The sequence below is a fragment of the Erpetoichthys calabaricus genome, chromosome 4, assembly GCF_900747795.2.
Source record: "Erpetoichthys calabaricus chromosome 4, fErpCal1.3, whole genome shotgun sequence".
In the NCBI taxonomy this organism is placed as follows: Eukaryota; Metazoa; Chordata; class Cladistia; order Polypteriformes; family Polypteridae; genus Erpetoichthys; species Erpetoichthys calabaricus.
In genome coordinates, this window is record NC_041397.2 from 199,522,553 (window position 1) to 199,666,731 (window position 144,179).

General features: G+C 38.0%; 1 protein-coding gene across 1 annotated transcript; it reads left to right on the top strand.

The window, feature by feature from the left end:
• Positions 1-43,017: 43,017 nt before the first annotated feature.
• acer3 (alkaline ceramidase 3) lies at positions 43,018-115,199 on the top strand. Its single transcript, XM_051927089.1, has 11 exons — positions 43,018-43,202; positions 48,890-49,000; positions 74,005-74,057; positions 83,224-83,276; positions 84,200-84,281; positions 92,081-92,116; positions 96,696-96,754; positions 99,176-99,277; positions 102,215-102,319; positions 107,089-107,134; positions 112,503-115,199. Exons 1-11 carry the CDS (start codon positions 43,100-43,102, stop codon positions 112,554-112,556), a joined length of 804 nt encoding a protein of 267 aa, XP_051783049.1. The 5' UTR covers positions 43,018-43,099; the 3' UTR covers positions 112,557-115,199.
• The last annotated feature ends 28,980 nt before the right edge of the window (positions 115,200-144,179 follow it).

A 144,179-nucleotide genomic window follows, 5' to 3' on the forward strand; every position in this document is an offset into this window, starting at 1 on the left:
ATTGAATGGGAAAATCATATAAATTTAGTACTATTTCTCCATGAAACAAGATTAATCTCATAAACTGTATTAGATTATCTGAAATCGTGCATCAATATACTGTAGAAGAATTAACTATCTGGATGCTTCCTATGTGGCTGAGCTCATCACTAGATTTCACAAAAGGCTTATATTGTACAAAACAGGAGTGACTGCCTAATAAAATAATATTTCACATTCCCAGTCCAGTTCTAACAAAAATGGCATAATATAACATACTCGACTGAGTGTGATTTTTTAAATTCATGACTTGGCTATGAGCGAGACAGAGAGAAAACTTTAGTTTTGTGTGTTTAGGCTTCAAAGAGGAACCGAGTGTGGTTTTCCTTAAAGCAACAAATGTGACCAAAACTAAAGAATTGAAAGGGAGCAATAGCCTGGAAAACTGTTTGCTTAAAGTTTGACCTATGGTCTAGACATCTTTGAGAATGCTAATCAGCAAACTGTGAAGAAGCTGGAACAAAAAAACACAAAATTTTCAAATTCTTAAAAAAAAAAACAACTGTTCCATTGATGGTATTTCACAGCTATGGCTGCATTCCTGGTTCATGTCTGCTGTTTTTTTATTTAACCTTTTTTGTTATTTTTTGCAAATATTTGTATTAATTATTTTTGTTATTCTTTATGGTGTTAACCCCCTTAACATTATGTTTACCCTCTGAAAAACAAGTCAAAAACGTGATTTTTTTCAACAACTAAAAAATGTTATTACGCATAACAAACATGTAGATATCAAATGTTAACGTAAATACAGTAAGAAAATATATCTAGTGTTCAGTGCTGTATTGATGCAGATTTATTATACATCTTTCATGTGATGTGTTGAAAAAGTCACTAACGTGCAGCCCTACAGTGCATCCGGAAAGTATTGACAGCGCATCACTTTTTCCACATTTTATTATGTTACAGCCTTATTCCAAAATGGATTGAATTCATTTTTTTCCTCAGAATTCTACACACAACACCCCATAATGACAACGTGAAAAACGTTTACTTGAGATTTTTGCAAATTTATTAAAAATAAAAAAATTGAGAAAGCACATGTACATAAGTATTCACAGCCTTTGCCATGAAGCTCAAAACTGAGCTCAGGTGCATCCTGTTTCCCCTGATCATCCTTGAGATGTTTCTGCAGCTTAATTGGAGTCCACCTGTGCTAAATGCAGTTGATTGGACATGATTTGGAAAGGCACACACCTGTCTATATAAGGTCCCACAGTTGACAGTTCATGTCAGAGCACAAACCAAGCATGAAGTCAAAGGAATTGTCTGTAGACCTCCGAGACAGAATTGTCTCAAGGCACAAATCTGGGGAAGGTTACAGAAAAATTTCTGCTGCTTTGAAGGTCCCAATGAGCACAGTGGCCTGCATCATCCGTAAGTGTAAGAAGTTCAAAACCACTGGGACTCTTCCTAGTGTTGGCCGGCCATCTAAACTGAGCGATCGGGGGTTAAGGGCCTAGTCAGGGAGGTGACCAAGAACCCGCTGGTCACTCTGTCAGAGCTCCAGAGGTCCTCTGTGGAGAGAGGAGAACCTTCCAGAAGGACAACCATCTCTGCAGCAATCCACCAATCAGGCCTGTATAATAGAGTGGCCAAACGGATGCCACTCCTTAGTAAAAGGCACATGGCAGCCTGCCTGGAGTTTGCCAAAAGGCACCTGAAATACTCTCAGACCATGAGAAAGAAAATTCTCTGGTCAGATGAGACAAAGATTGAACTCTTTGGTGTGAATGCCAGGCATCACGTTTGGAGGAAACCAGACACCGCTCATCACCAGGCCAATACCATCCCTACAGTGAAGCATGGTGGTGGCAGCATCATGCTGTGGGGATGTTTTTCAGCGGCAGGGACTAGGAGACTAGTCAGGATAAAGGGAAAGATGACTGCAACAATGTACAGAGACATTCTGGATGAAAACCTGCTCCAGAGCGCTCTTGACCTCAGACTGGGGCGATGGTTTATCTTTCAGCAGGACAACAACCCTAAGCACACAGCCAAAATATCAAAGGAGTGACTTCAGGACACCTCTGTGAATGTCCTTGAGTGGCCCAGCCAGAGCTCAGACTTGAATTCGATTGAACATCTCTGGAGAGATCTTAAAATGGCTGTGCACCGACGCTTCCCATCCAACCTGATGGAGCTTGAGAGGTGCTGCAAAGAGGAATGGGCAAAACTGGCCAAGGATAGGTGTGCCAAGCTTGTGGCATCATATTCAACAAGACTTGAGGCTGTAATTGCTGCCAAATGTGAATACTTATGTACATGTGATTTCTCAGTTTTTTTATTTTTAATAAATTTGCAAAAACCTCAAGTAAACTTTTTTCAAGTTGTCATTATGGGGTGTTGTGTGTAGAATTCTGAGGAAAAAAATGAATTTAATCCATTTTGGAATAAGGCTGTAACATAACAAAATGTGGAAAAAGTGATGTGCTGTGAATACTTTCCGGATGCACTGTATGTTGCTTTCAGGAGAGCAGAAGTGTGTTTCTTTGAATAACTTTCTTATAATATGTCTAATGTTGCTTCAGCATGAGAGGGTAGAATGCTAGTGCCTGGCTGCACAATCGACATGTCTCATGTGTTACTGCAGGCTACTACAGTGCAAGACAATGGCTTCACATTTCTCCTGACACAAACGACAATTGCTGCATTATGAACACTGTTAAGAGGGCTAACGCCTTTCTTGTCCTTCAACCTTATCGTAATCATTGTGTGTTTTTGCCACACATGTTCTTGCACCACAAACCGTGTAAATGTCTGATGACCAGTTCACATTGTCATTACTATAGCTTGATTCAACTAATGGTTCTGGCTTTGCAGCTTTTCGTCAACATGCCATTGTGTTTTGGTTGAAGGCTCCATTCCACTCATGAATACTGATGAGTCACCTTAGAGTGGGAAAAGGCACAGCAATATTCATAATTTTTTGTAGCAGAATACTGTCATAAGAGTTTTTTTGGGATAAAGACTATAAAGTGGTCATTACAAATTACCCAGAGTCTGACTTGGGCTTAACCATAAGTACATAGAATTCAAAGACCTTGTCAGATTCAGGGCTAACACCAATATGTTTAAAATATTACTTTATTTTATTATTCTTTTGTTATGTACCTTTTACTCAATGTGTTGAGTACAAACAGCAGGGCCCCCTGATGTTGCCATTTGGAAACTGCACCCAATGCTCATAACCAATATGGCTGTTGTGGCATTAGCTTTAAACTTCTGTCTTTTGGCTGTTCTCTGGATTTCAAATATTTTAAGGGCATTCTTTTATTTTATTGATATTTTGTTTTTAAACTTTGGCTCAATTTATGATGAAGATTTTTTAGATTGTCTAATGGTTTTGTTTCTGCTTTGGGCTGTTTTTCATTTTTTTTTTTTTTTTCTTTTAATAGTTGTATTTAAATTTTAGTAAATTTTTGAACTATAAAGGAAATTTGTTATTCTCATTGTAAACTAGTGATTTTATAGAAACTTTGAATGGGTGAATTTTGAAGCCTTTACCCCCATTTTGATGGGCCTGTGCAGGGCAACAGCCTGCTACTCCGGTTCAGATCATAACAATCGAATAAAAACACAATGTGGAATTATCATAGAATTGTTTTGCTAAAAACAGCAAAGCTCAAACTATACTGATTCAGTCAGATGGGGTGTCCGGTCCTATTCAAAGGAGTGACATTTCATAGGAGTGACATAACAAAGGAGTGAAACCTCAGATATAAATTTCAAAGGAGTGACAACCCTCCAACCAACCATCCAAGTGGTAGGTGAGGCAGTGACAATTTTTTTGGCGAGCGTACTTTCAGTTGTGTTCCTGCTCTCTGTTGAAGCAAGATAACAAATTATTTAATAAAATTTTTATCATAATTTGTCTTCCATTGTTATGCCACTCCAATAAAATGTCACTTCTTTAATATCGTATTTATGTCACTCCTTTGTTATGTCATTCCTATGAAGTGTCACTCCTTCGATACAGACCCGGGATGTCTTCCCCACCTTCCCATTGTCCGAAAATATATTGCTTCGGACATTACATAACTATTACCCGCTCACCTTCCAAAATTACTTTCTGTCTTCCATTCCTTGTCTGCCCCCTCTGGCTACTCTAAATTCCTGATAGCAGAGTTTTTGCTTCACTACATTCCTTGTGCACAGCTCTTTGAGCCCTTGACAGGGAGACATTTTTAAACCACATGACGGTGTTACTTTTGAGACACAGCTAAAATAAATTCCAGGTTGATGAATATTCTGTGGCCATCTCCCCAGAGTTCCCTGTGGTGGCTCCAGGTATCTGTGCATTGAGGGTCCCTATAAATAGTTAAAGTGCAGAGCACACTTAGTGGTTCTAAAACTCCCCATCACAAAATATAAAGTGCATGTTCATATCCATATACATACTGCAGTGTGAATTTCTTTTCAGCATTCTGTTTTGAGAGTTGGTGAATGTTATTTGGTGTTTCATTTCACCAATGCAACCTTTGTGGTTCAAATCGAAATACTCTGTAAAAGAATGAATTAAGTTGAACTGAATTATTGCATTTTGAATATTCAAGTAATTCAACGCAACAAAATTCATCTGACATTTATTATGTTCAAGTGGGGTCAGTTGTTTAGTCCAGTTGAACAGGAGTTTTTACTTCAAGGAGCTATAACAATGGCAGCCACAAGAGCAAGGAGAAAAAGTAAAAGAGATGAGCATAAACCAAATATAATAGTGACAATTGAAACCAGGATGTCAAAGAATTTGATCATTAAAAACAGAATGCTAGTCAAAAAGAGCTTAACAAAAAAACTGATAAAATATAAGGAACATTTTTCAACAAATTTTTAGCTATTATCCACAATCTTAGATAAAGTGTTGCTCATACCACCCACCTTTATATGACTGTGCTGATTACATCATCAGGCTCACTTCCTTGACCACACCCTTAGAAAATGGACATTGATTCATATCAACTCCTCGACAAAATGACAGCACTTATTAAAAATAAAATGGTGTCTTGGAATTTATAAAAACAAAAAAAATTTACATTCTTCAAAATTGTTTTGTCTGTTAGTGTCGTAGGTTGACCACATTCCCCTTTAAAGTTAAAAAAAAAAACTGATGCAGCAGTTTACTGCCTCCATATGCTTAAAATCAAGTGGCTCTGTCTCTGGTATGGCTTGGACTTTGCTACCGTATGGCCTTTAAATGGAGTGAGCATTGGCTTGCTCGTCCATGGATTGAAAAATGGCAGAGAGAGACTGTGTGCCTTTCTAAAGTACCTCTTATTGACTTATTGTCCAGTTTCCTTGATGTACATCTTGCACCAATGGGATAAGCTGACTCTTTACTTCATTCCAATCCTATTTAACCACAAGCCAATCAACGCTCTACCAGTTCTTGTTTCAGTTTGACTCAGTCCAATTCCATCCCCAGCTAGATGACCTTTCCATCTCAGCTCATCTGTATTTCCCCTGGCCAGAAATATTCTGAAATTTTATCACCACTAGTTTTAATTTGTAGTAACTACAACTGGTTTCCAAATTATTTTTTCTAAGTACATATTTTTATCATAATATTATCACACCATAATATTATTATTTCTCATGATGGAATCAATTACAGAAAGAAACAAATAATAGATTCTGCTTTATTGCACTTTAAAACCCACTCTGAAGCTAGGAAAAAAATTATAAAAAGAACTTAAGTTTTTTTTGCATTAGCTGCCATCAAAATAGATTTATGTGGAGTGCGGCATAGATGAGTTGCGTTTTTTCTTAAGGGAGGGGAAAAATGCTAAAATTCAAAGCTAAGATCAGAAATAAAAAATAACACTATTGAAAAAAATAAAATGAAACAAAAATGTAAATAATGAATGCTAATAACAAAGTCCCTGCGGTGGGATGGCACCCTGCCCGGGGTTTGTTCCTGCCTTGTGCCCTGTGTTGGCTGGGATTGGCTCCAGCAGACCCCCGTGACCCTGTGTTAGGATATAGCGGGTTGGAAAATGACTGACTGACTAATAACAAAGTGTATTACTAGTTCCAGTTTTATTATATGCTTTTATTTAAAGCAATTAATGTAGCTCTATTACTGAAACAGAAGACAATCATTGCCAACACATTTCCTCATTCACTCATTTTTAAAATGTGTAAATCCTTAGAATAAGTCCTGACATTCTTCAACACTTGTGAATGTCAATTAAATCTTTAGCAATTTATTATCCTTTGAGGCTACATGTATGTTACTGCATTTTCATTTATAAATGGTGTTTATAATGGAAACAATCTCTGTCCCCACTAGCATTTTCACATTATTTGTGAAAGTATCTCTGCCCACATTAAAATGTGAAAATGCATGACATAGGCATTCACCTACAGTATATTAGGCATATGCACATTAGAGGGAAAACCTTGAAGAGATACTAATGCCCCAAATCACAGGATTTGTGATGAATTGCAACAATTTTGGGAAATTTTCATCATTTTCCTGAGGCGGCTGAAGCAAGCAAATCTTCCCCCTTCCATCCTCACCATGTTCTACAGAGGCACCACTGAGAGTGTTCTGACCAGCTGCATCACTGTCTGGTACAGCAACTGCAACATATCTGACCGCAAGCACCTGCAAAGGATAGTGAAGACAGCAGAGAACATTATTGGGGTGCCTCTCCCTTCACTACAGGACATATTTTACAAACACAGTGTCCGCGAGGCCTGCAGCATTGTGCAGGGCCCTTTACACTCCTCACATGGACTTTTCACACTTCTGCCATCCAAGAGAAGATACTGCAGCATCAGAGCCAGATCTGCCAAGCTGCAGGATAGTTTTTACCCCCAAGTCCTTAATACCATGCTGCCCCCTGGGATCTTCCACACTGCCTCAACCACCTCTAAAAACAGAACTTTTATACATGCAAGCCACTTTCCTGCAAAGACTAGTGTGCATGTAGAAAAGAACTGAAAATCTCATACTGACCTTTAAGTATTTTACACACTGCACTTTGACATTCTTTGATATCCTTCTGCTGTGAAACATTCTGACCTGTCATTGTTTACACATGTCTTAAACAACTATTATAATTTCTGTATTATCTATATTTATTATTTATTTATTATATTACATATTTATTGACCATGTTTATGTATCTAGATTGCATAATACCATACATTGCATCAATGTTCATATTGCTTACTACACGTCAATATTTCTGCTACTTCTTTGTCTTGTCTTTGCACAATGTCTTGTCTTGTTTGTGTTTTAATTTTAATTTTAAATTTAAATCTTAATTTTCAATTTAAATTTTAATTCTAATTTTAATTTAATTTTAATTTTTTTATTTGCACTTCATGTTGTTAAATTTTGGACCCTGAGCTTCGCAATTTTGTCTATCTGTATACTTGTATATGGTTGAGATGACAATAAAGTTTCTCATTGACTTTGACTTTGAATTTTTCAGGAGAGATGGTCTTTATTCTAACTGGAAGGGATCTTTTGTATTATCATAAAATATGGCAGCAAAACTGCTTGATTGACTGATTAGGGCACCACCCAGGCTGCAGTCTGGTGATTTTAAATCCTGAAGGTGTTACCCATAATCCCTGTTGCGAGGCATCGTATAAATTTAGTTATCATGGAAACCTTAAATTACTTGATAACCAAATTAGACCAAGAGATATAACCATATCATCCACCAGGGGCATCTGTAATAGTAACTTAGTTCAAATTAAAACAAAAAAATATATCACCAGTTCACAAAGAACTATGCAGTTTTAAATGCTGCGTATTAAACATTTGCTCTCTTGAAAGTAAAGCTGCTTTGGTAAATGACATTATATTAAGTACAAAATCTGATTTGTGTCAACTCACTGAAACCTGGCTTAGTAAATCTGACACTAGCTGAGGCATCACCAGATGGATACACATTTCTTCATAAATCTAGAGATTCTAGTCGAGAAGGAGGGCTTGGAATAATTCATTGTGACAAGATGAAAATCACTTCTAAAAATTTAGGCAACTTTATTTCCTTTGAAGCACTCATTTTTTAATATTAAAACAGATTCCAGAGCAATTGTAGTGCTAGTCTACAGACCACCAGGGTCATATTCATTGTTCATGATTGAATTTGGCACCCTTTTATCTGATTTGGCTATAAATTATGATCACGTAGTGTTGATTGGGGTTTTTAAATGTACACATTAATGTGGTAACCCTTTTAGTTTTACTTACAGTATTTGTTAAATTCAGTAGAATGATGTCAGGTTGTCAAAGGTCCAACTCATAATCATAACCAGACATTAGATTTAATTATAACATACAGAGTGAAATTCAAAATTTAAATATTACTCCATTAAATTAAATTATTTCTGATCACTACTTAATTACATTGGATTTGGTTCTGCCATTACCAATACATTCACAGATTAAAACAAAACCAGTGTTTTAATCTCGATTTAATTCTGCTTGAAAATTTACAGTGTAATCATACAAAACAATTTAGATAAGTTAACATCAAATGAAATTGTGGAAAACACTTTAGAACAGCTAATATCAAATTATAATAAGACATTGAGAGATGCTCTGGACGCAGTGTCGCACCTTAAAACATAATTGATCAAAGCACATAGAAACTCACCCTGGTATAACTCAAGCTCTTAAATTAGAGTGTCAAAAACAGGAGTACAGATTGAAAACAACAAAGTGCATGGACACAGCATGTTAAAAATATAAAAAGCTCTCTTAAAAACTCACTCAGACTACAATTCTAAAAAGACAGATAATAATAATAATAATAATCCTTGGGTACTGTTTAGAAAAGTGCCTAATTTAACATATGGGAATTCAGATCCACAGTGCAAAATACCAAAAGATATTAGAATTTACGAACTTCTTTAATGACAAAATTAAAAAATATAAGATCCCAGATCTCAGCATCACATTGTAAACCGCATATTAGCTTGGCAAAACCTGTCACATCTTGCTTTCAACACTTTTGAAATACTAATCCTATAACAGAAGAGGAAGTCTTAAATTCAATTTCTAAAATGAAAAATACCACTTGTTTCCTAGATCCAGTGCCAACAAAACTAATAAAAAGTGCAATGGTTGTTCTTGCAGAACCTATTCTTAGCATTATCAATAGCTCTTTATTGCATGGCTCAGGATGTCATGCACTAAAAGTGTCAGTCATCAAGCCATTACTTAAACAGTCAGAACTAGACCCACATATACTTAATAATTATAGACTCTATCACAGGAGGCAGATAAAGGGCTTGAGTAACTGTAATACTACGTCAGACCAGGGGATGGTGGAGTGTGCTGACTGTCTCTCTCAGTCTTTTGCAGACCATTTTTCCTGCAGACCATTGCAGGAAATCTCACCATGTTCCGGCGCCACTGATGATGTCACTTCCGGTCTCATAGACGTCACTTCCGGTTCTGGCATAGATGACATAATTTCCTCTTCTAGCCCTTAAAACCACCATCTTACTTCCACTTAATCAGTTCTGTTTTGGCTGCCCCAAATGTTTGTGACTGTCTGGAGTCAATTTGTTACAACCCATATCAAATTTCCCCTTACTATGTGAAAAATTACTTGCCAATCAGCTTCAGTCACACCTTACACATAACAATTTATTTGAGAAATTCCAGTCTGGCTTCCGCACTGTTCGTAGTACAGAAATGGCACTAAAACTTGTTGTAAATGATATTCTGATATCCTCTGATGAAGGAAACTCCAGTGTAATTATGTTGTTAGACTTCAGTGCAGCATTTGACACCATTGACCATTCTATTTTACTACATAGGCTAGAAAATGAAATTGGACTCACAGGGAATGTCCTTCCCTTTTTTAGCTCTTATTTATCAAATGAATTCCAGTACATACAGAAATGTGCTCACAGCACTCCATCATTACTCACAAAGATGAGATATTTATCCTGAAAGGCTCAGTACTGGGACCTTTACTGTTTTCACTTTACATGCTTCCATTGGGATCTATCATTAGAAAACATTTCATTTGTACACAGTCGTACACCAAATGACATTTTTCCAATGTTGTCCTTAATTAGATGTTTTAATAAATTAAAAAAAGTGGATGGATGAGAACCACTTGTCTTTAAATGCAGATGAAACAGTGATGTTAATTATTGGAGGGAATAATGCTGATCGTAACAAAATTTTTATTTAACTCATTTGGAATCACCATTAATATTACTTTGACTTTGACATTTATTTTTCTTTGACTTTAGCATGTCATTTAAAGCACATATTACAAAATTGTCCAAAACAAGTTTCTTCTGTTCTAAAAAGGTTGAGAAATTAAGGCATTTTCTAAATATGCGGTATACTGAGAAATTAATTCATGCATTTATTTCTAGTGAGATTACCTACTGCGGTGTGGTGTTCACCTGGATGTTCAAATTGTTTTTATGCAGCTTTAAGTTAATCCAAAATGCTGCTGCAACAATTATCACAAGAACAAGAAAATACAAACACATATCTCTTAAATCCTTACACTGGATCCCGGTTAAGTTTTGGGCAGATTTCAAAATCCTCTTTTTAACATATAAAGCCTTAAATGGCCAAGGGCTGTCTCAATTGTCTGAACTTATCATTGCTTACAAACTAGAACGCACACTAAGATCTCAAGATGCTGGTCTGCTTATGATTCTAAGGTTTAATAAAATAACAGTGGGAGGTCAAGCTTTTAGTTACAGGTTCCATAAACTGCTTTTAAAAGTCTCCATTTCTGGGGGTTAAAAATGCTGGGTTAGTATAGATGAATGTTGCAGACATAGATTAATGTCTACGTTTTTAAATGAAAACGTATTAGTGTGGACGCAGCCTAACTTATACAGAGCCTATTTTACAGAAAACATCGTTTTAAGGTGTTCTAAAATTAAGGGACTACCAGTGAAGTGCACATCAAGAAAAAAACAAAATACATTCAAAGGTAAGATGTTAGGTTTTAATTTGAATAACTTTGGTGATATGGACACAAACAATTTAATGGTTTCCTTCTCTCATGAGAGTCATGTATACCTAGTGGCTGTTGTGCCAGTCCTGTAGCAACCTCACTGAACATCTGATTGCCATAGCAAATTGCTCTTATTCTTTTAACATTTTGAAAATGGCACTCTTCTGCCTTTTCTACTGTTTCATTTGTTTGCTTTAGCTAGCACATTACTCTCATTACGTATGAACTTTTCAGAAGATGGGCAAGGACCTCTATCTGCATTTATTCTGATCAACTCTAATGTAATCCTTTCACATCAGTATTATAGCTTTGAATCTCTTTGGTTATAATCACTATAAATATAGTTTTGTATTTGCCTTTCAATAACACCTGTCTATCTGAAATAAGGAACAGGAGTAACACAAAGACATAACTGCAGAAACATAACTATGGAAATTTTATATGTTGATAGTACAACTGTTTATTTATATTTTGTTACAGGTGGAACATAGAGAGCTTAAGTGACTTGCTCAGGGTCATATAATGAACATTACCAGCAGCCTTTTGCTTTAAAATTGAGTTCTTTACTTGCTAGACCACACTGCCAGGATTATTAGACAGAATAACTAAATGAAAATTTTAAACATTATCTGAGTCAGAATGAATCATAAAGAAAAAAAGAAACATATTTGAGCAATCAAACAGAGTCAAACAAATTAACGTCAAGGGGAAGAGTGAGATTTCCTAACCACAAAAAAGTACCTTAAGCGTGGATTTGTTGGAAGCAGTTTTATGAGATAAGCAAATTACATTAGGAAAAGTGTTCAGGCTCACAGTTCATGTTTCAGCACTAACACTTGACCCCTATGTGACCTAGAAAAGCAGCTTAACTACTTTCTTGAGCATTCTTTACGAAACACTGTGCTCCTTTAGCTCTGTGGATGTGCAGTTCACACCCTGTGCTCTGTAAAATCTTAACAGATGTGGCTGGGCTGCATCATGCTGACGCATAAGTAAAAGTGCCATAGGCTGAAAATAGGCGTTTACATACCAAAGGAAAGGAGCTGTTAAAGGCAACATGAATGGTAGTGAGAAGCATTCTGCCTGGCATGCAGTAGGAACGGAAGAAAGCCATTTTATACTGTTATGGTCTAATTCTGAAGCTGAGGCCACCCAGGCGTCTACCAAGGATCATAGCATAGCAAGGCAGAGCAACAGTCTGTCTTGTCATTTGGGTTTTAATGTGCAGTATCTCTCATGTTTGTGACAAAAACTTGATCTTAATACCAAACGTTGTCTGCTACCTAAAGCTCTGAATATAGACAAAGAAAGTTTTTCTTTGCAGTACTCCACATCTAGAGTTGGAAGAGAATTCAACTAAACTTCACAGAGTAACCCTGAAAATTAAAACTAGAAGATGATACAGCATATTTGGAATTAACATGATGTGATCAACAGCGGGTGTCACAAAGCCCCAAACCCCAGACACGAATGTACAGACAAGTTCAAAAATGATGATTTTTATTAAAAGAAATACATCTGTACAGCAATAACGAGCATTCTTCTCCTTTCTTCTTCTTCACTACTCATCCCAAATGAGTGTTGTCTGTCTCCAACTCGCCTGGACAAGGCAGTGTGGATCTTTTTATTGAAGACCTGGGAGTACTTCCGGTGTCATGGCATTGCCCATTGGAAGCCATAAAGTAATGAGCATAGTAGGCAGCACCCATGGACCCCAACAGGGCTGCCCCACTGGACTATGATTCCTAGCATTTTCAGTAGGTGTCCAAATGGGTGCTGAAGATGGAATGCTGCCATCTAGTGGGTAAGCGGGAGAATAGAGCCTTGATATGGAGCCTCCCAGCCAGTTAAGGAAATGGGGTCAATCCTGGCTGGGATGCCAGCCATGCGTGTTGTCCATTACAATATATGTGTATCTATGTAAAGGCTTTTCCTTGGGACTGTTTGTTATAGGGAAACACTGGAGTTGGACATTCTGGGAAGGAACAAATGGATTTATGTTAATTAATCAAATAATTAATTATCAGCTTCGTCTTAGAAGTACCAATAGTTCATGAGACATTGCAGTAGGGGTCCCAATTTCCTTAGATTTTTCTGTGGATAGGGAGTTGACTTATATCAAAGTAATTGTACTATGCTTATTTTAAGGAACTGAATGATAGAATTAAAAGGATGATATGAATAGAATAACTGCTTCTGTATTGACATAAAAAATGGACATAAGATGGGCTGGACATACAGACCTGTAACACAGAAGAGGACATTTAGTTTGATTTAGAAAATTCTTTGTTTTACCAGGTTTTGAATTAGTATTTCTCTTTTAGAGCTGTTATTTGATGTCACAGTTAATGCAGCCTTTCTTGCAAAACCTTGTGTGAGAAAGGGTTTAGTGTTATGTGGTGACTCAAGAATCTCTTGTTTCAAAGTTATGCAAAAGTCAAACATTTACCTAATGCCTTTATTCTTGTTACTGTTGTAAACTTATTTTTACCATGTCTGTTTTCATGCTGTCTAGTTTATTTCCCATAATTTACAAAATTTATCATTGTATTATTTTAATGTTATATGCTTTAAGTTATTTTGGCACCATTTTATATTAAAACACTTACATTCTGTCTTCTTTTATTTTGGCAATTGTGGATTTTTTGTTTGTGGTTTCTCAGTTCCCTGCTGATCACATAATCAGAAGTGACTGTACTGCTTGCACAAGGTAACATTGTTTTCAAGAGAGAATGGAATCAGAAGATGGCACAGAGATATTAGAATTCACTGAGTGGTTATAACCAAGAAGATCAAACTTAATAAACAAAGCTCATGACATTTAACCAGAATCAAATTCAAAGAACACAGTAGCTAGTTAAGAGAGCAGCTAGTTGTAAGCCAAAAGAGTACACATAATCAGAGCCAAGAAATACTTTACATGTAAGTTCTAAACTAACACTATAAAATGACACAAAGGTTTTATTGTGTTCACAAGTATTAATTATGAAAGCTTTGAAATCACCTCAGATTTTTTTGTCTGGTGTCTATTGACTCTCTGGTATGAGTAAATCCCCACATATGATATACTGTTTGACTCATTTTTGTCATTTGGCTATGAAAGGCATCAAGTTTTTTGGGGGTTTCCCATATTTTTAGTCTAAAAAGTGTAATTTTTAGGCTATTTTGTGAAACAAATTACATCCTTATGATAAAGAGTTACTCGTTCACACAAAACTTTGAAAAACTGGGGATCAGAAATATACCGTAAGCATATAGAATATAGTTTTATGTCATTTCAAGGTTGGTGATCATGAATATGATGATAGTTTTGATGTTTGATTCTATTTTTCTGGTCCTAGTTCTCTAACAGCCACTTCAGAAGGTTAAAAATGACAACTTTTAATCATAAGCATGTAGGGTATTGTTTTAGACTACATCATTGTCAGTGATTACAAGTATTATATTATTTTTGATTTTTACTAAGGATCTAGCCCTCTAATGGCCCTCTATTGGAGTCTGAAAATGACAAATTTCTATTACAATCAAGATTTTAAACTTTAAGCATCATGAAGTAAATCATTACACTTCTTATCAACATCTCAAGTTAGGATGGCTAACACTAATTTATTCTGAATTCTTTTGAATTCACTCTTGGATGATCAGGAATGTCGGTTTTAAGAAATGTCACACTTAGTGATATGATTCACATCCCACCACCAGGGCATTGTGATGTCCATAAGAAAAACAGGACAGTGCCATGGGAGAACCTGAATCATTTTTAACAAAGTTTAAAACACAAGGAAAGAAAACATTTATACAGTGGAGTCAGAAAGCAGTCAGACCCCTTCATTTTCTGCACATATTACTGTGTTATAGATTTATTTTTAAACATTTTCCAGTTTTGCCAATCAATCTACTCTCAATAACACATAATGATAAAATGAAAACATGTATTGGAAAGGTCTATAAATTTATTAAAACTTAAATAATAATAATAATAATAATCTATACTATAACCACTAGATTCCTTATCCTCAGAGACCCTGAAAAACATACTGGAATAATTTCTAGAGGCCAAGAAAAAGCTAGAAAAAAATAAAATTATAAACCACTTCATGACAGTGACATCATCACTCATTTCTTATTCAAGATGGTTGCATGTTGCTCTTGGTACCCAAGCTTTTACATTTGTATAAAAACAAACAATGCTTTGTTGGTATCAGTGTTAGTTAGGGAAAGGCTCTTTATTACCTAAAATGAATCTTCATTATGGCATCTAGAATTCTATGTATTTAATTTGTAATTAAATGTAATTATGTAATTACATAAGTAAGTTTATTGGTGTTTATTGTTTACTTATTTTAACATGTAGTCTGTGATGTCACTTCAACAACATTTTTAGTTGTGTTTTTGCCCCTGGTGTTGCCATTTCTGAAAGTTTATGTGGCTGCAGTGATAATGTTTATGTCTGCTATGCACATTTCCAGTCACATGACTTTGAAATCATGTGACACAGTAAGTCATTCTTCCCCATTTAAATAAAGGAATGGCATGCCTGAGTTACTTTATACAAACATTGGCCAAAACTCTAAACAAACACCATCAAATGTAGTGTTAGTTAAGTTCAGGTTAGTGGTAAGACATCTGCAATGTTGTTTCATCTAGAATTTTCTCTTTATTCTTTGGCTTTTCTTTCCTTTTTTTGTATTTTGACCTTTTGCCTGCTTCTTTTTTTGTTGACTGTTTCTTAGTAATACCAGTTTCATTTAAAAAGACTCAGCTTTTACTGGTATTCACAGCCGTAAACATTTGGTCCTTGAATTGTTTTTACTTTGGCTACAATTACTGATTAACATTTTGTTTTTAGTGGGTATTTTGTCCTCCTTTCATCTTGAGCCTTTGCTGGTTTAAACATCTATTGCTTGTTTTACTCATTTTAGAACACACTACACATCTCCTGACCAAATTCCTTCTTTTTGGACAAGCTGGTTGGCACATTGGCTATAATAGTTACAACATAACAGGTAAGTGTATAAAGACAATGCTGTTGCTGGCTGTTAACAATTTTTATACAGTTCTAGTTTTATCTTGGCACAGAAAAAGCAGTTATACCAAGCTTTGAATGATATATCTGTTGGGGCGAAAAATTGTCACCAGAAGGCTTTTCACCTGAAATGAAATCTATTAGGACTCAGGATAGGCAAACAGAGTCTATAGTTTTATTGCAATAAAATAACAATAATAATAACACAGACTCAACCCAATACGATCAAATTGAGCTGAGCCCTGAACAATTCAGGACTCAAAACTTTTATAGTAATTTCTTATCTTCCCGACCTCGCTCATATTAGCTCATTTGCTCTTTTCTCTGACTCCCCTCTGCACCTCCCCAACCTGTACCTCGAGTTCCCATGGGAACCATTATTAACTCCTGACTTCCCTGCAGCTAACCAACCCCGGTATTTTTTACTGTCTATTGTTCATTTTTACTTTCTGTTTTGCTCATTTCTACTGGCCTTGGCTGGGCAGAAGTTCCTATTCCATATTTGGGCTTTTTCTTATCACTTCCCCTTCCTTGGCTGGCATGCTAGTTTATACTTGGTGGCTCAACGCTAAGCTTTAATTAAAAAGAAATATGGCATGTGCTTTTATTTAGTCATTTGCTTGGTAGGCCTGACTTGCAGTAATATCTACACTAAGGTTATATATTTCTCTATATTTATTTATACTAGTACATGAATATACTAATTTTATTTTTCATGCATTACATAATTTTGACCTTGTTAGTAGCAATGCCTTTTGCTGTTTCTGCTGATTCACTATTCCAGCTGGCTTCTCACGCACCTATCATGACCATTTTTTCTTTCTTGTTATGTTCCTTGCTTCCTAACCTTGAACACAGGTGTCCATGTTTTCCCCTTCTTCTGTCCTCGGGTAGTTTCTGTACGTCATTCACTTTCTGTTCTATCCTTCCTTTCCCTATATTGATGATTTTCCTTCAAGCTTTAACTAGAAAATACAATATAACTAACATCTTTATTTAACTACTTGCTTGCCATATCTTATTAGCTTCTCATGTCTAAATTAAGCTAAATCTAATGCTTTCAAAGCTGTTAATTACTTTTATGGCTATTTATGCTAATATGCTATTTATGCTAATATATAAATTTTTATCTTCCATATGTCCAATTCTGTGAACTGGCATTGCCTTTTCTCTGGATTGAAATGAATATTTTTTCTTCACTCATTTTCCTTTCTCACATGATCCTTTGCTCATATTCATGGTGGTCCTATGCAAGATTGTATGTAAAAGCATTGTAGATGCCTTCCCAAGAGTTTTGGTGCTCAAATTTTTCTTTGAAATGTAAAACTTTTCCTTCTAATTTGAGTTTAATAACCAGCATAAAGCTGGAGCTTGGAAGAGGTAATCTATGAACTAATCATCTCTCTGGGCTTTCAGAGGGATTTCAAAGAATGTTCAGCTCCAAGGTTTCCAATTACATTAATTGTCCAGCTATCAAAGAGCCATGAAAGAGAGAGAAACATCTACCTATTGTTTAAGAGAATATTAGAATATTAGAACACTAGAACAATCTAGATGAGAACATGCCCAACAAAGCTCGTCAGTCCTATCCACTTAATTCTTCTAAAAAAACATGAAGACTAGTTTTGAAAGTCCCTAAAGTCTTTCTGTCTAACACGCTACTTGGTAGCTTATTTCAAGTATATATGGTTCTCTGTGTAAAGAAAATCTTCCTAATGTTTGTGCAAAATTTACCCTTAATAAGTTTCCAACTATGTCCCCATGTTGTTGGTGAACTCATTTTAAAATAACAGTCTCGATCCACTGTAATAATTCCCTTCATAATTTTAAACACTTCAATCGTGTCACCTCTTAATCATCTTTTGCTTAAACTGAAAAGGCTCAGCTCTTTTAATCTTTCTTCATAATTCATCCCATGTAGCCCTGGAATCAGCCCAGTGGCTCTTCTCTGGACCTTTTCTAGCACTGCTATATCCTTTTTGTAGCCTGGAGACCAAAACTGCAAACAATACTCCAAATGAGGCCTCACTAGTGCATTATAAAGGTTGAGCATAACCTCCTTGGACTTGTACTCCACACACTGTGTTATATAACCTAGCATTCTGTTTGCCTTCTTAATTCCTTCTGAACACTGTTGGTCTGGTCATTGATAGTGTCAAGCCCACTACAACTCCTAAATCCTTCTCATTAGGTGTACTCTTGATTTTCAGACCTCCCATTGTGTATTTAAACCTAACATATTTACTTCCTATGTGTAATACCTTAAATGTACTGACATTAAATTTAATTTTCCTCAAATCTGCCCAAGCCTGTATGCTGTCCAAATCCTTCTGTAATGATTTAACGGATTCCAAATTACAGTCGACCCTTGATATACGACCGGCTTGACATGCGAACAACTTGATTTACGACCAAAATTTTTATTTTGATTTACGACCAACATCTTGCGTTACGACCTGAATGCGGTCACGTGTATCCGCTTGCGCGATTGTAAACAAACAGAAACATTCCTATTAATGCGGCACTCATTCAATAAAATGTCAGGTTTGTAAACTCTCTTGGGACCTCCCCCAACTAGAAGACATGCCAAAGTCCAAACTCCGTATGGAAGACTGTTTATCTGTTGCTGGGGCAAAAGCCGGCTTAAAGCTGTGCTGAGTCTCTCAGCTAAAGCAAACAGAAAAGATATCGATGGGTGATATGCATGTGATATCCCTGCCCGGCAATGGACAAGCAAGCTTCCATCGCGCTTCAGGACGCACTTCAGCATGTCGTTCCCATTGAGTGGGGAGTGGGGGGGGTCTCAGAAGAGTTCAGAAACAGTTCCTTGTATCATCGCAAGGAAATGCTGAGAAAAATTCTCGTCAGAATAACTTGTAGGCAGGAGGAGATTAAAATTAACGCAAAAGAAGCTATTGAAATGATTGCAAATGCCTGAGCGCAAGTTAAAGAAAGCCTTTAAAAAGCCTTCAGTTTCATTATCATCCTCCTCCCTTCCTGCAGCCCAAAGATGTCAAATTAAATGGTGAGTACAGTATGAAATTGTTGTTTCTGGTAGGCTAGGCACTTTTTATTACTTTTTGGTTAGTACATTAGAAAAATTATTGGTGTTATGGTAAATTATGCACATTATACAACCCTTTTTTTATTATGAAAAGATTAAGTGTTGCAGTGGGAGGTTCGGAACGCATTATGGGTATTTCCATTATTTCTTATGGGAAAAATAGTCTTGACTTACAACCAACTTGAGTTACAACCAGCCCTCGCGAACGAATTGAGTTCGTAAGTCAAGGGTCCACTGTATCTGCCAATCCACCTATCTTGGTATCATCTGCAAAATGTTAAGTTTCAGCTAAATGGGTCACAATCCAATTCCAGGTATGGGTCCATGTCTACTGCTCAAACAGTAGGTGTCTGAATGTGCCCATCAGAGTAGGCAGAACTTAGCATGTGGTTACAGACTTTCAATAATATCTCCTTCTGGGTACGTCTTAGTCTTGCAACATGTAAAAAATTTACCTTATCTTTGATTAATACTGCTGGTAAACTGCAGTTGGGACATAGTTCAGCTCAGCAGGAATGCTTTGTGTGTTAATGAAAATCAAGTAAAAAGAACAATCCAGAATGGACCATAAGTTTTAATGCTGTGCGTTTTTTCCCTACTGAAGAAACACCTTTGGGGGAGTAGTCATAACCTTAATGCTTAAGTAGGAGTCCTTGGACTTGCCATCACATTTAAAATACCTCAGTAGGTTACTACACATGAAAGATGAGCAGAGAGAGCCAAAGTGAAATCAGGCCAAAATGAAGAAAAGGACCACAAAGTCCAACTTGAAACCTGCATCTCCTCCTCATTCATTGGTCATGAGTCCTGACTTCAGTTCAGAACCACAGAATTATGGGAATGCATTTTCATGTTTACAATGTATGCTGCTTTTTCTGAAGGTTACTGTTAACTATATGTTTGCAAAAAGTGCATGCATTTTGCACATTTTCAGCATACAACTGGCTAATAGACATGTGAATTATGCAACACAAGTAATTTTTAAATTTTTTCCGTGGATCTTTTCACATCTTTTCTGTTGTTACAGAACTGAACCATAAAGCCTTTGCCCCATATGGCTAACTTGCCATCTATCAATCCATTGACCCATCTAAGAGTTAGCATTTATCCTAGCAACACTGGGCATAAAGTAAGGACTTATCCCTGGACAGAGTGGTAGGCCATTGTGGGAGAAATCAGAAGTACACCAAGACAGACATATACTTGCACTCACATGCATGCTCCCACCAGAAACCACAAACGTCTTTGTGTTTGCCCCACTGACATCCACAAGACGTCTATAATGACTGAGAATATGCAGGAAGTGTGGCCTAGGGACTAGATTTCAAAAATATAAGCTGGTACAAATGTTGCCTCTAAAATTAGTATATGTCCCAGAACCTGTTCATCAGCATCTAAAAATACAAGAAGATAACTGACATGCCTACTAAGTTGCCTTGGGTTAAGGCATCTGTCAAACAAATATTAATCTAACTCACGCATCTTTGAGATGTGCAAGAGAAATCAGATTCTTCAAATAAAAACCTAAGTGAACATACAGAGACTGTGCAAACACTACACAGAGTCTGGGCGGTCTACTGGAGATGTGAGGCAGTAGAAACCACAGAGGCAACATGTCCACAATTCAATAAATTCAAAGAGAAATATAGAAAGTTGCAGAAGATTTGCTCCCATAATTAACCAAATCAGTAGAAATAAGAGTCTGTTGTCTAATGAACGCTACAGTTTAAAATATACAATTTGGTTTAGACAAGAAGAGTTTGTTAATTAACAGAACTGAAAAAATGATACTTATAAATAACTTTATAAAGCATGGATCTAACCCAAAAATTAACATCTTGAATTCTTTTTAAATAAATTTGTTTATACAGTAGCTCTGTATTTTCTGGTTATTGTCTCTCTTTTGGTGTTTACATCCCACTCAGTGGGAGTCTCAAATACAGTTCAATATTAGGTTTACATCTAGACTTTGAAATGAAATAACTATGGAAGCATTACTTTTGTAGTGGCATTTGTATCACCAAACATAACACTCCTATCCAACTATTTAATTCCAATTTAAAAAATGACAGACTATTAAAATAAACAGATTACTTTACATATAATATGATCAATTTGTTACACTCCATTGCCTTACTACAATAGCATGATATGAATAATACTGGAAAATAACTGTAGAACTCAAATTTAAAAATCTATTAACTGCAAACTTAAAAAATAGTTTGATGGGATTATTTTTATTTACAAAAATAAGGATTCAGAAACACGTTGCTTTATAGGGCAGTATGGTGATGTAATGGCTGACTGGCTGTTTCAGAGTTCTGGATTCCAAGCCAGTGCCTGATCATTGCCTGTGGAATGTAAATGATCTCCCTGTGTGTAAATGGGTTTTACTCCCACATTCTAGAGATTGGCATGTTGGGCTCATTGATGACTTTAATTTGGGTCCCAATGGGTGTGTGAATGAGTGGGCCTTGTGATGGACTGCCCAGTTCCTGAAATAGCACCTGGATGAGTTTTTGCCCCAAAAACTATAGCTGGAGTAATGGATGGAAGTTACTTCATTCACAATAATATGGACGTTACCAAAGTGAAGACTGAAATGCTTGTCAGTGCACAGCATACTGTACATTATTTAATTGTTAACTAAACAGAAAAATTCTGTATCATATATATAATAGAGATGACTGACTAACTCACTCTCTCACTCATTCAGTGACTCCAGTGAACTAATAATATTAACCCGTGTTAACAAAATAACAAATATCATACGCAGAAAAGTAACCAGTTAGTTACATTGTAGTTCTAATATATTAACGGCACTATGACTGTGGCTCATTAAACAGATAGTCTTGTAATAAGAGAAAAAGACCTGCACTCAAAATGATGTACTTAATCAGTAATAAAGTTTCAAATGATGTCTTCTGAGTGCAGTGCATTCGAAACACAAAATACTCTTATAATTTGTAACCATTGAAAAACATACCTTATAAATGCAAAATATAAGAATCAAATTTAAGGACACACTATAAAACAGACTATTCTGAATGAAGAACAAGAAAAGCAAGACATTTTCAAAGTATGCAAATGGACAGATATTCTCTCATTGTAATTTAAACCATTTATATTTTAAAGTAAAACCTTCAAGAGTATGAGTAGAATGAAGGAAAACCAGTTTTTGAAATGCAAAAGGCATAATGTCTTGGAAAAAAGGGCAACATTTGCAGACTTCATTCTTCTATGACAGACAGTTGTGCTGCCCAACCATACTGTAAATTGAAAAATACTGCAGTGTTTACCCTGCTCATTTAAATGAGAACAAGTTTAAAAGTTTTCTAGTTATATAATTGATGAGCATAAGTTATCATTTTCCATAAAGAAAAGAAATTAAAATAGATTTCTGCTGATGGGCTAGCAATTAACATAAACAGTCTTTTCTTACATTTAGCACTGTGTGATTGACATGATCTACACATACAATTAAGAACAATGCCAATGCAGGAAATGAAATTCATTTTGGACACCCACTAGATAACTACATACATAACTATATGCCCCATATGTTACAATTGATGTGACAGGTTGTTTTTTTTTATTTAAATCTAGCAGGAAAGAAATCTTACCAGTAATTTTTATTCAGTTTCATCTTTAAACATTTCTTTTACATAATGGCTATTGTTCATATGGAAAGTATGTGTCAAAGTATGTCATGCAAAACAAAGAACTTTTATTACAAAATCAAGATAGTGATCCAGAGACGATAAAATATACTGTATATGCTCACCATCAAAACAATAGAGCACTGCAGTGTTTCCTAAAATACTGTAATCTTATACTAGAACACTTTTGGTGTCCTTTTTGTTGTCTTCTCCCTATCACCATGTTGTCCTTCCTTCCACCCATGTTGTGATATTTCCTGCAGGTGGCATCTTTCTAGGAGTCATTACACAATGCTGCCACCTGGTGGCCTAAAATCCTACCCAGCATGCAAGGTCCCCCATAAAGCTTTTATTTTGGATGTCTCAATATGTGCTCATAAAAACTTTCTTTTGGATGTCCCAATATGTGCATATGTGCTCAGGTGGAATCCTTGAAATGGCAATAAGGGGGGATGCAAGGTCAGATTAGGGATGTCTCCATGCTAATTGCTATAATGCCCTTACCTCAAAACTACCCAAGAAGAAATGTCTGAAGATTAAGTTAAACATATGTGTGTTACCATTCTCTGGTACAGTATTACAACCCCAATGGCCACTTTAACATTACATCTGTTTTTACTGCTGTTAGGTTCTCCTATTATATATCACACCATTTCCTCTGGATTTTCATTTTACTTGCCATCCCTTTGTCAAATGATTGGCTTGTCTTGCTAAAGAATCTGCACTACTGTACCATCTTCTACCTTTTGAAAGTTCTGTTAATTCTGAAATTTTGTTCTATTCACATGTCTGCTTTTGAAAGCAGCAAGGAAAAATTCTCACCAAAGAAAGACATCATCTGGTTACAGTTAGTTCAAAATGCCATAGCAAGAATCTGAGCACATCTCAATGGCCTTAGCATCATGACATTGGTTGCCTATGTCCTTTAGAATAGATTCAGAATAATCTTCCTCCCTCATATATTTTGGAGTGTCTGTCCCCTTACATTCCCAGTCATAACATCAGATCGTCTAACACTGGTTTACTTACAACACTGAGAGCTAAGCATACAAGTAGTGGTGAGGCAGATTTCTGCTGTTACGCACTAAAAATTTAGAATACTTTACCGATAGAAATATGCCAGATTAATATCATTAATCAATTTAAAAAACTATTAAAAGCCCACTTCTTCAATTTGCATTTCTTAATTGCATTTCTGTTTTACGTCTAATAGATTATATATGTATTGCAATATCATATATTTTATGGATGTGCTATCTTTATTAATCCCTACTTTTTTCTGTTTTCTTTGCTGGTTTCCCACCTAATCAAAGTACTGTTGTAGCTACTAGTGATGATGGAATGAAAGTAGAAACTCTGTCTATGAGACTCACTGCATCGATATGTCTAAAATGAAGATTAAAAAATAGTAAGACTGACTGTAGCACCTTTATATTAGGTTGAATACCTGTGTTTGGTAAGCAGTCTTTTGGCCTCAAACCCCTGCAGGCACACCCATGGAGATCAAGCCAGTTATTTATTTTAAAAATTACCTCTACTGCTTAGCTGCAGACCCACTATTCCATATACTACTTGTATATCTGTAATATATAAGCACATATTGATTCTTTGTACAGTATATTATTTTTTATATATTTTTATTTAGTTATATATTACTGTTTCTAAGGTGCTGTTTTGCTTTTCTTTTGTAACTCTTCTTTTATATTGTGTGAAGCACTCTGAGCTACATTCCTTGTATGAAAATATGCTATAGAAATAAATGTTGACGTTGTTGTATAATTTTAAAAAATGCAATTTTTACATTCGTGTGACAAACCATTTACTTTCCAGATTTATCAAAGTCTGTTATACAAGGCATCTGAAGGTGTGGTGAAGATAGCCCAGGCAATTACTGCAATAGATAAAGTATGACACCACATATAACCAGACAAAGATCACAATCACCTCCAAGATTCTGAGCTTAGTCCTTAATTCAGTACGCACCTTAGCTTCATGCAACTGACCAGTAATAACCAGCAACCTCTTAATAAAAGATAGTTCTTAGTAAATTAAAGGCACACAAATTTGTAATCATAAATATATGATTTAGAATAACATATGACAATGCATAAAATGCATTTGTAACAATAAACATTTTGAAAACTAGCTTTCTAGTAGCAGGATTGTTGAAGTTTACCTCAAACTTCAACAAATGCATTCTTATCAACAAGGTGAAAGGTCTTCAAAATGAAAAAACTTACAGCCAGAAACCAGAGGAGAGTTATCATTCTTGAAATTTGGGCAAGAATTCCACATACAATACATAGCAGCTTTTTTTTTTGTATTTGTAAGCCGGCTTTATAGCATTTTTTTCACTGAGTAACCCAAAAATGCTTGTTTTAAGAAACAAAATCCCAGAAAGATAAGTGAATATATATAAATGTGTATGTATTTTGAAAAGGCACAAGTTCTTTTATCGTGAGCCTAAGCTAGCTCAAAAACACCCACACGCACCTCGAAACAGGCAGCAAAGAACAAAACACACAAAAATTAGAAGAGAAAAAAGGCATTTACATTAACTTTTAATACCAATATAACATTTTGAAGCAAACAGCTATAAATGCAAAACATCATCTTCAACAAACAAGTGTCCCTGCTACAACAAGAACAAGGCTACTTTCTTGTCTGACGCTCCGTTGTGTTTTCAACTGTGTCCTAGTAGCTTGGTTCAGAAAATGGTCAGGACAATTTGACAGCACTCAGTTGTTAAATCTTGAAAGTAAAACAGAGAGCAAAAACAGAGTATTGTAATTGCACCTTTAATCATTTTGTTCAAATATTATTTACAAAACTCCACTCAACAAATGATGCAACTTCAGCATTCACCACTTTCTGTTGCTCTAATCAGATATTCTGGCAAATTCTATGCTATCAGCTTAATTTCTCTGAGGATGTTTATATTCTGCGTACACACTGTATACTGTAAACAAGATTTATAAAAACAAAATACAGGAGAAGGATGAGAGTTTGACTTCATTTCTAGCCTCTGTTCTGTTTATTCATAGAGGATAGAAGAGATATCCCTGGAAGACCTCTGACATTAATTATGTCACGTCATCTTAAGCCCTGTCCCTTCCAGTAAAGCCACTGTTTAAATGAACAGCAACCAGAAGTCGGCGTTCAGTCCTGGATCAGCTCCAGTCCAGGACAGTGCTCCATCAGTCAAAGCATTACCTTCGATGGTTACAGGCCATTCCAGTTAGAAAGAGACGGTGATGATTCTGATTTCTGAACAAAGACTGGTACTGTAAACAGTTTAAAAGACTGGTATTGTAAACAGTTTAAAATACAGAAAAATTGCAATGGAAAATTCAAAGGAAATCTGAAGATGTTAATATGCTTCCAGACAATAAAATAAAATAAGTACACATTAAGTTTGGAATTGTAATATGATATGAAATATTATATTTCACTATTGAAGTTAATTAATTGAACTGTATTAATATTTTCAAAATAATGTTACCTGTATGGGGGAAGAGGCATGTTAGTTATTTTTCAATTTTTGATATTACTTTTTGTGTGCATTGTAACCACAAGGGGTTGCCAGAGAGCCCCAAACTACAGACACAGCAATACAGCACACTATGTATGAATAAAAGATTTTTATTCTTCTCAAAAGCGCCTTTCCAAAAACCTCTCCAACAATTAGCCACAATAATGAAATAAACCAGCAATTCTTGCTTCTTCTGTCCTCCAGTTGAGTGTTGCCCGCTTACTCCCACCTCTAATTCATCAATGTGTGACTGCGGGCTCCCTATTAAGCCGGAGCCAGGAATGCTACTGGAGCCACTCCATGTCCTTGAGGAAGCACATTAGGGCCATAAAGAAAGTAGGAAGGTCCTTCCTCTACAGCATCCTCTATCGACACCCAGGGACCCCAACAGAGCTGTACTTCCAGACTCCAACTCTACATCTGCAGGTGACCCGATTGGGTTGCCATATGAGGACCACTGTCACCTGGCATATGGGAGATTGAACAGCTTCCAATGCTTGACTTCTGCTGGTTCATCCATTATATAATGTTGGCTCCACACAAAATTATTTTTCAATCCCGCTGGCTACTTCATATGTCGTTTGACTCTGGCCTCTCATCTGGGAGGAGAAACCATTCTCCTTCCCGGTCAGACTCCTATTTTCCTCCTGCAGCATATATTTTTGTATATAAAACATATATAAGAGAGAGATAAAAAAAATGGATACTGGCAGGACTCAAACCACAATGCTGCTGACTTGTAGTCGAACATGCTACAATCAACACTATTATGTAACCACAACAGACCACCATTAAGGCCACACTTTCAGACTATTAACTTCTAAATATCACTAGTTAAAACCATTTTTCCTTAATTTTGATAGCCAAACATGTCTTGTGAATTAATCAGGGATATGCAGCTTTATTCTTCTGCACATATTTTTTACATATGAAATAATGATAAGGTAAAAAACAGATACTGGTGGGACTTGAACCATGATGCCGCTGACTCAAAGTAGGACATGTCCATGTTATCTAAAACCGCTGTAGACAGGCACTAATATGCTGCTTTTCGATCATTATATGTGAAACATCATTTGCCGGTTTTAAAAGTATTAAACTAACTTTTGGATGACGTTGAATGCTTCTTGGTTTCGGGGCCAAGAGATGGATCTAACAGTCTGTGAGTCAGTCAGGGACATGTAGCTATGAACTTATTAGGAACATTTTATAAGTACTGTATAGGGCCTCCTTTTGCTCTCAAAACAGCCTCAGTTATTCATGGCATGGAATGTTGGAAACATTCCTTTGAGATTTTGGTCCAGGTTGACATGATTGCATCACGGAATATCTGCAGATGTGTCAGCTGTGCAAATTATGTTACAAATCTCCCGTTCTACCACATCCCAAAGGCGGTCCTTTTTCACCAAGGCATGTCTGTCCACAGATCTGCCTCTCATCGGATGTTTTTGTTTTTCACACTTCAGTAAATTGCAGATACATGTTTTTGTGTGAAAAATCACATTTTTCCCCATTCTGGTGTTTGATGTGAGCAGTAATTGAAGCTCCTAACCTGTATTAGTTGCCACATGATTGGCTGATTAGACAATTCCATGGATAAGCAGGTGTACAGATGTTCTTTATAATTTGTTAATATATATGTAATATTTTATAATTTGTTTGTATATACTGTAGATACAGATATCAATTTATTAGATATGTATGGTTCCTTCAGAAAAATTTCAAACCCCTTCACTTTTTACACATTTTGTTATGTTGCAGCCTTATGCTAGAATTATTTAAATTAATTTGTTATGCACTTCAAGCAACACTCAATACCTTAAGAAACACTCAATACAAAGTGAAAATAGGATTTTTTAAATTTTTGCAAATGAATTACAATAAAAACTGAACTTTCACATTGACACAGGTATTAAAACCATTTACTCTGTATTTTGTTGAAGCACCTTGGGCAGCAATCACATCATGAAGTCTTTTTGGGTATAATGTGACAAGTTTCGTATACATGGTTTGGGGATTTTCTTCAGTTCTTCTCCACAGACCCTTTCAAGCTTTATTATTGGACATCTATTTTCAGGTCTCTCCAAAGATGTTAATTTGGGTTCAAGTCCTCTGGCCTGTAGCCTGGCCACTAAATAACCTTCTCCATAAACCACTCTTGTGTTGCCTATGCTTTGTGCTTAGGTTCATTGTCCCGTTGGAAGGAGAACCTTCTGCCCATTCAGAGGTACAGAGCGTTCTGAAGCAGGTTTTCATTGAAGATAGTTCTGTACTTTGCTCTGTTCAGTTTCCCTTAAACCCCGTCTAGTCTTTCAGTCTCTGCTGCTGAAAAACAACCCCACAGCAACTGCTGCTACCACCATGTTTCACCATTATAATGGTATTCTGCAGCTGATGAGCAGTGCCTGGCTTCCCCTAGACATGTCACCTAAAATTAACACCAAACAGTTCAATCTTGGTTTCCTAAGATAAGAGAATTTTGTTTCTCATATTCTGAGAATCCTTAATGTAACTTTTTTCAAATTCCATGCGGGCTTTCATGTGTCCTCTGGCCACTCTCTCAGATAGCCCAGATTAGTGGAGTGTTTCAATGGCGTTTGTGCTTCTGGAAGTTTCTCCCATCTCCACACAGTATCTAGTATTACAGGAAAGGGTTTGAATATTTGTGTCAGTGTGATATTTCATTTATTAATTTTTAATACGCTTGCAAAAAGTTTTAAAATTCTGTTTTTGCTTTTTCATTCTGGAGTATTGAGTGTTGTTTGATGAGGGACAAAAATAATTTAAATTATTTTAATATAAGGTGCAGTATAACAAAATGTGAAAAAGTGAATGGGTCAGAATACTTTCTGAAGGCAGCGTATAGTAAAAATAAATACAAAGGGGTTTTTGGCTCACAAGACTGTTGCAAACACCCCCGACAAAACATACGCAAACACCCCTGTTGATTCTTTTCCAATTGATTTTATCTGTGGGCAGAGCAAAACCCTTCCATAAAATATGTACCTACAGGTCCATAAGTATTTGGACAGTGACACAATTTTCATAATTTTAGCTCTGTACACCAGCACAATGGATTTGAAAGAAAGCACGTATTATGTGATTAAAGTGTAGACATTCATCTTTAATTTAAGGGGTTTACTAAAAATATAGTATACGCTGTTTAGGAATGGGGCGGCACGGTAGCGCTGCTGCCTCGCAGTTGGGAGACCTGGGGACCTGGGTTCGCTTCCCGGGTCCTCCCTGCATGGAGTTTGCATGTTCTCCCCGTGTCTGCGTGGGTTTCCTCCGGGTGCTCCGGTTTCCTCCCAAAGACATGCAGGTTAGGTGGATTGGCGATTCTAAATTGTCCCTAGTGTGTGTTTGGTGTGTGGGTGTGTTTGTGTGTGTCCTGCGGTGGGTTGGCACCCTGCCCAGGATTGGTTCCTGCCTTGTGCCCTGTGTTGGCTGGGATTGGCTCCAGCAGACCCCCGTGACCCTGTGTTCGGATTCAGCGGGTTGGAAAATGGATGGATGGATGGATGTTTAGGAATGACAGACATTGTTATACATGGTCCCCCTGTTTTCAAGGGTGTAAAAGTATTTGGACAAACTAACATAATTATAAATATAATGATCATTTTCAATATTTCAAAATCCTTTACAGTCAATGATTGCCTGAAGTCTGGAACCCATGGCCATCTCCAAGTGCTGGGTTTCCACTCTAGTGATTCTTTGTCAGCCCCTTACTGCAGCTGTCTTCAGGTGCTGCTTGTTTGTGGAGTTTTCTGTCATCAGTTATGTCTTCAGCAGGTGAAATCCATGTCCAATTGGGTTGAGGTCAGTTGATTGACTTGGCCTTTGAAGATTACTCCACTATATTGCATTGAAAAACACTTGGTTTGCTTTCAATGTATGTTAGGTTAATTTTTCCATCTGTATTGTGAAGCGTTGTCCTATTAGTTTACAGCATTTGGCTGAATCTCAGCAGAGAGTATAGCCCTTTACACTTCAGATTTCATTCTGCTTCCAGAAGTTATATCATCAATAAACACTGGCAGTCACCATGTCCATGGCATAACACTCCACCATGCTTCATAGATGATGTAGTATTCATCAACTGAGCCATTTCTTTTCTCCTCCATACTCCTCCTTCCATCTTTCTGGTACATACCGATCTTAGACTCCTTTGTCCAAAGAAAATAGTCAACTTTTCAAAACATCCTTAGTTTCTTTATGGACAAGGTTGCTGTTATCACAGCTCACATTGCACCACCTGCTCATAACCCATCTGTTCCTTTGACTTGCTCTGTTGTCCTGATTCAGTTTGAGTCAAGCATATGTCTCTACTTTAATTAATTATTAGCTCAGTTCCAAAGGCTATTAAAAAGGGTTGGCTTATGGTAAACCAAGAGTTCCTACATCTTGCTGTTGTTTCTTTTACACCAGATAGGACTTGCAATGCATCCGTTCTTTAGTCAATGTGCAGTAACAAAGTATGTGACTTGGCTCCCCAACCTTGAAACATCCTGTTATTTCCAATGAGTTTTTGCAGTTGTTGTGATCTTGATTTAATATCATCAACACTGACTGTGGTCAAGGCATTCTTTTTTTTTTAATTCTTTTAGCAAATCCCATTTCACTTTCATATCATGTAGAACAGTATAATGTTTATCCTCTACATTGGACAGAGTATCTTCACATCGACCTAGAAAGAGAAGCTGGGAGAATTTGCAGAAAATAATCCATGGTGATGATTTGGAAATTTTATCTAAAATAACTATTATGGCAGCATCTCCATTATAGAATAGGGATGTTCTAGTATAAGATTCATAGTTAACTTTTCCCATGGACTATTTAGGGTTGTGGGATGCCTTATAAGAAATCCAAAGAAAACACTTGTGCAGTTTAGCTCTATAACTAATATCACAAAAAAGAATATAACTCTTAACACCTATAAACATTCTATCCTACCAAAAATAATGTCTAATCTGCTGTTTGTATTATACCTGGATGACCAAAGAAAACTGAGTCATGAGCCTAGGAAAGAATCTCACTATCAGCTGCATTGGGTATATAGAACTTGTCCAAAGGTAGATACTCTGGAATGTTCTGATCAATAAAAGCCCTTCCTACAAACATATTTAAGATTTTCTGAATTCTCAACCACTGTGACTACAAAAAATACTGATGAGGTAGAATACTTCTGGTTCACATACTTTCTGAATCAAATTTACTAGAGATGCCATCTGCCTCTCAGTTTTTTTTCCAATCCTAATATAAAATTATAAAATCAGATTGGATAAAAAAAATGCCTACCTGGTTTGCCAGGAATTCAAATGTTTAGGTGTCTTCAGGCCAAATTCTTGTGGACTGTAAATATGATAAAGGGATGCTCCAACACCATTCCCTGAAAGCTAATTTGATAGGTAAGAGTTCATAATTAGCAATATTATAGATTTGTTTGGTGATTGTGAGTTTGTAGATGACACAGGAGTGTAGTTTGCCAGCATGTCAGAGTCAGACAAAATACCACCTACTTTGGAGTCATCCACTTTCACTTCAACTGAAGAAAATGATGATGCTGTACAGGGGGTCAGTTAAATAATTTGTTTAAAGTATCAAAAGATTTCTGAGCTTCCAGAGTCTATTCAAATTTATGAAGAGACTTTTTAGTCAAAGAGGTAATAAGTTCTTGGTCTTATCCATTTTGGCAGATGGCTGTGTCAGACAGAACTCTGTTAGCAGTGGTATTAATGTACCCTTTTTATTATTATCCCAAGGTACCCTGTATTTACTCAACCCAAGGGGCTTTAATTACAATATATGCACGTATATACAAGAATGAGCAGCAGAAAAAAAGGCTCAGAAGGAAATGGAAAAGACAGCTAAAGCTTCATCTAAGCCTAAACAGGCCTCAAGTTCAAGTTCAAGGTACAGCATGCCAGAGAATGTCTTGGATCAGATAGGTGAAAGTACAGATCTCTGGGGACCTGATGATGCAGCATCGGCTCCAGCAGAGAGTGAAAGTGGAAGCGGAACTGCAACTGAGTCAGACCAGGAGAACTTGTTGATTCCAGAAGGTTCATTGGAGCTGAGCATGGCCTTACTATCTGCGCTGTTAACTACCCCCTTGCAAGTCAATGGCATCAACTCCAACTGGCTTGCTACTCACAGAGTGCAAAGAAAACCGAAACGAACAGTCCAACCTGAAGGTAACAATCACTGCAATGATTACCACGATGAGATTTTTGCCATTATAATTATAATAATTAATATAATATAATAATTAATATAATACTTTTGCAATTATAATTATAACCTTTTTTTTCCAAACAAGATTAGCTTCATACCCTGGCTTACTGTATTAGGATTGTACTATCATACATTATCTGCTTCTACATAGGTACAGTTTAACATCATTCCTTGGGTTAATTCTTTCGGGACTGTTTAAGATCATATTCTAGGTTTATAGTATTTGGACTGTATTGTCAATAGATATATCTCCTTTAATCTTTCTACAACACTGCTGGTGAGCTTGTTTTGTTTTGGGCATGCTCTGTCCCTAGGCATGTCAGATCACTGGGACTTTGAGAAGTGTGGTCTAGCCTCTCTTGAGGAGGCAAAATTGGGGGGCATGTGGACTGAAGGGAGAGGAAAAGAGCAAGCTATTTCTAATCTATCCTTTTTACCCCCACAATTATAAGTGCCAACACACAATAGACTTCATAGGCATAACTCCTGGCAAAACTGGAAATTAAGGTTAAAGCTATCTTATGTACTGTAATAATGTACTACCATAATTTAAAACTATAAAGTGTCAACAAAAGCTCAGAAGCAATGTCGCTATGACCAAACAGTAAACATTGTCAGCTGGAATGTCAAAGGTCTCAATCATGATTTACGGAGGAAGAAAGTATTCTTTCACCTAACAGGTCTAAATGCCAAAATAGTATTTTTACAGGAGACTCACTTATTAAGCAAGGATCAGTTTTGGTTGCAAAGAGATTGGACTGGCCAAATATTCCAATCCTACTATACAAAGAAAACTAGAGGTGTGGGAATCTTAATACATAGAACAATTTCATTTGTAGTATAGATGTAGTATCTGAACCTAAAGGGCAATATGTGATTGTAATGGGTAATTTATTTAGTTTTAAAGCGATTTTGATAAATATCTACACACCCAATGTGGATGATACAGACTTCATCCAAAACGTATTCGCATCCATTCCTAATGTGAGCACTCATAAAATTTTAATGGCCAGAGACTAATTATGTTTTAAATTGAGACCTCAAAAACAACTGCAACGTATGTAATTGATCATAACTTATTACACACATGGCGATTTCTAAATCCAAACATAAGAGCATATTCCTTCTTCTCATGAGTACATCATTGTTACTCAAGAATTGATTATTTCTTTATAGATACATTTTTTTGCCCACAATCAAATCTTGCAAGTATGACGCTATTGTCATCTCCAACCATGCCCCTCTGATCATGGAGCTCAAATCACTATGCCCCACATACTCATCTTGCAGCTGGCATCTTAATACCCTGTTATTAGATGACGAGAAATGTACAGAATTTATATCCAAGCAAACTAATTTTGTTTTAAAGACAAATGTATCCTCAGAGGTCTCTGCAGGAATACTCTAGGAAACTCTGAAAGCATTTTAAAGAGGACAGATTACTTCATATATCTCCCACAAAAATAAATCGGAAACCAGGAGAGCATCAGAGTTAATCAGTGAAATTACCAGAATAGATCAAGAACATGTTAGGTCTCCAAATGAAGCACTTTGTAAGAAAACACAGGCCTTGCGATCAGAACTCGACCTCTTGACAATAAAAGAAATGGAATCACTTATTTTTAAATCATGACACCATTACTTTGAACATGGAGAGAAGGCTACTAAGATCTTAGTTTAACAAATCCACAAGCAGGAAGTTTGCAATGTAAAATCAGTAATTACCAACACAGACAGAGATAAAATCATTGACCATAAAAATATAACGTACACATTTTGAGACTATCCTACTCAGTTTAAAGAAGACAAGACACAATTTAATGTGTTTTTGATGCATTACACATACCACAGCTAGATACTCTCAGTGCATAGAAATTGGATAAACCTCTGACACTATAAGAATTACTAGATGCTATAAACTCACTTCAGAGTAGGAACGCAGCAAGCCCTGATGGCTACCCTGATGAATTTTATAAAAAAAAATTCAATTAAGTTAGCTTCCCTTTTATTGGCAACATTTATAGAAGCCAGAGACAATAAAATTCTACCTCAAACTTTTTGCCAAGCATTAATTGCCATCTTTCCTAAGAAAAATAAGGACTTATTACAATGTGCATCATACAGACCAATCTCACTTCTGAATAACAATATTAAGATACTCTCCAAAGTTCTAGCTGGAAAGACTGAAAAAGTGCTTATTTTGGTAATATCATAAGACCAAACATGATTTATTAAAGGCAGATACTTAGCTTCCAATCTTAGATGCCTGTTTGATGTAATATAATCACCCATAAAGTCTAACACCCCAGAGATCTTATTATCTTTGGATGCAGAAAAAACATTCAATATGGTTGAATGGGACTACCTATTCACCACATTGCACAAATTTCGGTTTGGCCCAAACCTATGTGCATAGATCAAACTGCCATAAACTATTCCAGAAGCTTCAGTTGGTATTAACAACATTACTTCAGATTACTTTGAACTAGAGTGTGGTACTAGACAAGGATCCCCCTTTCACCACTGCTATTTGTAATCAGCATTAAACCATTGGCTGTTCACTTTCAAAATGCTTCTGAGATAAAGGGGATTATCAGAGGAGGACTTGAACAGAAAATATCACTATATGCAGATGATATGGTACTACATACAGTATATCAGACCCACAAAATTCTGCACCTACAGTCCTAACAGCACTAGCAGAATTTCAAAAGATATATGGACTCAAAGTTAATTTGAATAAAAGTGTACTTTCTCCAGTGAACTCTCTAGCATTAGATTGGACACCTTCACTTTTATCATTGCAGAGCAGTTTAAATACCTAGGGGTAAATATCACAAGAAGCTATAAAGCTCTTTTTCAACAACATTTTGTTGTCTGCATGGAAAAAACATGAAAAAGACATACATAGATGGCGTGCTCTCCATCTCACTTTAGAAGAGAAAATTAACACTGTCAAGATGAATATCCTTGCTAAGCTTCTTTCCCTAGTTCAAAGCATCCCCATATACATTAACAAATCATTTTTTAAGAAATTAGATTCAATCATAATGTCATTTATTAGGAGTTCAAAATATCTATGCATCCAAAGGGCAACCCTACAATGACCTAAAACATAAGGTGGCATGGCGCTCTACCTAAGTTTTAGTTTTATTACCGGGCGATAAATATATAAGCTATAAAAACCTGAACATTGACACAAATAGATGAACACACACAAGCTTGGTCCGCAATAGAAATAAAATCCTGTAGTACTTCTTTGCATTCCTTGCTTTGTACCCCAGTAAATACAAGTTATCGTCAATATACTAACACCCAATTGTCCTTCATTCACTCAGAATATGGAACCAATGTAGGAAACACTTCAACAAAGATAAGCTTTTATCTATGGCACCTCTACACAATAACCACCTTTTTCCACCTTCTCAAACTTATGCAGTTTTTAATGTTTGGAAAATGTCTGGGATTTGTATATAGATAATATCTTTGCATCCTACAAACAATTACACTCCAAATTTAGCTTCCCATCAACATAATATTTCCACTATTTCCTAATTGGAAACTTTGTTAAACAAAATCTGCCCAATTTTCCTCACCTCCCACCTATTTCTAATTAGAAAGAAATATTGATGAGTCTTGTCCCTTCCTTTCAAAGATCCCAGAGTACAGTAGGAAAAGGATCTCTTACTCAACATTTCAGAAAAGGAGTGGAAGGATGCAATGCACAGAATTCACTCTAGCTCAATCTTTTATTGAGCACATGTATCTCATTTAAAACTGTCCAAAATGTTTTCAGGGCAAGACCCAACCTGTGAATGTTGCAATTGAGCTCCAGCTTCACTGGGCCACATGTTTTGGGCATGCACAACAGTAACATTATTCTGGACCAAAATCTTTAAATGCCTATCAGACAGACTTGATGTCACAATCAATACTAATCCATTAACAGCTATATTTGGTGTTCTCCCAGATGGGCTTAAAGTGGGGAAGGAAAAACCAACTGTAATTGCCTTTACTTTACTACTAGCATGTAGACTTATCTTGCTCAACAGGAAGAATCCTAGCCCACCTCTTTAAAGTCAGTGGGTAATTGATGTTATATACTATTTGAAATTGGAAAAAATCAGATTCTCACTTTTAAAACTTTTTTAAAACTTGACAGGATCTAATCAATAACATTTTAGAATGAGCATTTATATTGGGGAAAATGATTCTCTTCCCTTTTTTCTACTCTTAAAGTTTTACTCTGGCTGTTGGCCTTCTTCTCTTTCTCGTTGGGGGGTGCTTAATTGAATTTAATCTTGTTAGGTTTGACATGATTATATGGAATGTTACTTGGTTTTAATAAAAAAAAAAACAATACAGAGAAAAACCCTTTTGTAGTAGCCTCAACCCGGAACAGGAAATCTCATACGTAAGTACATAACAGAAATTTACATTTTTCTGTATTAAGAAATACATTTTTCTGGCATAACCTTTAAAATACAACACAAACATGTAACACATGATGCTTCAGACTTTGTGAAACAATTAAGATATCCTCAATGTAGACAAGTACATACTGTATAGGCCCAGAATATCTCAAAATATGTCACTTAATTATGACTTGTGCACAGTTGGTGCATTTGCCAAGCTAAATCACATAAGATGGTAATAATAATGCCTCACTGCTGTACTGAAGGTTGCTTTCTAGATGTCACAGTTTTTAATGTAGATCAAATTGTAGGCACTTCTGAGGTCTCATTTGGTGAAAATGTTTAAACTGATTACTTGATTTAATAGAGAAGCAATCAGAGGAAGTGGGTAATAATTCTTGACTGTAACCTTTTTTGTTCATGACAGTCTATTCATCCATATTTTGGGACTCTGTTTTAGATAAAGCACACATTTTTCCATTTGCAGCATTAAGAAATTTCTGAGGTTTTATACATTTTTTGAAAGGCTCTGCATTTTTTCTGAGGTTTTTTTTTACTGCTCACTTTAGTTTCACTTTCATTTCATCATTTCTTTTGTTCCTTGCATTTCTTGTTACTTTTTATTTTTATATTTTTGTTGCTACATGACACTATCTTCTTTGTCTATATGATCTATCATGTTTGGCTTGCCATTGCTAATACAATTATCTGTTGCTAGGATTGTGTGGACCAGACATGTGTCATGAAACCTGACGCATTTCTGTGCACCTCGTGGCTTTTTTCCTTTGCTGCAATGTGCAATGTGGGTATATGTAGAAAATCGTGTCTTGAGTAAGTGTGACTTTGGGGTGCTGACCAGCATAAACTGTCAGATACCAAGGGAAGAAAGATGAAAAAACAGGCAATTACGTTACTTTCCATTCCGAAGACCCTGGTGTCAGTTTTTTTTTTTTCAAAAATTGGATGGGGCAAGGACACAGCTATAAGAAAAAAATACAGGGGGTTTTAACCTCCAAAAGACGGGTCTTGGATGTCACCCCCAACTTTGAGAAATTATAGCTAGTGAAGCGATTACAGAGATGAACTGGCTTCAAAGGAGTTACCTAAGCCTATAACAGCAACTACTTTTGCTCATTCTTGAAAAACAGAAGTCAAGGCCATGCTGAAAGCTGTCTCAAATAAAAACTCCAGCACTTACATTTCACAAGATTTACCTAAGCATATGAGGTGAAGAGCAATGAGGAGCTAAAATAGCTGGATGGAAAAATACCATACTCTAAAGTTAAGCCTGTTATGAGATGACAATGTTCTGATTCGTTTTTTGAGCCAAATCGTGCAAATCATACATTTTATGATCCATTTGCTTATATGTTAATGTATTTTATTGAAGAATAACAAGCCTTCATAATAGACTGGTTCTGTGGAATATTACAAATGGGCCTTCTTCAGGGAACAACTAATAGGTTACAACCTTCATCTGTTCTGCAGCAATTAAAGTAAATTAAGCCTTGCAAGTTGAAGAAAACAATTTGCACATGTGTCTCAACTTCTTGTGATTACTTAAAAATCTTCTGTAAGTCTTCAAGCAGAGTTAGAACGGACTCTACTACTACACACTCTTAAGTATCTCTTAGACAATATTCCAGTGATAGTGGCAAGAAGGCAGCAATTGACAAATGAAATCAGACAGAGCATTATTACGCATAGAAGAGTAGGCCTTTCATTTAGAGAAATTGGCAAATAAAATCAAAGTGTCAGTGAGTACAGTGTCCTACACAATCCAAAGGCAATTGGAAAGTGGAAGAAACTCTGATAGGAAGAGATCTGGCAGACCCAAAGTCACAACCCATTTTTTTCATTGGGAAACACCTCCCAATTCATTTCCCACTAATGTGGCACAATTACACAAGCACAATTAACAACTTTGTATTTTCTTCTCTCTCTCTGTCTCTTTTTCTTCATCACCCACTTCCACTCCTCCTCCAGCAAGCATTGCCCGCCACCGCCCGACTCTGGCTCCTGGAGCAATGATGGTGGGCTCCTTTTATGCTGCACCAGAGAGCACTTCTGGTGGACCATTAGCATAATCCAAAAATGCTTTTGGGTGAGGCTGTATCCCAATGTAGTAGGGCTCTGCAGCACCTGCTGCACCTCCTGGTGGCACCCACAGAACCCAACAGGGCTGCACCAAATTCCAACTCCCATGTTGCCCTGTGGGAGTCTGAGGCACTGCTGCAACCCAGGGGAGCTGCCATCTATCGCTCCAGTTGAGATAATGCCCAGTATGTGTTCTATCCTCCAGAACTTCCATTATAGAGGTGTCCCAGCCAGGAAAGAGTCCTGGCCATCTGCCACTATATATATATATATACTGCTCAAAAAAATGAAAGGAACACTTTTTAATCAGAGTATAGCATCAAGTCAATGAAACTTCTGGGATATTTATCTGGTCAGTTAAGTAGCTGAGGGGGTTGTTAATCAGTTTCAGCTGCTTTGGTGTTAATGAAATTAACAACAGGTGCACTAGAGGGGTAACAATGAGACGACCCCCAAAACAGCAATGGTTTAACAGGTGGAGGCCACTGACATTTCTCCTTCCACATCTTTTCTGACTGTTTTTTCACTAGTTTTGCATTTGGCTATGGTCAGTGTCACTACTAGTAGCATGAGGTGATACCTGGACATTACAGAGTTTCCAAAGATAGTTCAACTTCTCCAGGATGGCACATCAATATGTACCATTGCCAGAAGGTTTGCTGTGTCTCCCAGCACAGTCTCAAAGGCAGGGAGGAGATTCCAGGAGACAGGCAGTTACTCTAGGAGAGCTGCACAGGGCTGTAGAAGGTCCTTAACCCATCAGCAGGACTGGTATCTGCTCCTTTGGGCAAGGAGGAACAGGATGAGCACTGCCAGAGCCCTACAAAATGACCTCCAGCAGGCCACTGGTGTGAATGTCTCTGACCAAACAATCAGAAACAGACTTCATGTGGGTGGCTTGAGGGCCCGAAATCCTCTAGTGGGCCCTGTGCTCACAGCCTGGCACTGTGGAGCTCGATTGATATTTGCCATAGAATACCAGAATTGGCAGGTCCACCACTGGTGCCCTGTGCTTTTCACAGATGAAAGCAGATTCACCCTAAGCACATGTGACAGACATGAAAGGGCATGGAGAAGCTGTGGAGAATGTTATGCTGCCTGTAACATTGTTCAGCATGACCGGTTTGGTGGTGGGTCAGTGATGGTGTAGGGAGGTATATCCATGAAGGGACGCATAGACCTCTACAGGCTAAACAATGGCACCTTGACTGACATAAATCCTTGGACCCATTGTCATACCCTATGTTGGTGCAGTGGGCCCTGGGTTCCTCCTGGTGCATGACAATGCCTGGCCTCATGTGGTGAGACTTTGCAGGCAGTTCCTGGAGAATGAAGGAATTGATACCATTGACTGGCCCCCATGCTTGCCTGACCTAAATCAAACAGACCACCTTTGGGACATTATGGTTTCAGTCCATCTGACGCTGCCAGGTTGCACATCAGACTGTCCAGGTTGCTCAATGATGCCCTGGTCCAGATCTGGGAGGAGATCCCCCAGGACACCATTCGTCATCTCATTAGGATCATGCCCCAACATTGTCAGGCATGCATACAAGCACGTGTGAGCCATACAAACTATTTAGTATGATTTTGAGTTGCTGCAATGACATTTCTGCAAAATGGACTATCCTGCCGCATTATTTTTTCACTTTGATTTTTGGGGTGCCTTCAGTGAATTCAGCCCTCTGTAGGTTGATAATTTTCATTTCCATCAAATGATGTGGCATCCTTTCATTCCTAACAACATTACCCAGTCCATATCAGTACAGATATCCAGCATGATTTTTTTTCTCATTGAGATCTGATGCGGTTTCAAAGTGTTCCTTTACTTTTTTGAGCAGTTTATATACAGATAAGTTACAAAATTAAAACCAGGTGAAGAGAATAACATTGATCATCTCGATAAATTAGTACTAGTCATGGGGTATGATATGTCAGTCAGCAACTGAACAGTCAGTTCTTGAAGGTGATGTGTTAGAAGCAGGAAACATATACAAACATAAGGATCTGAGCATCTTTGACAAGGGCCAAACCGTGGTGGCTTTGTGACTGGGTCAGATCATCTCCAAAACGACGGGTCATGTGGGGTGTTCCCAGTATGCAGTGGTTAGTACCTACCAAAAGTGGTTCAAGAATGGACAACCATTAAACTGGCAACAGGGCCAGGCTCATTGATGAGCGTGGGAAGCAAAATTTAGCCCTTCTGGTCCAATCTCACAGAAAAGCTACTGTAGCACAAATTCCTGAAAAACTTAATTTTGGCCATGAGGGAAAGGTGTCAGGACACACAGTGCATTGCAGCTTGTTGTGTATCAGGCTGCGTAGCTGCACCTGCATAGAGTGCTCATGCTGACCCCTACCCACTACAGAAAGTGCCTAAAATGGGCATGTGAGCAACCGAACTGGATCATCAGAACTGTTCTGATGAATTGTGTTTTCTCTTAGATCATGTGGATGGCCGGGTGCATGTGTGTCATTTACTAAGGCAAGAGATGGCAGCAGGATGCATTATGGGAAGAAAGAAAGCCAGGGGAGGCAGTGTGATGCTAAGGGTAATGTTCTGCTGGGAAATTTTGGGTACTGGCATTCATGTTGATATTACTTTGACATGTACCACCTACAGTACCTAAATATTGTTGCAGACCACGTACACCCCTTCATGGCAACGGTATTCCATGTTGGCAGTGCCTTTTTCAGCAGAATTATTTGCTCTGCCACATTGCAAAAATAGTTCAAGAATGGTTTGAGGAACATGACAAAAAAGTATAAGGTATTGGTATGGCCTCCAAACTCCCCAGACCTAAATCTGATTAAGCAACTGTGGGAATGGCTGGAAAAGCAAGTTTGATCCACAGAGGTCCCACAGCTTACAGGACTTAAAAGAATCTACTGCTAATGTCTTGGTGCCAGATACCACTGGACACCTACACATTTCTTGCAGAGTCCATGTCTCAAAGGGTCATAGCCATTTTGTCAGTACAAGCTGGACATATTCAGTATTAGGCAAGAGGTTTTAATGTTGTGGCAAAGTTTGGGTGGGGGCTGAATTTTGCTTTGATTTGTTAAATTTAACTTGACTGTATGGAATGTTATCTGTTTTTAATTAAAATCAATAAAAATTTTAAAAAAATAATGCTGTGGCTGATCAGTGTGTATATACAGTATATATATATATATATATTTATTATATTTTTTTTAAGTGCCAAGAATATGTGGTTGTAAATGTCATAAAAACACTATTACACATCACTGTACTTATGTGCTGATATTTTCTCCACAAAATGCTCCGTTGAAAATTCTTGAAATAAATCTTAAAACTGCCTGAGGAAATGGCATTAAAAACATGAAAAACGCCACACAAACGCTGGAAATGTACAACGTTCAAATGTACAGTGAAATTCTTACTTGCACGTTGCAATCAACATGCAACATGTCACCATATGCTGGCATGATGATTAATGAGCAGAACTACCTTACCTCAAAACTGTGTTTTTACCTGACAAATCTCACATTTAACAGTTCTATCACATTATTAAGAAACATAATTAGTGCATTCTATTTAGGCCCTTGAAAACATCAGCGGCTGCAAACTTTCATTGCAACTAAATTCTTAATCAGAGACTTACCAACGTTGAACTTATATTTTAGCTAGCTGAAGTAGCAAACAAATAACTCCTGTTATGTTATTTCTGTAATTGAAGTAGCTTGCAGAATAGAACTGAGCTTGCCCCCATAGTTGCTGAAAGTATTATAATAAAATAAAATAAAAAAATCAAAGAATATTGCATCCAACGTTTTACCATACAAAAACTGTTGATATTTGTCGAGACGCGTTCAAGACAAGAATGTTTATTTTGCCATGCCTGGCAAACATTTTCAAATCAGCAGACTACGCAAAGGTGCCCAACACATTCAAAATTTTGAACATAACTTATGAATATTAGTGTGCGTAGACTTCCTGACGATTCGGCAAGTCTCGACAGCACACGCGCCCCACCGCGCTGCGCTCATATTCCGTTTCTATGGTGATTCGCTGCCGTGTCCCCTCCCCGCGTGCCTCGGCTTTTTCATCATGGCTCCTGCTGCGGACAGGCCCGGCTACTGGGGCCGGCCTACCTCCACCCTGGACTGGTGTGAGGAAAACTACACTGTGTCTTTCTACATCGCAGAATTCTGTAAGTTAACCAAGGCCGTCCGGAGCCGCGAGCTAGTGCTGGGTATGCGGTTGTGCGTGCTGGAAGGCGGAATCAAACTGACATTGGTGATCGTCAACCTTGAAACTCTCGTGGCCTGCGTGTGTCAAATGTGGTTAAATGATCGGATAGGCACTCGCGTGTCTTTTCCCATTACAGGCGGCGACTACAGTTTTATAGTGTTTAATTACGACTGTAAAAGATTAATCTGTACCCAGATGTCTGCTCGTAAACCCATATCCGCATACTGCCATTCAAACGCCGGCGAATCAGCCTATGGCAGTTACTCATTTGTTTTTTCCATGTGCTGTCAGAATCTCATTAATTTATTTCGTTATTTCTTTAATTGATTAACTGCCGTGCTTCGGTCATAGCTGATGGCCGTACAGGTGAACATCACTTTATTGTGATCGCCGATCAAAACTAAATTGCATTTCTACGCTGTTGTAAGTAGTGGTTCGTTGGAGTTTTGTAATGCAAGAAACAGATGTTCATTAAAACTACATCATTTACCCCCCGAAAAACCTTATTGTTATATTATGTGCAATGGCAGATTTGTAGTATGAAGTGAGGTAATCTAGAAGAGATTGGTGAACAGCATGTGGAGTTGTCCAGTATCTTGACATCTCATGCCTCTGATGGTTTTCAGTCCCTTTTTCAGTTCCGCACATTTCACTCGTCAATCGCTGTTGATTTTCAGGTTAACCATTTGTTTTAAAAACAAATCTGATGATTGTCTTGTTACAGGTTTTGCTGTGTATCATCAGAAGTAAAAAGAATTATTCGACTTAATTTTCCTGGAAATTCACTGAAGGTTTTTCTTATGCTGTACTTGTTAAACTATGCATCTGTTCATTTTATTCATATACAATTTACAGTTCTGTTTTTACAAATCACACTTCTGATGATTTGTAAAAGAAGAAAATCCAACCATCAGTTATCAAATTGGCTTAATCCAGCTCAGGTTTTTGGCCAGAGCCTGGTCTAAGAGGACATTGGGTGCAAGTCAGGAGACGATCCTGGATGGGGTACCAACCCAATTGCAGGACACACACGCTCACCCATGCAAGTCATAGGGAGGAAGTAAGAATGTTGGCTATAGAGGACGGGCTCTTAACAGATTTAAAAATAATTTCGGAAAAAAGTGCAGAATCATAGAAGAAAAGCTTTAAATGTGAAAAAAACATTTTTCTTAGTTAAAAAATAAAGCAGTTTGCTATTTCATGCATGATACTCTGAGCACAAATAACCATCTAATTAAATAGATTCAATCAAATGCAGTAAATACTGTTCGTTGAGAAAGTTGCTCAACTGGAAAATCAACAGCTACAGTACCTTTATGAAGAAGCACTGTTTGCCAGAGTCTTGCAGGAAAAAGAATTCTACTGTTTGTAGCCTTAGAGGAAAAAGAATTCCAAGAAGCACATTAAAGAGTTAACTACTTTAGGTAAAAATTCAAGCAGAATAAAAATTGATAATTTTTGGCAATAAAATTCACACATTTCACTCAAGTTGAGTCCTTGTAAAGCTTACTCAGTGCCCTGATTTGTCTGTTCCTTGGCAGCATAGTTAAAATAGAAAGCCAATTGCAAACATTACCCCTGAGAACACTTGCTACAGACTTAATTCATCAGGGAGATATGCTGATTAAGAGTTTTAGTTTTTATTTATTTTTTTCTGCATGCGGCCCTTTTATTTCATTTACTGACTTGTATTCACTGTAACTATTGTACAATGAAATGAAATAAAATTGTTAGATAAGAAAGCATGAATGCCTTATATTTGAAATATAACAACATAAAGGAAGACATCTGTTTATGGTAGTTTTGTACAACTTTCCCAATATTTCCTGAACGGGGTACCTATCCATTGCAGAAGTGTTATCTTTTTTTGTTCAGCCAAATTACCTTACATGTTAAGATTCCCCCATCACATTTTGTTTCAACAATGTTTCCTACCCAAAACTAACTGTTTCAGTGTACACTGAATAGTATATGATCATTAGAAAGAAAAATGCTTTGAAAAGTACAAGAATATTTGCCAGTTTGATCAGTAACAACATATACCATACATAAATTGTTTCTTTTAACATGGAGGCATAAACTGCGATATGTATTCTTGATAAACAACTATCAGTAAAGGGCATTTATTTAAGAAAAGAGAAAAAAGGCTGAATTAAGTTCATTGATCTCCATCACACTGGTTAGAAAAAATTATCAGCCACTAAGGCTTTCTGGAGAAACAATTATTTACTCAGCTAAATGTTAATAAAATACACAAGTTTCTTCACTTAAAAATGTATTCACTGCTGTAAAAATTCTTACTGAATCAACAGTTTCATAACATTACAAGCATCCTATTGCTGTTAGAAAAAGGAAAAAATATTTTTATTGTGTGCTCACTAACATTCAAAGCTTTAGAACTCCTTACTTGTCTTACTTTTCTGCGTCTTGCGACTCTTGGTTAGCTGTGTGTAAATGTGGGTGAGGGCATGAGTCTCCCCATCTAGAGTTGGTTCATGCCTTGTATATAATAATGTTGGGGCAGGCCTAACCCCAACTCCCTGCAATGCTTAATTATATAAGTGAACTGCCGAGTTGTTGTTTTCCTTGTATGTGCCTTCCCTAGGTGCTTTATTTCTAAATAAAGATACTGCTTCCTATAGTTTTGGCCTTTTTGGTGTCATCCTACAAAAGCACACTCTTCTATTAAAGTATACAAAAATAACAATTAACTATGGTTTACTTAACTTCCAGTACATGTTTAAATTGACTAAGCATATGAAATATATTATTATTTTAAACCTGGGAAAATTAAATTCTTTAGTACATCACAACACTTAATAGACATATTGTACATTTATATACTGCAGACACATGAGAACAGCATTTAAACTACACAACAGAATGTTTTACATCTAGAAGTAGAATAGGCACCTTCAGTAAAATATAACTTAGTTTGGGGTAATTCTAAAAGGGTGAAGATATGTGCTGGAGACTGCAATGCCACACCTAAATGGAAAAGCCACATATCTACAACACATTACAATCTACAAAATATGGATGGTGTTTGCAAGGTCAGACTATAGTAACTTACCATATTGGCAAGACTAGCAAGGAATATACAATAACTGGCATCAAAATCACATGGAAGTTGTGTAAAGTGATATAACAAGATATGTTACAACAACAACAACATTTATTTATATAGCACATTTTCATACAAATAATGTAGCTCAGGGCGGCACGGTGGCGCAGTGGGTAGCGCTGCTGCCTCGCAGTTGGGAGACCTGGGGACCTGGGTTCACCTCCCGGGTCCTCCCTGCGTGGAGTTTGCATGTTCTCCCTGTGTCTGCGTGGGTTTCCTCCGGGCGCTCCGGTTTCCTCCCACAGTCTAAAGATATGCAGGTTAGGTGGATTGGCGATTCTAAATTGGCCCTAGTGTGTGCTTGGTGTGTGGGTGTGTGTGTGTGTGTCCTGCGGTGGGTTGGCACCCTGCCCAGGATTGGTTCCCTGCCTTGTGCCCTGTGTTGGCTGGGATTGGCTCCAGCAGACCCCCGTGACCCTGTGTTCGGATTCAGCGGGTTGGATAATGGATGGATGGATGGATAATGTAGCTCAAAGTGCTTTACATGATGAAGAAAAAGAGGAAAAAAAGCAAAGTAAGAATTAGAATAAGACAACACTAATTAACATAGAATAAGAGTAAGGTCCGATGGCCAGGGAGGACAGAAAAAAAAAAAAACTCCAGATGGCTGGAGAAAAAAAATAAAATCTGCAGGGGTTCCAAACCATGAGACCGCCCAGCCCCCTCTGTTACCAGTTATCTTGGTTGATGGAAAATACTTTATTTACCTAATCAGTTATCCTGAGCTAGAGTACCACATTTCATCTGCAGGCACTGTCACCACCTGTATGGAAAAATAAATTTTACTGAGAAGTCGCAAGAACAGAGAACCCTCACAACTGACCTTTTTCCCTGCATTTGACAGCCCAGAGGAATCTCAATATGGTGACATTAAATAGCCGAAGACTGGAAGGTGCAATTACAAATTTAAAAAAATTCTGATGATACATACAGCTGACAGCTTTGCAAAGAAGCTAAAAACTGTCATCTAGACATGGGAACTCAAAGGTAAAATAGTTGTGTGCATTTATGATAACAACCAAGATATTATGGGCTGTGAATACCCCTACGCCTGTGAATGGGGCTTTGATTACTAGGCATAAACGGACTTAACATGCATTCCAACAATAGCAAGAAGTCACCAGAGAATGCCTGGAACATCAGTGCCATCAGAGCAGGTGTTCTTCTTGGCTGTTGGCACGAGGACTAAGCTTTCGGCACACCTAATTTTTTTTTGTTTCTGTTTTGATGATTCATTTGCTGAGGCACAAATCTATAATATTCAAGAAACAGCAGAAACACACTGACTGACACAGCTTAAATATAAATGCACAATCATCAATCTTTTAGTATACGTTTAATTTCGGCATGCAAACTTATTGTTTGTGGATGTTTTTTTAGATTCCTGACAGTTAACATACTATTCAAGTGTGTTTTCATGGCAACTTTTGTGAAATTCACTATATTCAGTTTTGAGTTTGTTCTTCAGCAATGCACATTTATTTATAAGAATGGAGTAATGCGCAAATTTGACAGTATTTAGACTTGAAATATTGTGGAATCAAGTAAATTCCTAAATTAAAATGTGTATACATCTGAAATGAGATTACTTAATTAAAAAATCAATGACCATGGTCTCTGCGTGTAATGTATTTATTAAAAATTGACTATTTGGCTCCTTTTCTTCCTAACAGGTTTAAACTATAGAGTGTCAACACATTAGTTAGTCATCCCTTTTAGATGCCAGCAGCTTAAATATGCATGCACACATTCAGAAATGTTTTAATTATGCTGTTTACATTAACATTAACTAAAATATGAAATTAATATACTGTATTACAGCTGTGAGGAATCAGACTTTGCTATCCTGCTTCATATTAAGTAAAAAATAATGACAAAACATAAAAAAAATTTTAAATGTGTTAATTATTGATTAGAAAACTAAAAATAACTTCAAATCATTGTTTTGAGTTTTAATTTTACATAATAAAACTTTTATGATTTAAGGTTACATTTTAAGATGTTAATAATTCATAATATATTCTTAATACTTTTTGTCTATATTCAAAAATATCAAAGCACAATATATTAACCTTTTTCATTGTAATGTTTATTACAGTTTTTTGGTTTTTTTTTTACACAGTTTTGATATTTATAGTCAATACTTGCATCATTAACACTGAATTCAGGGATACTGACAATTACATAATAAACTACTACCGGTAAATAATGTGTTGCAAAACCTGCTGGGAATCCCTCTTATTATTAAGTTTACTACTACGGCAAAAATAAAGGGTTGCCTGCGATTTTGAAATATTGTTTGTGGCTATTATAATTAAAGCAGATTGACAAGATGTAAAAAATGGCATCTTGTATGAGGAGAGATTCATTGTGACTGGCTAAGTAGAGTCCTATAATGTCATTGCATACTTAATTAGAGAGTTATTAAGTGAAATTAAGTTTAGTGTATCTTGTAGTTTTTTCTTAAGTAATTTTTAATATTAAGCATTCATTATATTATACATTTTATTTTCCTCTTTCAGGGAATACTGTGAGTAATTTGATCATGATTCTACCTCCTATTTATGGTGCCATCCAAACAGTAAAAGATGGCCTTGAGACCCGTTATGTTTTTGCCTACTTAGGACTCACAGGTAAGAATTTTTACTGAGATTTGCACAATTGCTTGATTGCTGGTGAAAAAGTAGTACTTTACTATGTAGCAGTTAATTCATTATTGCATTTTCAGTTAAATTAATAGAAGTGCTTGATACTAGGAACAGTTGTTTAAAAACAGGGTAGGTATTGATGTATCATACAGAGCTTTCATTTCTGTGGCACAAAGAATATATGTTTTATTTAACTCCTGTTTCACACCTTATTAAACATGCAGACTGATAAGACTTACAGTAAAGATGTGAATAAGGAACGAATAGAGAGGAGGAACTGACAGATGAGCTCGGCAAGCAAAGAGACTGTTGTGGTAGATCGACAAAGAAGAAAAATATTTTCCAACATAGTTGGCATAGAAGAGTTGTATTCCATAGTGCTGTTGTAATGCTTGCCATTTTGCTTCTAAATTGCATTTTGTAAAGTTTGAATGATGTATACATGCACAAAAGGCAAATTGTTTATTGGTTACTACAGTTTTGAGATAAATCCCATGGCCGAAAGGTAGGGCTGGGTATCAGCACTAATGTTCCAATTCGATTAGATTTCAATTCACAATGCCCCAATTCGATTTAATATCGATTTTATCTTGAATGAATTAGCGTGCACTAATTCATTTGTGCTGGGTTTTTTAGAGATTACTTAACCATGCTGAAGGCAGTAGCTGACACCATCTACACTGGAATTCAACAGAGCAAACACGAGCTCCCAAAAAGATGCAATATTGCCTATATTAAGGCAGAGGCAAAACCCCAGGTGGAGCTCACGTTCCCAATTGGGCTGCTAGTCTCAGTGCAGGAATGACAGCTGAAGGCTAAAATAGGAAAGCAGTTGAAGTTTACGGAGCAGTTCACAAGGATGACATTCAGGCCAGAGTTGGTCCTAACATCTGACCAGTCTAAGCTAGTGATCATAATTGAGCTTCCTGTTCCCTGGGAAGACTGGATAGACAAGGCCCATGAGCGTAACAAGGCAAAATACCTGAACTTGGTAGAGGAATGTAGAAGGAATGGGTGGAAGGCCTGATGTGAGCCCATTGAGGTGGGCTGCAGGGGCTTTGCAGGGCAGTCTCCACATCGGGCACTCAGTCTCCTTGACATTAGAATGTTGCAGGAAAGAAGAGCCACCAAGAACATCATTGATGCTACAGAAAAAGCTTCTGGGTGGTTGTGGATTAAGAGTGGTGATCCATGGTGCAGCACCCTACTTGGGCACAAGCTGGGGACTGATCCCCCACAGCTGGATCGCCCAGGTGAGGGTGTCTGATGATCTAAGACCCGAAACACCTTATGATCCTGGGTTCATCACTGATGATGTGTCCAAGTTGCACCACTTGGTATATGAAGAAACAAACATAGAGAACATTAATATAATGTGACATATTTGAGTAACAGTTTATTTGAAGGGTGTCTGCATAGTGACTTCATAACCTATGCATAAGCATGGAATGACATTTAAGAAGATATACAGAAATACCTGATTGGTAATAAACTATTTAACAACAGTATTTGGAAAATGCAGGACAAAATATCATTGCTCTTTTATATTTAAAAAAAACCTTCCCAGCACTACACTTATTCAGAATTCTGCATAATATTACTAACATATGTATCGTCACATACGTATTATGGATTGCTCCTTGCAATGGCATGTACTTTATGAGACGTCTATATCATCTTATGAATAATGTTATTATAAAATAATCAAATATTTCTTCTTAAATAATAAGTACGTTTTTCAATAACCTATTCATGTGTTATGAATCTAATGTGTTATGAGTTAAGGAAACGTCTGCCAAGTATATTGGACCAATAATTGGCCAAAAGGTGACCTGAGCTGTGCAGCAGCAGTGCAAACCCTGCACCACCATGCCTCTGTGAGATCAAAGAGAAAATAATGCAGTCACACAATCATATATTTTATCAAAACTAAGCAGAACTGCCAAAATAATAGTCAAAAGTCAGAAAAAATAAGTAAGTCTTTCAAAGGCAGAAAATTCAAAGTGGCTTGTCATGATTGAAGCCGCTGGCTTGTTCTATTTTTTGAAGTCACACTGAAGGCCCTCCAAACTGTCTGTGCTGATGTTTAGCACTTCTTCTTCTATAACTTCTATCAAAAAAATAGAAACATCTTGTAAATAGTAATAAATCTTTTGTTATTATTATTATTTCATAGTCTCCTGTGTTTGAAATAGGGGGGTCCACATCAGGCTTCATCAAGGTTTGTTTTTTATCTCTACGTGGCTAATGATGCATACATAAGGCACACGCCTTCATTTCTTATACTAACATGGAACTTGAAGATTGATCTGCACATTTGGCAACAGAGATAGCTTATTATTTATGCTGTACATGTTTCATAAAAATAAAATTTTGAGAGCCTGAATTATTTGTTACCTGTTTTACCACTATCTAAGTCCCAACAGAGTCTGTAATGTAAATGATCAGCATTATATACCTGGGGGGCAGTCCCATCCAATGTTGGCTACTACAGCTCCGCGGGATGTTGCGCCTGCCTCACAGAGCATTATGGGTCACTGAGGAATAAAGTTCTCCTAAACTGGCTGAATTATCAATTAAAAGAAAAAGGGCGAATGCAGTCAATTATCTGCCAAAAATGCTTTGCCAAAATTTGCTGATCAACACTAGTGGCTAATATGGCCACTAATATGATCTGTGTGGTACAGCTTATGGAGCTACTTCATGTCAGTTGCTTTGCACACACACTCACTTTGGCATTGCAGACTTCTCTGAAAATTTCAGTAATTGCCTGCTTGCATTGCCGGGTAATAATAATAATAATTCTTTGCATTTATAACGCTTTTCACACTACTCAAAGCGCTCAGCAATTGCAGGTTAAGGGCCTTGCTCAAGGGCCCAACAGAGCAGAGTCCCTTTTGGCATTTACAGGATTCGAACCGGCAACCTTCTGATTGCCAGTGCAGATCCCTAGCCTCAGAGCCACCACTCCACCTGTGCGGTAAGGCGCGTTGCAAATTTTTTCCACTGTAGCAGTATAGCTAGCCACCTACTTAAAGAGAAGCAACTTTTATTAGACTTTCCAACACACAAACTTGTGATTAAGGTGCTCACTCAATGGAACAATACATTGGAAATGCTGGTAAGGTTTTTGGAACAGCAGCCAGTCAACTCAGCAACTCTGCATATAAGTAGCAAGGTTGCTTCTGGTGTGACTAGCATGCATGTTGTCTGCAACACATCTGATTGTTACATAGGAATCTGCTGCCCTGTTTAGCTATTATAAGTTAGGGCTGCTCTCTCTGCTGACCTGAGAGAAGTGGCAATGCTATGCTTACAATATTCATAAAGCCTGGGTACAATAACTTCACTCATTTGCTTTCTGTTTGGTATAGCATACTGCAGATTAGGGAATCGCATTCCTGGGAATGAAACTGCTGGAATTCCTTGAAAAACGGGAATAGCCAAGCTCGTACAGTATATATAGCGTGTAAAAGTGTAAAAATTGATCATGAAATAACAGAGTTATAGTTGAAAATAATTTAAGGTGGCGCCATTGCTGCAGCTTGCACTTCATCAGACAACAGCTTGAAGACAGCAACTTGAAATTGCAATGCGTCAGTCTGTTGCAGCCGCATTATCTGTGCCAAGAAACTTGCCATCACAGAATGATGACGAGAAACTGGATGCATCAGTAAAAGCTTAAACTGCAGTGTTTCAGAGCAACGGCAAGCACGGGCGTTGTTTAGAACAAGTGTATCAGTATCTGATAACTGTGCCACCTACTTCAGTGGAGGCAGAGCGTGCTTTCTCAGCGGCTGGCGAACTCTGCACAAAGGTGCGCTCTCACCTGGACGACCGCACGCTCAACACATTGTGCTTTCTACGCTCTTATTTCTGCAACTAACTAGATACGTGTACTTATATGACAGCATGAACTGCTTGTGGTTAAGGTTAGTCTTTTATTGATGTCAACATATTGCAGTAGTTTTATTAAAAATAAGTGTTGCTCGGTCTAAAACCGTTCACATGTGAGATACCCATGCACTGTGTCATTCCCAGGAATGAAATGCGGGATTCCCAAATTCCCGGGAATGGACTCCCTACTGCAGATCCAAAGCCCTCATTTTCAACAACTGTGTAGGGTCTCATATCTTTACAGATAAAAACTGCTATAGATTACAGCATTAATTTTGACAATAGATTGTGATTTATTTTTAGTCTTAGTCTTCTGACTAAATTGCACTTTAGTTTTAGTCACATTTTAGTCATTTAATTATTGTTACCTTTAGTCTAGTTTTAATCGACAAAAATTATTAATTTTAGCCAAGAAAAAGTAAATCGGTTTTAATCAACTAAAAGTAAAAGTAAATTAGTCAAACGGTCAAAATCAGATGTACATATATGCACATTCTAATATGTGACATAAGTGATTTTACTGCATTCTTCACATTTTAAAGGTTATACTCATAAATATTAGTTTGCTGTCAAAAACCAAATGAATAACACAAATTTAGTGTTTGCTGATTTGTATTCAGCAATGAAGCAATGTTGTTTTGCTATAAAGTACACGTATGTTGTGGACGTCAACGCCAACACAGACATACACAGTAACACAAGTCCAAAAGCACATGCTTTATTTCTTTTCCTTTTGACAACTCTCAGCACAATGCACAAATCACTGAAGCAATATTGCTCAGTCGCTTCTTTCTTTCTCTTACTTTTCCTCTCTCTTTATTTGTTTTTCTCTCTCTTCTGTTTCTTAGCTGCCTCCACTCCTCTCCCAGCAAGCTTAGTCTTCCTCCCTCCCGACTCTGGCTCCCGAGTTGTGACAGCTGTCCCATTTTATAGAGGTGCGATGGCAGCCCTGCAGAGGAGTGCTCAGCCATTTTCCACACGCCCCCTGGCAGTGGCCACAGGCCCCAGCAAGCTTGAGCTTCCCTGCTCTGTGGCACTGTAGCAAGCCAGGGGGGTTTCTCTTTGTCATCCCGTTGTATTGCCCCGTGCAAGCTCATTTCTCCAGTCCTTCCATTACAGAGGTGTCCTGGCCATGTAAGAATCTTGGCTGCCCATTACAATTTTTGTATTATTTGCGAGATGCACTTCAAACACTGAAATCCTAAATACGTTTTATTTTAGTATTGCCTCGATTTTTGTTTGCTACGACCAGTTACAAACTCTATGACTGTGCAGGTGAACATATGTAGATGTGCTCATTACAATTAAAGAATGTATGCAAAGCTTCTGTTCCTTTATTGGGACTGTAGGACACTGTATTTAAAGTGATTAATACCCCGTCATTTCATCTGCTGTAACAAATGCATGACACTACAAGCTTAACAGTTACAACTCATGAAAGATGCATAGCAAATCTGATATTGCTCTCAAAGCTACATCAATCTGTTTCTTTAGTAACTCGTAAAGGGATATAACTGGCAATGACAAAATCCTATGTATATCTGTGTGCTGGCTTTTTTTAGCGGAGCAGAGTGCAGCAGGATTCTTCCTGACATGACGATTACCTGATGGCGCCCAAACTGGTGTTACCCAATTACAAGCGTGCATACAAGTTTTTAAAATTACATTACTGCATTCATGTTCGTTATTTGTAGGCGGACCGTGTCATGTGTAATAGAGATATGTAAAGAGCTTCACATAGCTCATTATCCAATTGTCTGTTTGTAATATTTTTTTTGTTTATTTTTCGTCAACAATGATTTTAAAAGCATTCTTCTTAGTTTTCCTCATTTAAGCCATATTTTTATTTTGTGTTCTGTTTTCGTTACAGAAAAAATGTTGAGAATATTTTTTGTCTTAGTTTTTATCAACAAAATTAACAGTGATATATTGTTATTTTTTGGGGACAGGGCAAATTGAATAGACGCTTGGAGCTATCTGCCATCTCCAGTGTGAATTGTTTAGGCTCTACTCGTTTGGATGTCGACTGAGAGTATGTTTATGGGTGGCATCGGGATAAATGATTTCCCAAATTTGTTGTTGTACAACAGTACTTCTGAGTTGAACAACTTACATATGGTTTTGTTTTTATCCAATTGTTGTTTACTGAAGCACCTTTTGAATCCATACAAAGTCCATACATCTGAATTAAGTGTCAAAGACGCCAATGAGATAGTAACTTGCTTTTTCTGTAGAAAGCCTTAACAGGTGCATTAGCAACATCTACTGGATCTGACACCAAAAACGAAGTTACACAAAAATCTACATATATTAGTTGAGCAGGTTAGAGATTCACAAGATCAGTCTTGAGACTTTAAGAACCGATATTGAATCATTTAAATGAAAAATAACAATTAATCGGAAAATCGATATTTTTATCCTGTCCTAGCTGACAGACTATTCGTTGTAGTGCAAAAGTCAGAGCCTCATGAAAATCCATCCATCCATCCATTTTCCAACCCGCTGAATCCGAACACAGGGTCACGGGGGTCTGCCGGAGCCAATCCCAGCCAACACAGGGCACAAGGCAGGAAACAATCCTGGGCAGGGTGCCAACCCACCGCAGGACACACACAAACACACCCACACACCAGGCACACACTGGGGCCAATTTAGAATCGCCAATCCACCTAACCTGCATGTCTTTGGACTGTGGGAGGAAACCGGAGCGCCCGGAGGAAACCCACGCAGACACGGGGAGAACATGCAAACTCCACGCAGGGAGGACCCGGGAAGCGAACCCAGGTCCCCAGATCACCCAACTGCGAGGCAGCAGCACTACCCACTGCGCCACCGTGCCGCCCCTCATGAAAATCAGATTGTAAATAATTCAGTTGACAGCCTTAATGTTTATTACTTAAACATTATCTCTTCGGCAAGGATGAGCACTTTCCTCAGCAAAATTAATAACAAAGTGCTTAACAAAGTGGATGAGTATAGAATGCAGCTGAGTGCACAGTGCTACAGGACAAAGAGAGACAGTAAAGCACAGTACAGTAAAACAAAGCTATAGACACATGTTTATTTGTATATGTATGTATGTTTCCTTATTGAGTTAGTTTTACAATTGTTTGGTACATGATGCGCTCCAAATGCAGTGGACTGTTTATGATCAATTATCTTGCGATTGAACATAGACCTAAATGCCTTTGTTTTAAACACGTTGCTTTAACATTGTTGTTTTTATCTGATAACAAGATGACCACTGCCAGTTCTGAAGACTGTTACTTTCAACTGGAGTCGGCACTCCTTAAAGAATTTTTCTTTTTCTGTTAGGCTAAGGTGACAAGGAGGGTGGACCATCTATTGACATTTTGTTTGATTTTGCCTCATAGTTCTTTTAAAATTGTATTAAAAAAAGACCTTAACATTGACTAGTGATGGTTATTCTAAGATATTTAAACTGTTTTGATATAATGAATAAATAGATATTCAGTGTGTTATGATGTGCTATACAATTCACTTTTATTCAAAATCCATCCATCCATCCATCCATCCTCTTCCGCTTATCCGAGGTCGGGTCACGGGGGCAGCAGCTTGAGCAGAGATGCCCAGACTTCCCTCTCCCCGGCCACTTCTTCTAGCTCTTCCGGGAGAATCCCGAGGCGTTCCCAGGTCAGCCGGGAGGCATAGTCCCTCCAGCGTGTCCTGGGTCTTCCCCGGGGCCTCCTCCCGGTTGGACATGCCCGGAACACCTCACCAGGGAGGCGTCCAGGAGGCATCCTGATCAGATGCCCGAGCCACCTCATCTGACTCCTCTCAATGCGGAGGAGCAGCGGCTCTACTCTGAGCCCCTCCCAGATGACTGAGCTTCTCACCCTATCTTTAAGGGAGAGCCCAGACACCCTGCGGAGGAAACTCATTTCAGCCGCTTGTATTTGTGATCTCGTTCTTTCGGTCACTACCCATAGCTCATGACCATAGGTGAGGGTAGGAACATAGATCGACCGGTAAATTGAGAGCTTTGCCTTACGGCTCAGCTCCTTTTTCACCACGACAGACCGATGCAGAGCCCGCATCACTGCGGACGCCGCACCGATCCGCCTGTCGATCTCACGCTCCATTCTTCCCTCACTCGCGAACAAGACCCGAGATACTTGAACTCCTCCACTTGAGGCAGGATCTCGCTCCCAACCCTGAGAGGGCACTCCACCCTTTTCCGGCTGAGGACCATGGTCTCGGATTTGGAGGTGCTGATTCTCATCCCAGCCGCTTCACACTCCGCTGCGAACCGATCCAGAGAGAGCTGAAGATCACATCCTGATGAAGCAAACAGGACAACATCATCTGCAAAAAGCAGTGACCCAATCCTGAGTCCACCAAACCGGACCCCCTCAACACCCTGGCTGCACCTAGAAATTCTGTCCATAAAAGTTATGAACAGAATCGGTGACAAAGGGCAGCCCTGGCGGAGTCCAACTCTCACTGGAAACGGGTTCGACTTACTGCCGGCAATGCGGACCAAGCTCTGACACCGGTTGTACAGGGACCGAACAGCTCTTATCAGGGGGACCGGTACCCCATACTCCTGGAGCACCCCCCACAGGATTCCCCGAGGGACACGGTCGAACGCCTTTTCCAAGTCCATTGTGGACTTTATTCAAAATATACAAAATAATTTTGAATCCAGGGAGCTTATAAAATGGTACAGATGGCTGTGGGTCTGATATAAAAAAAATCACCTCCATTTAGTTATATTTTCTGTTTGAATCCTTCTCTGATAATCCCCATTAGCTCTGGTTTCTTCCAGGGATGAATAGCCAATAGTGCAATGACTACCCTAAAAGCATTGACGATAGGAAGCATTGTTTTGTTGAATATCTTGCTCTAATTTGAAGTACTTTAGGTTCATGCTATTAATAGAGACTAAGGCTGCTGGACTAGTATAAAATAGTTTATTCCATGCAAGTATCCAACCCAGGTTTGTGCAGTGTAGTAAAATAGTCCCACTAGATTTTATTAAAGACTTTTTCTGAATCCAGAGGTAATTAGTGGGTCATATTTTATGAATAACTATATTGCCTTAAGCAGGTGCCAAAGGTCTTTCTAAGTCCTTCGAGATAAGACTTTCACTAGTATGTTAATATTATTATTCAGGAGTAAAATTGGCCTATACGATGCACACTGTGGTAAGTCTTTATTTTTCTTTGGAAACATGTTAATTGATTGCTTAGTGAAATGTTTGGGTTAAAGATTTATTTTCTGTCACTTTTACTGAGAAATAACCACATTCATAATAATGATGTTGTGATTTAAAAATAACTTGTTCGCATCCTCTTGTTGTCAAAAGATTAAAATCTTTCTTTTCCTAAACAGTGGTTTATTAGGAGATATTAATGCTTTCCTAGTCTCTAGTTTATCTGTATAGCAGAGATATGAAATAATTTGTTTTCTTAAAACTGCCTAATTTCATTTCCTAGACTGCTCTTCTGAAAACCTTTTAGGATACATTGCTCTCTAAAAATCGATTTGTTTGGACATGAGTTCTGTGGAACAAATGACGTGTAAGGGCAGGCTGTCAGTTCTACAATCCAAAATTAAAGAGTTAAGGTCCAAGTTGAGAAGCAGACCTGACAAAGTGGTCTTTTTTGAGGTTTTGTCTAGGCCATGCACCAGTTCAGGTAAGACTGAGGAGAATAGAAAGTTTAATGCATGGCTCAAATCTTGGTGTAGGATAGAAAATCATACTATAGGTCTATGGAGGATTTGGGCTTCTTCAGAAAAAGATGCTCCACCACGGCAGGTTACATTTAAACTGAGATGGGGCCTGAGTATTGGGGGAGGTGTATGAATAGGTTAATCAAGGATTGTTTAAACTAGAGAATGTGGTGTTCAGGTGTAGGACATTTAGGATAGGCCAGATATAAAACTTTACATGAAGAGACAACAGTAGTGTAAAAATATTTACACCAGGTAACCTCAAAGTCTAAGTGACAATGTAAAATGTGTAATACATTTAAAAATTCCTTGCTTAAATGTTAGGAATATCAAAAATAAAACAGGTAAGTCAGAGTAGTTTGCAATTTATATAGTTGAGCCTAATTATGAGAATTTAAGAATAACAGAAAATTGGCTAAATTATAAAGATGGGGCATTAGCTTTTTTTTTTTGCTTTTTTTTTTTTTTTTAGAAAAAATGAGTAAAAGTGAAGTCAAACAGTTGCCAGTTATGTGAAACAGGATTTAATTCCATGTCTTCTGCGATTGTATGATGAGGCACATGTTAGTAAGGATGTCTGGATTCAGCTAGAAAGTCGTAGGGACATATGCGTTATATTGGGAGTGTGTTATATACTTCCCATTGCAGAAAATTGTTTCAATGTGCATTGTTTTAATAATATTAAAAAGAAAGTTCAGAGGGTGATTTTTATAGTCATGGGGGAATGTAATTACTGAAAATTTTTACACGTAATCGGTAACTATTTTTAACACAATATTAAAACACCAATGAAAGGAAAAGCCTGTCAAGATTTAGTATTTTGTAATAATTAAGATAGAATTCAAAGGTTATACAGTGCATCCGGAAAGTATTCACAGCGCATCACTTTTTCCACATTTTGTTACGTTACAGCCTTATTCCAAAATGGATTAAATTCATTTTTTTCCTCAGAATTCTACACACAACACCCCATAATGACAACGTGAAAAAAGTTTACTTGAGGTTTTTTGTAAATTTATTAAAAATAAAAAAACTGAGAAATCCCATGTACATAAGTATTCACAGCCTTTGCTCAATACTTTGTCGATGCACCTTTGGCAGCAATTACAGCCTCAAGTCTTTTTGAATATGATGCCACAAGCTTGGCACACCTATCCTTGGCCAGTTTCGCCCATTCCTCTTTGCAGTACCTCTCAAGCTCCATCAGGTTGGATGGGAAGCGTCGGTGCACAGCCATTTTAAGATCTCTCCAGAGATGTTCAATCGGATTCAAGTCTGGGCTCTGGCTGGGCCACTCAAGGACATTCACAGAGTTGTCCTGAAGCCACTCCTTTGATATCTTGGCTGTGTGCTTAGGGTCGTTGTCCTGCTGAAAGATGAACCGTCGCCCCAGTCTGAGGTCAAGAGCGCTCTGGAGCATGTTTTCATCCAGGATGTCTCTGTAAATTGCTGCAGTCATCTTTCCCTTTATCCTGACTAGTCTCCCAGTCCCTGCCACTGAAAAACATCCCCACAGCATGATGCTGCCACCACCATGCTTCACTGTAGGGATGGTATTGGCCTGGTGATGAGCGGTGCCTGGTTTCCTCCAAATGTGACGCCTGACATTCACACCAAAGAGTTCAATCTTTGCCTCATCAGACCAGATAATTTTCTTTCTCATGGTCTGAGAGTCCTTCAGGTGCCTTTTGGCAAACTCCAAGTGGGCTTCCATGTGCCTTTTACTAAAGAGTGGCTTCCGTCTGGCCTCTCTACCATACAGGCCTGATTGGTGGATTGCTGCAGAGATGGTTGTCGTCCTGGAAGGTTCTCCTCTCTCCACAGAGGACCTCTGGAGCTCTGACAGAGTGACCATCGGGTTCTTGGTCACCTCCCTGACTAAGGCCCTTCTCCCTCGATCGCTCAGTTTAGATGGCCGGCCAGCTCTAGGAAGAGTCCTGGTGGTTTCGAACTTCTTCCACTTATGGATGATGGAGGCCACAGTGCTCATTGGGACCTTCAAAGCAGCAGAAGTTTTTCTGTAACCTTCCCCAGATTTATGCCTCGAGACAGTCCTGTCTCGGAGGTCTACAGACAATTCCTTTGACTTCATGCTTGGTTTGTGCTCTGACATGTACTGTCAACTGTGGGACCTTATATAGACAGGTGTGTGCCTTTCCAAATCATGTCCAATCAACTGAATTTACCACAGGTGGACTCCAATTAAGCTGCAAAAACATCTCAAGGATGATCAGGGGAAACAGGATGAACCTGAGCTCAATTTTGAGCTTCATGGCAAAGGCTGTGAATACTTGTGTACATGTGCTTTCTCAATTTTTTTATTTTTAATAAATTTGCAAAAACCTCAAGTAAACTTTTTTCACGTTGTCATTATGGGGTGTTGTGTGTAGAATTCTGAGGAAAAAAATGAATTTAATTTTGGAATAAGGCTGTAACATAACAAAATGTGGAAAAAGTGATGCGCTGTGAATACTTTCCGGATGCACTGTATATGATTGAACCATTAGGATCTCATGATCATAATATGCTTCTAGTATTTTGGCAAAGTACACATGCAAAGACTAAGACTGCTATGCATAACCGGCATCATGTGTAGATAAATGGAAATAATTATTAATGAAAAGATTAAGCATCACATGGCAATAATGTGTATTAGTGACCGGTCATCATGGGTTTAGATGAAGGATGGCATATTTTACTAATATACTGGAAATCTATGAGGATGCAACAAAAGATATAATCAAAAAGGGGCATATGATATCTGTCTTGACTATTCAGAAAGATTTTGATAAAAGCCACATGAAAGGCTAGATCGCAGACTAAAAGAAGTGGAAGTTCAGGGCTTAGTATATTGGATTGCAAAGTTGGAACAAGCAGAGAAAGCAAAGGATTATGGTGTAAGGAACCTTACCACAGTTAGGTGATGTTAAGAATGGTGTCCCTCAGGGGTCAGTGCTGGGGATGCTGGTCTTTTTAATTAATATATATTGTGAGATTTTTGAGAGCCCAACAACCCTCCAACTGCAACCAAGGATGGGATTGGTTGTCCACCACCAATTCAACTGTAGATTCGCAGGCTTACAACATAACATGTATGTCGTTCAAAGGTTGATGTGGGGAACATTTAAAACTGGCCACTGACCTATATATATACTTGAGGCAAACAACACAAATATTTGGGGATCCTTCCCATATATTATGATGTAGCATTGAGTAATCACAAGGGACTGATACCAATCTTTACTGTAAAACAACAAAAGACAAATTAACTTGGTTTTTATATTAAGGCAGCAGGAAGTAGGGTATGATCATCAGGATGGGATGGAAGTGAGGTCATCAAGACGGGATGGAAATAAGGTCATCAGGACGGGGTGGAAGTGAGGAAAACTTTGACTATTCTTCTGCGGTCTGTAGGGAGAAAGAGAGAAGGCATTAATACTCATCACTAACCCCTTTTCTTACATTTGGTTGCCCTGAATTGGACCCTTTGGCTGCCTCCTAAGTGCATGTGTGTGACAACATATATAACAATCTGGAAAGGAGTATAAGTAACAAGCTGGTTCAGTTTGCAGATGACATCAAACTGGGTGGAACAGCAGACATTCTAGTATCAACTGACCCTTTGCAGAGAGAGACTAGAACAGAACACCAGGTTGGCCAAATTAGGAAGACCAACAGGATGTTAGTTTGTATAGCACAATGTTTGAAATACAAGCAAAAGAGGTTGTGCTTAAGCAATATAACACACTAGTAAGGCCTAATTTGGAGTACTGCATGCAGTTTTGGTCTGCATATGGCATAAAAGAAAATAAAATGTTTCTCATAATTGCAAGCTGTCATATTGTTTTATGTTTTTCTGTAATGTACCTATCTGAAACAAAGCTTCATGAAAAAAGTAGTTTTCATCATTTCTCTAGCAATATATATAGTCTCTAATAATTAATTGATATTGCCAATTAAACACTGCTTAAATGTATATATACATGCAATTATATGTTTTAATCATTTTAAATCATTATATGCACTACTGCTGTTTGCTCTTCAAATACACATTTACTATACCGGTAATTACACAGGTGTATTTTATCTTCAGTGTTAACAACCAGACTTTCATTATTCTGGAGGTGTAATTATAAATTATGGATTACCATTTTATTTATGTAATACTTATGCTGTATGACACACTGCATCAAATAGTAAACACAGTACAAATCTTTTAAAAAGCCTATTATTTACTATGCAGCAGTTTCAAATTTGTGTTTATTTTTTCTTTTTCCAAATAAAAGTGTAACCTGTTGCATTGTAGTTAAACAAGCACACGGTCCAAACTCAAACAGTGTCCCTTTTAATTAAAGGTTTGAATTCCTTAAAGTAGCTTTTTTGCCTTTTGTCTAGTTGCACAGGACGACTTTTCAGATTACTTTTGTTTTCAGTTTATTACTCCTCTTCCTTTAAAGTAAAGGCTAATATACCAATTGCTTTTTGTTCGCTGATAGAACATGCTTCCGCTCTTTGGCTGCTCTTTATTTACACTATAGGTAATTTGCTGCAAAAGAAAAAACAAAAAAGACACATGCTGACTCAGCTTCAGTAATATCTTGCATAAGGAGCACTACAACTAAATTACCATAAAGCTTAGAAAAGCAGAGGCCACAAATATTGTTTTTTTGTGATCAGCCTTTTTACCGATCACTGATCGAGTCTTTTTTTAGTGAAAATTGGCAGTCGATTAATCGCAGCATTCCTACTGTGAGGTATGAGGAAAGGTTGAAGAAGTTTAACCTTTTCAGTTTAAGCAAATGGATACTAAGCAGTGACATGATTGGAATTTTTAAAATTAAGAACGGAATTAATACAGTGGGATACTGGCTGTTACTTTAAAATGAGTTCTCTCACAAGAACACTGGAGCACAAACTGAAACTCATTAAGGGTAAGAATTTTTTTTTTTACATAGAGAACTATAGACTCTTGAAATAAATTACCATCTACTGTGGTAGTGAGTAGAAGTTTAAGTACCTTCACAACTTGACTTGATATTGTTTTGGAAAAATCACGAGATGGGATTGGGCAAGCTTTGTTGGGCTGAAAGGCCCATTATCATGAAATTTTGTTTTAAAGTATTTCCCACACCATTTATGTAATGGTTCCAAGTCAACCCCATGGGGTAATATTATCCCCAGAGTTATTCATTGCAATTTCAGATGCTTTGTACCAGAAGGAATAACAAAAAACTATTGCATACAAAGAAGCTTTTCAGTACTAATAGTGTATAAGTGGAATGTATAAGAAAGTGTTCAGATCTCTTCAGTTTCTGCACATTTGTATTGTTTCTGTACAATTTGTATTGTAGATTTAATTTTAAATGGATAAATTTACCCTCTTTGCTCATCATTCTACCGTCAGTAACCAATAATGATAAAGTGAAAATTGTCATCAGGAAGGTTTGTAAATGTATTAAAAATCAAAAACTGAAGTCTTTCATTCATACAAGTATTAAGACTCATAATTTGGTACTTTGTGGAAGTCTCATTGGTACCAATTACAGCTTTGAGTCGTTTCAAGCTCTGTTAGATTGGAAAGCATCAGTAAACTACCATCTTCAGGTCTATCCACAGTTGTCCTATGGCATTTAAGTCTGTGCTTTGGATGAATCACTCCAAGACATTCAGAGACTTCACCTGAATGGGGTAGCACAACATACCAGTTCTAAAACAGTACTGAAAACCCCAGTTTTTAAAATGGGTAGAACCCCTCACTTCCCTCCCTTGCTCTTCAATTAAATATACATAGTGCGTTTAGGTGGAATTACCACGAATGGGCCCTGCTGTTGTAAGGTATATATTTTTGTAAACTTGTTGAAGACTCCAAGGAGAAGTTCTACGCAACCCACTGCTCTAAAATGCTTTGTGGAGCACAATGTACAAGAGTAGTGCGCGAAGGTAGTGTGGTGGAGAAGGCAGGTTCGCATGCTTGTGGGATAAACAAACAAGAAAAGGTAAAAGGCAGTACCTGGTCTTTGCCTAAAGAGTTCAATTTTAGTCTTGCCAGACCAAGAAATCTTTTCCCTTCTGCTCTCAGACTCCTTTAAGCTATCATATGCTTTTTACTCAAGAGTGGCTTCCATTCAGCCACTTTACCATACATGCCTAATTAGTAGAGTGCTGCTGAGATGGTTTATTTCCAAAAGATTGCCCCGTCTCTGCAGAGGACTTCTGAAGCTCTGTTAGAGTCACCATTGGGATCGTGGTCACTTCCATAATGAAGGCCCTTCTTTCCTGGTTACTCAGTTTGACTGGAAAGCCAACTCTAAGAAGAGACCTGGTGGTTCTGGCCTTACTCCATTTCACTATTATTGAGGCCACTGTGCTTCTGGGAATACTTGAAGTTTAAGAAATGATTTTATATCATTCCCATGATGTATGCCTCACCACAGTTTCATTGTGGAGGACTATAAAGTTACTTAGATTTAATGGCTTGGTGTTTGTCCTGACATGCAGAATGAATTGTGTATATGCCTTTCTAAACAATGTTCAATCAGTTCAGTTTGATTCAGGTGGACTCCAGTCAAGTTCAAGACACATCTCAATTATAACTAAAACAAACAGGATGCACCTAACCACAGTCTGGAGTGCCACAGCAGAGTTTCTGAATACTTACATAATTGAAAATTTCAGTTTTTGATTTTTAATACAATTGCAAACATTTTTGGAAACAGGTTTTCACTTTCACATTATGGGATATAGAGTCTAGATTGATGGGCAAAAATGGTGAATATATCCATTTAAAATTAGATCTGCATCAGTGTGCAGAAAGTGAAGGGGTCTAAATACAGTCTGAATCCACTGTATGCCTTAAATGCAACAGTTTTTAGTTTCACTCAATTGGTCAGGTTAAAAGTAAAGGCTAAATCAAAAAATGAGTAAATAAATCACATTTAGCACAATGGAATTAATGAATGTCACACAAAAATATCTGTAGTGGTAAGTAAGAAGGATAGATAGCAAATGCAAACATCTCTCATTTACTGTAACTGTCCACAAAAAAAAACATTACTAGTATTTCAACACTCAGTTGAAAACAGTAATACTGTGCAAGAAACTAACCTTAAGAACAGTTGAAATGAAATTGATAAGATTTGATTCAAATATTATTCAGCTTAAAAATAAAAAAAAATTCCTCTTACTGACTTATAAACTACAAATTAATCTGTAAGTAAACTATAAAAAGTTGATCCCGAGCAATTAATCATGTGGTTAATCAGATCGAACGATAAAGGACTTCATTAATCCACCAGTAATCTTCAGTCTGAAGAAATGGAATTTGTCAAAACATGTAGGATTCAGTGTACACACAAAAAGCATGACCCCCAAAGTGGAGGTAAGTGTAGTTGAGAAAAGTCCTGATTTCATTCAGCAGGTAAGCCTTATTTATTCTTAGTAAGTAAATACAGTATATGCATTGTTAATATATTTTACATATGCAGTGGTTAAAAGACACTTACAGTGGTGTGAAAAACTATTTGCCCCCTTCCTGATTTCTTATTCTTTTGCATGTTTGTCACACAAAATGTTTCTGATCATCAAACACATTTAACCATTAGTCAAATATAACACAAGTAAACACAAAATGCAGTTTGTAAATGGTGGTTTTTATTATTTAGGGAGAAAAAAAAATCCAAACCTACATGGCCCTGTGTGAAAAAGTAATTGCCCCCTGAACCTAATAACTGGTTGGGCCACCCTTAGCAGCAATAACTGCAATCAAGCGTTTGCGATAACTTGCAATGAGTCTTTTACAGCGCTGTGGAGGAATTTTGGCCCACTCATCTTTGCAAAATTGTTGTAATTCAGCTTTATTTGAGGGTTTTCTAGCATGAACCGCCTTTTTAAGGTCATGCCATAGCATCTCAATTGGATTCAGGTCAGGACTTTGACTAGGCCACTCCAAAGTCTTCATTTTGTTTTTCTTCAGCCATTCAGAGGTGGATTTGCTGGTGTGTTTTGGGTCATTGTCCTGTTGCAGCACCCAAGATCGCTTCAGCTTGAGTTGACGAACAGATGGCCGGACATTCTCCTTCAGGATTTTTTGGTAGACAGTAGAATTCATGGTTCCATCTATCACAGCAAGCCTTCCAAGTCCTGAAGCAGCAAAACAACCCCAGACTATCACACTACCACCTCCATATTTTACTGTTGGTATGATGTTCTTTTTCTGAAATGCTGTGTTCCTTTTACGCCAGATGTAACGGGACATTTGCCTTCCAAAAAGTTCAACTTTTGACTCATCAATCCACAAGGTATTTTCCCAAAAGTCTTGGCAATCATTGAGATGTTTCTTAACAAAATTGAGACGAGCCCTAATGTTCTTTTTGCTTAACAGTGGTTTGCGTCTTGGAAATCTGCCATGCAGGCCGTTTTTGCCCAGTCTCTTTCTTATGGTGGAGTCGTGAACACTGACCTTAATTGAGGCAAGTGAGGCCTGCAGTTCTTTAGACGTTGTCCTGGGGTCTTTTGTGACCTCTCGGATGAGTCGTCTCTGCGCTCTTGGGGTAATTTTGGTCGGCCGGCCACTCCTGGGAAGGTTCACCACTGTTCCATGTTTTTGCCATTTGTGGATAATGGCTCTCACTGTGGTTCGCTGGAGTCCCAAAGCTTTAGAAATGGCTTTATAACCTTTACCAGACTGATAGATCTCAATTACTTCTGTTCTCATTTGTTCCTGAATTTCTTTGGATCTTGGCATGATGTCTAGCTTTTGAGGTGCTTTTGGTCTACTTCTCTGTGTCAGGCAGCTCCTATTTAAGTGATTTCTTGATTGAAACAGGTGTGGCAGTAATCAGGCCTGGGGGTGGCTACGGAAATTGAACTCAGGTGTGATACACCACAGTTAAGTTATTTTTTAACAAGGGGGCAATTACTTTTTCACACAGGGCCATGTAGGTTTGGATTTTTTTTCTCCCTAAATAATAAACACCATCATTTAAAAACTGCATTTTGTGTTTACTTGTGTTATATTTGACTAATGGTTAAATGTGTTTGATGATCAGAAACATTTTGTGTGACAAACATGCAAAAGAATAAGAAATCAGGAAGGGGGCAAATAGTTTTTCACACCACTGTATCTAGAATCTATTTCACCATAGGCAGAAAACGTTCAGTGCTTTGTCTTTTCTTTATACAATAGTAAACCTACTGTTCCGTTTGAAAAGCATTTATGCCACAGATGACGAATGTAAAAGCTTAGACTCTGTGACTTTACCTTCGTGTTAAAAAAAAAAAAAATCGCATCTGAACATATCACATCTTAAGAAAAGAGTTACAACACCTTATTTTTAACTGCTATAAATGACATTTTATTTGTCACATACAAATTGTGCATACAGTTCAATATGTATTGAAGTGCTTATCATTAATAGTTTTTAAAAGGCAGTTGTTCAAAGTATAAACTACTTAGTGGCTGCGTAGAATATGTAGCCTGCTATTCTACACACTTGCAATAGACAGCTTCACTCAAGATGTTGATCTGTTTTAGTGTTTAGAATCTGTGAAGCATTGAACAGTATTTATCTACCAATAAATAAACACCCTGTTAATAATAGGATCATCTACAGCTGTTAAATTGCACAATAATTAAGGGTTGAATACTGATATGAAAAAGAAGTAAATCATTGATCAGAGCCAGTCAACCTATTAGGCAACATAGGCGGCCTGCTTAGAGCACCATCATCTGAGGAGCACCATTTAGATAACTCAAGGGACATGCGCCTCAGACACTGAGGGAAACCTAGAGTTCCATATGGGTTTTGACTGTCACTGTATTCAGATATATTCCAAAACAGGATAAAAGTTCTATACATTTGTGCTTAATGTGCCTTTGAATGCTTAATTGTTACTAATTATTTTGCTGTTTTTGTTCGCGGTGTATCTGCAAAGCATGCAGCACAAATGATTTGTGTGCTGCATAGCCTTCATTTGAAAAACTCTGCCCATCACAAACGTGGCATTTTCTGTGCATGGAAGTGACTTGTTTAAAGAGAAAAGTGGGACTGGGACACTTCACATATCTGTTTACATATATGAAAAAAAAATGATACAAATTTGGTCCTAATGACTTAAACACGATAAATACACTCGTTGATTTAGTTCCCCATACCTTGCATCCTCCTCCAGCCATTTTTGTCTTTCTATAAGGTGGGGACAAAAGTCATGTCAGTGCCCATCTGTATTTTATACAAGTCAAGGCACAGGTGACTCTATTGGTATTCCACAAATGGAGTTACTGAATGTACTAAATGTTGTATTGATTTTTTACTTTCATTAACAGAAACTTAAAAAATTGTACTACTAAGTAAAAAATAATGTACAGCAAAATTTTAGAACTAGTCACAAAAAGCGCAAGTAGATGGCGTGTGGAGTAGCCCGATTTTAGTAAGTTTGGAGTGTGGGGCACAGTTGTTGAGTCGCAAGTGCTACAACGGGTGTCCAGTGGTCATATATCTATATATATCATAAAATATAACACATGTAACCTTAATACTTATTTTTAATTATGGATTTGTTTTAGGTATTGTGTGTTAGCTGCTTTCAAAAGACACACTTAGGTTGAGTTAGCCAAGTATGGTTTTCTGACACTGAAAATACTCTTTAAGAATAGAGATTTTAAATTTGAAAAAAGGAAAATCAGAAAATGTTGTTTCCCCATTATCTATACTAATAAAAGGCAAAGCCCTCACTGACTGACTCACTGACTCACTGACTGACTGACTGACTCACTCACTCATCACTAATTCTCCAACTTCCCGTGTAGGTAGAAGGCTGAAATTTGGCAGGCTCATTCCTTACAGCTTACTTACAAAAGTTAGGAAGGTTTCATTTCGAAATTCTACGCGTAATGGTCATAACTGGAACCTGTTTTTTGTCCATATACTGTAATGGAGGAGGCGGAGGAGTCACGTATCGCGTCATCACGCCTCCTACGTAATCACGTGAACTAAAAACAAGGAAGAGATTTACAGCACGAGTCAAACGCGGGAACGAAGGTAAATGACGTTAATTTTTGAGTGTCTTTTAATACTGTGTAAGCATACATATTAACACATGTGCAATTAAACGTGTGCATTTACGGGGTGATTTCTCAGGCTTAAAAGCTCGCCTTTTATTAAAAAGGTAAATGCTGTTTTCATTCTGAAGGGCACAAACCACGTTAGATTTCAGCCGTTAAACAAGCAAAAATGTCGGTACACCAGATAAATAAGCGCAACATATTATCAGTTGTATTGTATGCTAACAATACATATAGAAATGTGTTAATCGTTAACTAATATTATGGGATGGTGTTTTTCGACTCGCGCCTTGATTTAAACGATTGCATGTCTTGGTGGGTTTGCGTAGCTTATTGTCAATATCTTTACAGCTCTTTTTAAGACTTAATTTAAAAAGGTTTTCTTTTCTTCTTAATAAAAATTTAAAAGCAGTACTTCGCCGATGCGAAGCGCTCACTCCACTCCCTTACGGGAATCGAACCTCGGACGTCAGCGCTAGAGGCGAAGCCCCTAAAATTGCGCCACGGCGTGTGGTTCGTTTATTTGACAGCATGTAGATCGGAGTAATTACATTCACGGCATTCGTAGTCTGATTCACAATCTGATTGTATGGGTGGTTACCTACCAGGTAACGCTTATGGTTAGCCAGCAAGTCAGCTCGAAGTGATCACTCGAGTAAAGGCAGCTTCACAAAAAAACAGATCCTTAACAAATTGTTATTAGTATATTTTTTCTCAATTTAAAAAGGTTTTCTTCTTAATAAAAATTTAAAAGCAGTACTTCGCCGGTACGAAGCGCGGGGATTTGAGCGACTGACGCATACAGACATATTCATGAGTGCAAGTACTTCGGAAAGAAAGCACCGTGTAAACTAAAGTTTAAATTAAGTTCATAGACCTACAAAAGGTTGCCATTGATTTCAGGCAAGATTGCTTTTCTCCTGTACAACTATACGTTGCATTCTCAAGAGTGTGCTTGCACGACTTGATCATATTACAACCGGAGTGCTGAACTGATAACGTGCTATACAAACAGAACTATAACAATCGTAAAAAAAGAAAAAAAAAAAAAAAAAGCAAAGAACCCTTGCATTTAATAAAAAGGCTACTTCCTTGGCGTTCGTTTATAAAACAGCGGAAAAGCTGTGTTAAGGCTGCTTCACAAAAAAACTGATCCTTAATATAGATATAGATATATATATATATGTATGTATATATATATATATATATATATATGTAAGCTTATAAGTACTGCCTTACTTCTCTTTAAGAAAGGAAGATGTAATGATACTTGATTTAAACGATTCCATGTCTTGGTGGGTTTGCGTAGCTTATTGTCAATATCTTTACACCTGTTTTTAAGACTTATTGACTGAAACGGGCTTTCACGAAAAAAGTTAGGGCTTTGCTACAGGATACACCCTCCACAAGTTAAGGAAGTAAAAGTAAAAATATATTTTTCTGTTTTATTTAAACCTTTTAAGTTCGTATGCATAGCCCCATTTGGCTGTTTTAGTTTTTTTTTTCTTTCTTCAGTAATATTTAATCTCCTTAAAGAAAAAGAACATATGCATTTTACTTTTTTTGTATCTCTTTAGTAATATTTTAGTGTAAAAGGATAACCAGTATTTAAACCTTTTATGTTACTTTATAAAGTTATTTTACACAATGTTGAAAAATTAATATATTTTGGCAGCTGCTGCTTTCATTTTCAATGAAATGAAAAAAGCTCTCCAAGAGAAGAAGAAACAGTTTGCACTATCTAAAAAGGAGTAACCCTCATTTATAAAGGATTGCTGCAGATGACTTAACTGAAAATAAATGAATAGTTCCTATGTGTATAATACATATTTATCTATTTTACTTATGCCTTTATTCCAGCAACTTGCAACATCTGAGGTACAGTTTGTTACATTGCTTTTGTTTTTTGCAGCACAGGCAGGTGAAGTGACTTCCTCAGGGTCACACAGTGGTGTCAGTACCAGGATTTGAACTGACAAGCTCTGGGTTTGCTGAAATATTACTGAAGAAAGAAAAAAAACGAAAACAGGCAAATAGGGCTATGCATACAAATGTCCATCCATCCATTATCCAACCCGCTATATCCTAAATACAGGAGCCAATCCCTGCCAACACAGGGCACAAGGCAGGAAACAAACCCCGGGCAAGGTGCCAGCCCACCGCAGGGCGCACACACCCACACACACCCACACACCACGGACAATTTAGAATCGCCAATGCACCTAACCTGCATGTCTTTGGACTGTGGCCTCTTCAACACACTACTTCTCCGCTGCGAAGCGCGGGTATTTTGCTAGTATGTAATAAGAAATAAAGCCAGCTTTTATTTGTTACAATGAATGCCTAATATTTTTAATATGAAACAACAGCAAATCGGTGATTTCATGTTCAAGAGTGAAACGGAACTGGATGGGGCAAAATATATTTTTAGGGCACAGGAGAAGTGTTTAAAATCTGTTGTTAGTATACCTGTTAACCAAAAAGCAGAGCATTGCAATAGAAAAATGTGTCAGTTTTATAAACGACAATACAAACTAACAAAAATGATAAACATGCTGACAGTGGAAATGATGTACAAAACACATGAAAAATGCAAAAGTAATTCAGCATAACGTGTCTGGAGGAACATAAAGCCAAAATTAACCTGAAGGCATAATGGAAGAACTACAGTACTGTAATAGCCAGCAAATCAGGCAACCACTTGGAGTGTTGGAGACTTAACTGGAACCGTTTTAAGCACCTCTGTGTTCAGGCATAGTGATATTTAGCTTGTCCACCATTATCAATTTCCACAGAGCCAGTGTTCAGTGTAATGGGCAACATTTATGAGGAAAAGAGAAGCTCTCTCTGTGGCATAAATACAGATAAGCTGTATTTCCTGCATTATAACATCTCTTTACTGGAATGGGAGTACCACTTTGACCATGTTACTCAAATTAGCTGCTCTTCACAATGATTGTGTTTTGCTGATTTATTTATTGTTTTGTAAACAACACGGAATTTAAGAATATAATATTGTTTCACAGTTTTGAGTACTTATTTAATTATACTAATAGTTTAATTCAGAGTTATATTGTTATTTATACCATTATTTTTTATGGTTATTTACTTTCCTGAATAATAGTTAATTGACACTTTTTGTACATAGTTAAACTAATTTAATTTGTATGCATGTTGTGTTATAAAATATAAAAAATTATTTGAATATATTTGCATTAGAGCGTTTTGTTTTCAAGCCCAGGAGAAGGGACTTTTTATCTTCTAAAAATATGGTCATCAGAAATCACAGACTCATTTTATCGAAATTGGTATAGGTGGTAAACATCTCTGATTGGATGGAGTACTTCAGTGGATTTTAGTGCAACAAACTAATCGTAATTGCTGGAATTATATAGTATTTCATTGCATGTAATTCTTCATAAGGAGTTATCAGAACATAAGAGCTAAATATAAAAATTACATAAACTTAATTTCAAATTGATATCACTTTTGAAAGTAGTATGCATGATACATTTTACTTTTATTTTTATTTTTCTGGGATGGGATAGAAAAATATCATTTGACTACTGCAAATATACTAAAACATTTCAGTCCTAGTGTACATATTGAATGTCTTTTAAAAACAGACTGTTTAGTTTTGCTATGTTATTATTTATTTAATTGTATAATGCAAATCTGATCACACAAGGTCTTTGCCTTATGTTCAGTTATGTTTTTTGCTTAAAACATTTCATACATTTACTTTTTTGGCTAACGCCTTTATCCGGGACCAGTTAAAACAGTTGAGATTCAATTGTTTACATTTCTTTTGTTTTCCCAATTGGAGTACAGGCATGTGAAATGACTTGCTAATGGTCAGGGAGGATATGTTTGTAGTCCAAAGCCTTAACCACTATGCTACACTCCCTGCAATATTCATTCCATTTTTGCAAATTTCCATTCATTTTTGACTCAACTGAGAAAATAAGGGGCATTGACATTCTGTGCTCTACTATTAACGAGTTTGTGGATAACACATTTCTCAAATCATACACATTCGGAATGCTGCTAAAGACTTAATTTTATTATACTGCATATCCTGTGTTATCAAACTCAATTTTAACTTGAGTAGGTAAAATTGCTTTGCAGCACTGAAAACTTACCTATGATAACTCTGTTTTTCCATAGCATTTGAGCTGATCCTGTTATGATGTTATGTTTTTTTTTGTTTGCTAGCATGGTATATGCAGGATTCCCAGAAAGTTTTGTAATATATTTTATTGCTGGCACTTTCTAGTAGACTTTTTATTTTCTTGTGTTTGTCAAGTTATGTAATATTTTTTTTCTTTCACAGCAGTGGGAATTGGCTCTTGGTGCTTCCACATGACATTGAAATATGAGATGCAGGTAAGAGATACTTTAGAACATTAGAACAATATAGATAAGACAGGCCATTGAGTCCAACAAAGCTCGCCAGTCCTATTCACTTAATTCTTCTAAAACAGCATCAAGTCTAGTTTTGAAAGTCCCTAAATTCCTTGTCTATCTGTTGCTGTCTGTGCAAAGAAAAACATTCTAATGTTTGTGCAACATTTACCCTTAATAAGTTTGCAACTGTGCCCTCATGTTGATGAACTCATTTCAAAATAACACTCGATCCACTGTACTAGTTGCCTTCATAATTTGAAACACTTCGATCATGTCTCCTTTTAATCTTCTTTTGCTTACACTAAAAAGGCTTTTTCTTGTAATCTTTCTTAATAATTCATCCCCTGTAGCCCTGGAATCAGTCTTGTCACCCTATTCTCGGAACTTTTTCCAGTGCTGCAATGTCCTTTTTGCTGCCTGGAGACCAAAACTGTTTACAATATTCCAGATGTGACCTGAATGGTGTGTTATAAAGCTTGATCACAACTTCCTTGGACTGGTACTCTACCTATCATGCTGTATAACCTAACATTCTGTTAGCCATGTTAATGGCTTCTGAACACTCTCTGGAAGTTGATAGTGTCGATTCCACAACGACTCCTAAATACTTCTCATAATTCGTATTTTTGATTGTCAGACCTCCCAATGTGTATCCAAACCTATTTTTACTTCCTACATGTAATACTTTACATTTGCTTACATTAAATTTAATCTCCCACAAATCTGCCCAAGCTTTTTTGCTGTCCAAGTCCATCTGCAATGATTCAATGGATTCTGGATTATCTGACAATCTACCTGTCTTGGTATCATTTGCAAAATTAACCAGCTTGTTACTTATATTCCTATCCATATCATTTATATTATATATATATAATATATATATATATATATATAATATATATATATATATATATATATATATATATATATATATATATAATATATAATATATATATATATATATATATATATATATATATATATATATATATATATAATATATATAATATATATATAATATATATACATATATTAAAAATAGCAGTGGCCTTAGCACTGACCCCTGTGGAACACCACTCTTAACATCAGCCAATCCCAATAGGGTTCCTCGCACCATAACCTTCTGTTTCCCGTGTGTGAGTCAAATTTGGACCTATCTATTGTACAAGCAGCACCCTGAAGTCCCACTTATTTTAGTTTGATATCCAACCTCTCATGTGGCACCATACCAAATGCTTTCTGAAAGTCCAGATAAATAATACCATATGCTTCACTTTGATCATATCCTTTTGTTGCTTCCTCATAGAATTCCACCATGTTGGTAAATCATGATTTCTCTTCTGAACCCATGCTGACTCCTATTCTTGCTGTATGTTTCTCAATATTACCCTTAATAATTATCTATGAATCACATTAAGCGTAATGTACTCTCTAACCTTCTTAAGAACTCGCTGATAAATACTATCTGGTCCTGGTGATTTGTTTCATTTCAGCCTATCTATATTACTAAACGAAGGTTGTATATATGCACGGATGCCAGAGGCCAGAAGCACCGAACGCGCACTGCGCCTCAGCGCCCCAGAGTCAAACCCAGCGGCTTCCCACAGTCAGTAGGTGGCGCCCAAACAACACGACACAACCTGTAAACTAAACTTCAGGTCAAAATACAACCGCCGCCTGAACGCGAACACCTTTTTGCGTCAGCTACAACTGGAGTAGTGGCTAATTTGTTGATAAATGGTCGGACATGTCACTTTTTATTCAAGCTTCCAGTTTCAATCATGGAAACATCGGTTTCAACTATGAAAATGCAAAGTGACAGTGCAAATGAGATCCGTCTGGCAAAACTATTGATTTTAGACGAATGTACAATGCCATCCAGTCATTTACTCAATACCATTGATAAACTTCTCAGAGTATTAATGGATAATAATATTCCGTTTGGAGGAAAAAAATTTTATTAGGAGGAGATTTTCGACAGTGCTTGGCTATTGTTCTGCATGGCATGCGTTCAGCTATTGTTCAGTCCAGTTTGAAATACGCAGAAAATTGGCATTACTTTGAGAAACTAAACTTGGTACAGAACATGCGGTGTACAGATCCAGAATATACCAATTGGTTGTTGCAACTAGGAAATGGAAACCTTGCCAATGTCTTTGAACTTCACCCAAATATTATTCAAACCCCTCACGCCTTTATTTGCGACGACTTGGTAACATAGGTTTTTGGTGAAGCAATATCATTAGACCAGATACCACTTTTGATGCACCGGGCTATATTATGTCCAAAGAATATTGACGTTGACCAGATAAATAACCAAGTGATTGCATTGCTTCCTGGAGAAAGCCGCGTCTTTCTAAGTACTGACAGTGTTGATTCTGAACACGAAACTGAGCATCTTAATTTCCCATTAGAATATTTAAACACTATTAACCCGGCCGGATTACCACAACACAATCTTAACCTTAAAGTAGGGACAATAGTCATTCTATTAAGAAACCTTAATACTAAACAAGGTTTATGCAACGGTACACAGTTGGTCGTGAACAGCATGAGAGAAAATGTTATTGACGCACAAGTGCTTACGGGATCCCATACTAGCAATACCGTTTCGATTCCCAGAATTCACCTTACAAGTTCTGACCTGGAATTAACTTTTAAATGTAAACGACGCCAATTTCCCATTAAGGTTGCCTTTTAAATATTACTAAAAATTGGTACATTGAAATTACTGTCTACATTAGACATGGTTTGTATTCCTTCATATTAATGAATCCTTAAACTGTTGCCCACTTAATTGGTCTACTTTCCTGACCACTAAGAACTGTTCAATTTAGAAAAAAAACTAACTTACTAAATATTCACAGCTAGTTAATTCTATACTGTCTTGTTTGGTCATACAGCAGCTTGTGTCTGATTTGTGCCGTGTCATAACACTAGTTGCCTGCCTAAGTACCGCAGAGCCCTTCTCTTTACCTCTTTGAAGTCAGCCGCTGTCATTTTTTCCCACTAAGGAATCATTAGTGTTACTTTTAAGTATTCGTCACAACTACACTGGTTATTTACTTACAGAAATACCAGTGTCAGCTACTGCTACTTACTGCCTTGCCTCACGGGCGCTAGTTTGAATACAAATAACAAGTATAAGTAGCTTTTCCAAACACTCCCCCAAACATTCAGATGCTTTTGCTCCTGTGTGGGCAAAAAAAAACAAAAAAATCCTTCTAAAAGGAAGCAAAGCTTCTAAACTTTCCACACAGCTCTTTAGTGGCAACCAAAGCACAACATTTTTAAGAGCAAAATGTACTTTTTTGTTAAGTCCCACAAAACAGAACGCAAAAACTCTCAGCTGCGGAAGTCAGCATGTCTCAGTCTCCTATTAGATAGATAGATTTGGATATCAGTATTCCTGTGACAGCATCTTAAATAGAGTACATAATTGTGACACCCTGCATTAACGCTACTGCCAAGCACATGACAGGCAATGTGTATTGTTGCTATCAATAAAACTACTTTGGAGAGGAAGCAAACACCAAAAAAATATTAAAAATAATAACACTTTATTTCAGCTAAACATAAAAATACAACATGCAAGAACTGTATGTGATAGATAGATAGATAGATAGATAGATAGATAGATAGATAGATAGATAGATAGATAGATAGATAGATAGATGAAATTAAATACAATATATGTAAGACATATACTGTATATTCAATAAAGATTATTTAGAAATCATAAGCGTTATTTTAAGTTAACATTCACAACCTTTAATCTTTGCCTTGTGATAGTAAAACATTATTTACCGAAATGTCAATTTGCAGTTTCAATTTTTGCTCTCAATAGTACTGTATAATTCATTCATTATAATTCATTTTTTTCCTCCCTCTGGACTTTACACCCTAAAATATTATTCAGTATCCTTCTAGTATCATCCTAGTTTAGTTCAGAGTCATATTAAGTGTGTAGTTCCCAAGTAGAATCCATTATCAGTGTCATGCCACTTGGTCCACAAATGGACATATTCTCAGTCAAATACACATGTATACATTTAAGCACTTCAGAGATTTCCTCTGCCCGTGAAGTAAGTATAATCAAAGTCAATGTAGAACGCAACCACAATTAAATGGATCCTGGTGTCCAAGCTTGTTAGAAAGAAATGTTGCCTCCTTGACTGGTATGCTGTCCTTCTGTATATACTGTGAATATTGTCCAGTTTTATAGAAGTTTGAAACACAGCACCTATTTTCACTCTTGAGACTCAAGACATGGTCACTCCATACTGAATACTGGGACATAAGTAGCTTTGTCAGCAATTGTTTATAGCTTTTCTATAGGTTGGCCATCAAAATGATATTTATATCAGAATAATAACTATGTCATCCGTGTATTTTGTTTGCTGCACACTAGTAATTTACCATCATTATGTGCTTCTGCCTCATTGTACTCCAAACAGCTGCCATATTATTCCATATTTTAGTTGTAGTTAATACAAGCAGAACATAGCCTTATATCAGACCTATAATAGCAATTGAAACAAAAAGCATATTGCAAAGTTTCACATCATGGCTTTCAAATTAAAGGAAATACTGTCACAGCTGTTACTTCCTACTCTCACTTCAAAAGTATGCCATGCTACTCTTTTACTCACATTTCTCAATTTGTAACTATTAGGCATAGTGAACTTCTGTCATCATTCATTGCTTTTTTTTAATTTAATTTTTTTTTGTCTTTTTACACTGAAGCAGTATGAGTTTTCTAATATTGTCTTATATGCAGGGTACTAGAAATTGCAGAAAAATATCTCTGTACATTCATTCATTCATTCATTCATTCATTCATTCATTCATTCATGTGAAGATACCACAAAGTTTTGGGGGTTTTTTTGTTTCTTGGCAGATAATAGCCATTGCATTTTTGTGCTTTTAAAAGAAGAGGAAAAAGGTATATGTGTAACCAGTTTGTAAATAACCACATTAGTCAAGCAAATATAAAAAGCTGAAAAAAAATGGTAGTTGGGTAAAAAGAAAAATATTTTCACAAATGTCTTTCAGAAGAGGTCCTTAAACTTAATTTGTTTTTTGTTCGTTCAAGTAATATTTTCACACCTTGAAGTCAAACTAACTCAAAGATTTGGGGGGAGGAGGGAGGGATATTTGACCCAAATCCTGGTAGTAATACCAGTTTGTAGGATAGACTATAAGAATGCAAAATACAGTATGAACTAAGGTAATTCTACTAATAATGTAGAAGTGCCAGCAGTCATAAAGTGATCTGGAGTGTTAATGATATGCCAGCTGTTTCAGCAATATGGTTTGAGTTTGTAGTGTATTGTACTATTATGTTGAAAAACAACTGTTGCCAGGGCCTTTAACAATACTAATTTATACAAGTATTTCAGTACCTCATTTCAGGAAAGGCTCAACACTCTCCAATCTATAATTTATGTAAGTAATTTCTCAATTACTTGGTCTACAGATTGAAAGTATATATTTTAAATGGCATAATTTAGCTGTTTATACATTCGCAAAAGTCATATTTTTATCACTAGGATATGAGGATATTTTTGTTGAAAGAAACAAAAGGATAATTAATTAAAATTATACTATATATATATATATATATATATATATATATATATATATATATATATACGAAAGGGATAGTGCTTCTGTTAAACTATTAATGCAGGGTATGTATATTTCAGTGTTCTACTTAACGTTATATTCTAGAGATACCTGCTGTAGGACCTGGCCCTGGTAACATTGAACTGGAATATAGGAGTTTGACAATAAAAGGTTGAATATCTGCTATAGATGTTGTGGCACTCTAAAGTAACTTACTATAACCAAGTAAGAGGTAATTTATATTTAGATACTTTGTTGTGTGATATACACAATGGTTAGGCTTGACAATAAATATTAGAATAAAAATAAATGTGCCCACAATCTATTAATTAAGTTAGTAAGATGACTAAAATATATTCCCTAACCTAGTTAGGGATTGCAAGTTCTTATGGCAGCTGGTAAAAAAGAGCCAAGCATATCTAAAAAAAAATAAAATAAATCTATTATTTGTAATATAAGTTCATGGTATTAACTTTTGAGACACTATAAAATGTTAGCAATTAACGTCTTGGAAATATACAAGTTACGTAAGTCTGCAATATTTTTTTTTTCCAATTGGAATATTATACATGGCACCTGGTGTATGAAGTGTACATTTGTTATATGTTGAAATAACTGACTGTGCAACTGAAAGCAAAAGCAGCTGGTGGTCAAAACAACATCACTATCCCAACAGCATTGAAAGCCAGACAGAATTCAACTGCATAGTAAGCATTTGTCCATTACACGTCCTACTCAATTGCATATCCACATTCATACTTAAAACTAACAAATTAATCTGACATGTTGTAGACAAAGTGAGTTATAGTACCTGGAAAAATACTCCAATGCAAACATGGAGGAAGTATGCAGATCACTCGTAGTCAACAGCTAGATGTGAGATTTGAAACCAGAATGATCAATCTGTGAGGTATCTGCTCAACCACTATATAACCATGTCACCCAACAAAAATTAAATTTGCACGTAGCTTAGATTCCATTTAATTATATACAGCATTTTCAAGAACCTTTATGTTTTGCACGTCTTATATTTAATCAAGGAAGAGATTGGTGGGTCACAATTTTAGCTTTAGACCAGGAAGGAGACACATAATTGTACTTTATGTTGCTTACTTTAGGGATGACCGTGGCTGTTATTCAGAATTAGCAGGAAAATAAGACTTGGTGTATAAATATGGATGCTGAGAGATTGCTAATAAACGTTTTCATATAATTAAAAGAAAATGAAGTGACCACATCACCTGGGGCAATTAATCATCCATCCATCCATTATCCAACCCGCTATATCCTAACTACAGGGTCACGGGGGTCTGCTGGAGCCATTCCCTATCCAACACAGGGCGCAGGGCAGGGAACCAATCCCGGGCAGGGTGCCAACCCACCGCAGGACACACCCACAAACCAAGCACACACTAGGGACAATTTAGGATCGCCAATGCACCTAACCTGCATGTCTTTGGACTGTGGGAGGAAGCCAGATCACCCGGAGGAAACCCACGTAGACACGGGGAGAACATGCAAACTCCACGCAGGGAGGACCCGGGAAGCAAACCCAGGTCTCCTAACTGCCGCCGCAATTAATCATATTTTTGTAAATTTTGCTGAAATGAATAGCAAATAAAGCAAAGAAAAATACATGAAGAAATGTAATTCAAATAACTTTTCAATAATATTGTACAGTGATCCCCCGCTATATCGCGGTTCAGCTATTGCGCCACCGCTACATCGCAGATTTATTATTATTATTATTACTACTTATAACTACTACTACTACTACTACTACTTATAACGTTGCTCGCATTGTGAAGGGGATGTCTGAACGCACGCTAAAGATATGTAATCGGTTCAGATGCTGTCTTGCTGCTGCTGCCCAGCTGTGTGTTGTGCTTGTCGTGCTTTGCGTCAACCGCTTAAAAGTCTGTACAGCAGCTGTCCTTTTGTCACTTTGCATCTCTGCCGCTAGTGTTCTGATTTGGGGGGGGGGGGGGTTAGGGGTGTGAGGGCTGAACGGGCTGAACACATGCTAAGAAGAAGTGCTTGGATCATTTGCTGGCACGCTGCGTGTTCTGCTTGTCATTGTTTTAAGAGCTGGGAGCACCGGAAGTGTGTCTGTCGAAAGCATTCCAACAACTGCTAGGTCAGATGTCAATGAACTTGCTTTAAATTGTTTGTAAGTAGGGCGTGGCGTGCAAAAGTCACCGTCTCATGGGTTTTACTTCCTAAGGTTGTAATGTCTAGTCTCGCGTGCTGTCAAAGTGTCTCTCTGAGATGATCTGGACTCGATCTCTTCGCTCAGCCCCCCTGGAGGTGCGCAATGCTCCTGCCACTTCGCTTCTCTCCTGCTCGCGTTGTGAAGGAGCGTGTTCTGCTTGTTGCTCTGCGCATCGATCATTTAAAAGCCTGTACAGCAGCTGTCCTTCTGTCTCACTGCCTTGTCTTGTTGGACGTCAAATTGTCTTCCGGGAAGATCACGTCTTGTCTCCCTGCCAAGATTTTTTTTTATAATAGAGAGATGTTATTCATATCCTTAGCCCGACATCCACATATCATATGTGTTTACAAAGTGTGTTTTAATAAGTTTACATGTGTTTAAAGCATGTGGGAGGGGTATTTTAAGGCTTAAACTATAAAAAAAATTTTATTTATATTGTCTTTCTATATTGCGGGTTTTCAGCTACCTCTGATGGGTCTGGAACGTAACTTCCGCGATAGGCGGGGGATCACTGTACTATCATATTGATTTTGAGTAATTGGCAGTATTTCAAAGCTTAAAACATTTAGGAATTTAAACATTGTTAAAATAATTTTAAAAAGTCTCCACCACTGTCTCTATCCATTTTCACATCCTACTTTCTCAGATAATAAACAAACCCTCAAGAATAAAAAAAAAATGTAAGGTTTAGATTATGCTTTTTTGTTTCAAGGGATCTTTCTTTGTGTGGGACAAAAGCTTAACAAAAAAAAATTGTTCAGCCTAAAGATTGATGTATTCCTATGGGGGAGCACATCTGTGATGTTTAGAGGCACTAATCATCTTGTGTCTTGTTTTGTTGATCCAGCTAGATGAGGAGCATACGCTTTTCTTTCCCAGTTCTTTTAAGGATTTAGTCAGCCATTTAAGGTTATTGGGACCAGAGCCTTTTGTGGTAGCTTTGGGTATAAGGCATGAACCAACTATGAAAAGAACAACAGTCCATTACAGTATACAGTTATGTCTGTGTAAACCAAGAAATAGAAGGAAAACCAGACAGACCCAATGTTAGAGATGCACACACACACGCACACACACAAATAAATAGACTCTGATTAAAGTCATATTTACAAAATTTACAAAAAAAAATTCCCACTACACAAATAAGTCAAATTGTACTGCATTTAGCACAAAGACTTGATATAAAATAAGCAAACCATAAAAAGGCTGTTTGTGAAGTTGATGTCTTTATGTTACAAAATCCAGATTCACACCAATTATAATTTTTTTCTTATTCTTGTTTCCTCCTACCCCATTATCTTATAGTTGCTTGATGAATTGCCAATGATCTACAGCTGCTGTGTGTTTGTCTACTGCTTGTAAGTATTTGGGGATCATCTTGAGCAATAAATCACAATGAGCCCACAAGTTGCATAATTTGTTGGAATGTTTTTATATTATAGGATTAGAAGAAAGCATTTCTTTCACTGTTTCTTTTTGTTTAATTAGGTACAGTAGTGGTAGAGCAGTTTGACTGATTTGTATTACAGAATTTTTACTTTGATTGATTTATAATTCAATACATTTTAATGCTATGAGGGAAAAATTTTCTTCTTTTGGGATTTTTCTATCCAGTGTGCTTTTAAATGCAGTTAGTTGTTTTCAATCACCTAAACTATGATGTAATTTGTAATCTTATCTAATTAGATAAATATTGAAATGTTTAAACAATTTTCATATTCAACCTATAACTACAAGAAATTATAAATTAATTAAATTATAAAGCTAATCTTGAAATGAATGGCTGCAGTATATTCAACAACAGCTTTATAGTGATAAATTGTAAATAGTCATACTTAACTGTACCCTTATGAAGAGATGTAACTTTTAATGTAGTTTTAAATATGAGCCTGGATGAGGAGGAACCAGTCAATTTTGATCCTTGTTCAACCAGCAAAACCTAAAGTAAACCGCTCAATGCTCTCTCTCTATATATAGATAGGTGCTGACCCATTGACTACTATGTAGGCAAGCATCAAGGATTTGAACTTAATGCGTGCCGCTACAGGAGGGTAATATAGTGATCTGAAAAATTAGGGGTGACTTATGCCTGCTTTGGCTAGTTGAAGACCAGATGTCCCTGTGATTGACTGGAGATGGTGTTCCTTTAGAACCGTGTTAAATGTTTGATTTAAATTTTTAAAGCACATTAATAACATTGATTAACATTTTGTAACAATAATTTGTCTGAAGGAATGAGTCCGTGATGAGTAAATATTTTGTATGTTTTGTTCTCTTGCAGATATGAATGCTTTAAACAGAAGAAATCCTTCAACTATTTTCTGTTCATTTTATTATTGACATTCAGCATTTTGGTTACAACAGTAAGTTATTTCTTTCTGGAATTTGAGCTGAAGTCATTAAAATAATTTGATTTTTTTAGGCATTATATACAAGAAGCAGTTCTACATGTTGTGTTATAATAGGCCTGTTTAACAAGCAGAACTGTTTTTATCTGGTTTACAAATCACCCTCAGATTTTTTTTATTTCTGTGTTTTTTTTTTTTTTTTTGTTTTGTTTTTTTTACCATCAATGGAAAGTTACCTCCTCAAGAGTCCTGAAACAGATCTCATATCTTTCACTTAAAATCTCCAAGGAGGACCTCCCCAACAGCCACACAAGGGTGTTGGTGCTTTATTAAACTTGAAAACATTGCATAATGAATGTAATGTTTTAGTTGCATGCCAAATGTTCTTATTTTATTATTAGGGCAATTTCTAAAATACAGTTTTTAATTTGGTGCTGCTGGGCGGCACGGTGGCGCAGTGGTAGCGCTGCTGCCTCGCCGTTAGGAGACCTGGGTTCGCTTCCCGGGTCCTCCCTGCGTGGAGTTTGCATGTTCTCCCCGTGTCTGCGTGGGTTTCCTCCGGGCGCTCCGGTTTCCTCCCACAGTCCAAAGATATGCAGGTTAGGTGGATTGGTGATTCTAAATTGGCCCTAGTGTGTGCTTGGTGTGTGGGTGTGTTTGTGTGTGTCCTGCGGTGGGTTGGCACCCTGCCCAGGATTGGTTCCCTGCCTTGTGCCCTGTGTTGGCTGGGATTGGCTCCAGCAGACCCCCGTGACCCTGTGTTCGGATTCAGCGGGTTGGAAAATGGATGGATGGAATTTGGTGCTGCTATAGAAACGGGGAGGAGTGGTGGCTCTGAGGCTAAGGATCTGCTCTGGTATCCCAAAGGTTGCTGGTTCGAATCCCCGTCACTGCCAAAGGAAATCCTACTCTGCTGGGCCCTTGAGCAAGGCCCTTAACCTGTAATTGCTCCAGGGGCGCTGTACAATGGCTGACCCTGTGCTCTGACCACAAGGGGTATGCGAAAACTAACAAATTCCTAATACAAGAAATATTTATATATATTAAGTATAAGGTGAAATAAATGAACAAAAAAAAAAAAACCACCAATTTTTTTTCTAATTAGAAGTGTGTCTCACATTCATTGGACGTTGCTTTCACTGAGTTTCTGGCTTCAGAATTATGCCATGAAATCTGAACTGTTGTGTCACTGTCTGTAAAGTAAATTTAATAGTGAAAAGGATAACTAACACTTTACTACCATTTTGTTATGATGTGCACTAATAAAATCATTCTCGATTTCAGTCCAGTAGACCTTATGCATTGATATTAATAACATTCTAAACTGAATTTTGCAAATGGCTGCATGCTTGTTTTTGAGTTTGAGTAGTACAAAAGATACATTAAATACCAAGTACATAGGAAAGTTATAGGCCCTTGGCTATCCAGCAGAATGTTATCTATACTAATAAAAGGCAAAGCCCTCACTCACTCACTCACTCACTCACTGACTCACTCATCACTAATTGTCCAACTTCCCGCGTAGGTGGAAGGCTGAAATTTGGCAGGCTCATTCCTTACAGCTTACTTACAAAAGTTAGGCAGGTTTCATTTTGAAATTCTACGCGTAACGGTCATAACTGGAACCTCTTTTTTTGTCCATATACTGTAATAGACTGCAGCTTGATGGCCGTGGGAGGCGGAGTTGCATATCGCGTCATCACGCCTCCCACGTAATCACGTAAACTGACTGTGAACACAGTACGTAGAAAACAAGGAAGAGCCCCAAAGAGCGCTGAAGAAAACATTCATTACACAATTGAGAAGGCAGCGAAACAATAAGAAGCGAGCGAGTGACGCATACAAGCATACTCATAAGTGCAACTACTGCGGAAACAAAGCACAGTGTAAACCGTAAGTTTAAATTAAGTTAATAGAAACGCTCCCGCTGCCGTTTGCAATACCATATTCGCGACATACAAGTTTAATTAGAAGACACGAGGTATAAACGAGACTTTGGATCACTTTGTAACAGAGTTAAAATTGCTGTAGCGAGAAACTTTTAAGTGCCGGGTCTTAGCTAACATTAAATAAAGCCGTGGACATCGCAACATCACACAAGAGAGCGGCTCACGTGAACTGACTGAACGCAGCACGAGTGATCACTTCGATGAATCAAACCTGTTCAAAAAACACATTACACAATTTATAGAAACGCTCCCACTGCCGTTTGCAATACCATATTCACGACATACAAGTTTAATGAGAACACACAAGGTATAAACGAGACTTTGGATCACTTTGTAACGGAGTTAAAATTGCTGTAGCGAGAAACTTTTAAATGCCGGGTCTTAGCTAATATTAAATAAAGCCGTTGGCATCGTAACATCACACAAGAGAGCGGCTCACGTGAACTGACTGAACGCAGCACGAGTGATCACTTCGATGAATCAAACCTGTTCAAAAAACACATTAAACAATTGATAATGTAGGAAAAGAATATGAAGCGACTGACGCATACAGACATTTTCATGAGTATAGGTACTTCGGAAACAAAGCACCATGTACACCTAAAGTTTAAATTAAGTTCATAGACCTACAGAAGGTTGCCATTGATTTGAGGCAAGATTGCTTTTCTCCTGTACAACTATACGTTGCATTCTTAACAGTAAGCTTGCACGGCTTGGTCATATTACAACCGGAGTGCAGAACTGACAACGTGGTATACAAAGAGAACTATAACAATCGTAATAAATGAACAATAAAACAGCGGAGAACCCATGGATTAAATAAAAAGGCTGCTTCCTTGGTGAAGCAAGGAAAAAGGATGACCTTATATGGCGTTGATTTATAAAACAGTGGAAAACCTGTGTAAAGCCTGCTTCACAAAAAAACAGCAGAGCGCCTTATATGAGCAGGCAGTCAGCTAAAGAAGGGAATCAATAAATAACTATAATCGTAATAAACGAACAAAAAATAGCGGAGAATCCGCGGATTACATAAAGGAAATGGGTACCTGAACAGAAAAGTGAGTCTCAAATACCTACATAATAACTATAACAATCGTAATAAACGAACAATAAAATAATGCAGAACCGCTAAGCAAGGAGAAAGGACGGCCTTATATGGCGTTCGTTTATAAAACAGCGGAGAGGCTGTGTAAAGGCAGCTTCACAAAAAAACAGATCCTTAACAAATTGTTATTGGTATATTTTCCCTCAATTTAAAAAGGTTTTCTTTTCTTCTTAATAAAAATTTAAAAGCAGTACTTTGCCGCTGCGAAGCGCGTGTATTTGGCTATATGTATGTCTATATATATATATATATATATATATATATATATGTGTAGATATGTATATATATGTAGATATGTATATATATGTGTATATATATGTAGATATGTATATATATATATGTGTATATATGTGTCTGTATGTGTGTATATATATATATATATGTGTGTGTATGTATGTATGTATGTGTGTATATATATATATGTATGTATGTGTATATGTATATATATGTGTGTGTGTGTATGTATGTGTGTATATGTATGTGTGTATGTGTATGTGTATATATATGTTGATATGTGTATATATATGTGGATGTGTATATGTATATATATATATGTATATGTGGATATGTGTACATGTAGATATGTATATATATGTATATATGTATATACAGTGCATCCGGAAAGTATTCACAGCGCATCACTTTTTCCACATTTTGTTATGTTACAGCCTTATTCCAAAATGGATTAAATTAATTTTTTTCCTCAGAATTCTACACACAACACCCCATAATGACAACATGAAAAAAGTTTACTTGAGATTTTTGCAAATTTATTAAAAATTTAAAAATTGAGAAAGCACATGTACATAAGTATTCACAGCCTTTGCCATGAAGCTCAAAATTGAGCTCAGGTGCATCCTGTTTCTCCTGATCATCCTTGAGATGTTTCTGCAGCTTAATTGGAGTCCACCTGTGGTAAATTCAGTTGATTGGACATGATTTGGAAAGGCACACACCTGTCTATATAAGGTCCCACAGTTGACAGTTCATGTCAGAGCACAAACCAAGTATGAAGTCAAAGGATTTGTCTGTAGACCTCTGAGACAGGATTGTCTCGAGGCACAAATCTGGGGAAGGTTACAGAATAATTTCTGCTGCTTTGAAGGTCCCAATGAGCACAGTGGCCTCCATCATCCGTAAGTGGAAGAAGTTCAAAACCACCGGGACTCTTCCTAAAGCTGGCCGGCCATCTAAACTGAGCGATCGGGGGAGAAGGGCCTTAGTCAGGGAGGTGACCAAGAACCCGATGGTCACTCTGTCAGAGCTCCAGAGGTCCTGTGTGGAGAGAGTACCTTCCAGAAGGACAACCATCTCTGCAGCAATCCACCAATCAGGCCTGTATGCTACAGTAGCCAGATGGAAGCCACTCCTTAGTAAAAGGCACTTACTTGGCAGCCCGACTGGAGTTTGCCAAAAGGCACTTGAAGGACTCTCAGACCATGAGAAAGAAAATTCTCTGGTCTGATGAGACAAAGATTGAACTCTTTGGTGTGAATGCCAGGCGTCATGTTTGGAGGAAACCAGGCACCGCTCATCACCAGGCCAATACCATCCCTACAGTGAAGCACGGTGGTGGCAGCATCATGCTGTGGGGATGTTTTTCAGCGGCAGGGACTGGGAGACTAGTCAGGATAAAGGGAAAGATGACTGCAGCAATGTACAGAGACATCCTGGATGAAAACCTGCTCCAGAGCGCTCTTGACCTCAGACTGGGGTGATGGTTCATCTTTCAGCAGGACAACGACCCTAAGCACACAGCCAAGATATCAAAGGAGTGGCTTCAGGACAACTCTGTGAATGTCCTTGAGTAGCCCAGCCAGAGCCCAGAATTGAATCCCATTGAACATCTCTGGAGAGATCTTAAAATGGCTGTGCACTGACGCTTCCCATCCAACCTGATGGAGCTTGAGAGGTGCTGCAAAAAGGAATGGGAGAAACTGGCCGAGGATAGGTGTGCCAAGCTTGTGGCATCATATTCAAAATGACTGGAGGCTGTAATTGCTGCTAAAGGTGCATCGACAAAGTATTGAGCAAAGGCTGTGAATACTTATGTACATGTGATTTCTCAGTTTTTTTACTTTTAATAAATTTGCGAAAACATCAAGTAAACTTTTTTCATGTTGTCATTATGGGGTGTTGTGTGTAGAATTCTGAGGAAAAACATGAATTTAATCCATTTTGGAATAAGGGTGTAACATAACATAATGTGGAAAAAGTGATGCGCTGTGAATACTTTCTGGATGCACTGTATATGTTTACATAACCTCTTTAACACACTACTTCTCCGCTGCGAAGCGTGGGTATTTTGCTAGTTAAATAAATAATAAGAAGAAAAAAGTTTCAATAATTCTGTTAGTGCTAGCTGCGCATAAGGAAGTCAGAGAAGAAAACATGGCAACAAACCCCTAGAGTATGCATTGTATAAAACTGGTCTCTCCACTGAACAACAATGTCAAGAGTCTTGTGAAAGCCATACCAAAAGAATATAAAAAGTTACTTCTTCTGTAATATCATAAGATCCAACTGGATTTATTAAAGGCAGTTAATTTTAAACATTTAACAATTGTTAAGTATATCATATACTTCTACAGTATCTGTTGGGTAAAACTATTATACTACACATGTTTGGAAAAATAAAACAAAATAATGACATTTTATCCTAGAATCTAGAACTAGACAGGACTTCCCATTGTGACCAATACTATTTTCTTTTGAACCACTGGCTATCCACAAATAACCAGAGAGTCAGGGGATTGAAGAAGAAGTACTTGAACAAAACATATCTTTGTATGTGGATGATACAATTATTTATATTACTGATCAATACTTGTAACTGCCACATGTATTGCATTTGTTGAAAGAATTCTTTATTATTTCCGAGTTCACCATTAACTTGAGTAAGTGATTATTTTCAGTGAATAGTGTTACACTTCAGCTTGAATTGGTTCAGTTTTCTTTAATTGTCTCACACCAGTTCAGATATCTAGAAGTTAATTACAGAAAATGAAAGATCTGTTAAAGTTTAATTTTTGTGGCTTGATATAAGATATTAAACAAGATGCTAATAGGTGTAACTTAATTACTTTTGTCTACAGTCTATAGCCTAAAAAGAAACAATTAAAAGTTATCAGCTTCAAAATGTAAGTTAATTAAAATGAAGGCAAAAAAAGTATGTTCCTTTTGCAGCAGTAATTGGTTTCTAGTTAAGAAAGTAGTTAGGATGAACAGCTGTAATCACTGTGGACATTCATGATTTTGATCTGACATCCCAGCTGCAGTATACTGTATGTACAGCTAAAAGAATTGCAGTAATGAAGAATGTAGACAGCAGCATGAGAAAGGGTATTTGAATAAAAGGAGGTAAATGAGGCATGAGTACTGTTTTCCTGTTGTTCATTAGTGAAGTTCTCATTTGGTCTTTTCTTTAAATACTGTTAGCTTTTTCTGAATTTTCTCTAATTTTCCATGCATGTAAAAGTGAATGAAACACTATAGTTACCATCTACAAGAAAGCTGGATGGTGTTATTCATGGGGGTAGTGTAAGATCCATATCTCATAGACCTAAGTTCATTTTGGCAGTGCAGGTGTCAAGCAGCAGCCTGATTGTTGTAAATAAATACCAAAGAACTTATATATAACTAACACCTTTGCATGATTTAAAATTTACTTTTCTGTGACACAAGTGTGATACAACAACTGTCATTTTGCACTCCATTTGATTGATGCTTGTGGACCACACTGATATAAATTTCCAACCAGATATGCTAACATTAGCAACCCGTTAGCTATCTAAATTAACCCATTCATAAACCTTCTTCAATGAGAGATTAGCCATCTCTTACTGTATGGAGACATTTGATGTTTAGCTGATTGGTGAAAATCTGAAAGGCACATTGTTTTTTTTAAATATTTTCACTGCCCTTTACAAAATCTCCAGCAGCACTCTTGGTGTGGTGAGGGATCAGCAAGCCTTGCAGTACATTCAAGATACATACTGTACTTACAAAGTTTCAAACAAATGTAACTTCCATTTTTCAGTGGTTGGTAGATTGACCTGTTTACTATTTATGGACTATTGTTTTGGAAGTGATGTCCTTCACATTTGCATTAGGTTTTGCAGTAGCTGGTCACATGATAAACCAGTCTGTTTTACAAGTGAACATATTTAGCATGCGAAGGCAGGATCATGGGAAGCTATAAAAAAATTAACAGGTAAAATCTGATTGTTAAAAGCAAAATTTTAGTACAATAATAAGGATAATACGTATTAAACTATTACTAATATTGTGCCTAATTTTGGGGACATGTTTTAGCTCTGGTGTTTGTTTTTTAATGGACAAGCTATAAGTACTGAATATTTATATATGAATACCAGTTTTTCAAGCAGCTGCCAAGGTAATGCCCATAGTAATGTACCAAAATTTGAACTTTATTTGAGGCTATTTCATTTGTTATGTTGTATTTATAAGTCCTATATTTAAAGGTAACGTAAAGCAAATACCTGTACTTGAAAAAAGAATGAAAAAATCTGTTCTTTAAATGAAAAGCAAACCAATGAACCAGATAGCACAGATAAACTGGACACTATGTGGTGGTTTTTAGTGGGTTATGTTGATCAATTTAGGCAATACACTTGACATTTGCTGTAGCCAAACATATTTCCATACAATTTGACTTTCGTGCAGTTTTTTAAATAATTATTTGGTTTAATTTTCAAACTTGTTCAAATTAAAGCTTTTTAAAATTGTTTTTATTGCAGGTATACTTGCAGTGGAAAGAGCCGATATTCCATCAGGTTTGTTACAAAATACAGTTTATAAAGTGCATTTTAACAACTAATGTTATGAAATACTGTGTTCATGTCTGTCAATAAGCATTTGACTCCATTTTTCAGTAACATAGAATTGTGTATTTTTCAGGTATTTTGATACCATCTGTATGTTAGAAATTTTGCTTTTTACATTGTTAATAATAATAATAATAATTCTTTACATTTATATAGCGCGTTTCTCACTACTCTTGTTGACATTGTTGTTGTACTTAGATTTAGATCTCATGCTCATTGAGAATGAAACATATGCTTGCATAAGAAGATTTTCTGAACATTTTAACAACATGCCTGAGACATAAGATGCATGAGACTTTCTATTGACCTAATCCTTTTCCAGCTGTTCAAGACATTCCAGCTGTGTACAGCAACTGCAAATTAAATGTATGTGATTGTAGAAGATTGCAACAATTTTGGTTGTATTTGTGTACAAATTCAGTCTTTGGATTTAAAAGAGCTTAACATCCCACAAGGAATTAAAACTCTCACAATTCTACATTAACATCTGCTTTTTATTGTGGTCCCATATGCCCCCTCAATACTAAAATGATCATCATGGTTGAGTAAACAGTTCTCGGTAGTAAAGTATTAAAATGTTATTGTGTGTTTCTAAAGTATGTACATTTTTTTATGTTCCCACTTAATTTTTCTTTACTCTTGCTCAAGATTGTATCCATTATAAGTTCACTTTGTAAAAAGTAACCAGCTTCTGTTATCAGAGCTCTAAACCATGTTCCTTACATTTATTTTTCATTTTACCATTATGTATTAGTGCACATATTTAGAAAAGGTCCATTCTAATTTGCTGGACAGTTTCAGGACACACACTGTCCACATATGTCACTTGGGGGTCAAAGTGAATGCCTAATACTGAACATTTTGAAATAAATAAATAAATACTAGGGGGCTCTGCTCACTGCGCTCGCCTACCCCCAGGTTTGGTTTACCGGATATACAATTTAAAGAGATTGTTATTTTCATTGGAATTGTTACATATTTCACTTTTACTTTAAAAATTTGTAAAAACAATACTGTACTTGCCCATTATTTCCAGCCCCGGGCATGGTTAAATCTCTTTCTCGCAGGACGTATAACGCTGCTCGCGTTGTGAAGTGGGGGGCGGCTGAACGCACGCTAAGGAGAAACAGTTGGATCATCTGTTGGCTTGTTGCTGCTGCTACTGGCGAACTGTGCATTCTGCTTGTCGCGCTGCTCATCGATCATTTAAAAGCCTGTACAGCAGCTGTCCTTTTGCCACCTCGCTTCTCTGCCGCTCGCATTCTTAAAGGATGGGGGGGGTTATGTATGGCTGAACACATGCTAAGGAGAAGCGGTCGGATCAGCTGCTGTCTTGCTGTTGCTGGTGAGCTGCGTGTTCTGCGTGTCGTTGTGTTAAGAGCTGGGAGCACATGAAGCGTGTCTGCCAAAAGCATTCCAAAAACTGCTAGGTTACATGTCTGTGAACTTGTTTTAAATGTTGTCTCACTGCCTTATCTCATATGACATTAAAGTGTCTCTCGCAGGACGTCAAATTGTCTTGCGAAAAGATCACGTCTCGTCTCTCTAGTCTCCCTTCCAAGATTTTTTTTAAAATAGAGAGAAATTAAAAAGAAATGACGTGTTATAACAGCCAGTTTCCAATACTGTGGTATTGTACCTCTAAATCTATACTGCTTATGCTTCCTGACATCTAAGTTGTACCAAAATCTTTGAAATCTTTATATAGTATAGTCCATATGTCAGTACCATTAATGTATTCCAGGCATACACTGTTTTTTGGGTTACCTGGTCATGTGACCTTGCTGATAAATAGCACCTATAGTCCTGACTCTCAGAGTGACCCTGGCTGAGTCTCTCATTTATATTAGTGTAATTCTCCTCTGGCCTTTGATTGTCAAGTGTAAGCCTTCCATGACTACAGGGCTGCGTAAAGTATACCTATGATGCTGTCTAAGATACACAAGCAGACCTCTATAAACAAATTCTGGTATACTGATAAGTTTGTGACCCTGTACTAACCTTTGCTCATGAAGTATAGATCATGTTGGAAAGAATGACAATGTGGATGGAGGTTTGGAATTTATTTATTTTATTATTATGAAGGGTAGCTGTGCTTAATTCCCACACAAGAGTTAGGATCTTATAAATCTGGGAAGAGATTGTACTGTCGCCATTGTTAATCTTGATTGAAAAATGTATGCAGCATGGAGCATTTGTGAGTGCCTTTTGCTTTTAATGTGGAAATTGGATATAGTTTACCTGCACAATGGCATGTAAACAGTCAAATGTTGTATCTTACACAAAAATTACAAAATAGAATTAGCCCTGTATTGTAAATATACACGTAATGCACAATTTGGCATGTAACAATGAAGTGTAGACCAGGGTTCCCCAGTCTCTCTATTTTCTTCTAGAGTTTAGGTAGATTTTATTGTACATAGAAGAAAATTTGTTTACAGCAAGTATGTTCAAACATAGCATTTTGTTCACAGGTATATTAAACATAAAATTATGTACTTTTCTATAATTCAATCACACACCTGTAGTTCCCTTGGAAAAGAATTTTGAATTCTAACCGAACAGTGTAATTTTTATAATGTTCATTAGGATCCAGTCCCCAACAATAGCTACTTTATGATTAAGAATTCAGCTCCAAGAGTAAAGAGGTTCCCTGATTTTTTTGATGATCTACTGATGTAAACATTAGAAACTTTGAATTGAGGAGATTTCCACATTGAACTCCTCTGTTGTTCTTGACTATACAGAGCTGCTTTTAAATATCTTTAAAATAAAAGAAAATAGTACTTAACAGAATCTATTTGATTGACATCCTAATCTTGCAAGAACAATGACAGTCATCCACAAAGTTTAGAATTTGCTTGTTCTATGAGAACTGTGCCAGATGTTTGTGTACAAGATAAATAGGAGGCAGACAACAGACCTGAGATAATCCAGTGAATAAATGGAGCTTATCAGATCAGCACCTAACCCGTTTAATTCATTGTGTTTTATTAATTAAAAAGCGAGGTTCAAAGCCATCATATTTGAGACTAAAAACAGAAATTAGCAATGAGTTTCTTTCTTTGCAGAAATTTAACTGTGCCATTCTCACCACCCCAAGTTTTGTGTGACAGTCCACTGTTAATGAATCTCTCAAATGCTATATGGAGATAAGAGGCTAAGACAGTACATTTGTAGTCATTCTGGGCATTTAGTTGTAGAACCATTGATAAATGGAATGGATCTGCTTCAAGAGTTTGAATACTTGCCATAAATCCAGAGGCATTTGAATTTGTTTGTTAGGTAAGCAATTATAGTGTGTTTTGAAATACTCACCTAATCTTTTTCCCTGCTTCTCAATTTTGCAAGCAGTTTAATAACATCCAGTCATGTTGTTTTATTTTATTTTTTTTATTTTTATATGAAATTTAGCACATGTCTGTTTATTTTTACATGATTGGTTTTTTTCAGAGCTTTTCCCCCCCAAGTCTTCCTGGCTTTCCTTTAAAATAAATTGGTTTAAAGAGCTCATGGGTAACATAGAAGTGTGTTAGTAGCTCATGTTTAGAACAAAGTTATTTTCAATTGTAACTGTTGTTTGTTAATTCTAATATTAAAGGATATAGTTTAACAAAGGAAGCTGTTAACAGGAAAATCCTTGATCCCTCAGTTTACTTAACACGCTTTGTTGAGTACTACATGTAGTAGAGCTGAAACTTAACAAATTAAATGTGATAACCTAATATTTCTGTGCTGTGTTGGGAGCAAAACAAGCTTTATTAGTGAAAGCATATTCACTTAACTGCAAAAACCAACACCCATGGAAATGCTTGGAAATCACAATCGAAAATTTCTAAATTAATCAAATTTTAATCACTTTAAAACTCTTCATTCTTATGAGAACCTTTGTCATTTATAGGCATATGTCAATCATGGTTTTATAAGTGAGTGAAGTAGATATTTGAGAGTGTAAAACTACAGGATTCCCATTCTCAAATCAAAATAGGAAGAGCATAATAGAAAATAAAGCTTTGTTTGATGTAATGTCTTTGACAACTGCTTAGTAATTGTTATTAACAAAACAAAGTATAAGGCTTTAATCCACAAGTGAAGGACATAATAAAATAGAAATGAGCTTTAAAAACTCTGTCTTAGTGTTGGCTAACAATTGCACTATTTAAAAAAAAAATCTGAGTGTCTTCCAGTTGTTGTTAACTCGGTGGCTTTTTTGTCCTCTTTTATTGAAATTCTGAGTTCACATCAGATATTATTTTAGCCTGCCATTAGTGGTCGGATTATTTTATTATTATTTTATTATTCTGATAAGTAGTTCTGAGTGCTTTCCTCTTAGATGTTTAGCTACTTCTTTGTGCAAAAAAGTTAAAAATATGCAGCCGTTTTTTTTTTCTTTTAGTGGACTTGAGTAAGAGCCAAATAATGAATCAAAACTGACATCATGACTGAACTGTTTAAAGTATTAACCATTACATCACTATCTGCATGTTGTTTTAGTAATATATCATTCTTGTTTGTCTCTTTTTTTCAGGTTATGTATGGGATATTGGTTGGATGTTTAGTGCTCAGATCTGTATATATTGTTACATGGTATGTAGTTACATTGTATGTACTGCTTCATCCTTTTTCTTCCATGCATAATTTTAGAATTTTGATAAGTTTATTCTAAATTTTTCATGTTTTCTGTGCCTGATGTTTACTATGTGATGACTTTAATAGAAAGTGTCCTAAAGCCTGTGTGTTAATTGCCATAGCTTTGCTACAGTGGAAGCAGTTTTATAACAAGCAAGTGTATCTTCTATCAGAAATAAACATTCATTGATTAAAGTAGAATTATTACCCAGCATTACTAATGCATAGCTAGTCTGTTTTTCATTACCTGTCAGAATGATTTGTGCCACACTAATCAATGATTCTTAATTGGCTTTGTAAATGTACCCTAAGTTCTTGTCTATAAGCCGCGGCTTATCTAAGGAAAAAAGTTGTGAAAATGAAAAAATAGAATATCGGCTTATACATAAATCCGGCTTATACAGTAATCCCTCCTCCATCGCGGGGGTTGCGTTCCAGAGCCACCCGCGAAATAAGAAAATCCACGAAGTAGAAACCATATGTTTATATCATTATTTTTATATTGTCATGCTTGGGTCACAGATTTGCGCAGAAACACAGGAGGTTGTAGAGAGACAGGAACGTTATTCAAACACTGCAAACAAACATTTGTCTCTTTTTCAAAAGTTTAAACTGTGCTCCATGACAAGACAGAGATGACAGTTCTGTCTCACAATTAAAAGAGTGCAAACATATCTTCCTCTTCAAAGGTGTGTGTGTCAGGAGCACAGAATGTCACATAGATAGAGAAAACAATCTCTAGCAAATAAATCAGTGGTGCTGTTTGGCTTTTAGGTATGCGAAGCACCGCGGCACAAAGCTGTTGAAGGCGGCAGCTCACACCCCCTCCGTCAGGAGCAGGAAAAAGAGAGAGAGAGACAGATAAAAAAATCAATACGTGCCCTTCGAGCTTTTAAGTATGCGAAGCACTGTGCAGCATGTCTTTTCAGGAATCAGCTTTACAAAAGATAGCAACGTGAAGATAATCTTTCAGCATTTTTAGACGAGCGTTCGTATCGTCTAGGTGTGCAAACAGCCCCCCTGCTCAATCCCCATACGTCAGGATCAGAGAAAGTCAGTGCAAGAGAGACAGAGAAAAGTAAGCTGGGTAGCTTCTCAGCCATCTGCCAATAGCGTCCCTTGTATGAAATCAACTGGGCAAACCAACTGAGGAAGCATGTACCAGAAATTAAAAGACCCATTGTCCGCAGAAATCTGCGATATATATTTAAATATGCTTACACATCACAATTTAAATGACCGCTACGCGCGCGTGTTGACTCGGCGACGCCCAGAGCTGAAAGAACGCGCTCCGGCTGCTCCAACCGCGCCATGCGGGGAGTGAGAGAGACGCCAATATCTCACACTCTCTCCCCCTTAAAGAAATTAAATGGGAGCGAGTGAGACCACTGACCTCCCTCCCTTCTATTAGTTATAGGTTATAGTACGTTTGGCTTATCCATGAGTCCGGCTTATCTATGATACGATTTTATTTTAAAAATTCGTATGATTTTTGCTCTCCGGCTTATACATGAGTCCGGCTTATAGACAAGAACCTAGGGTAACTGTGCCCTACAGTTGACTTGTGCAATATCAATTTCTTGTGCTTAATAGTACTTAGATAGACTCCTACTATCTGTTATCCTTAAATGATTCAAACATTACAGACAGTGAATGGATAAATGCTAATAACTTCAGTGATCTGTAAACTTTTTAACAGGCAAATTGGAGGAGCTGTGTTACTTTTGTTTTATGCTTTACTTTTGTAATTTGTGAATTCTAACATCATTAAAACAGATACGAACATTTTATGCAATAAAGCCTGGAGTGTAAGTGCTGTTGTAATCATTTTAATAAATTTATGTTTGCACACCAAATTAAAAAATAGTTATAGGACAATATTAATCACATTTACGTTGATTTTATACAGTATTCATTTTTTATGTTTTGTCATCATTCCTATGTAGCGTCATTTCACATTTGCTTGTGTGTGCATTTTGTGTTGTGTATTTGCTTGTATGTCAGTATGACGTGTGTATGCTTGTGTGTGTGTTTGTGTGTGTGTGTGTAGTATTTGGATGTCTGCAGCAATCTAAATTGTCTTTAAAGAATTATTTAAAGTAATTATCCAGTTAAGTATAGCATGTAAGAGCAGTTGCATTAAGGCAATTGGTGTTGCTTTCATGGTGATATGATACTCACCTGCTGTTCGTCTTGTCTAGTTAGTCACCAGTTGAATTTAGGCCAATCATTAAGTGTCATTATTTTCTGTACTAAACTATTTGAAACTTTGGAAGTGTAATATTCTCTATTATGTATTGCAAACTTATTTAAAACACTTCTGTGGTATTTACGTTAATAGAATTTTCAAAGGATTTCTTTCTTTTTTTATTTTGTTAGGGTGTACCCTTGGTTGAGACCCCTTGCATATACATCTTTAAGTGTATTTCTAGTGGGGTTTGCATTGTGGAATGTTGATAACATTTTCTGTGACACCTGGAGGTAATATATTTCATCATTAAGATTTATAAATGTTTGGATATTGGTCTATGGACAAAACAAGTTTTTTACACACCTGATTATATTTGAAGTTTCAGACATTTTTAAAGCATATAACTAATTGAATTTCAGTAAATGGTTACCTTCTAATGATCTTTTTTACTTCATGAGTTTTATCAATTTTTACAAAAAGGTAATAACATGTTATTAGACTATGAATGGGTTTAAAGTATAAAGTGTTCAGTTCAGGATTTAGCAGGATTTTGTAAGTATAGTCTGTTTTTGTCTCCACCACGTGGAGGTATATTGATGCATATTTTTTGGGAATTTTTCACATTGTTTTTGACTGAATCATTAGAATGCAGCAATTTCCTTTTTCTGTAGTATTTATTTAAATTTAAATTCTTTTTGACTTTTCACTTTCTGTACTTTCCAACTATAATGCAGTTACAGTTGATATGAGATTTAATCACATGAACTTACATAAAGTAATTTATATTTTTTTCAAATATGACCCAGCATGCACACACATGCTATTGACATTTATCTTTATATATAGCATACAGTTGTTGTTGTTGTTGTTGTTGTTGTTGTTGTTGTTGTTGTTGTTGTTCTTCTTCTTCTTCTTCTTCTTCTTCTTCTTCTTCTTCTTCTTCTTCTTCTTCTTCTTCTTCTTCTTCTTCTTCTTCTTCTTCTTCTTCTTCTTCTTCTTCTTCTTCTTCTTCTTCTACTTACGGCTGCTCCCGTTAGGGGTTGCCACAGCGGATCATTTTTTTCCAGATCTTCCTATCCTCTGCATTTTGCTCTGTTACACCCATTACCTGCATGTCCTCTCTGTCCATATCCATAAACCTTCTGTTAGGCCTTCCTCTTTTCCTCTTGCCTGGCAGCTCTGTCTTTAACATCCTTTTCCCAATATACTCAGCATCTCTCCTCTGCACATGTCCAAACAAATGCAATCTCACCTGTCTGACTTTATTTCCTAACCTTCCAACCTGAGCTGACCCTCTAATGTACTCGTTTCTAATCCTGTCCACCCTTGTCACACCCAATGCAAATCTTAGCATATTTAACTCTGTCACCTCCAGCTCTGTCTCCTGCTTTCTGGTCAGTGCCACCGTCTCCAACCCATATAACATAGCTGGTCACACTACTGTTCTGTAGACCTTCCCTTTCACTCTTGTTGATACCCGTCTGTCACAAATTACTCCTGACACTCTTTTCCACCCATTCCACCCTGCCTGCACTCTTTTTTACCTCTCTTCCACAATTCCTGTTACTCTGTACTGTTGATCCCAAGTATTTACAGTCATCCACCTTTGCCAACTCTACTCCCTTCATTCTCACCATTCCAGTAACCTCCCTCTCATTTACATACATGTATTCTGTCTTGTTCCTACTGATTTTCATTCCTCTGCTCTCTGTAGCATATCTCCACCTCTCCAAGGTCTCCTCAGCCTGCTCCCTACTCTCGCTACAGATCACAATGTCATCAGCAAAACATTATTGTCCACAGGGACTCCTGTCTAATCTCATTTGTCAATCTGGCCATGACCATTGCAAATAAGAAAGGGCTCATTTCCAATCCCTGATGTAATCCCACCTCCATGTTGAATGCATCTTTCACTCCTACCGCAGTCCTCACCTATTGTCACACTTCCCTCGTACATATCCTGTACAACTCTTACATACTTCTCTGCCACTCCCAACTTCCTCATACAATACCATTACAGTACAGTTGTTTTTAATTAATTTTATTTCAAGCAAGTAATGTAGTGCTCTATCAAGCACAAAAACATTACAGAAGTTATACAAGTTAATTCAAAATTAATCTAGAAAGAACACCAGCGAAATAAAAAGGGGATAATGCAAATTCTAACAAAACAGGCTATATAGCAATGTATAGCATAGTTTTAAGAAATTTTATGCAACTCTATATGTGTTGTTTAAATAAATTTTGTTAAATGCTGAAGTATGATTTAAGTACTGTGTTGCTTGAAAATAGGTGAACACCAGTCAAAAAAAATCTTTTTATCTCCAGTATTCATTATGTAATATTATTCAGTTTTCAGTATATATTCCTTCATTATATAAAATTATTTATTTTATAAGAACGTACTTTGAAAGTTAGGAAAACTTTTAATTCAGTAAGTGGTAACACATCTTATCATGCATGACTATCCTGCTTTAGGTCCTATCACAGTAGTTCTGTAGGTTCAAGAACTGAACCTCATATTAAAAAAATAAAATTATTGGTTTTAATCCATGCCTTAGTAAATATCTGAAATGTTTAAGCTCACTGTTATTCTGAAGGGGCCATTGTCTTCTGAAATTCAACTAATGAACAGCATTTTTCTTCAGAATACAGCATTTTCCACTTCTCTAACTAAAGAAAGCCTCAGATGGCAAAGCTCTAATATAGAAAGGGTATTTTGTGGCAGGCATTGTTTTTTAGTAGATGTGGCTTTGTTATTGTTACTTAAGTTTTACATTGTCTGTTCAGAGAACAATTTTGGAAAAATCTGCAAGATCATTAAAGATGGCCTTCTGTGATATTTATTTTAAAAAAAAAAAGCGGTGTTCATTTTTCAGAGCAAATGTTTTTGTCTTGCCTACATTACTTAATGTCTGTTCATGTTGTATTGTATTATTGAATAGTGAGCATAGGCATTAACAACAACAAGGAAAGTCTGGACATCCTTGAATGTGCTCCTGTATTCTTATTCTCCCTCAGTTTTTCTATTGTATGCATAAGTTCTTCTAAACTAAATATACAACTTGTGGATGCAGCTACTTTTCTTTCAGAGAAGTCAAGATTATTTTCTAAGTTAACATATATTTGAAGGCAATGTCATATTCAAAGTTCTGACATTTATAAACTATTAGGGTACACTGTGTAAGATGGAAATCCTAAAAGTTTATTTTGTCTCATTTTTCTAGGGATGTACGACAGAAGATGCCTCCTGTCATTGGAGCTGTCACGCAATTTCATGCTTGGTGGCATATTTTAACCGGCCTTGGTTCCTACCTCCATGTTCTTTTTAGGTAAGTATTTATTTTTGTATATCCATATTAACTGAAAACATACCTGAGACTTGTTGTGATATGGAATTTCCTTTGTCTCAGCAAGTTTGCTGTGCATTCAAATACATAATTATATTGTCAACATACTGCTCATAAGCATTCATTATCACAAAAATAAATAAGTTTAAATATTGATCATACTTTAATATTTATTTATTTGTTGTAAGCTTTATGACTTTCTGGATCACGTGTTAGTTCCTTAGGCACACACATACCCTAACATTTAGAGACTAGAAGGTAACTGGATGAAACATTGGCAACCAGTACATTTCTGTGGTAGCAGGGACACCAGAATTATTATCTTCAGCATTGCCAGTTTGTGCAGTAACTATTGTAACCACCGTTGCAACACCGTAAAAACCCAGACACAACCTCACAGTGTCTCCCTGATTGATTGCCGAGCACACTTACATATATATCCTTCAAAGAACAGGATAAGGGACAAGGAACATTTAGTGGTGAAATACATACAGCATTGCATACAACTAGGGTGATTTCTTGGAGGTCAGACTGAGATATGCTGCTACATTCTGGTTTGCAAAGCAGAAACAGGAAGGTGCAGGTACAACATACCAGCCCACTTCAACCCCTGGGTACAACACAAGTCAGGAAAGACAACATTCCTTGGTAAGTTTAAACTCATGCTTACCTCAGTAAGGGAGTCCCACACAAACAGAACATAGAGGAGGTAGACATTGCAATGCTGTTTTAGTGGGTAGATATTTTCACTTCTTTCAATTTTTACTTAGAGTTCCAGCAATGTTTCTTAACATACCGGTGGCTTATCGGCACCAGTTATGGACTTACATACAAGAATGAAACAGATGGGTAGTATTCAATATAATTTGTAAATGAAGGCTTATGCATACTCCACTTGTTTGTATGCATCATAATCATCTGCACATGTAGTGTGAGTGCTATACATCTGAACTGGTAGTTCAAGCACTTTATTGTCATTGTGTAAGACAACGAAAATACTTTTTGTGACAGCCCCAAGGTGCATTTAAAGAAAAGTAAAATAATTATTGCACATGTTCAATTAAAATGATCTCAGACTAAGGAGATTCAGAGTTCAGAAATTTTGTGGCAGATGGGAAAAAGCTATTTTTTAGTCTGTTTGTGCGTACACGGATTGACCTAAAGCGTCTGTCTGACGGGAGGAGCTCAAATAAAGAATTTCCTGGATGAGTTGTGTCCTTGAGAATGTTTTTGGCCCTTCTCACACAACGAGTCTTACACAAGAGGTCAAGTGATGGCAGTTCAGTCCCAATAATGGCCTCTGCTGTTTTTACGACCCGCTGAAAGGCTTCTTTATCAGCCTTGGTGCAGCTGTTGTACCAGGCCATCATGCAGTTAGTTAAGATGCTGTCTGTAGTGCATCTATAGAAATTAACCAGCAGCTTCTGGGGGAGGTCAGCTCTCCTTAGTTTCCTGAGAAAATAGAGGCGTTGTTGTGCTTTGCCTACTATAGTCAAGTTGTTGTCTGCACAGGACAGGCCCTCTGAGATGGTGATTCCTAGAAACTTAAAGCTGGAAATTCTCTCCACGGCATCTGCATTGATTGTTATCAGACTGTGATTGGTCTTTTTAGTGGTCCTAAAGTCCAGAATAACTTCTTTGGTCTTTTTGGTATTTAAGACCGGGTTGTGGGTCTTGCATCATGTTGTCAGATTCTGAACCTCTTCCCTATATGCAGCTTCATTGTTGTCTGTTACAAGCCCAATCACAGTCATATCATCCGCAAATTTAACAATAATGTTTGATTGGTGGATGGGTTGACAGTCGTGGGTGAAGGGTATATAGAGAAGGGGACTTAGTACACATCCTTGTGGCACACCAGTGCTCAGGGTAAGGGTGGAGGATGTGTGTTTGCCCATCCTGACAGACTGGGGGTGGTTGGTGAGAAAATCCAGTAACCAGTTGCATATGGACGGAGCAAGTCCTAGTGCATAGAGTTTTTTGATCAACTGGTTAGGTATGATGGTATTAAATGCAGAGCTGTAGTCAATGAAGAGCATCCTAACATAGGTGTTGGGCTTTTCCAGGTGTGAGAGGGCAGCTTGTAGAGCCACACAGATGGCGTCCTCAGTTGATCTGTTTGACTGATAGGCAAACTGGTGTTGGTCTAGATCAGCTGGGATGGAGGCTTTGATGTGGATGATTACCAGTCGTTCAAAGCACTTTGTGATGACATAGTTGAGAGCGACTGATTGATAGTCATTAAGACAGGTTATCCTCGGTTTTTTGGGAACAGGTACAATGGTTGTGGATTTCAGGCACAAGGGGACTAAGGGGAGGAGAGAGAGAGGTTGAATATGTGTGTAAATACATCAGCTAATTGGTCAGTGCAGGCCTGGAGCACACATCCTTGCACATTATCAGGACCTGCTGCCTTCCTTGTATTGATGTTTTCGAGTGCCTGCCGCACATCATGTATGTGTACGTCCAAATGCTGTGAGTCTCTGGTCAGCTCGAAGCTGACTGGAGGCTGGTTATTGTCCTTGTCAAATCATGCAAAGAAACTGTTAAGTTCCTCTGCTAGGTTGGCATTGTTATTGGCCAGTGTGCATTGTACGCCATTTTTCTTTTTGTAATCCGTGATTAATCGGAAGGTTTGCCACAACCGCTGTGAGTTTGAGTTACTGTCAAAGTCCTCCTCAATCTGTTGTTTGTACATTAGTTTAGCAGACTTGATGCCCTTCTTGAGGTTAGCTCTGGCAGCTCTATAGGCTGAGGTGTCTCATAATTTAAAGGCTTTGTCCCTTTCCCTGTGCAGCTGTTTGACTTCACTATTCATCCATGGTTTCTCATTTGGGTAGACCTTAATCCTTTTGTTGACAGTGACATTGTCCACACAGTAATTAATATATGACAGCAAACATTAGGCAAATTCGTTCACAGCCAGGTAGTCACAATGAATAGTTCAGTTAGAAAAATAATCATTTCCATTTTCAATAAGAAATTTAAGAATATACTTACCATATTTTTTAAATTACCCTGGGTAACTTTTTTTCACAGTAAATATAGATGAATGTTACAGTATCTTTTTGGACTAAATTTAAATATCTAATGAGACTTTCTCTTTCACATGAGGATTTTAAGAGACACACAATTAAAATTTACAGCAAAAATATATTTACACTATATATACTGTACATGCTGGTAGCATCACACCTAAAAGGTTGAATTGTACAATTTTCTTCTGTATGCCTCAGGAATACCTGCCCAGCAATAGTAGGCAAGCATACTGGACATCCACATTTCAGAAATGACCTGATGAATCCATTTTCCCTTGCTTGTTGTGCTCTGCTCTGACATTTCCAGGGAAAAAGCCTGGAAAGTTATAAAATGTTCCCAAGAAGCAATAATAACATTTAAATCCTGTATTTAACTTTAAAAAACATGTTAACCTTAATAAAGATTTATAAAGTAAATATAAAGTTTAAGAAAAAAACATAACTTACAAACTAAGAATGATAGAAAAATTCTGACTAAATTCTGACTACATTTCTGAAATCAGCATAAAAAGTACTTTTAAAACTCCCCCTATGTTGTTCTGTAACAAGAGTTTTTTTGAGCAGTGTTATGTAGCAGTCTCTTTTTGCTGATTAAGATCAAGTGAAGTTTAGCTACCTAGCTTTAGAGTAGACTACAATTCGTAATTGAGTATACTTTTCTAACACTCAAGCAATAAGGAAAAAAAAAAGTACTTGAACTTTGAACCCTGAGTACTACACATTGCCACACTATATTTACCAAAATGTATAAGGGTGCCAACAATGTGGAACAGTTTTTAATACTGTATCACACCATTTCTGATCATAGAATGATGAGTTCCTTATTTTATGTCCAATAATTTCAGTGAACTGATAGCAAACATTATTACTTTGACTATCTGTAAATTTCCAGAAATAGGAAAACTGTTTTCTGATTAAAGAAGGGAAAAAGTATTTTTTAAGAAATTAATTAATACCAAAAAAAAATCCACTTGGATTGCACTTATTTATGATATTCCATGACAGTGTTAAGAGATAAGGAAGTATTCTTTCTCTTTTATAGCAGTGGCATTATTCTAATATTAAGTAATATTAATATATTAATATCTATCCATCCATCCATTCTCCAACCCGCTGAATCCGAACACAGGGTCACGGGGGTCTGCTGGAGCCAATCCCAGCCAACACAGGGCACAAGGCAGGAACCAATCCAGGGCAGGGTGCCAACCCACCGCAGGACACACACAAACACACCCACACACCAAGCTCACACTAGGGACAATTTAGAATCGCCAATCCACCTAACCTGCATGTCTTTGGACTGTGGGAGGAAACCGGAGCACCCGGAGGAAACCCACGCAGACACGGGGAGAACATGCAAACTCCACGCAGGGAGGACCCGGGAAGTGAACCCAGGTCCCCAGGTCTCCCAACTGCAAGGCAGCCTAATATTTAGTACATTTTGTCTTTTTTTTGTTAAATCTAACTTTGTACACAGAATATACCTTTTGTAAGCAGTAGCAGTTGGAGTTGTAACTAGTTATTCAGATTACTTCAAGTCTTGACTCTGTGTTAAATATACTCTAAGTCTGTGGTTTTGTTTTATTATTTAATAAAATATTTGAGTGTGTTTATTATCCATGTTGTATTTTATTATGTGTTACTGTAAAAGCTTTTTCAGTGTTTTCTTTGTTTGCCCCATTTCATCTGTACTAACACTATATATTTCCACAGCCTACATACTAGAACACTATACCTAAAACACAGACCTAAAGTAAAGGTAAGTATTCTTTGTGTTTCTTACTTAAATATGTGAAAGACTTTTTTGAGAGATATCAGCATTTTTTGTTAATAGCCCCTTCCAATAAACACATTTGCACTGTTAAATTGTTAGAACGTTGTAAAGTTAAAGCGGTGTAGAGTCTCATATCTCTACAGATAAAAACTGCTATAGATTGTTATTTTTTTGGGTATAAGGCAAATTAAATGGAAGGTTGGAGCTACCTTCAGTGTTTGTTTAGGCTCTACTCGTTTGGATGTCAACTGAGATTACAATTATGGGTGACATTTGGATAAATGATTTCTCAAATTTCTTGTGGTACAACAATACTTAACTTCTAAGATGCACAGCTTACATGTGACTTTGCTTTTATCCAGTTGTTCTTTACCAATGCACCATTTAAATCTGTAGGAAGTCCACACATCTGCATTAGATGTCTAAGGCACTGATCTTAGTGGAGGAGGAAACATCATTTTGTGCTGTCCTACTTGCAGCTGGCCCCTTCTCATTCTATGCGGGGTAGTAAAGTGCTTTTTCCCATAGAAAGCCTTAACATTAGTGACATCTACTAGATCAGATGCCAAAAAAGAAGATAAGCAAAAATCTACATATAGTAGTTGAGCAGGATAGATATTCACAAAACCGATCATGACACTTTAAGAATTGATATCGAATCGTTATAAAAAAATAACGATTTTTCCCAGGCCTAATTATATCCATATTCTTTTTCTTTGCATTGTACTTTAAGATATATAAAACCTTTACTATTTAGGTCTTTTTTATAAAGAGAACAAAATACAACCGACAATACAAAAAATAATTTGACATGAGAACCCAATGTGTCTCCTTATACATTGTACATTGAAATAGTAAAAAAAAAGTGCAGCAAAAACTCAGCATGCTTATGCTAGAATAGCCTTAATAAATTCTTATCAAATTCTTCTAGTTAGGTGGGTTAATCTTCTAGTTGAGCAAGTTGAATCTTCATTCAATCGATGTGAAGCAGGATACCAAAATAGATTTTTCATTGCATAATGGTATTCCAAGTGTTGTTTCTCTAAGTATTGCTGTTGAAGGATTAATAATGATTTTAGTTCTGAAACAATCGGAGAGATATGCAAATAACCCAAATCAGATAGTATAAATGTAGAGTATTGCCAAAACATATGATCAAGTAAGCCATCATTTGTAATTAGGATCTTGTCTCAGATATGTTGTGGACAGTATGATGTAGATTGCTTAGCAGAATTAGAACCTGCATGAAGAATAACACATTTTATGGACAGCTGAATTATTTTCTTTATCTGTAATTGCAATTGAAAGATTCTTTTCCCCATCATCCCCTGAAATCATCTAATGGTGCATTACTTGAAATGTGTTGGTAGAGTCTAAAAATGCTTCCTTTAATTTCATCAAAACTACCCAGTAGCACTTCAAGATCTGATATTGATGAAATGAAATTTTGGTGGAATTTCTAATGTGTATGTAGAAGAAGTAGTTGCTACAAGATTCTGTTTATAAAGAGTTCAAGAGAACTATATGTAGAGATGCATCAAAGTTACTTAGTGATTCTGAAAATTGAATATTCTATGGATTAAAGAAGCCTGAAATGTATGATTATCATGTTGGGGACAACTGCTAAGAGCATTCCCTACCCTAACATATGTCCAATTACAGTGGTACCACATGTTAAGTGAGTGGTGAACCACTGTGTTGCTTGTAAATTGGCAGAGATATGAACTAAGCTTGACATTTACAATTCTCTAGTAAGCTTCAAGTCCTGGTCTTCAAGTTTCAAGTCAAGTCTTAAGTAATAAGGATTACATTTGAGCAAGTCAAGTTGAGTCACTGAATTTAGTAAACCAAGTGAAGTCGAGTACATGGTTTTATTCAAGTGAATCAAGTCACGTCAAGTCATAGTTGGGAAGACTTGATTTAAAAAGAGCTTACACTTTCATCACTGTCTGCAATTAATTGAGTTATTGTAATGTCTGATGTATACCAATAACTAAGCTGGAAATAGGCTTTCTCAGACAAAAGAATTCTTAATAAGAAGTAACAACCACTGGTATGTAAATAATTGTTTTATCTTTAGGTAATTTGAATATGTACTATCCATTTTACCCAGTTTTCCCATATGTGAACAGTATCTAAAACACACTATATTTATAGAAAATAATTTTTGAAAGGCTATGTCATGAAGGTAAGGAAGGTACATAATCTATTCTCATTTTAAAATAACTTCTTTATGCATTTGCATATTTAAAAGTTAACAATATATTTCTACAGTGTCCCATCATTTAGAATGTATCACTTGTGAACATTATCACATGTCTATGACTAAACACCAGTTTAACAAGGTACTGCCAGTATTCTTAATGCCACTTTGAAGTTTTCTCCATCACATATAACCAAGAAGTACTGCAATTTTGTTTTTGTTTTTTTTTTTGTTGTTGCCTTGATTCACTACTACTACTACTACTACTAGTAGGCCACATTTTGGTCATTGGTCTGCTCATCCTGTATTTCCTGTTCCATGATCACTTATAATAAAAAAAAAACAGTATACAGTAATATCAAAGGTCATTGTAAAAGATGTTGAATAAAATATAGCAGTACAGTTTCAAGCACCTAACCTCTGTCTAGGAGCATGCAGCAATGTAATTACATTTATATCTTTGGCAGTATTTAGCTTGTGTAGTGTTTGTTTTTAGTAGTGAATATTTTCTCTATTTCCCATGAAACAAATCAAAGTTGTCTCATTACAATGAAATAACACAAGGGTTGCAAGTGCTAGCTTTTCATAGTGGCATACAGCCAGTGATTTAAAAAGTTAAAGCAATCTTAAATCTGATACACTTAGTTTACATTAAATACCTAAATGTCTTAGCAATCTAATCATTATCTAATTCATGTTGTTTAGCACTCAGTTAGCATAACACAGGTAGCATACTGTAACATCTTGGCATTTCTCAAAAAATCTTAACAGCTACAGTTTATAGAATGAGGAAACAATGTTGGCCATAACAGTAGCCTTGCACTGCGCTTAAAGAATAACACCTACGGGTGATCGCTTATTGTATATGATAAAGTTCTTACAATGCTGTCATCTATAGCATCCTTGTGTGCAGTTCACAAGTCTTACAGAATCTCACTTGGACTGGTAGTTCATAGAGATAGGAAAATCAAGTGGACTGTGCGTTCGACTCATGACCAATGTAGGCAGTGGCAGATTCAAATCTCTGTGGGACTGTGTGCACCGTGGTTAAAAGAGGGGCAACGCAAAACTGGTTTGGCGGAGTTAACATCACAGTCGAGGAAAAAAGCTGTAGCTTCAGTGGCTGAAATGGTTCATTGTTGGAAAAATGACACAACAATCACAGTATTTGCAGTAAACTCTCCAGCTAGACTACCTTTCTGAATCTTAAAATGACTACAATATCTTCAAATGTTATCATGTTGTTTATTTTTAACCCATAGATCTTGTATTCAGCCATTCTTTATTTTGCAGTGTAGTGTGCCATAAATTGTGAATATCCAAAATTGATAACCCTTGGCGCTGATCCCTCCATTGCTTTTGTCCCTTAATACGCTGATTAGTCCTAATTAATTACACAAATTTAGAGCACAGAGAGTATATTAACAGAATGTAAATTAAATGAATACAATCTGAAAAATAATAATTGTGGAGATAACGTGTGATTTTATAAGTAATTTTTCTTCAGTCTGAGTCAAGTTGTAAATAAGCAAGTCTAAGTCAAGTCCCTTTTAAAATATAGGTAGAATGAATGAACAAGCGAACAAACAAACTTTGTTTGTCCTCGGGGGGAAATGTGGCTTTTTACAGAAGCTCCTTAAATGAATAAATTCGTAAATAGGTAAATAGATAAATATATATTCACAATATGGTGTAAACACACACCAGAATGTCTAAAAAGCAAAACAATTAAAAAGAAAGAAGATTTCTTACTTGGCTGTCACAGTGAGGCATTAAGCAGGTGTATTGCTGTTGATATAAAGTACCTCAATAGCATTTATTGGCACACTTCTGCTGAATAATTCATTGGTTGATAGAACTCAAGTGTTAGTGTGTGAGAGAGAGGATGTGCAGCATTGTTCATAATGGCACTCAGTTTTGTTTTAATTCCCTCCTTTACTGCTAACTCCAGGGAGCCCAGAGTACATGTTATAACTGAAAATGCACTTTTAATTAGCTTGTTGTAATCAGTAATGCTGTCTTGAAGTGATGTTTCCAGCCCAGCACACTAATAATAATAATAATAATTCTTTGCATTTATATAGCGCTTTTCTCACTACTCAAAGCGCTCAGCAATTGCAGGTTAAGGACCTTGCTGAAGGGTCCAACAGAGCAGAGTCCCTATTGGCATTTACGGGACTCGAACCGGCAACCTTCCGATTGCCAGTGCAGATTCCCTAGCCTCAGAGCCACCACTCCACCACTACAGCGTAGAAAACTGCATTGGCCATCATAGAGTTGTAGAAGATGTGAAGGATGCCACTTTCCTCATTAAAGGAACACCGTCTCCTAAGGAAAAAGTGCCTGCTTTGTCCTTTCTTATATAGTTCCTCTGTTTTGAGACCAGTCCAGCCTCTCATTAATGTGGACCACCTCAACATCCACTTCCTGAATTGTGACCGGACATACAGGCTGTTTGTTTCAGGGAAAGTCAAAAACTAGTTCCTTGGTTTTGCTAATGTTAAGATGCTTATCATAAAAAAAAAACTGCAGCAAAGATTTGTGCAGCAATTCTTTTTGCACCAAGAAACAAAGTTCTCCACCTGACTCCTATACTCTGTCTCATCCCCTTTACCAGTACACCCCATAAGTGGAGAATCATCTGAGAATTTTTACAAGTGACATGATCTTGTGTTATATTTATATATTGTTAAGCCAGTCACAGGTCAGAAAAATTTAGACTCAAGGCTGACTTGAGTCACCCACCTTTGGTAATTTGTATTAACTGGAGCATAGAGAAGGTTTTGAGCAAAATTTCTTTTGCAGGGCTCACCAAACACGTTTCGCGTCTTTGATTCTGCTTCATTCCAAAGTCTCAGTGTAGGTGTATTTTCAGCACAGCAGTAGAACAGAAAGTTACATAGCACCATTATACCTTTTTTGTCTTTTTTCAGCTACAAATGAATCAAACTTAATAATAAATCTTTTCATTTATTCTGTTTTCATTCATTTATTAAATATATATGTACATTTTATTGAATATATAAACACAGGATTAAGAAGGACATTCATATTTTGCACTCTAGGTATTTCTGTTAAGGGAGGTAAACACTGAAATAAAGATGAGTAACTTAAGTTGTGTATTAATTTTGATTATTCTTTTCTTAACAGTTTATTTGTGGAATTTGGCCTGTAATTCGGGTAGAACCTCCAAAGAACAAATAAGGATTCATCACAGAAAAAAAGAGACCAAAATTTGGCCCAAGCAATTTTTTTCTTTCAAAAATCAAGATTTTTTTTACTGGGAAGAAGACCTTATGATCCAAATCCAGAACCGTTTGACTTGAATTTTCATTTTATGGCAGTATATTGTTGACATTGCCAAGTGAAGCCTTTAGCAGCCATGATGGAAAGTAGGAAAATGAGTAGCTTTAATCACTGGTATAAGCTTGTAGTAAATCATTTTGGAAGTGAGTTTTCTAATGCAGTGAGCAATGTATGATATGTATAGGTGCATAATCTTTGTGCTGGCCACAAAAACCTAGTATAAGTGATTTTCAGAAAAGTTATTAACATTACTAAACGTTTATGGTTGGATAAGTAAAGTGTAGAGTCAGAAGCAACTAATGAAGTCAGAAAACTCTTCTGAGGATATTAATTATAGCTGAAACTATATTTACATTTAAAGAAATCAGTGATGGAGATGGTGTTTAAAATAATCTATAATGCCTTATATAGTCTCTGTCTTTCACTTATAAGAAGTGAGTACATTCAAGAATAATGTGTAAGGTTTTTATTTTTTGTTTATACTTTTTACTTTTTCTTTTAACATGGGTCCAAAGAGAGGTATGTTCTTTCTTTTTTGTTGGCAATGCATTTAAATTACCAACATTTATTAAAAGTGTTACAAAATGCCTTTATAACTGGAAAGTAGTTTAGAGATTAACTGATCTATAAATATTGTATAGGTGAAATAAACATCTTCACAATATTATTTATATTCTTTGATTATGTAATCTAAACAGAATTTTGCTAGAGTGTTTTGTTTTTTTTTTGCTATAATTTGTATGTTTGTATAAAGAAGCAAATGTTTCCGGGATAACAAAAATATCACATCAAGTGTTAAAAATATGGCAATATATTTCAAGTGTCTTTCTATGCAAATAATAATAATGTATTATAGAAACCTTAATTTTACTTGCACAGTTCTGCATCATTGTTTATTTGGATTTTTTTAATCTGCTATTCATTAATGTCTGATTAACTTATTTAATTAGTTATTTAATTTTAAAACTAAAGTGATCCCTTCATATATTCTCTGACATATTATTGTTCTGAATGTATAAATACTCTTTTGGGGCATTAAATGGTTTAAATTTTATGTAGATTTTGTATGTAGTTTCACCATAGATTTGTAAGCACTCCAGATTATTCTGTTTTGTTATCAAATAAGAGAAATGTGCAGCATGAGCCAAATTCTTTGGTTTATTTCTACTAAAGGATTTTTGGAGCATGCAAAATATTGGTTTGTTAATTTTAGCACCTATCATTTGTGAATCTTCCAGTCAGATAAATTCTATTTATTGCATTGAGTGATTATTTTAATCAAAGGAATCATGCAATGTTATTTTAATATACAAACAACATTATGTATTTACAGATCTCTAAATTGTCCTTATTGTTATTCATTTTATTTAAAACATTACTTTGATCATCTTCAAGTGTGGTTTTAGGTTTCAAACGGCTTCCATTCTTATAACAATATGTTTACAGTGTTGTTTGTCAGTCTCTAGGTTTTACATCTAACAAATATCTTGGTAACACTGGAATCACATGTATTTCCATCAACAGTATTTTTGCTTTGCTCATGCTTTATTGCCTTTTGTTCTGTCTTTTGTAAGTTTGGACAAAAGAAACTGTAAAGCAAACAATTTAAACGGTTAAAACAGTTACTAGTTGAAATTATTTTTCACCAGCTTTTGGAAGACATACTGTATTCATTCATTCATGCATTCATTTTTTCCAACTTGCTTATTCCAAGATTTAGTTACATGCTGCCAGTGCCATTCCCAACAACATCTGGGCTGTGGCATTTGAATATAGTTATAACCAGTTTTATTAGCAGCTAATTCCAGCTTTTAATTGGACCTCAGCCTCAGCAGATTTCTGCCCTAATTCCACAAATTCTCATGGCCATATTTATCGTATATTTTTGTGTCCTATGCAATACATATGTTTAGATTGCTTGGATATATAGAAATTATTGCTATAAACAAAGTATTTCACGTTAAATTCTACACTGCCATTTGTACCTGTGCCTGTTTTTTATTGTCCACTTGAAAGGAAACAATCAAGGAAAAACCCTTAACAAAAAGTCAGGTATTAAAATTAATCAAATATGTGTAATTTAAAAGCACATCTCTTTATAAATCACTCTCCAAAATATGTATTTCTGTCACTGCTGAATGACAGTAGCAACAGACAGCCCAGTTTAAGGTAAAAATGGTCTTCTAAAAAATAAATTCCTTTCTTTGGAAACTATAACCCCTACACTGTAGACGGGGAACTTCTTGTACTGTGTTATGTACACTCTTGGTTTTTTTTTTTTTTTTGGTGAATGTCTGGGTACATAGCTCCAGATGGAGTCTACTGGCATAGCATTTTATGGAAAAAGTACAAGAAGCCTATTCCAATAATAAACAGTTTAAAATAATGTATTAAATGTATCTGGGTATGTTATGGTTTAAATATTACTGTATGTAATGGTTTAATATACTGCTTCTAATTGTAATAAACAGATTTAACCAGATGGGAAAAAAAATCATGAATTGTCCCTTTATCAATAAAAATGACTTTCTTTTAGTATTATTAAGTTATCTGTCATCATAATTTTTGTGGAAAACAAGATGAACTATATTTTTACAATATAGTTGAAATTCTGTGCCATGAAGCAATCAGGCATTTAACAGTGGCTTAATTAATAATTTTACAGAAGTGAATTTCGTGTAGCTTTTAGGCTGAACCCCTTTAATCAGTAGGTAGGGGGACTGCACATGGCACATACATAATGCAGTTTCCAAAAACTGCATCATATTGTTTGAAGCACCTAAAACCCTTGTAGGAATCCTTGGAAATGCCAGACAGTCTTTTCATATCATTAGAGACAATTATGATGAGACCAGGGCATTCAGCCCAACAAGCTCATCTGTCCTATTCACCTAGATTCTTTAAAATTACATCAAATCGAGGTTTGAAGGTCCCTCAGACCTTGACCCACATATACTAAATAACTAGCAAAATACCCGCGCTTCGCAGCGGAGAAGTAGTGTGTTAAAGAGGTTATGAAAAAGTAAAGGAAACATTTTAAAAATAACGTAACATGATTGTCAATGTAATTGTGTTGTCATTGTTATGAGTGTTGCTGTCATATATATATACATATACACATATACACACACATATACAGATATATTATATATACATATACACATATTTTTTTATATATATATTTTTTATATATATATATATATACATACATACATACATATACACACATAGATGCACTTACAATAACATAGAAATCAATATAAACAACATTAACATCATTATCATATGAGAATATGAAGTAATATATAAGAAGCACATTTCATATAAATATAAATTATTAAACAGTAAAATCTTCTTCTATAATTTGCTACCGTGGCTTTTCGTTGGTCTGTCCAGGATTTTAAATCACCTGTAGCTTGCAAACCGTTTCACCTATTGACTTGAAATCTGGTACACATATAATACGTCATGTCTGCTATCCGCTTTATGGGTGATGATTGTATTACTCTTTTTATGTTTTATTTTATTTTAGAATCAACTCCTATCTGCGCACACCAGGGCGGCCGTGGGCAGATGCGTATGGTGTATTCACTCCATGTTATCGTGCATTGCGCTGTCACTGGTATTTTGATAAAAGAATTTGAACAATATATAAGAAGCGTATAAATTATTAAACAGTAAAACATTAACATTTAAGAAGTAAAGTTACATTGAGTACTACTGCAGTGCCTTCGGGTATACCTCATTTTTTCTTTGCCCATTACATGCTTAAATGTATACATTTTTTGGTGTACCTACCCGAGAACACGTGACATATAACCGACCGTGGGAGAAGCATGGATTTTAAACACGCGTTGAGTTCATCTGCTGGTCTCCCTCGTTGAATAACTGGTAATGTTTGACTAAAATCTACAGCGAGTAAAACGACATTACCTCCTTTTTTTTTTTTACGATCTCTGAGATCTTGCTTTTTTCGGTTCAAGGCTTCATAAGCTCTTTTATGTTCCATGGTGTACTTAATAAGTACTAATTATCCCAAACCATCATCTTTGAATGTTGCAAGACTTTCGCCTTGTATGTAGATCGGGGTAATTACATTCATTGCATTCCTAGTCTGAATCACAATCTGATTGTATGGGTGGTTACCTGGCACTGTAGGGTTGCCACCCGTCCTTTAAAATACGGAATCGTGCCGCGTTTGAGAATGAAATTGCGCGTCCCGTTTTGAATCAATACTGGACGTGAGTTATCCCGTATTTTTTTTATCATTTTTTTTTTAAAGCAGCGTCTCATGCAAATCATCGCACACGCATTTTATGAAGATGCCTCCTTTCCTACTTTGGATTGGGTAATACTTGATGTCATCGTTAGTTTGATTGGTGTTTTTAACTGTCCAGTGAGGAGGGCGTGTCTTTTAAGTACAGTCTGCAAAGTGTTGGCACTGAGATGTGGCGTCAGCGCCATACTTGAAGCCCCTAACGTTGCGGTCAGCAAGTCGGCTAACATCCGCCATGTGCCGTCTTTCAGTTGCGAGAAGCAGATCATAGAATGGTTGAAACTGTTGCCCCTAACGTTGCGCCACGGCGTGTGGTTCGTTTATACCTCGTGTCTTCTCATTAAACTTTTATCTCGCGAATATGTTATTGCAATCCGCAGCGGGAGCGTTTCTATAAAGTTAATTGAAACTTACGTTTTACACCGTGCTTTGTTTCCCTTATGAACATGCTTGTACGCTTAACTCGCTCCGTTCTCAATTGTTTAATTAATTTTTTGCTGTTCGCTGTTTGCGGCTGTTCCTCCATTTCCCCCTACTTTGTTCTTTTATCTCGCGAATATGTTATTGCAATCCTTAACGGGAGCGTTTCAATAAACTGATTGAAAATAGTTTTGCATTTACCTTTTTAGTAAAAGGCGAGCTTTTAAGCCTGACAAATCACCCCGTAAATGCACACGTTTAATTGGACATGTGTTAATATGTATGGTTACACAGTATTAAAAGACAGTGAACAACGTTAGTTACCTTTCTTCCCGCGTTTGATAAAAGGTGAGCTTTTAAGCCTGAGAAATCACCCCGTAAATGCACACGTTTAATTGCACGTGTTAATATGTATGCTTACACAGTATTAAAAGACAGTCAAAAATTAACGTCATTTACCTTCGTTCCCGCGTGTGACTCGTGCTGTAAATGTCTTCCTTGTTGTTGAAAATAGTTTTGCATTTACCTTTTTAGTAAAAGGCGAGCTTTTAAGCCTGACAAATCACCCCGTAAATGCACACGTTTAATTGGACATGTGTTAATATGTATGGTTACACAGTATTAAAAGACAGTGAACAACGTCAGTTACCTTTCTTCCCGCGTTTGATAAAAGGTGAGCTTTTAAGCCTGAGAAATCACCCCGTAAATGCACACGTTTAATTGCACATGTGTTAATATGTATGCTTACACAGTATTAAAAGACAGTCAAAAATTAACGTCATTTACCTTCGTTCCCGCGTGTGACTCGTGCTGTAAATGTCTTCCTTGTTTTTAGTTCACGTGATTACGTAGGAGGCGTGATGACGCGATACGTGACTCCGCCTCCTCCATTACAGTGTATGGACAAAAAATATGTTCCAGTTATGACCATTACGCTTTGAATTTCGAAATGAAACCTGCCTAACTTTTGTAAGTAAGCTGTAAGGAATGAGCCTGCCAAATTTCAGCCTTCCACCTACACGGGAAGTTGGAGAATTAGTGATGAGTGAGTCAGTGAGTCAGTCAGTGAGGGCTTTGCCTTTTATTATTATAGATTACAGGCCTATTTCAAATTTACCGTTTCTCTCTAAAATACTAGAAAAAGTAGTCGCCAGTCAGCTTCAGACACACCTTACGCATTACAATTTATTTGAGAAATTCCAGTCTGGTTTTCGCACTGGTCATAGTACAGAAACGGCACTAACACGGGTTGTAAATGACATTCTGATATCCTCTGATGAAGGAAACTCAACTGTAATTATGTTGTTGGACTTAAGTGCAGCATTTGACACCATCGACCATTCTATTTTACTGCACAGGCTAGAAAATGATGTTGGGCTTACAGGCACCGTGCTCGCTTGGTTTAGTTCTTACTTATCAAATCGATTCCAATATGTACAGAAATGTGCTGACAGTACTCCATCATTATACACAGAAGTTCAATATGGTGTCCCGCAGGGCTCAGTACTGGGACCTTTACTGTTTTCACTTTACATGCTTCCACTGGGATCTCTCATTAGGAAACATAATGTTAATTTTCACTCGTATGCAGATGACACCCAGTTATACCTTTCATTTAAATCAAATGAAGTTTCTCCAATGTTGTCTTTAATTAGTTGTGTTAGTGAATTAAAGGAGTGGATGAATAAGAACTACTTGTCTTTAAATACAGATAAAACAGAGATGTTAATTGTTGGAGGGAATGATGCTGATCACAATAATATTTTGTCATCATTTAACTCAATGGGAATCCCAGTCAATTTTACTGAATCAGCCCGCAATCTAGGAGTTATCTTTGACTTTAGCATGTCATTTAAAGCGCATATTACAAAGTTGTCCAAAACATGTTTCTTCCATCTTAAAAATGTTAGGAAATTAAGGCGCTTTTTAAATAAACAGGATTCTGAGAAACTAATTCATGCATTTATCTCTAGTAGGATTGACTACTGCAATGCGGTGTTCACTGGATGTTCAAACTGTTCTTTATACAGCCTCCAGTTAATCCAAAATGCGGCTGTGAGAATTATTACAAGAACAAGAAAATACGAACACATAACTCCAGTTCTTAAATCCTTACACTGGCTCCCGGTTAAGTTTAGGGCAGATTTCAAAATCCTTCTTTTAACATATAAAGCATTAAATGGTCGAGGTCCGGCTTACTTGTCTGAACTTATCATGACTTACAAACCAGAGCGCACATTAAGATCTCAAGATGCCGGTCTGCTTATGATTCCAAGGATTAATAAAATAACAGTGGGGGGTCGAGCTTTTAGTTACAGGGCCCCTAAACTGTGGAATGGTCTGCCTGCTACTATAAGAGATGCCCCTTCGGTCTCAGCTTTTAAATCCCAGCTGAAGACTCACTACTTCAGTTTAGCATATCCTGACTAGAGCTGCTGATTAACTGTACAGACTGCATCTCTGTTGTTAGTCATTAGCACTTAAACATAAGTAACATGACAGTTATAATTGTATACTAACCCTCACTTATTCTGTTTTTCTTCTCGGTACTCAAATGTGGCACTTGGTGCCATGGCCCACCTGCCAAGTTGTTTTGCCTGCCTAAGGAAAAGTCATCCCAGATGGAGGATCGCAGGAATCGTGGGAGAGAGGGGTCCTTTCATCGGATTGGCTGGCCCAGCACTGTTTCAGCTGTGGAATGGCCAAATGGGGGAGGCAGCTTGAAGGATGAGGTCTCCAGGACTCTATACAAATACAAATCTTATTATGGGATATATCATCTACTGTTAAATTCTGCTCTGTACTTCTAAAATTTATATTTTTTATTTCTTACTATATTGAGAAATTGTTCTGTGTACTGTACTGTATTGTATTGTATTGACCCCCTTCTTTTGACACCCACTGCACGCCCAATCTACCTGGAAAGGGGTCTCTCTTTGAACTGCCTTTCCCAAGGTTTCTTCCATTTTTCCCTACTAGGTTTTTTTGGGAGTTTTTCCTTGTCTTCTTAGAGAGTCAAGGCTGGGGGGCTGTCAAGAGGCAGGGCCTGTTAAAGCCCATTGCGGCACTTCCTGTGTGATTTTGGGCTATACAAAAATAAACTGTATTGTATTGTATTGTAAAGCCCTACTCTCTAACATACTACTTGGTAATTTATTCCATGTATCTGAATCTTTGCATGGAGGGAAAAAACTTTCTAACATTTGTGTTAAATCTGCCTTTAACAAGTTTCCAACCATGTCCCTGTGTTCTTTTCGCAGAATTTTCTTAAAGTCAGTAGCAGGGATCCACTGTACTAATTCCTTTTATAATATTAAACACTCCAATCGTTCACCTGTTAAACTCTATTTAGTTAAACTAAAAATGTTCAATTCATTCAATCTCTCCTCATATAGTAGCTATCTTTTTAGTCCTGGAATTCATATCTGTATCAGCTTAGTCACTCTTCTCTTCATTATATTAACGAAGAAAAGTTTAAATTGTTTTGAAGACTTTTCACAAAAGCTGCTACTAAAGGAATGGTGTATCTCATTCTCAAAATTATTAAGTCTGTTTGGCTGTCAGTAATAGGCTTAAAAGAAAAAAGTGCATACAATTTTTATTACAGTTCTATTTACCCTTTGACTCCTTCAAAGCAGTTTGCCACTGTAAAAAATATTACAATCTACATACAAAATGTGCAGTCATAAAATATGCGTTGAATTTTTGTAAATGGAGATTATACAATAGTAGGTAATTGTAGCATTCCCCTTTGTAATGTTCTGCCTACAGCAAGTTGTTCCATTAACAACAATAACATAGGAGGACAAGACACAGCATTTAGAGGCACATATCCTTAACTATGGTCAGAGATTTCTTCAGAACATTTAACCTATCAGGCACTCCTATGTACGCGTGTGTGATATACATCATTTACGATTATATCTTAATTGCTGTTTTAACGATGTGCGAGATTAAATTAAACTCCCTTTGCAAAAAAAACAAACACAGAGTTCATTCGCTAATGCAACAGTATAGACCACTGCACATGCGCATAGCGAGTTGCGTAGGCGTGCACGTCCAGCAAGCCGCAAGTTAGCGTTGCTCGCTGCCTCTAAATGAGTGAACAAACAGTGCCTCGCCATCTACGTCATCAGAGTTAATTGCCAGACGTGGTTCATTCTCACTTGCACGGCAGTGGTTTGGTTTTGAAAAGACTGATGTTGCTCAACAGACGGCAATCTGCAAACTATGTGGTAAATCGGTTGCCGTTAAAGACAGCTCGACAGCTAACCTGTTTCACCATTTGCAAACTAACCACCGCACAGAAGGATATGAAAAGCTTAAGGAGTCAACTGTCCAGCACAAGTCTAAAGTAACCAAGGTACAAGCACAAAAACACACTCGGCAAACTTTAGTGGACTCATTATGCAAAAAAGTGCCTTACGACAAGAAAAGCAATAGATGGCATGACATAACAAACGCTGTCACCAATTACATCACAAAAGATATGGTGCCAATTCAAGTGGTTGAGAGAGATGGTTTTAAATTGATCTTATGTATTGTGACGTTTAAAAATACAAAAAGACCTGATAAGTAAAGCTGTAGATGACAAAATATAATTCAATATAATTTCAAATAATACATTACATTATATAATAAAAATATAAGAATGTTGTAATTCAATTATTATATACAGTACACTTTGAATGCTCCATTAAATTTTATATTAAATGTTTTCCAGAGGAGCATGCGGGATCCAAGGATAGACAGAGCCATAGTAGTTTGCAAAAAAGTGGTCGGAGCTTTTTCCAATAGCTGGAAAAAGAAGAAAGCACTTGTTGATGCACAAGAGCAGCTCAAACTTCCAATGCATAAACTTATCACTGAGTCACCAACAAGATGGGGCTCAGGAGAGCGCAGGATAGAGAGATTTATTGAACAAGAAAAAGCCATTCGTCATGTTTTGACTGCAGACAAAAAGCACAGGCAACTTGTCCCAACATGGCAAGATGTTGAAGTGCTGGAGGCAGTAAGTAAAGCACTAGGCCCTCTTCTGGAGTTCACCGAGGCTCTTTCAGGTTAGCAACTTGTAACAGTTTCTTACTTAAAACCTGTGCTGGCCTTATTCAACTCTGATGTCCTGGAGGTGAAGTCTGATGACACAGACCTAACCAAAAAGATCAAACAAGCCATTCTAGAGTATCTGAACTCCAAATACACAGAGGACTGTGTAGACGAGCTGTTGGGTTTGGCATCCACACTTGACCCACGGTTCAAAAATCACTTTAATAATGATGACAGGATCGAAGCCATTGCGATGGCAGCTGCGAGAGAACTTATGGCTGTGGTGACAGAGGAAGACAGCCCTACATCAGGACCCTCAACTGCTTCAGCTCACCCGATGGCTGCAGAAACTGGATCAGGTGATGACGCAAGGGAGGGAGCAAAAAGAAAAAAAAAAGTCTTTTGGCAGCTATTTCAAAAAAGCACAGGAATTCAGAGAAGACGAGTCTCTGCCCACTGCCATTGAAAAAGAGATCATCCATCCATCCATTGTCTCCCGCTTATCCGAGGTCGGGTCGCGGGGGCAGCAGCTTGAGCAGAGATGCCCAGACTTCCCTCTCCCCAGCCACTTCTTCTAGCTCTTCCGGGAGAATCCCAAGGCGTTCCCAGGCCAGTCGAGAGACATAGTCCTTCCAGCGTGTCCTGGGTCTTCCCCGGGGCGTCCTCCCGGTTAGACGTGCCCGGAACACCTCACCAGGGAGGCGTCCAGGAGGCATCCTGATCAGATGCCCGAGCCACCTCATCTGACTCCTCTCGATGCGGAGGAGCAGCGGCTCTACTCTGAGCCCCTCCCGGATGACTGAGCTTCTCACCCTATCTTTAAGGGAAAGCCCAGACACCCTGCGGAGGAAACTCATTTCAGCCGCTTGTATTCGCGATCTCGTTCTTTCGGTCACTACCCATAGCTCATGACCATAGGTGAGGGTAGGAACATAGATCGACTGGTAAATTGAGAGCTTCGCCTTGCGGCTCAGCTCCTTTTTCACCACGACAGACCGATGCAGAGCCCACATTACTGCGGATGCCGCACCGATCCGCCTGTCGATCTCACGCTCCATTCTTCCCTCACTCGTGAACAAGACCCCGAGATACTTGAACTCCTCCACTTGGGGCAGGATCTCGCTACCAACCCTGAGAGGGCACTCCACCCTTTTCCGGCTGAGGACCATGGTCTCGGATTTGGAGGTGCTGATTCTCATCCCAGCCGCTTCACACTCGGCTGCGAACCGATCCAGAGAGAGCTGAAGATCACGGCCTGATGAAGCAAACAGGACAACATCATCTGCAAAAAGCAGTGACTCAATCCTGAGCCCACCAACCGGACCCCCTCAACGCCCTGGCTGCGCCTAGAAATTCTGTCCATAAAAGTTATGAACAGAATCGGTGACAAAGGGCAGCCCTGGCGGAGTACAACTCTCACTGGAAACGGGTTCGACTTACTGCCGGCAATGCGGACCAAGCTCTGGCACCGATCGTACAGGGACTGAACAGCCCTTATCAGGGGGGCCGGTACCCCATACTCTTGGAGTACCCCCCACAGGATTCCCCGAGGGACACGGTCGAATGCCTTTTCCAAGTCCACAAAACACATGTAGACTGGTTGGGCAAACTCCCATGCACCCTCCAGGACCCTGCTAAGGGTATAGAGCTGGTCCACTGTTCCGCGACCAGGACGAAAACCACACTGTTCCTCCTGAATCCGAGGCTCAACTATCCGACGGACCCTCCTATCCAGGACCCCTGAATAGACTTTTCCAGGGAGGCTGAGGAGTGTGATCCCTCTGTAGTTGGAACACACCCTCCGATCCCCATTCTTAAAGAGGGGGACCACCACCCCGGTCTGCCAATCCAGAGGCACTGTCCCTGATGTCCATGCGATGTAGCAGAGGCATGTCAACCAAGACAGTCCTACAACATCCAGAGCCTTGAGGAACTCCGGGCGTATCTCATCCACCCCCGGGGCCCTGCCACCAAGGAGTTTTTTGACCACCTCGGTGACCTCAGTCCCAGAGATGGGGGAGCCCACTTCTGAGTCCCCAGGCTCTGCTTCCTCATTGGAAGGCATGTTAATGGGATTGAGGAGGTCTTCGAAGTACTCCCCCCACCGACCCACAACATCCCGAGTTGAGGTCAGCAGCGCACCATCCCCACCATATACAGTGTTGACACTGCACTGCTTCCCCTTCCTGAGACGCCGGATGGTGGACCAGAATCTCCTCGAAGCCGTCCGAAAGTCGTTCTCCATGGCCTCCCCAAACTCCTCCCACGCCCGAGTTTTTGCCTCAGCAACCACCAAAGCCGCATTCCACTTGGCCTGCCGGTACCTGTCAGCTGCCTCCAGGGTCCCACAGGACAAAAGGGTCCTGTAGGACTCCTTCTTCAGCTTGACGGCATCCTTCACCGCCGGTGTCCACCAACGGGTTCGGGGATTGCCGCCACGACAGGCACCGACCACCTTACGGCCACAGCTCCGGTCAGCTGCCTCAACAATAGAGGCACGGAACATGGACCATTCGGACTCAATGTCCCCCACCTCCCTTGGGATGTGGTCGAAGTTTTGCCGGAGGTGGGAGTTGAAGCTACTTCTTACAGGGGGCTCTGCCAGATGTTCCCAGCAGACCCTCACAACACGTTTGGGCCTACCACGCCTGACCGGCATCCTCCCCCACCATCGAAGCCAACTCACCACCAGGTGGTGATCAGTTGACAGCTCCGCCCCTCTCTTCACCCGAGTGTCCAAGACATGTGGCCGCAAGTCCGACGACACGACCACAAAGTCGATCATCGAACTGAGGCCTAGGGTGTCCTGGTGCCAAGTGCACATATGAACACCCCTATGCTTGAACATGTTGTTCGTTATGGACAATCCGTGACGAGCACAGAAGTCCAATAACAAAACACCGCTCGGGTTCAGATCGGGGGGGCCATTCTTCCCAATCACGCCCTTCCAGGTCTCACTGTCATTGCCCACATGAGCATTGAAGTCTCCCAGCAGAACAAGGGAGTCCCCAGAAGGTATGCCCTCTAGCACCCCCTCCAGGGACTCCAAAAAGGGTGGGTACTCCGAACTGCTGTTCGGTGCATACGCACAAACAACAGTTAGGACCCGTCCCCCCACCCGAAGGCGAAGGGAGGCTACCCTCTCGTCTACTGGGGTAAACCCCAATGTACAGGCTCCAAGTTGGGGGGCAATAAGTATACCCACACCTGCTCGGCGCCTCTCACCAGGGGTAACTCCAGAGTGGTACAGAGTCCAGCTCCTCTCAAGGAGATTGGTTCCAGAGTCCAAGCTGTGCGTCGAGGTGAGTCCGACTATATCTAGCCGGAACCTCTCAACTTCGCGCACTAGCTCAGGCTCCTTCCCCTTCAGAGAGGTGACATTCCACGTCCCAAGAGCCAGCTTCTGTAGCCAAAGATCGGACCGCCAAGGTCCCCGCCTTCGGCCACCACCCAACTCACACTGCACCCGACCTCCTTGGCCCCTCCCATAGGTGGTGAGCCCATGGGAAGGGGGACTCACGTTGCCTCTTCGGGCTGTGCCCGGCCGAGCCCCATGGGTGCAGGCCCGGCCACCAGGCGCTTGCCATCGAGCCCCACCTCCAGGCCTGGCTCCAGAGTGGGGCCCCGGTGACCTGCGTCCGGGCAAGGGAAAACGCCGTCCAAAATTGTTTTTCTTCATAGGAGGTTTGTTTAACCGCTCTTTGTCTCATCCCTCACCTAGGACCAGTTTGCCTTGGGTGGCCCTACTAGGGATCAAGAGATCAAGAGCTACTTAATGATACCCGAGGTGGACAGTGAGGTAAATCAATTTGAGTGTTGGAAAACACAAGAAGTAAATTTCCCCAGATTGGGGAAACCAGCAAAAAAGTACCTGTACATTCCTGCCTCAAGCAGTGCTTCTGAGAGGGCTTTCAGCTCCGGAGGAAATGTTGTTAACATGTAACCGTGCTGTTTTGAAGCCAGATGCTGTGGACAGGCTGGTGTTCCTGTCACACAACTTGAAGTTTCTCCAGTAGAATTTTACAGCTCTCGTAACTTTCTCAAAACTCATAATTTTGTGCAATATTGGACAAAGGAAGTTAGTAATTTCTTTAATAGTGTTAGTTTGTGTAAAACTTGTTTACACATGCTACTTCTGCAGTATTCGATGGATGTTTAGATGTTCACAGTATAGTACAGTATGTTAGATTTGTGTTCTTGCTTGCATGTCGCACATGTTCAGTTCATGGCCTGTAATTGTGATGTTCAGGTATTTTATTCCCTGTGCATTTATAGCTTGTTTACATGAATAGTAGGTGCTCTCATTTTAATAGTTTTGTTGGTCTCAGTGCAAATGTTTGTGTACACCCTGTAGGCCACTGTTCAGTTATGTACTATAATACATACTGTAATAAGTTGACTGGTGAATTTAATGTTTTTGTTTTACTTCATCCATCCCCCCCATCCATTATCGTAACCGCTTAATCCCAACTGGGGTCGCGGGGGGTGGGCAGAGCCTCTCCCGGGAACAACAGGCACAGGCAGGAACCAACACTGGGCGGGCGCCAACACACCACAGGGTGCACACACTCACACAGCCACACTCACACAATTACAAGGTAAATTTAGACTCGCCAATCAGCCTACCCTGCACACTTTTGGACTGTGGGAGGAAACCGGAGCCCCCGGCAAAAACCCATGCGAACACGTGGAGAGCACGCAAACTCCACACAGAAAGGACCCGGGTGTTTTACTTTAGTTTTAATTAAATAAATAAGACCTGTTTTCCTTAACTGTTTCATTAAGCTACAATTAATTTTCTATTACCAAGACCAAGCTAGATCTTAATAAGACTTACAAACACATGTTTAAAGGATGCAGAATATCTTGGAATTATCGTTATCATTAAAGTCCCAGAAAATATCGAGATATTTTTTTTTCCAATATTGCACACCCCTACTCCTATGTTGTATGTGCTCAAAATGGCTGAAAGTTGTTATCTTGACATCAATACTGTATACCTAAAGAGTGTAGTAATTCTCTAATGAAAGGAAAGAGCATGATTCATCTGAAGGCAAGTCTGTTAATGAATATCAACTGCTGGAAAATGCACCTGATGTATGCCAGAAAATGCACTAGTATGACGTTAGAAATGTGAGGGCATTCTATTTCGCCCACCCAGGGACACCAGATAAATATAGGAAACAGAATATTGATGTGAGACAAACAATTCATGTTAATCAGTCAGTTAATTATTCATGAGTGTTGCCTTTGGATAGATAGATAGATAGATAGATAGATAGATAGATAGATAGATAGATAGATAGATAGATAGATAGATAGATAGATAGATAGATAGATAGATAGATAGATAGATAGATAGATAGATACTTTATTAATCCCCAAGGGGAAATCACATACTCCAGCAGCAGCATACTGATAAAAACAATATTACTTAAAGAGTGATAAAAACAGAGTGCAAGTTAAAAAGTGCAAGGTGGAGAGTGCGAAACAGGTATAACAGTCTATAATATTGTATGTTACTGTTTACCCCCCCAGTGGAATTGAAGAGTCGCATAGTGTGGGGGAGGAACGATCTCCTCAGTCTGTCAGTGGAGCAGGACAGTGACAGCAGTCTGTTGCTGAAGCTGCTCCTCTGTCTGGAGATGATTCTGTTCAGTGGATGCAGTGGATTCTCCATAATTGACAAGAGCCTGCTCGGCACCCGTCGCTCTGCCACAGATGTCAAACTGTCCAGCTCCGTGCCTACAATAGAGCCTGCCTCCTCACCAGTTTGTCCAGGCGTGAGGCGTCCCTCTTCTTTATGTTGCCTCCCCAGCACACCACTGCCTAGAAGGGGGCGCTTGCCACAACCGTTTGATAGAACATCTGCAGAATCCTATTGCAGATGTTGAAAGACGCCAGCCTTCTAAGGAAGTATACTCGGCTCTGTCCTCTCTTGAACAGAGCATCAGTATTGGCACTCCAGTCCAGTTTATCATCCAGCTGCACTCCCAGGTATTTATAGGTCTGTATCCTCTGCACACAGTCACCTCTGATAATCACGGGGTCCGTGAGGGGCCTGGGCTTACTAAAATCCATCACCATGTTCCTTGGTTTTACTGGTGTTCAGGTGTAGGTGGTTTGAGTCGCACCATTTAACAAAGTCCTTGATTAGGTTCCTATACTCCTCCTCCTGCCCACTCCTGATGCAGCCCACGATAGCAGTGTCGTCAGCGAACTTTTGCACGTGGCAGGTCTCCGAGTTGTAATGGAAGTCCGATGTATATAGGCTGAACAGGACCGGAGAAAGCACAGCCCCCTGTGGTGCTCCTGTGTTGCTGACCACAATGTCAGACCTGCAGTTCCCGAGACGCACATACTGAGGTCTGTCTATAAGATACTTCACGATCCATGCCACCAGGTATGAATCTACTCCCATCTCTGTCAGCTTGTCCCTAAGGATCAGAAGTTGGATGGTGTTGAAGGCACTAGAGAAGTCCAGAAACATAACTCTTACTGCACCAGTGCCTCTGTCCAAGTGGGAGAGGGATCAGTGTAGCATGAAGATGATGGCATCCTCTGCTCCCAACTTCTCCTGGTATGCGAACTGCAGAGGGTCGAGGGCGTGGCGGACCTATGGCCTCAGGTGGTAAAGCAGCAGCCGCTCCATGGTCTTCATCACATGTGACTTCAGGGCAACAGGCCTGAAGTCATTCAGCTCACTAGGACGTGATACCTTTGGGGCTGGGGTGATGCAAGATGTTTTTCAAAGCCTCTGGACTCTCCCCTGTTCCAGGCTCAGGTTGAAAATGCGCTGTAGAGGACTCCCCAGCTCCAATGCACAGGCCTTCAGCAGTCGTGGCGATACTCCATCTGGACCCACTGCTTTGCTGGCCCGAAGTCTCCTCAGCTCTCTGCTTACCTGGGCTGCTGTAATTATGGGTGGGGGGAAACTCTCTCCTATGCTGGTATCAGCAGGAGGATGGGTGGAGAATGCAGTTCTCTGAGGTGAGAATGGGTTAGGGTGGTCAAACCTGTTAAAGAAGTTGTTCATCTTGTTTGCTCTCTCCACATCTCTCTCTGGTGGCACCCCACTTTGAGCTGCAGCGAGTGATGATCTTCATCCCATCCCACACTTCCTTCATGCTGTTATTCTGTAACTTCTGCTCCAGCTTTCTCCTGTACTGCTCTTTCACCTCCCAGAACTGGACTCGGAGTTCCTTCTGCATGCGCTTGAGCTCATGCTGATCACCGTCTTTAAAAGCCCTTTTTTTCTGGTTCAATAGGCCCTTGATGTCACTTGTAATCCATGGCTTGTTGTTAGCATACCAGCGTACTGTTCTTACTGGAACTACAATGTCCATACAGAAGTTGATGTAGTCAGTAGTGCAGTCAACAACCTCCTCAATGTTCTCACTATATGATCCCTGCAGGATATCCCAGTCTGTAGTTCCAAAGCAGTCTCTCAGAGCCTTCTCTGCCTCCAGGGACCACTTCCTGAATGAGCGTGTGGTTGTAGGTAGGACCCTCACTCTTGGTTTGTAGTGAGGCTGAAGCAGAACCAAGTTATGATCTGCTTTCCCAAGCGCAGGCAGTGGGGTGGCGCTCTATGCGTCTTTAACGTTTGCATACAGTAGGTCAATAGTCCTATTTCCCCGGGTGTTACAATCCACATACTGGGAGAAGGCATGTAATGTTTTGTCCAGTGTCACATGGTTAAAGTCTCCAGCGATTAGCACAAGTGCCTCGGGGTGCTGCATTTGCAGTTTAGCAACAGCAGAATGGATGATATCACCCTCTATTTCCACGTCCGCCCGAGGAGGGATGTAAACAATAACAACAATGATGTGTCCAAACTCTCTGGGCAAGTAATAAGGACGCAGACTTATGGCCAACAGTTCGATGTCCCTGCAGCAAGTGGAGATTTTGACGTTTACATGTCCAGAGTTGCACCACCTTGTATTCACATAGAGAGCGAGTCCTCCTCCTTTCTGCTTCCCGCAGGTATTTGCGTCTCTGTCCGCTCTAACTGTGCTAAACCCGGGTAGCTCCACGTTAGCATCTGGGATGTTAGTTGTTAGCCACGTTTCACAAAAAACACAACAAACTGCATTCTCTGTAGGTCCTGACATGTTTCACCAGCACAGCCAGTTCATCGATCTTATTTGGTAGTGAGATCACATTTCCCAGGATCACAGAAGACACTGAAGGCTTGTAACGCCACTTTCTCACTAGCCTCTTAGCTTTTAGCTTAGCACCTGCTCTGCTGCCACGATACCGCCCTCTTACCTCGTCGGGTAAATAGGGAACCACACTGGCATGGGCCTTTGTGCTCAGCACTAGAAGTTGACTACCTGAATAGACGAGTCTTGGCGTGTAAAAATCCATGTCCAAGTAGTAAAAAGTGTCCAGGAAATGAGGCCACATAAAAAAGTGGTATGAGTGATCAGAGAGATAGAGAAAAAGGTAGAAAGATAAAGAACTATTGTAGTTAATTACATAATTTGGTAAGACTCCCACTTTATTTTCCATACCTTTCTTTGTTGGAGGAACACTAATTTCAAGAAACAGAATAATTAAAAACTATAGAAATATGATAACTGCATATTGTAGCAGTAGGGGGCACTATTGCTCCCTTGAACCCTCAGGTACCACGCCAATCTTGTGAATTTCCCATCGGGATTAATAAAGTATCTATCTATCTATCTATCTATCTATCTATCAAACACCAGGTAAAAGTCCAAAACTTATTGTTTTTATTATAATACTGCCGTGCACTAAGCACCCTCCACTCCACACTACACATACAATAAACAATACTCTAATTAATTACTAAACAATCCTCCACTTCCAGACACTTAGCCACCTTTCCTCCCAGCTCAGCTCAGTGTCTGGGATTTCCCCTAGTCCTTTTATATCCCCTGACCCGGAAGTGGTTCCAACCCTGCAGTCCATGATTCCTTATCACTTCCGGGTCAGATAAAAAGTCCTTTCTTCATCCCAGAAGCACGTTGTTCCTTCTGTCCATGTGACCAGGACGTACTTCCGGGTTATAGGGCACGTAGAACTCCCCAAGCCTCCCTACAGCGGCTCCTGGTGGTCCCCATGGTATCCAGCAGGGCTGTTTGTAAAAACTACAAGGTCCATGAGGCCCTGCTGAAATTCGGGGAACCTCCATGCTACTGGGAGGGCTCCACCTGGCGGTTTGGAGGTGTGGGCCGGAATATATGGCCGGCCATCCCTCACAATATATATTGACATAGAAGACAGGACGCAAGACAAGTGAGACAAACAAACGTGTAACACAGAAGAGGCTGGCTGTATACTGGCAATTTAGAGTTCAAATTTATCTGGGCACAGATGAAACCCTTTTACAATACCAAGTCTTTAAGAAGTTGAGTGTTGTTGCTACGGGTTCAAGTGAACGGTAGATGACTGTGCTTGAGAGTGCACCCCTTCTCTTTGCTACATAATCCTTTGTCCATTGTATGCTGTGGTGCGATGCTGCCATTCTCGGCTTGCTGTTTGTTCTTTGCTGTGATCTGTGCAACTTCATAGGGAGAAGCTTTACTGTTTCTGGTCTAAGAGTTTAGATGCTGAAGTTCCCTTCTTGAAGTAATGCTGCTTTTCAGTCTTCTCTGACTGGGCTCAGTCACTTGCACAGTGCTTGGCTTGGCAGAGTGAATTTTAGAGCTGGTTCAGGGCACCAAGTTCAAAGGCTGTATGGAGAGTAGGGTCCAGGTCAAAGAAAGGTTATGAGCTTTTTTCCTCCTCACACTGAATTGCTTCTTATTACAAAGATAATTCTCAGCTTTCAGCTCACAAACGGAACAGATTATTAGTTTTCAGCTCCCCAAAAAAGAGCATGGCTCATTAACTTTCAGGTCTGCCAAGAGAATGCATTGCCGGCCTTTAGTTCCCACCAAAAAGAGGCAGAAGAGATAAATGCAGCTAGTTTCGAAGGAAGGTGTAACCTCTGGATATTGGATTAAAGTCCTTTCCAGTTGCAGATCCAGTGTTTACTTATAGGAGTGTTATTTTGTCTATCACATCCTGTCAGAGTTCAGTTTTCAATCACAAGCTTAAATAGAATATCCATTTGAGCACCTTCTTGTCTTAAGGAGTCTCTGTAGTGTTGTCAACTCAACTCTGATTTACACCTTTGTTATCAGATGAAGCTGAACAAAGTGTAGGTAGAGATTTAGTTCAGTCTTTTACTCAGGAATGCAGGTGTGTGTTGGGGGTTGACAGCTGAATTTCAGCACTCGCTTGGTAAAGCTGCTGTCTTATCAGAACTTGTGTGCCACTAAAAGCCTCTCTATATCCTTTTTTTTAGAATATTATGGCAGAGGATTTTTTCTTTCAGCATATACCATTTGTTGATATATACTATATTCTTTTTTCAAAATGTGGTGAAAGTCTGTATCTGGTACAAATGCAATTTAATTTATGTGTAATGTTTTGTTTTTCATCTATTGTTTACCACATATTCACATATAGCCCTTTTTTATTTTATCTGTAAATTTAATTCTTGACATTTGACTCTGCAAATTACATATTTTTGCTATCCCTTTAAAATGCTTCGATATTACTAACACCTGTGGAACAGTGTGACTTGTTTAATTGTGTTTCAATTGATTGCAAACAAAAAAGAAAAGTAACAGGTACACGGTATCGCAAAAGTATAAATCATGTGCTTAAGCAGCGGTTCTTTTCCTTTTAAAGACTCACCGGGAGCTCCATTCTGCTAAAAGTTCAAGTTGCAAGTTAGATACCTTCTTCCAGGGATAGGCTGTTTTATATGTTTCAGCCCAGAAAAATTGAGACTTATGGGAGTGATGGGTTCGTGGTCACTCCATCTCCTGGCCACATGATAAGCATGAACAAATCAAACCATTATTAGAATCTGTATATTTGAAAAATTGAATTTTTGCACATCCACACTGAAATGTCAAACTGGCAATTTCAAGAGTATACCACTCTGGAGAGCGTTTACAGAATTGTCAGTTTTCAGGGATTGAAAATGGCAGGGTAGTGTAGATAAAAGACAGAAACAGTGACCAGTGTCTGCATTTTTAAACAAAAATGTGGTGTGGATGGGGCCTAAGCCTCATAAGGGAGGTCAGGCTAATAAATTAAAAACAAAGTCAAAAAGTCCAAAAAACCTTGCAGATACTTTACTGTACCAGAAGGAGAACTGTGATAACTCCAACTGGAGAAGAAACTATGGAAAATAAAAATTTATGTATTAATATAAATAGACATAAAAGTAATTAACAGCTTCTGAAGCAATAGATTTAGCATAAATTAGACATGACAAGCAAATAAGATATGTCAAGCAAATAGTTAGAGATATTAGTCATATTGCATTTTCTAGTTAAGCTTGAAGCAAAATTACCAAATATTGGGAAAGGAAGGATAGGGCAGGAAGAGAATGACGTACAGAAACTACCAGAGGACAACAGAAGGGGAATAAGGAGAACACCTGTTGTCTGAAGGCTAGGAAGCAAGAAATGATACCAATGACGGAATACAGAAAAATGGTCAGGATAGGTACGTGAGAAACCAGCTGGAATAGTGAGTCAGCAGAAACAGCAAAGGCATTGTTACAACAAGGTCAAGATGATGTAATGTATGGAAAATAAAGTTAGTGTATTCATGTATTAGCATAAAGAAATATAGAGAAATACATAAGCTGTAACAAGGCGCTATATAGGCGCCTGACCCGACACAGATAGACATAGAGGCACGTATAAACACACAAGGACTTTTATTTTTCTTCACCCGTGGGCACACGTCTTCCCCTTGACCCACAGGCAATACACAGTCCCAAAAGCACAATCCCAGTCACAGTAACAACACACTCTTCTCTCCCACCACTCCTCCGCAAGCTTCATCTCCTTCCTCCCAACTCTGGCTCTCTGAGTGGTGGTGGCTGGCCCTTTTTATAACCCACCCGGAAGCATTCCAGGTGCTTGACTACCTGGTCCTAATTGCACTTCCGGGTGGGGCTGAAGATTCGACCAGCCGGGCTGCAGACTCCATGCAGCTCCTCCTAGCGGCCATCCGAGCCCCCAGCCAGGCTGTGGAGGACTCCATCTCCCCTGGAGCCATGCGCTAGGCTGGGGGATCACTGTCAGCCAGGGAGGCTGCCACCAAGCGTCCCAGAGGAGGTATTGAGCTCCCCCTGGAACAGGTGCAGCAGGGGCGTCCCTACCGGGCATGGGACCCGGCTGTCCTTCACAAAGCATTAACCTTAGTGCAGATATTAATGCAAGTCAGGCCTGCCAAGCAAATGATTAAATAAAAGCACAAGTCATATTTCTTTTTAATTAAAGCTTACCTTTAAGCCACCAAGTATAAAATAGCTTGAAAGCCATGGAAGGGGAAGTGATAAGAGAAAGCCCAAAAATGGAAGAAAGAACAGCTGCCCGGCCAAGGCCAATCAAAATAAGCAAAAACAGAAAATAAAAATGAACAATAGACAGTAAAAATACCGGTGGCCAGCTGCAGAAGGAAATCAGGAGATAATAATGGTTCCCATGAGAACTCGAGGTACTGGCTGCACAGGTGCAGAATGAGCTAATTTGAGGGAGGTCAGGAAGATAAGGAATAACTATATAAACTGTGATTCTTGGCCTGTTCAGTGCTCAATCCAGTTTGGCCGTATTGGGTTGAGTCCGTGTTATTATTGTTGTTTTATTGCAATAAAGCTATAAACTCTGTTTGCCTATCCTCTGAGTCCTAATTGCCTTCATTTCAGGTAAAAGCCTTTTGGTGACAATTTTTCGCCACGACAAAACAAGTCCACAAATAATCTAAGATGTTTATTATCAAAAGGTTACCTATAAAGGCAATCCACAGCAACCAAGTCCCAAGACAAATCCAGAAATTCAAAACCATAAACAGAAGCAAATTTTCAGAAAATCCTGTCAGACAAAGGAGCAGAATACCTTCAATACCACCATAAAGTGTCAAAGCTCATTTGAAAGAAGCTCAGGAGCTTGCTATTGCAATTTGAATACATAGGCTGAGCGCAGTCCCCTGACAATGACGTCCTGCCTCCTGGGGATCCACCTACAAAATACAAGGAACATGTTAGAACAGAAAATATACACAAAGAAACTAAGCAATTACAAAATAAAATAATTTGATATATAATAATAAGACAAAAAATACAATAATATTTACATAAACAAATGTAACTAAACCATCAAAAATGAACAAAAGACATAAAAAAAATTGAAACATACACCAGGAGATGAATTCTGTATTGAACACTACAAATACAAAAGAAAAAGAAAAAACATACACAAGCAAAATAATCATTTTATACTTGGCTTGTTCTAAATAATTATTCACAATGTCGGACTCTGTCAGAAAAATTAGAAAACCCTATTGAAATTCGTCAGTCAGGACACTTGCTTTTTTCATTGCCTTTTTTGTTAGCTGAGTTGCTGTCACTGCTCTGGCTGTTATCTTCACCAGGTGCTGTTGGGATGTGTAGAAGTTTGGAGTGTTGTAATTTCCCCTTTCTCTAGCTGAGTAAGGTTCTTGGAATTGCGGAGTGCCAAAATACAGTAATGCTTTTTATAACTTTAATGTTCTTTTTATCACAATAAACCAATCAGTGTTTAACATGGATGTTTGCCCCTCCTTTTGCTAGAAATTTCTGCAAACAACTTTCTTTTCTGATCCCATTAGATGCTTTTCGTACAGACTAATAAAGCATAATGATAAAAAGCTAGAATGTCTAATGAAAATGAAAAGCAAGCAATGCAGTTGTAATAATAATAAGTAGAAGCAGAACATAAAATAAGAAATTTTAGAAATGAGAGGATACCATTCAGTCCAGCAAGCACGTTCTTTCAGCTGATACAGTAGGTAAGATGTCTTAATATCTCATCCAGAACAGCGCTGTCTATGACAATCATTAACACTAGTTTATCACTGTCTGTCATATAGTCATGCAGGTGCTCAACATACACATACAGCTACTCCTTTGATGGCGGTAGTCTGTGCAGAGTGTGGTGAGGGCTTTGCTGGGAGTCCTAGGATGTGAAACACATGCAGGTCCTGGGACTCATCTGAACAGTGAGCAGTGCTGATGACATGTAGGTATTCTTGTGAGATGGCAGCCATGTTTTATGTAACATAAGTAGTGTTACAATTATTGGATTAGTTATAAACATTTCCCAGTGTCTCCAGTATTTTTAGACCTCTAGGCGCATGCTTAATCTGCCTAAATGTAATGGACAACTAGCTGTATATGGATGTTGTTTTTTCAAAAATCAGAAAGATGTGAACATAATTACTTTTCTATAACGTGTGTACTTCAATATATATTGTATGTGTGAAAGTATATGTGCATCCATATAAATATATATTACATCTTTATGTAGTGCACATAAATTAAACACATTTGTACAGTATAAATGCAATATGTGTGCATTATATGTGGTCTAGTATAACAATATTATTTACAATGAAAAATAAATATAATTAATTTTATATAGTGGCTGTGTGTAGCAAGTATATGTTCTAATTTGTTTAATTATTTTTAGGTCTTTGTTTCAGGTTTTCATTTCTCATTGCCATAATTTCAAATTAGGGCTCATAGTGTTCATCCTCTGTTGAATTCCATGTCTGGCTGTTGCCTTTGTGAAGTTTGCACGGTCTCCATGTATCTACAAGGGTTTTCCTCCACATCCTCAAAGAGCTGCATGCTAGTTTGATTAGTGATTTGAAACTCTGTGTGAGTGTGTTTGTGTTTATGAGAGGGTACTAACTGGCAGTCCACTTGACCCAGAATTGAATTAAGTGTGTTTGAGAATACCATATTTTTAATTTATTAGTGACTGCAGTTCTAGGATAACTACTTATAAAGGAGCTGTGCATATTGGTACAAGCAAGTAAGAAAAGAATGAGTTCACAATAGAAAAACTTAATATTCCTCCAGCAATGTCTGGACATGCAGTGTCCATGCTGGTTATTCTTTCAGAGTATTATAACTTTCCATTTTCATACATCCATTCGTATAATATTCAAGAGATTTATGGGGTGCCGGAGCCCTGCACAACAGCAACTGTCACATGGCAGTGCACACTCCAAAAGCCAATTCAAGATGGTTGTTTAAACTTACTGCCTTGACTTTAGAGTGGGGAAGGAAAACCGAAATATCCTGAGGAAATTCTATGGGAAAATACAAATGTGTCTCCTTTGTTAAGTGCTGAATTCAGAAGTCCAGCATCTGAAAAACTCAAGTGGTGGCTTCAGTGAAAAACCTGGCAAAAAGCAAGACACAAAAATCGCTTGGCATTTAAACATTTAATACTTAGCAAGAAGACAGGGAGAAAAAATACTTTGCCAATCAATCAACTGAAATTAAATATTTTGCTGGTATAAAGTGAAACAGATGATACTTGAGGCTACAGATTACTGCTTTTCAGCTTAATATTTGAGTTGGTTTGTTTGAAAGAATACGCAATGGAATAGGGAAATGCATGTCATATTGTGTATTTATGTCTGCCGTAAGATGCTTGCTCTTGAGAATCTACAGAGAAGAATATTAAATACAGGGAACATATGGCATATTAGCAACAGAAAATGCAAAAGATCTCCAGACTTCCAACATTCTGATACAAAACAGATGTTCGTTGTGAAAATCTTCTTGAAACAAACTTGTACAAATATTCAGATGATAGCTTGTATGCCCGGAGTTCCAAGCTGATGTTTATTTATTTAGTAATGTGCTCACATCAGGAAAAGGATAGGAAAATAAAAAAATCATCAATACTTTATTCCTTGTTACACGCAGTATATCTACCCAATAAACTACAATAAAACAGCTGCTATAAAATAGAAAATCAATAAAGTTTTCCAGGTCTCACTGTCATTGCCTACGTGAGCATTGAAGTCTTCCAGCCTCTATTGTTGAGGCAGCTGACCGGAGCTGTGGCCGTAAGGTGGTCGGTGCCTGTCGTGGCGGCAATCCCCAAACCCATTGGTGGACACCGGTGGTGAGGGATGCCGTCAAGCTAAAGAAGGAGTCCTACAGGACCCTTTTGTCCTGTGGGACTCTGGAGGCAGCTAATAGGTACCGGCAGGCCAAGTGGAATGCGGCTTTGGTGGTTGCTGAAGCAAAAACTCGGGCGTGGGATGAGTTTGGATAGGCCATGGAGAACGACTTTTGGACGGCTTCAAGGAGATTCTGGTCTAGCATCCGGCGTCTCAGGAGGGGGAAGCAGTGCAGTGTCAACTCTGTATATGGTGGGGATGGTGTGCTGCTGACCTCGACTAAGGACATTGTGGGTCGGTGGGGGGGGGGAGTACTTTGAAGACCTCCTCAATCCCATTAACATGCCTTCCAATGAGGAAGCAGAGCCTGGGGACTCAGAGGTGGGCTCCCCCATCTCTGGGACTGAGGTCACCGAGGTGGTCAAAAAACTCCTTGGTGGCAGGGCCCCAGGGGTGGATGAGATACGCCCGGAGTTCCTCAAGGCTCTGGATGTTGTAGGACTGTCTTGGTTGACACGCCTCTGCAACATCACATGGACATCAGGGACAGTGCCTCTGGATTGGCAGAACGGGGTGGTGGTCCCCCTCTTTAAGAAGGGGGACCGGAGGGTGTGTTCCAACTACAGAGGGATCACACTCCCCAGCCTCCCTGGAAAAGTCTATTCGGGGGTCCTAGAGAGGAGGGTCCATCAGATAGTTGAACCTTGGAACAGTGGTCCAACTCTACACCCTTAGCAGGGTCCTGGAGGGTGCATGGGAGTTTGCCCAACCAGTCTACATGTGTTTTGTGGACTTGGAAAAGGCATTCGACCGTATCCCTCGGGGAATCCCCTGATAAGGGCTGTTCAGTCCCTGTACAACCGGTGTCAGAGCTTGGTCCGCATTGCCAGCAGTAAGTCGAACCCATTTCCAGTAAGATTTGGACTCTGCCATGGCTGCCCTTTGTCACCAATTCTGTTCATAACTTTTATGGACAGAATTTCTAGGCACAGCCAGGGCGTTGAGGGGGTCTGGTTTGGTGGGCTCAGGATTGGGTCACTACTTTTTACAGATGATGTTGTCCTGTTTGCTTCATCAGGCCGTGATCTTCAGCTCTCTTTGGATCGGTTTGCTGCTGAGTATGAAGCAGCTGGGATGAGAATCAGCACTTCTAAATCCGAGACCATGGTCCTCAGCTGTAAAAGGGTGGAGTGCCCTCTCAGGGTTGGAAGCGAGATCCTGCCCCAAGTGGTGGAGTTCAAGTATCTCGGGGGTCTTGTTCACGAGTGAGGGAAGAATGGAGCATGAGATCGACAGGCGGATCGGTGCAGCGTCTGCAGTGATGAAGGCTCTACATCGGTTTGTCATGGTGAAAAAGGAGCTGAGCCGTAAGGTAAAGCTCTCAATTTACCAGTCGATCTACGCTCCTATCCTCACCTATGGTCATGAGCTATGGGTAGTGACCGAAAGAACGAGATCGCAGATACAAGCGGCTGAAATGAGTTTCCTCCGCAGGGTGTCTGGGCTCTCCCTTAAAGATAGGGTGAGAAGCTCAGTCATCCGGGAGGGGCTCAGAGTAGAGCCGCTGCTCCTCCGCATCGAGAGGAGTCAGATGAGGTGGCTCGGCATCTGATCAGGATGCCTCCTGGACGCCTCCCTGGTGAGGTGTTCCGGGCACGTTTAAATGGGAGGAGGCCCCGGGAAAGACCCAGGACACGCTGGAGGGACTATGTCTCTCGGCTGGCGTGGGAACGCCTCGGGATTCCCCCGGAAGAGCTAGAAGTGGCCGGGGAGAGGGAAGTCTGGGTATCTCTGCTCAAGCTGCTGCCCCCGCGACCCGATCTCAGATAAGCGGAAGAGGATGGATGGATGGATGGATGGATAGATAAGTTTTATTTGTATAAAATGTAACACACAAACACATTCACTTCATACACAATCTATTAAAATGTTAAAACAAATTTCCACACAAGTATTCTCTCATGATTTTAGAAATTATCTCAGAAAAAAAAAATATATTTCCTTTTAGTAGTTAGTGAGGATGAGTAAGTATGTGACCATATTTATGGCTTATAATTGTCTTAAGCATTCCTAATTATTTCAACATCCCTTATCACCACTAGCAGCACTTATTACCACGAACATCCATAGCTGTATCTGTATGATCTTTGCACTCTTTGGAACCTTAATCCATTCTTCATTACACATTGGCTCAAATTCTACTAAAAATTATTCTGAGTTGCGTTACAGTCAACATTTTGGATAAGCTTACTAAGGGTCATCTCCTTCTTGATCTAAAGTGTTGCTTTTACTGAATGTTTGTGGTCTCGGTCTGATTACTGCCCCACTCTGTCTTTGACAGGTAACATGACTAGTAAATAATAACAAATATAACAATATTAACAAAAAAATGGAAAATAATTTAAAATGATGAAAATAGAAATTAAATATACAGTAAGCCAGGGAACCAACCCGGGCTGTAACATAAAAAACAGATTCTGGATGGTTCCGTATTCTTTGCATTTACAAATAATGGGCCAAACTGCCCTTCTGGAAATTTTAAAAAATAGTAACTTTTTCTCTGTTATAGAAACAGAAATGAGGTCCACATTATGTACTGAAGGATTTCTATTCACTTATGGACAAAGGATTACTCTTTAACCTCAGCGCCCATATAATGGGTACTCCTGGTGGGACTGACTTATAAGGCTAAATAAAAAAAAAAAAAAACTTTCATTTACTCCTATAATTAAAGTTCAATATTCTGCCATCAAAATGCTGTTTTAATATGCCCCATTACATTGTAGCAGATTTTTTTTCTTCTTCCTCCAAACCAGGCATTTTTGAATGTCCTGATTCAGTTAACGGGTTATTACTATTAAAAAGAACAAATAATACCCCATTCAACATTCTGTCATGTTTGATCACCAGATATGATGATCATAATGTCCATTGTGGAGTGTCTTCCTTCCCTTCTCACCTATTGGATGGCTTGTTTGTAAATCAAAATGATGGGCAGGTTGCTCAGCAATCAGATTTCTGCATTCCCCAGGGTCTGTCCTAGAGTGTGCCTTTCTACTGCCTACTGCCTACTGATTGATAAAGAATGCATTTTTAGAACAGTAAAGACAGCAATTGATAGAGAAATGACGGTAATGGTTTGCTTCAAAATAGTATACTTAGACATATTAGTTGTAGATATTTCTTAAGAATATTTTTTAGTTGTTTCCAACACTTTCACTGATACCTTTATGGTGTTTGGAAGCTTATTCCAACACTTATGGTAATATGAATAACATTCAAAGTGCATTTTATGGTAATAACATTACTAGTTTTTGGAACTTATTCTGCTGACACTGTATATAAGTGTGCATCACAAAAAAATCTCCAGCTGTAAAACTTCTGAAAGATAAATGACTGACCTGTATTTTGATGGGTAGAAAGTGAAGTATGATGAAGTTATAGCCAATTATAGTAAATCAATGTAGCCTAAAACGGTCAAAGGTAAGGCTGCATGTAATGGGATAATCGACCAGTGGCTGCATAGTTGCCAGAAGTAGATCATTTTTATTTATTGATAATATGCGACTGCACAGAGCACCTTTGCTGGTCCCAGATGCTCACCTTTCTTTCTGGTGTAAGTGAGACATGACAAAGGAAAGCATGTTCCAAATTGTTTGAGACAGCTCATACTGTATATCCAAGGGTACATCATATGTAAGGTATAGACAGATGGCATGTTCCACAAGGCAAAGCATATTCCAGAATGTTTAAAAACAAGTTGATATGTCAAAGGGTTGATTGTAAACAAGCTATAAACAGATGGCATATCCTGCAGAGCTAAGCTATTGAGATGAAGAGAAAATATTTCCAGTGGTAAAGTGAGATGCATGGTATCCTTACTAACGGATGTAGGGCAGGGGTGTAGTTATGGTGGCTTTAGTGAGACTCACCAAGTTCAATATGGATTGGCCTGGTCTCACACCTAAGCTTAACACACAACCACAGACCAAGTCTACTTAATTATGAATGATAATAAAAGATGCCTGCATAGCCTGTCACTCTACAGTACTCCAGATAGGGGACTTACTAGCTTCAGTGTGAACAAAATGCTTGAATCTAAAAGCTGATGGACTTTGGTCCCTGAGAATAACCCAGGCACATGGACACTGATACATCTTGTTTAATGCCACTTATCAACTGACAATATGTTACTCCTAACCTTTTCTGTTAGAGGTAATCTCGCCTTTTAGCTTACTAACCCTGTGAGAAAGAAATTGTCAATCTCCCCACACCAGGTACCCTGTACCAACTTTATTACTTTATTCACCCAAGATATGCAAAGAAAGTATACACATTTAAAAGCAAAGCAGTATTTATTGAAATCAGATATTAGCTGTAGAAAAATATAAGTAGAATAAATTATAGAAAATATAAGTGAATAGCAAATAACAGCAAAGTCTTCATGTAAAGCTTTAATAAAAATATACACTTGCCTCAAAGTCAAGAAGATTAAACAATTCTTACCATAAAAATGTGAAAGATGAAGGGCAGCAAATATCTGTGCAGCTTATTTAGATTCAGCAGTCGAGTAGCTTGCATGGACAGCATCTTTGACATTCAAGTGGATGGAGGGTCTCTGATGGAATGGAGACTTTAGGCAGTTTCCCACAGCAGGAACTTTGTTTTCAGGAACCAATGTGTTCCTGTACAATGCAGGCCCTGGCTACTGGTGGTCCCTAGCCACTTTAGTTTGTTATTTTCCCACTGAACAACAGGAAGCATATCCATCCATCCATCCATTATCCAAACCACAATATCCTAACTACAGGGTCACGGGGGTTTACTGGAGCCAATCCCAGCCAACACAGGGCACAAGGCAGGAAACAAACCCTGGGCAGAGCACCAGCCCACCGCAGGGCGGGAAGCATATCCTTTATGCAAACTATATGATGTGCAAAAAATAGTGAGGCAGCGCAAAGTATGATGCAATCTGGATTTTACAGGGGACGCCCAACCTTATTGCTTTGAAGCAACTTCACAGAGTAGACCATTGTTTTGATGTGGAGCCACCAGTGAGGCTGTTCTTAACAGTGATACATTGCAAAGTGTGGTACTCCATCTTCACTGATAACTTTCTAAAGTCAAAACTACTAACAGATTTGTAAAATGGCACCATTACCAGTGATCAACCAATCAGCATAATTCATTGCCTAAGCCCTATCCACAATACTTCTTGGTTGAACGAAAAGTACATACCTGGAGTAGGAGCCAAAATGAATACCAGGAATTACCTACCAGGAGCTACAAACTGCCCAAGTTCCTGAGGTGGGACCGTTACAAAAGTTCCTGATTTTCTAAAAAGTTCCTGGTTCCTGAAAGAAGTTTCTCTTCTCTCTCTCCATTTGGTAGTCCATCCTTTATGCCAAAATCATCACGTAAGTTTGCAGACTATGTGTTGTCACACACATATAATAGGTTAACCATTCCGAAGATGGACAGCTTGTTTTCAGAAGCTTTAATCATAAAAGTATGTGCTGTCATGCGCATGTCACCGATGATGTCAATTCCGGTGTCTGTCAACCTGAACTTGCCTCTTCCTGCCAGAAGGTATATTCAAGCATCGCATATTCCCGATCATAATGACACAATACGTTTTAAAATTCTCACATACTGTGCCTTCTTTTTTTCTAGGGCTTCCTCTGCTCCTGACAGTAGCAAATCGTCAGCAATAGATCGTCACTCTGCGCACATTAAATGTATGATATTCTAACTCTCTGCACAATTAGAATCCTTAGATT

What these genes read in the sequence shown, in the direction of transcription:
- acer3 (XM_051927089.1), top strand. Translation starts at nt 43,100, where the DNA reads ATGGCTCCTGCTGCGGACAGGCCCGGCTACTGGGGCCGGCCTACCTCC. An exon ending in TTTCTACATCGCAGAATTCT is followed by an intron (nt 43,203 to 48,889) that starts GTAAGTTAACCA and finishes TTCCTCTTTCAG; the next exon opens with GGAATACTGTGAGTAATTTG. An exon ending in CATTGAAATATGAGATGCAG is followed by an intron (nt 74,058 to 83,223) that starts GTAAGAGATACT and finishes ATTATCTTATAG; the next exon opens with TTGCTTGATGAATTGCCAAT.